The sequence below is a fragment of the Eubalaena glacialis genome, chromosome 5 (genome assembly GCF_028564815.1).
Source record: "Eubalaena glacialis isolate mEubGla1 chromosome 5, mEubGla1.1.hap2.+ XY, whole genome shotgun sequence".
Classification (NCBI taxonomy): Eukaryota; Metazoa; Chordata; class Mammalia; order Artiodactyla; family Balaenidae; genus Eubalaena; species Eubalaena glacialis.
Window position 1 is genome coordinate 119,254,443 of NC_083720.1, and position 144,179 is coordinate 119,398,621.

The window sequence follows — 144,179 nt, forward strand, 5'->3', positions numbered from 1 at the left end:
CTCTTTTCCGGGGATTTACATGTTGTGCTGACCTCAGAGGCCCCTGGCCCAGGATCCGCTGAGCTGGGCAATTCCCTGGTCTGGTTGTCAGCTTCTTTCCCTTGCTGCCCCATGTGTGCACCCACCTCGCCAGCTTTGTCCTGAACCCAAGGCCCCTCCTGTTCTGCCGTCCCTCTCTCAGCCACTCCTGTGTGCTTTGGGGGCTGGGGGTGCTCAGGAAAGTGCTGGATGCTCACTATCCTGGAGGGTGGGGAGCAATGTCTCAGTCGCCTAGTGAGGCCTGCTGGAAGCGAGGTGAGGGTCCTCTCGGCCCTCGAGTCCTTCCTGTCTTCCCGCAGGGAATTTCTTGTCCTCTCAGCTGACTGAGGAGAGTGGACAAGAGGGTACGATCCTTTCTTAAGCATCTAAATTCTGTCATATGCCCTTAGATTTTCTTCCTCTTGTTTCCTTTCCGTAGACAACTTCATACCTCCTAACTCTTTGGTTTGTGATGTAAACGTCCTGAGTCCTCCAAGCGCTTATTCATTTAGAACTCAAAAAACGTTTCCACTTTCAAGAAACCAGCGCTATAATAAAAAGCCTACTGTTTCAGCTTTTTTTTTTTAATTAATTAATTAATTTATATTTATTTATTTTTGGCTGTGTTGGGTCCTCGTTGCTGCGCGCAGGCTTTCTCTAGTTGCAGCGAGGGGGGGGGCTACTCTTCATTGCAGTGCTCGGGCTTCATTGCAGTGGCTTCTCTTGTTGCAGAGCATGGGCTCGAGGTGCGTGGGCTTCAGTAGTTGTGGCTCACGGGCTCTAGAGCGCAGGCTCAGTAGTTGTGGCGCACGGGCTTAGTTGCTCCGTGGCATGTGGGATCTTCCCGGACCAGGGCTGGAACGCGTGTCCCCTGCATTGGCAGGCGGATTCTTAACCACTACGCCACCAGGGAAGTCCACTGTTTCAGCTTTGATTTTAAAATTCCATTCAGAAACTTAGTTGTCCTCTTCATTCTTGGCTATGTTCACCCCCATCCTAGAGCGATGACTGCTATTGATTCAGTGGGTGAAAGGGAAAATGGTAATCAGGGGTGATACGAGCCCCCTAGTGGGCATTTGGAAACGTGCAGGACATTTTTAGTGGTCACAGTGACTTAGGGATTTACTGGCATTTGGTGGGCGAGGGTAAGGATGGTAAATATCATGCAATTGCAGGACAATGCCATACAAAATGCCAATAGCTCCCTGCTGAAAAATACCAAAGATGTTCTTCTCTTTGGGGGCTTTTCCAATCTTTGGCCCCATCCGTGTTACTAAACGGTACAGCTGCAGGGCCCTTCTTGCTTACTTCTGAGAGGCTGACTCTTTTCCTCTCCACAGTTCCATGGGACTAGCTTGTCTCCCCATGCAGTCTTTGCATCTCTCCAGCCTGAGCTGTTTGGGGGAGGAGCAAGGTGCTGGACCAAGAGGTACATTTAGGTGTTCCATCTTTTAACGTCACTTTTCTCTTCCATCCATGGAGTGGTTTGAGTTTTTGCCTCTGCGCTTGCTTGGCCAGTCGCCTGCATGAAGAATACACCAAAGTTCATCTCTTGCTTCTCATTCCCATTCCCATCATTGCCATGTGCAAGAGAAAATGTGAAAGAGGCTATATTTTAGCCCTGTCACTAACTATGACTTAGGGTCCATCATATAACCCCACAGGCAACTTGGTTTTCTCATTTGTAAAAATGAAGGCATTGGGCTAGATGATCTAACGATATTTCAGTTCTGTGCTTCAACGAAAAAAAATGCATTTGTTCTGTGGTTTGGGCACACTTTACATTTCTTCCTTCACAAAGGTCCTTTAGTCTTTTTTGCTCATAATTTAGAAGTCAGTAGAGTCTTCAGCAGAGGAAATGGCAATAATGAAACTAGATTTTCATACCATTTTGTGGCAAGTGTTGGTTGATTATTGAGCTATATGTATTAAAAAGTATATACATTTTAAGTTATTCTGTTCTCCACAGAGGATTAATCTCCCATCTGTCCTTGCTTCATTAATACATTTAGGAAATATTTACTAATCATCTACTGTGTGTCAGGCACTGTTCTAGATACAGCAGTGTTGAAAATATAACAGTGGGACTTCCCTGGTGGCACAGTGGTTAAGAATCCGCTTGCCAATTCAGAGGACATGGGTTCGAGCCCTGGTCCGGGAAGATCCCACATGTCACAGAGCAGCTAAGCCCGTGCGCCACAACTACTGAGCCTGCACTCTAGAGCCCATGAGCCACAACTGCTGAAGCCCGTGCACCTAGAGCCTGTGCTCTGCAACAAGAGAAACCACCACAATGAGAAGCCCGTGCACACGAGGAAGAGCAGCCCCTGCTCACCTCAACTAGGGAAAGCCTGCGCACAGCAACAAAGGCCCAACGCAGCCAAAAATAAATAAATAAATTTTAAAAAAAGGAAAGAAAATAGAACAGTGAACAAAATAAACTCAATGCTTTCATAGAGCTCACATTCTAGATCATCAGTTCTCAAAGTGTGGTCCCTGAAAAATATCTCAGAGGGTCCAAGAGGTCAAAAACATTGTATTCATAATACTAAGGTATTATTTGATTTTTTCAGTGTGCTCATATGTGCACTGATGGTACAAAAACAATGGTGGGTTAAACTGCAAGTGCCTTAGCATGAATCAAGGGAGTGGTACCAACCGTATAGTAGTTACTGCATTCTCCACCACCACACACCTGCAGGAAAAAAAAAAAGCCAGTTTCATTTAAGCAGTCTTTAACGGAGCAATAAAACTGATCAAATTTTATGTTAAATTTCACCCTTTGAGTACACTTTTTTTTAATATTCTGTGTGACAAAAAGGGAAATACACGTTAAGTACCTCTGCTGCATCCAGAAATACAATGGTTGTCTTGAGGAAAAGCACACGTGATGATTTGAATTGCATGCTGAACTAGCCGCTTTTTAAAAATGAAACCTCATCGTTCCTTGAAAAAACAACTGGAAAATAAACTATGATTTTCTAGACTTGAAAATTTGGCAGACTTTTTTTTTTCTTTTTTTGAAAACGAGCCAAGTAATCCTGCAACTTCCAGGAAAACAACTGGCAGTAAAATTCAACCTTTCAGGTAAAAATCAGAATTTTGGAAAATCTGTATCCACCACTGTTAGTTTGACAGCTTCCCAAAACACAAAGAATTCTGGTGAGATTGGTGGCAATATTAGCAAATGTGATTTTTTGATATTGTGTAATGAAGTGTGCCAACATTTGGAAGATCCACAGAGCTCAGCAAACTATTTTCCAAATGACCAATGCATAAGGTTACAAAATCATCCATGCGTTAAAGGTCCGTGAAAGGTGTGAGAGAGACATTAAACTTTAATGTAACAGTATGAAACACTCAACGAGAAGGGGAACTGCGCAGTTGAGGTGACCGGGGACTGAGCTTTTCAGATCCTTCTGGGGTTTCCACCCAGCTTTAACCAAGGCCTCCCATGCTGTGAAGAATTTCATTACAAAGAATCAATGGCTCTTAACACCCAGGAGGGAATACACCACCAAGAAAAGAATTGAGAACCGTTATAGAAATACTGGCCAAGAACTCAAGGATGCCTCACCGGAACCATCAATGGAAGAAATACTTAAAATTGATCAGATAGGGTGACTTCCCTGGTGGTCCATTGGGTAAGACTCCACTCTCCCAATGCAGGGGGCCTGGGTTTGATCCCTGGTTGGGGAACTAGATCCTGCATGCATGCCGCAACTAAGAGTGCACATGCCGCAACTAAGAATTCACATGCCACAACTAAGAAGTCCGCATGCCACAACTAAAGATCCCTCATGCTGCAACAAAGATCCCGTGTGCTGCAACTAAGACCCGGTGCAGCCAAAATATAAATAAATAAATAGAAAACACAGACATAGGTGATTCATTCTCCCACTGTTCCTTCTCAGTGCTTTTTTCTTTTTTCTTTTTGCATGCCAAAAAAGCATTATTCACACAAACAGGCAGAGGCAGGCCAGAGTCTGCGGATCTCTGCCCTGGAGACCTTGGGGCTCATCCAGGGAGAATGAGAAATGAGGTCATGTCCCTCCAGTTCTCCAAACAGGAAACAAAGAGTAGCTGGGATGTGGGCCCCAAGGAGCCAGGGAAGGCAGTGAGCATGCCCTTGCCATGCGGGCGACCTTGGTGATTATTAATGGCACAGGGACAAGGCTCGCGGCAGAAACCTGGCCTGGGGACAGCGCCGGGGGCAGCCAAGCACAGCGCTCAAGATGGAGAGGATGATGGAGTAAGTGAGAAGAATGAAAATTTATCCCCTTTTTTTCAGGCCTGTCTGGGTGTAAAAAGCCCTCAGGTGCTGCGCCTCTGATTAAGAGCTTGGCGATTCTTTTGTGGAGTCCCCTAAATACTGTGTAGCCAGTTTTGACTTGGAAATGCAGCATTTTGAAATACCTTCACTTGAACAAGAGGCCTCAAGTGACACTAGAGTAATGATGGTGGCATATTTTGCATTTCGTTGAGAAGCACATTGGAATAATACCGCTCACATCGGTCTAGCCCACAACAGTGATTTAGGAGCAGGGCTCTGATTTGGGATAGATGGCGGCGGGGCCTCTGTCTCCCTCCCCATAAAAGGCCCAAGAGAAACAGTGTTTCATTTTTACCATGGCTCTTCTGTCTGGAGGGAGCCTTATTTCCACTTTATACACTTGCAGATACTCTGCTGTTGGCTAAACTTTTGAACTGGAGAGAAGGCCCCTGTGAGTGCAGGCACTTTTTTTTTTTTTTAACATCTTTATTGGAGTATAATTGTTTTACAATGTTGTGTTAGAGTCTGCTGTATAACAGAGTGAATCAGCTATATGCATACATATATCCCCATATCCCCTCTCTATTGACTCACCCTCCCATCCTCCCTATCCCACCCTTCTAGGTGGTCACAAAGCACCGAGCTGATCTCCCTGTGCTATGCGGCTGCTTCCCACTAGCTATCTATTTTACATTTGGTAGTGTATATATGTCAGTGTTACTCTCTCACTTCATCCCAGCTTACCCTTCCCTCTTCCCATGTCCTCAAGTCCATTGTCTACGTCTGTGTCTTTATTCCTGTCATCAGAACCATTTTTTTTTTAGATTCCATATATATGTGTTAGCATATGGTATTTGATTTTCTCTTTCTGACTTACTTCACTCTGTATAACAGACTCTAGGTCCATCTACCTCACTACAAATAACTCAATTTCGTTTCTTTTTATGGCTGAGTAATATTCCATTGAATATATGTGCCACATCTTCTTTATCCATTCATCTGGACACTTAGGTTGCTTCCATGTCCTAGCTATTGTAAATGGTGCTGCAATGAACATTGTGGTACATGACTCTTTTTGAATTATGGTTTTCTCAGGGTATATGCCCAGTAGTGGGATTGCTGGGTCATATGGTAGTCCTATTTTTATTTTTTATTTTTAATTTTTATCTATTTATTTATGGCTGTGTTGGGTCTTCGTTTCTGTGCGAGGGCTTTCTCCAGTTGCGGCAAGCAGGGGCCACTCTTCATCGCGGTGCGCGGGCCTCTCACTATCGCGGCCTCTCTTGTTGCGGAGCACAGGCTCCAGACGCGCAGGCTAAGTAGTTGTGGCTCACGGGCCCAGTTGCTCCGCGGCATGTGGGATCTTCCCAGACCAGGGCTCGAACCCGTGTCCCCTGCATTGGCAGGCGGACTCTCAACCACTGCGCCACCAGGGAAGCCCCTATTTTTAGTTTTTTAAGGAACCTCCATACTGTTCTCCATAGTGGCTGTACCAATTTACATTCCCACCAACAGTGCAAGAGGGTCCCCTTTTCTCCACACCCTCTCCAGCATTTATTGTTTGTAGATTTTTTGATGAATGCCATTCTGACAGGTGTGAGATGACATCTCATTGTAGTTTTGATTTGCATTTCTCTAATGATTAGTGATGTTGAGCATCCTTTCATGTGTTTGTTGGCAATCTGTATATCTTCTTCGGAGAAATACCTATTTAGGTCTTCTGCCCATTTTTGGATTGGGTTGTTTGTTTTTTTGATATTGAGATTCATGAGCTTGTTTTTTTTTTGATATTGAGCTTCATGAGCTATTTGTATATTTTGGAGATTAATCCTTTGTCAGTTGCTTCGTTTGCAAATATTTTCTCCCATTCTGAGAGTTGTCTTTTCGTCTTATGGTTTCCTTTGCTGTGCAAAAGCTTTTAAGTTTCATTAGGTCCCATTTGTTTATTTTTGTTTGTATTTCCATTTCTCTAGGAGGTGGGTCAAAAAGGATCTTGCTGTGATTTATGTCACAGAGTGTTCTGCCTATGTTTTCCTCTAAGAGTTTTATAGTGTCTGGCCTTACATGTAGGTCTTTAATCCATTTTTGAGTTTATTTTAGTACATGGTGTTAGGAAGTGTTCTAATTTCATTCTTTTACATGTGGCTGTCCAATTTTCCCAGCACCACTTATTGAATAGGCCGTCTTTTCTCCACTGTATACTCTTGTCTCCTTTATCAAAGATAAGATGACCATATGTGTGTGGGTTTATCTCTGGGCTTTCTATCCTGTTCCATTGATCTATATTTCTGTTTTTCTGCCAGTACATACTGTCTTGATTACTGTAGCTTTGTAGTATAGTCTGAACTCCGGGAGCCTGATTCCTCCAGCTCCGTTTTTCTTTCTCAAGATTGCTTTGGCTATTCAAGGTCTTTTTTGTTTCGATACAAATTGTGAAATTTTTTGTTCTAGTTCTGTGAAAAATGCCAGTGGTAGTTTGATAGGGATTGCACTGAATCTGTAGATTGCTTTGGGTAATATAGTCATTTTCACAATGTTGATTCTTCCAATCCAAGAACATGGTATATCTCCCCATCTGTTTATATCATCTTTAATTTCTTTCATTAGTGTCTTATAGTTTTCTGCATACAGGTCTTTTGTCTCCTTAGGTAGGTTTATTCCTAGGTATTTTATTCTTTTTGTTGCAGTGGTAAACAGGAGTGTTTCCTTAATTTCCCTTTCAGATTTTTCATCATTAGTGTATAGGAATGCAAGAGATTTCTGTGCATTAATTTTGTATCCTGCTACCTTACCAAATTCATTGATTAGCTCTAGTAGTTTTCTGGTAGCATCTTTAGGGTTTTCTATGTATAGTATCATGTCATCTGCAAACAGTGACAGCTTTACTTCTTTTACAATTTGGATTCCTTTTATTTCTTTTTCTTCTCTGACTGCTGTGGCTAAAACTTCCACAACTATGTTGAATAACAGTGGTGAGAGTGGCAACCTTGTCTTGTTCCTGATCTTAGAGGAAATGGTTTCAGTTTCTCACCATTGAGAATGATGTTGGCTGTGGGTTTGTCATATATGGCCTTTATTATGTTGGGGTAAGTTCCCTATATGCCACTTTCTGGAGAGTTTTTATCATAAATGGGTGTTGAATTTTGTAGAAAGCTTTTTCTGCATCTATTGAGATGATCAGATGGTTTTTAGCCTTCAGTTTTTAATATGGTGTATCACATTGACTGATTTGCGTATACTGAAGAATCCTTGCATTCCTAGGATAAACCCCACTTGATCATCGTGTATGATCCTTTTAATGTGCTGCTGGATTCTGTTCGCTAGTATTTTGTTGAGGATTTTTGCGTCTATGTTCATCTGTGATATTGGCCTGTAGTTTTCTTTTTTTGTGACATCTTTGTCCGGTGTTGGTATCAGGGTGATGGTGGCCTCATAGAATGAGTTTGGGAGTGTACCTCCCTCTGCTATATTTTGGAAGAGTTTGAGAAGGATAGGTGTTAGTTTTTCTCTAAATGTTTGATAGAATTCACCTGTGAAGCCATCGGGTCCTAGGCTTTTGTTTGTTGGAAGATTTTTAATCACAAGTTTCAATTTCAGTGCTTGTGATTGGTCTGTTCATATTTTCTATTTCTTCCTGGTTCAGTCTCAGAAGGTTGTGCTTTTCTGAGAATTTGTCCTTTTCTTCCAGGTTGTCCATTTTATTGGCATAGAGTTGCTTGTAGTAATCTCTCATGATCCTTCGTATTTCTGCAGTGTCAGTTGTTACTTCTCCTTTTTCATTTCTAATTCTATTGATTTGAGTCTTCTCCCTTTTTTTCTTGATGAGTCTGCCTAATGGTTTATCAATTTTGTTTATCTTCTCAAAGAACCAGCTTTTAGTTTTATTGATCTTTGCTATTGTTTCCTTCATTTCTTTTTCATTTATTTCTGATCTGATCTTTATGATTTCTTTCCTTCTGCTAACTCTGGGTTTTTTTTGTTCTTCTTACTCTAATTGCTTTAGGTGTAAGGTTAGGTTGTTTATTTGCGAGGTTTCTTGTTTCTCGAGGTAGGATTGTATTGCTACGAACGTCCCTCTTAGAACTGCTTTTGCTGCATCCCATAGGTTTTGGGTCGTTGTGTTTTCATTGTCATTTGTTTCTAGGTATTTTTTGATTTCCTCTTTGATTTCTTCAGTGATCTCTTGGTTATTTAGTAGCGTATTGTTTAGCCTCCATGTGTTTGTATTTTTTAGTTTTTTTCCTGTAATTGATATCTAGTCTCATAGCGTTGTGGTTGGAAAAGATACTTGATACGATTTCAATTTTCTTAAATTTACCAAGGCTTGATTTGTGACCCAAGATATGATCTATCCTGGAGAATGTTCCATGAGCACTTGAGAAGAAAGTGTATTCTGTTGTTTTTGGATGGAATGTCCTATAAATATCAATTATGTCCACCTTGTTTGATGTGTCATTTAAAGCTTGTGTTTCCTTATTTATTTTCATTTTGGATGATCTGTCCATTGGTGAAAGTGGGGCGTTAACGTCCCCTACTATGACTGTGTTACTTTCGATTTCCCCTTCTATGGCTCTTAGCATTTGCCTTATGTATTGAGGTGCTCCTATGTTGGGTGCATAAATATTTACCATTGTTATATCTTCTTCTTGAATTGATCCCTTGATCATTATGTAGTGTCCTTCTTTGTCTCTTGTAATAGTCTTTATTTTAAAGTCTGTTTTGTCACTTTCTGGGTCGTGGGGATGGAGGTGGGTCTGGAGGGGTCTGCAAGGCCTCAGGGCCACAGTCCAGGTCCCCGCCCACCCCAGCGCCCGCCGCCAGCCGAGTCCCGCATCCCGCACCTCCATCCTGGGTCCCGGTGACCGGAGGTGCACCCGGGTCTTCAGGACAGGCGGGTGCAGAAGTTGCTTGTGTTGCGGGGGAGTGCAGCGAGGTTCCGGTGCCTCCACGGAGCATCGTGGGTCTGGGGCTGGAGGCATCGCAGCTTGCTATGCTCTCCACACTTTCCTGGCTCTGAAGCCTCGAGAACATGGCTAGGCAGCAGTAGCTTAATGGGGAGTTTGCCTGCTGGGAACTAGAGCCTGCTGGGGTCTCAGTTCTTGGCTTGTCCCAGAACACGTGGTTGCCAGGCGTGTGACAGCAGCAGGTAGGAGTCAGCCACTGGTGCAGTGATGAGCAGGAAAGGAAGGATGGTGGCTGTTGGCCTGTGAACCTAGGCAAGAATGACCAGCCAAAAGAATCCAGACCAAGGTCCGTGGGCCCAGTTTGGTCCTGTGTGCCTGGTCAGTGGAATAGACCTGCAGGTGTGGCTCTTGTCACTTTAGGACTGGCTTCAGGACAGATCCTGCTGATGTGCCCAGGGCACCGTCCTCAGTGCTCCAGGAGAGTGCACAGTAGTGGAGCGAGGGTGGTGTGCCCAACTCACAGCACAGTGGCCACGCACGTCCAGTCTGCTTACAAGGGCAGTGGAGAGCCGGGGGAAGTCATGGCCTTGGGAATGTCCTCTGATGAAAAAGAACCTGCAGGCTTATAAAATAATTTTTGTGTGGAATGTTGGTGTGTTGAAAAGCAGTTCTGTGTGCTTTTCCCCCTTGGTGTGGATCAGCAGTGCTGAGGCAGCAGGCATGATACAGAAGTGTGAGCAGAGACCATCTGGAATCCCCAAACTCCAGGGAAACTAAAGGTGACAGCCAGCCTAGTGAAGAGGACAGGAGCTGGGGGCCAGTGGCGGTGGCAGCAGGAAGGTGCCCGAAGGCAGCGGCGTCCCATCTGCGGTGGCAGCAGCCCAGCAGGCGCCCCTCGTCTCAGGGTCCTAATCCGGACTCCAGCTAGGTGGTCAGGGGAGCTGCAAGGTCTTCTGGGAGAGCAGAGCCCACAGTCCTGAGCTGTTCTTTGCTGTGTTTGGGTCATCTCCCCCCATCCAAGGGGAGAAATCTAGATGAGGTTTAAGAATTAGTGCTTTAAGAATGTGGATCTCATAGTTGAAACCTTGGAACATGTGTTTTCAGCACAAGGTGTTAAAGTGAATGGAAGGATTTAATGCCTTTTCAAGGAGGGTATCTCCATGTGGGCAGAGCTAGAGAATAAATGGGTCTTGAATAAAAAAATAAAAAAATAAAAAATAAAGTCTATTTTGTCTGATATGAGAATTGCTACTCCAGCTTTCTTGTGATTTCCGTTTGCATGGAATATCTTTTTCCATTCCCTCACTTTCAGTCTGTACGTGTCCCTAGGTCTGAAGTGGGTCTCTTGTAGACAGCATATATACAGCTCTTGTTTTTGGATCCATTCAGCCAGTCTATGTCTTTTGGTTGGAGCATTTAATCCATTTACATTTAAGGTAATTATCAATATGTATGTTCCTATTACTATTTTCTTAATTGTTTTGGGGTTGTTTTTGTAGGTCTTTTCCTTCTCTTGTGTTTCCTGCCTAGAGAAGTTCCTTTAGCATTTGTTGTAAAGCTGGTTTGGTGGTACTGAATTCTCTTAACTTTTGCTTGTCTGTAAAGGTGTTAATTTCTCTGTCAAATCTGAATGAGACCCTTGCTGGGGAGAGTAATCTTGATTGTAGGTTTTTACTTTTCATCACTTTAAATATGTCCTGCCACGCCCTTCTGGCTTGCAGAGTTTCTGCTGAACCTTATGGGGATTCCCTTGTATGTTATTTGTTGCTTTTCCCTTGTTGCTTTTAATATTTTTTCTTTGTATTTAATTTTTGATAGTTTGATTAATATGTGTCTTGGCATGTTTCTCCTTGGATTTATCCTGCATGGGACCCTCTGCACTTCCTGGACTTGATTGACTATTTCCTTTCCCATGTTAGGGAAGTTTTCGACTATAATCTCTTCAAATATTTTCTCAGACCCTTTCTTTTTCTCTTCTTCTTCTGGGAGCCCTATAATTTGAATGTTGGTGCATTTAATGTTGTCCCAGAGGTCTTTGATACTGTCCTCAATTCTTTTCATTCTTTTTTCATTTTTCTGCTCCCTGGCAGCTATTTCCACCATTTTATCTTCCAGCTCACTTATCCGTTCTTCTACCTCAGTTATTCTGCTATTGATTCCTTCTAGAGTATTTTTAATTTCATTTATTGTGTTGTTCATCACTGTTTGTTTGCTCTTTAGTTCTTTTAGATCCTTGTTAAATGTTTCTTGTATTTTCTCCATTCTGTGTCTGAGATTTTGTATCATCTTTACTATCATTACTCTGAGTTCTTTTTCAGGTAGGTTGCCTATTTCATCTTCATTTATTTGTTCTTGTAGGTTTTTACCTTGCTCCTTCATCTGTAACATATTTTTTTGTCATTTTATGTATTTATTTTTTTTGATGGGTGGGGCTGTATTCCTGTCTTACTGGTTGTTTGGCCTGAGGCGTCCAGCACTGGAGTTAGCAGGCAGTTGGATAGAGCTGAGTCTTGGTGCTGAAATGAGGACCTCTGGGAGGCCTCACTCCAATTAATATTCCCTGGGGTCTGAGGTTCACTGTTAGTCCAGCAGTTTGGACTTGGAGTTCCCACCACAGGAGCTCAGCCCTGACCTCTGGCCTGGGAAGCAAGGTCCTGGAAGCTGCGTGGTGTGGCAAAAAAAAAAAAAAAAAAAAGAGCAGTGCAATATCAAAGAATAAAAAAAATAAAATTAGAAAGATAAAAAATATATTAGGAAAAATAAAAATATAATTGAAACAACTACAACAAGTAAAATAAAACCACAACAGAAAAAAGAAAAAAAAAGTAGGGGGAACAAGCCAAAAGGAGAGAACAATAACAAAGTGTAAAGAATAAAATAAAATTAGAAAAATAAAAGATTTATTAGGAAAAATAAAAATATAAATGAATCAACAATAATGAATCAACAAGGTAAAACAGAACCCCAATCTGGAAGAGGAAAAAAGAAAAAAAAAAAAAAAGCCTTAGCTATGGGGGTGGAGTTTAGGCGGGGGTGAAACTTGGGCAGGGGCGGGGTTTAGGGTGGGGTGGGACCTAGGCGGGTGGTGGGGTGACGTTTGAGCCTGGGGTGGGGCCTTGGCTCAGGACACAGGCAGCCAGAAAAGGCCCTGGGGGCAGGGCCTAGGCAGGGCGACGTTCAAGCATGGGGCGGGGCCTCTGTTTAGGACCTGTGTGGAAGGGGAGAGGCAGCATGTCCAAAGGAGGGCCTCTGGAGTGTGAAGTTCTGGAGTTTGGAGATAAGGCCTTCGGTGAGGGTGTGTGGGTGGGGTTTAGGTCCAATGCATTGGAGGGGGTGTCAGAGGGGGTCTCCGAGTGTAGAGGTAGGGCCCTGAGAGTTGGTGTAGGGGTGGGGCTTGGGCTCTGCACGGGAGGGAGGCTCCAATGGCGGAGGATTAGGCCTGGGAGCCCAACAGGCTCCCCCATGCCTAAGTGGACAGGGAAAGTGCTGGCTGCGTTCCCTTCCATTCCTCTGTACCCCACTGTCTCCCCCATCCCTGCTGGACCCCTAACTGTGGGTGGGTCCTGCTGGGTGTAGGAACGCCTTCCCTCCCCCAGTCACCCCTCAGGGGTGCTGGTCCTGTAGGTCCGGCCTTTACTTTTGCTCCCCCTTCCCTCCCTCCCACTCTCTCAGGACCCATGTGGCTGGAGGGGCCTCGATGGGCAGAGGATCAGGCCTGGGATCTCAGCAGGCTTCCGGGGCCCCAAGGGGGCAGGGGAATTCTGGACATGCTCCCTTTTGATCCTCTGCCTTCCCAGTGGTCCCCCAATTTCCCTCTTCGGGTGTGGGATCCCTTCCCCTCCCCCAGCCACCTCTCAGGGGCACCAGTCCCGTCCCGCCTCCACTTCTCGTCCCCCTTCACTTCCCCCACGCCCCACGTCCTACCCGGTTGCTGCGGGTTCCTCCCGTCCCCTTAGGTGTCCGTGGTCCCCCACCGGTGCCTGGTAGGTGCCCTAGTTGTGCGGAGACGTGAATTCTGCTTCCTCCTAGTCCGCCATCATGACTCTGCCCTCCGTGCTCTTTTTACAACACAGATGTGATCATGTTTGCTTTCTCATTGCTTGACATTGTTTGGACAGTCCAGAATGTTAATCATATGGAGAATTCCTGATGTACATAATATATCCATAATCCCTGACACATAATACATATTATATGTGTGTGTGTGTGTGTGTGTGTATGTGTGTGTAAATTTCATTTTCGAATCTTCTAGAACAAAATAGTCAAAACTTTTCTCAGGATAAAATATTCAAAGCATGAAAATTGTACTTTCAAGTGTACAAATGATACATTTATAGTTGCTGAATTTTTTTGAAATACCTTATAGAATATATACTTGTATTTCTCATCTCTTTAACTTTGAAGCTTTTATCAAAAGAGCCTATTTGTGGCTTACACTTGAGATTTTGAAAGCAGTTTTTCTCCTAAGACTTGGTTTCTTGTGTTCCTTCTCAGACTAAGCACCGAAAAGGAAGGCAAAACTAGGCTTTCTTCATGAACTATACCAATCAAAAATGTAATGGGGAAAATGTTTCTTTAGAGCTTTCCCTAGCAGACTTTTCCTTCTCTATTGCGTAGACCATTAGCTAACTCTTGTGACATTTGTAAGTTTTTTGATACAGAAGAATTATTTTTGTAAGTACTTTATGAATAAAATAAATGTGTATGATTACTGAGATGACTGTTGTTTCTGACAAATATTTATTACAGTAATCTGACAAATATTATATTACAGATATAACTATTCTAGCCACCTCAAATTACATAGGATGCTTATTTCTGAAATAATAATGGTTCCAGCCAGGTGATTTTTTTTTTTAAGAAGTCCACTGATATATTTTCAGATTTCATATTGTAACTAGCCTTTAAGAAACTATTCGTTGTTGGGTATTGTATCAAAGAAAAATATCCTCGATTATGCAAAAATGTTATTAAAATATTCCTCACTTTTACAGCTACATATCTATATCAGGCTGGGGTTTCTTTATAAAATTCTACCAAAATAACATATTGCATTCATAGAATAAGAAGATATGAGGATCTTTGTTTAAGTTAGATATTAATAAGATTTGAAAATGTAAAACAATGCCACTGTCCTCACTACTATTTTTTGTTTTGGAAAATGTAATTATTCTTCATAAAAATATGTTATGCATGGTAATATTTAATGAATTTATCACTGTTATTTTAAGTGCATTAATAAATAACAGGATTTAATCCTGACATATATATATGTATATGTAACCTGATTTCCTTTGTTTCAACCATATTATTAAAAATTTTATTATGGGATATACTATTCTTTATACTTTATGGTATTTATTATTTTCAGGAGAGAAATGGACATGATGTGTTATCAAACAAAGCTTTACCCTTTCTTTTAATTACCTTTATCAGAGAGACAATTGTATAGCTCTGCTTATATACTTATATTGTTTTCTTTCTTTTTTATTATTTATTGATTGATTTATTTATTTACTTATATTTATTTATTTTGGCTGTGCCGGATCTTAGTTGTGGCACGCAGGATCTTCGTTGTGGCATGCAGGCCCTTAGTTGCGGCATGAGGACTTAGACGACCAGGGAAGTCCCACTTATACTGAGTTAAAATTTTTTCTAAATTACTATTTGAATACCACATTTACACTTGAAGGTAATTTGGCTATTTACAAATTTGAATATCCAATAAAAATTTCGGGTTCGTATATATTTATTATACGCCATAGAGAAAGATAAAAATTTGCTATCAAATGATTCTCCTTATATTTCCATTTGCTGCAAAGAACATTCTGGAATTTCTCCTCCTGCCTTCTGCCAATGTCATCAAACATATGGCTTGATACTGAACATCTTGGACTAAGGAGGAAACTTTTGAAATTGAAATTAAACATAATTGATTTCTCTGTCTTTTCCATCTCTTTCTCCTTTATCAAAGAACTAGATAAGGTATCCCATGAAGCTGTATCCCATCCGCTATTCTTTATCTCTATTCCTTGGGACGGTACTAAGTGGTCTTACTCTTTTTTACTGGGATTAAAAACCACTCTATGACAATCTCTCCCTAAGTTCCTAAAGTTTGCAACTAAAACAACTCAAAGGGGAAAATAACACTAAAATAATATCAAATAATAATCATTTTCTATGTGCCAGGTGCTTTATATATAGTATTGTTAATCTCACAAGAACGTACAAGGTGCGATTTATTATATTATCCATTTTTCAGATGAGGAAACTAAGTTTCAAAATTCTGCTTGAGTTCAGATTGCTAATAAGTGGTAGACCTGGAATTCAAACCCAGGACTCTATACCTCAGTCAGAGATAATAAATGTGAACAGGACTTGAAATCAAGTCCCCTGATACAGTGCTCTTTCCATTACACCATGTACCTTATGGATAACTTATGTTACTGCAAGTAATAGTAATAATCACAATATCAACAGAGTAAAAAAGGCAACCCACACAATGGAAGAAATATTTGTAAATCATTTATCAGATAAGGGATTAATATCCAGAATGTATAGAGAACTCCTAAAACTCATCAGCAAAAAAACCAAACAGCTTGATTCAAAAATCAGCAAAGGACTTGAATAGACATTTCTCCAAAGAAGATATATAAATGGCCAATAAGCACATGAAAAAAAAGATCAACAACATTAATCATTAGGGAAATGCAAATTAAAAGTAAAATGAGATACCACCTCCCATCCAGTAGAATAGTTAATATCAAAAAACCAGAAAATAAAAAGTGTTGGCAAGGATTTGGAGAAAGTGGAACCCTTGTGTACTGTTGGTGGGAAAGTAAAATGGTACAGTGGAAAACAGTATGGTAGTTCCTCAAAAAATTAAAAATAGAATTACCATAAGATCCAGCAATTCCACTTCTGGGTATGTACCCAAAAGAATTGCAAGCTGCATCTCAAAGAGATGTTTTGTACAACCATGTTCATAGCAGCATTATACACAGCAGCTAAAACATGGAAGAAACCCAAGTGTCCAATAATGGATGCATACATTGTATGTAACATATACACACAATAGAATATTATTCAGCCTTAAAAAGGAAGAAAATTCTGACATATGCTACAACATGAATGAACCTGGAGGATACTATGCTAAATGAAATAAGACAGTCACAAAAAAACAAATTCTGTATAATTCTACTTCCATGAGGTACTTAGAGTAGTCAAACTCAGAGAAGCAGAGAGTAGAATGGTGGTTGCCAGCAGCTGGGGGGAGGGTGGAAATGGGTGTTATTGTTCAATGGGTATAGAGTTTCAGGAAGAAATAGAACTGTCTTTGTTCACAGATGACATGGTTGTTTATACAAAAGGTGTGAAATAATTGCCAAAAACACCTTTCTGGGACTAATAAGCAATTATAGCAAAGTTGCAGTATACAAGGTTAATATACAAAAGTATATGGCTTTCCTGTGTACCAACAATGAACAAGTAGAATTTGAGATTTTAAAAAATAGCACATACATTAGCACCCCTCCCCACAAAATGAAATACTTAGGTATAAATCTAACAAAATATGTGCAAGATCTAGTTGAAGAAAACTACAAATCTCTGATGAAAGAAATCAAAGACCTAAATAAATAGATATTCCATATTCATGGATAAGAAGACTCAATATTGTCAAGATGTCAGTTCTTCCCAACTTGATATATAGATTCAATGCAATCCTAATAATCTTAATAAATTATTTTTTGGATATCAACAACTGATTCTAAATGTACATGGAGAGATAAAAACCCAGAATAGCCAACACAATATTGAAGGAAAAGAACAAAGTCAGAAGGCTGACACAAGCTGACCTTAAGACTTAACTATAAACTACAGTAATCAAGACAGTGTGGTACTGGCAAAAGAAGAGACATGTAGATCAATGGAATAGACTAGAGAGCCCAGAATTATACCCATATAAATATAATCAACTGATCTCTGACAAAGAAGCAAAGGCAACACAATGGAGCAAAGGTAGACTTTTCCACAAATGGTGTTGGAACAACTGCACATTCATATGCAAAAATGTGAATCTAGACACAGACCTTATACCTTTTACAAAAATTAACTAAAAATATATCACAGACCTAAGAGTAAAATGCAAAACTATAAAACTCCTAGAAGATAACATTGGAAAAAATCTATATGACCTTGGGCATGGTGATGACTTTTCAGATATAACACCAAAGGCAAAATCCATGAAAGAATTGATAACCTGGGCTTCATTAAAATTAAAAACTTCTCCTCTGCAAAAAGACACTGTCAAGAGAAGGAGAAGACAAGCCACAGAGTGGGAGAAAATATTTGTAAAAGACAGATCTGATAAAGGTCTGTTATCCAAAACATACAAAGAACTCTTACAACCCAACAATAACACACAACCTGACTAAAAGATGGGCTAAAGATATGAATAGACACCTTATTAAAGAAGATACACAGTTATCAAATAATCATATGAAAAGATGCTCAACATCACATTTCATCAGGGACTTGCTAATTAAAACAAGGTATCACCATACATCTATTAGAATAGCTAAAATTCAAACCATTGATTACACCAAATGTTGTTGAGGATATGCAGCAACAGGAACTCTCATACATTGCTTGCACGGATGCAAAATAGTACAGCCACCCTGGAAGGCATTTGGTGGCTTCTGAAAAACTAAACATAATTTTACCACCCAATCTAGCAATCACGATTTTGGTATTTAGCCAAAGGAGTTAAAAACTCATGTTAACACAAAACCTGCACATGGATGTTTATATCAGCTTTATTCATAATTACCAAAACATGGGAGGAACCAATATGCCCTTTAGTAGGTGAATGGATAAATAAACTGTAGTACATCCAGAAAAAGGAATATTATCACTGAAAAGAAGTAAGTTATCAAGCCATGATAAGACATAGAGGAACATTTATCACATATTACAAAGTGAAAAAAGCTAATCTGGAAAGGGTATATCTTATATGATTGCAACTATATGGCATTCTGGAAAAGGCAAAACTATGCAGACAGTAAAAAGATGAATGGTTGCCTGGGGTTAGAGGGAGAAAAGGATGGATAGGCAGAGCACAGAGGAGTTTTAGGGCTACTATGTACAATACTGTAATTGCAGATACATGTCATTATACATTTGTCAAAACTCATAGAATGTACAACACCAGGAATGAATCTTAATGTAAATTATGGACTTCGGGTGATAATAATTGTATCAACTCTCCATTTCCGAGGATTTGTTGTTGTTGCTGCTCATTGTAGTTGTTATTGTTTAATGACTTTTCTAAACAGACGAATTCTGTAGTCTATTCTTTGTTTTATGTGGCTCCTGAAGTCTCTGTTATATTATCTTAGTGGTCAGCAAATGATTGGGCAGAGTCCTTAAACAGGAATACCTCAGAGAGATTGCCTCAGAGGTTTGGTTCCAGATCACTGCAATAAAGCAGATATCTCAATAGAGTGAGTCACATAAATTTTTTGGCTTCTCAGTACATACAAAAGTCATGTTTACACTGTACTGTAGTCTATTACATATGCAATAGCATTACGTCTAAAAAACAATGTACATACCTTAATTTAAAAACTTTATTGCTAAGAAAATGCTTACCATCATCTGAGCCTTCAGCAAGTTGTAATCTTTTTGCTGGTAGAGGGTCTTGCCTTAATGTTGATGGCTGCTGACAGATCAGAGTGGTCAGCAGGGTGGTCAGCTGAAGGTTGGGGTGGCTGTGGCAATTTATTTATTTATTTTAATATTTGTTTGGTTTTTCCTGCATCAGGTTTTAGTTGTGGCACGCGGGATCTTTCGTTGTGGCGCGGGCTTCTCTCTAGTTGTGGCCTGCGGGTTTTCTCTCTCTAGTTGTGGCGCGCGGGCTCCAGAGTGAGTGGGCTCTGTAGTTATGGCACGCGGGCTTAATTGCCCCGCGGCATGTGGGATCTTAGTTCCCTGACCAGGAGTCGAACCCGCGTCCCCTGCATTGGAAGGCGGATTCTTTACCACTGGACCACCAGGGAAGTCCCGCGATTTCTTAAAATAAGACAACAATGAAGTTTGCCGCACTGACTCTTCCTTTCACGAACAATTTCTCTGCAGCATGCAATGCTCTTTGATAGCATTTTACCCACAGTAGAACTTACAAAATTGCAGTCAATCTTCTCAAACCCTGCTATTGCTTTGTCAACGAAGTTTATGTAATATTCTAAATCCTATGTTTTCGTTCAACAAACTTCAGAGCATCTTCACTTGGAGTAGATTTCATCTCAAGAAAACACTTTCTTTGCACATCCTTAAGGAGCAACTCCTCATTCATTAAAGTTTTATCATGAGGTTGCAGCAATTCAGTCACATCTTCATACTCCACTTCTAATTCTGGTTCTCCTGCTATTTCCACCACATCTGCAATTACTTCCTCCACTGAAGTCTTGAACCCCTCAAAGTCATCCGTGAGGGTTGGAATAAAGTTATTCCGTACTCCTGTTAATGTTGATATTTTGACCTCTTCCTATGAATCACAAAGGTTCTTAATGGCATCTAGAACTGTGAATTCTTCCAGAAGGTTTCCAATTTACTTTGCCCAGATCCATCAGAGGAATCACTATGGCAGCTACAGCCCTACAAAATGTATTTCTTAAATAATAAGACTTGAAAGTCGAAATTACTCCTTGATTCACGGACAGCAGAATAAATGTGTTAGCAGGCACAACATTAATCTCACTGTACATCTCCATCAGAGCTCTTGGATGACCAGGTTCATTGTTGATGAACAGTAATATTTTGAGAGGAAACTTTTTTTCTGAGCAGTAGGTCTCAACATTGGGCTTAAACTATTCAGTAACCTATGTCATGAACAGATAGGCTGTCATCCAGGCTTTGTTGTTCCATTTATAGTGCACAAGCAGAGTAGATTTAGCATAATTCTTAAGGGTCCTAGGATTTTTGGAATAGTAAATGAGCATTGGCTTCAACTTAAAGTCACCAGCTGTGTTGGCACCAGCAAGAGTCAGCCTGTCCTTTGAAGCTTTGAAGCCAGGCATTGACTTCTGCTCTCTAGCTATGAAAGTCCTAGATGGCATCTTCTTCCAATATAAGGTTGTTTCATCTACACTGAAAATCTGTTGTCTAGTGTAACCACCTTCATTAATTATCTTAGCTAGATCTGGATAACTTGCTGTAGCTTCTACAACAGTACTTGCTGCTTCATCTTGCACTTTTATGTTATGGAGATGGCTTCCTTTTTTAAACCTCATGAACCAACCTCTGCTCACTTCAAACTTTTCTTCTGCAGCTTCCTCACCTCTCTCAACCTTCACAGAGTTGAAGAGAGTTACGGCTTTGCTCTGGATTAGGCTTTGGCTTAAGGGAATGCTGTGGCCGGTTTGATCCACTAAAACTTTCTCCATATTAGCAATAAGGCTGTTTTGCTTTCTTATCATTCGTGTGCTCACTGGAATAGCACTTTTAATTTCCTTCAAGAACTTTTCCTTTGCATTCACAACTTGGCTAACTGTTGGTGCAAGAGGTCTAGATTTCAGCCCGGCATGATTTCCTCATTAAGCTTAATTATTTCTAGTTTTTGATTTAAAGTGAGAGACATGTGACTCTTCCTTTCACTTGAACACTGAGATGCTAATGTAGGGTTATTAACTGGCCTAATTTCAATATTGTTTTTTCTTAGGGAAGAGGGAGGCCCGAGAAAGAGAAAGACGGGGAACAGCTGGTTGATGGAGCAGTCAGAACTCACATAGCATTTATCGACTATGTTCTCTGTCTTATATGGTCATGGTTCGTGGTGCCCCAAAACAATTACAATAGTAACATCAAAGATCACCAGTCACAGATCACCATAAGTATAATAATAATGAAAACGTTTAAAATATGGTAAGAATACTAAAATGTGACACAGAGACATGAAGTAAGCAAATGCTGTTGGAAAAATGGTGCTGATAGACTTGCTTGATGTGGGGTTGCCACAAACCTTCAATTTGTAAAGAATGCAGTATCTGCAAAGCACAATAAAGTGAAATTAATAACATGAGGTATGCCTGTACCTGGAACCAAAAAATCTTCAAGTCTTTGCAGAGGGCCCATATGTCTTTTTTTTTTAAATTTTTAAATTTATTTATTTATTTATTTATTTATTATTTATTTATTTATGGCTGTGTTGGGTCTTCGTTTCTGTGCGAGGGCTTTTTCTAGTTGCGGCAAGCGGGGGCCACTCTTCATCGCGGTGCGCGGGCCTCTCTTGTTGCGGAGCACAGGCTCCAGACGCGCAGGCTCAGTAATTGTGGCTCACGGGCCCAGTTGCTCCCCGGCATGTGGGATCTTCCCAGACCAGGGCTCGAACCCGTGTCCCCTGCACTGGCAGGCAGATTCTCAACCACTGCGCCACCAGGGAAGCCCCCCATATGTGTTTGTTGTGGCCCACTTTCAACACTTGCCAAGAACCTTACAATTCTACCTTAGCCTTTATTTCCTGCTTTCTTAGAGTCTTAAGGTCAGCGGGAGGTGAAAATTTCAGAGTTTTTTTTGTTTTTTCCTGAGCATGCACACAGCCCTGTGCATGCATTTGGCCTTCTACATTCTCAGGACTTTGTCAGACCTTTGTAAGCCCTTACTGGACACTCATTCCCCAGCCTTTCCTCACAAGCTTTTTGTTTAGTCTGCTGTTTGCCCCTGCTGTCAGTGATCACCACAGGCAGTAGTAACCTAAGATATTAGACTGTAAATATTTTCAACAAGTACTCCTGGGAAGGAGATTTAGCACTAGGCTAGTTTGTAGTTAGGCAAAATAAAGACACGCCTTTAAGCCACTATTCTAGGAATCCACCAGGCAGATTAGAACAAATAATTAATCACAATTCTTTGCTCACTCTGGTACCAGGAATGCAGGCTGTTATTCTCACAGCTACCACTGATCTAAGGAGTGGGGGATGGGACTGGAATCCCATTAGTACTTACTAAGAATCAGCTATTTTCCTTAAATAAGTATTTTTGCCAGGTTGCCGCAGGCCTTTGGCTAATTTCCAGAGTTCAAAAAAAGTTGATTCTGACAGTTTTTTGCCCATTTTTCATTGGGAATTTTGCCTAATAATTTTAAAAAATGTTTGTTGAGATACAACTCATTAGAAAGTTCAGTTTTGTGGCCAGGATTCAATTGTTGGTGGAACCTCTTATCTTTGACATCTTGAGGAATCTTAGTTTATGGCAGCTGTGCAGCTAAGAAGATGTCCAAAAGAGGTCGTACAAGTCTAGGCAAGGTCAAATCCTGAGAAGGTTTAGCTCTAATATGACCCTCAACTTTTCAGATCCTTAAACTCTAAAAAGTTACCTCTAATTCTCAGAAATGATTCATGCCAACCAAACTAATAAGAAACTAATTTATAAATCATAATGTCAATAAATTATTTCATAATGCAAAGTATTTCTGGCAAGATAACCAATATCAGACCATTTTTTGGTCTCTGTTTCCCAGTGTGTTAGTACCCGTGGAAGAGACCAGGTCAAAAAATTGCTTGGTGAGCACAGGGTAGAATAATGCAGTTGGGTGTTATTGTAAAATATTTCTTCTAGGCAGGGTACCAGGGAGAACTTCCATCTCTAATTCTGAGCCTCATTTATAAAATGTCAATTACAGTAACTACTTAAAAGTATTGGTGTTAGGATTAAATGAAATTACACATGTGCATGAATCGTGATTTCACTATGACAGAAACCAATTCAACTTTAGCTTAGACAAAAGGAAAACTTCATGATTCACAGAATCCAAGGAATGACTGACCAACCAAACCATAGGAAGAGCAGGAATAGTACCTTCCTCTCTGTCCCTGTTTGACTTTACTCTGTTGGCTCTGTTCCCTGCAACTGCAGCTTAGTTTCCTCCATTTGGTGAGGAACATGGTCACTGATAACTCCCACGTTTTACATCTTACAATTTGGCTACCAAGATTCTACTTTTTTTTTTCTTTCGTTCTCAATTCCTGTTAGAAGATGTTTGGGTTATGTCCTTAACCCTGAAGAAATCAATTGTGGCCAAAGGACTGGGAACATGAAAGAACATGCAATTTTCCCACAGGTGCTACAGGGTTTAAGCTGACAGAGGAACAGTGTGGTAAATTGTATTATTGCCCCCAATTATTTGCTCCTCACTTTCCATGTATATGTGACTTGAAGCTTCCCTTCCTTGTGGAAAGAGTATATATCCCCTCTCCATTGAGGTTGAGCTTAGCCATATGATGCGACACTTGTGCAGAAGCTTTAAGAGGCACCATGATTTTCTGGCGGCTCCCTGGCTGCCCCACTCTGCCAAGAGATTGGGCAAGTCTCATGTAGGAGTTGTTTCTTCGCCCTGGAATCCAGGATGAGACAGCACATGGTGCACAGCCATAGTCTTCCCAAAGCCTGAAGCAGCACTGTAAACAACTTGTAGTTTCCATGTAACATAAGCAAAAATTAGTCTTTTGTTTTCTAAGTCACCGAATTTTCAGAGTTGTTTGTTATATAGCATAACCTGGTGAAAGCTAATACAAGCAGTTCCCAGAAAAAGAGAGGGGAGATGCTGGCTGGTGAAACATTAAATTATTTAAAACAGTGCCTACAATACAGAATGCTTTCAATATAGACTCCCCTGAGAAACATCAATAAATCCTAACTTTCCAACTCCCACTTTTAGTGAGTCATAAAAAATTCTCATCATAAAGGTGAATTATAATATATTGAGAAAACATAATTTATTCATATTTCTTATATTTATTTATTCTATATGCTGTTGCCCTGATTGCATTTAGGAGAGACTCTGGTCCTACTGGCAACTCATGTTTTAACCATTCCTTAGAATGATGATCCACCTTACGCAGTATCTTACTTTCTTCCACTCTCAACATTCAGAAGATTCTCCCAATCAGAGGCTTTGCTGCTTTCTCTCTAGTCTACATTTTTTTTCCCCAGTCTACATTTTGGTTTGCATATTTCCTCCCTCTATATACTTTCCCTGGAGAATTATAATCATTCATACAACTTCAACCTGCCAACATAATTAAAACCTCCAAATATATTTCTAGGCCAGATCTTGTTCCTGAGCTCTAGACACACCTACTCATCTGCCCACTGGATATCTTCACTTCATGTTCCACTGACACCTCAGACACAGCCACTTCACTCATCATCTTTCTTTTCAAATCTGTTTTCTCCTCCTTCTTCTTTTGGCCTGTACTGCCTATCCTGGTTAATGGCACCACCATGTACCTAGTTGCTCATGCTAAACATTTTGGCATCACCTTCATTTTCTCCCCTCTCCTCATGTCCTTGCTATTCCAATGATATAATTGTTTCAACTCCTGTAGAGTCTGTTCTCTACACATGTACCAAATCGTCCTTTTCCTCTGGTCCTCCTGCCATGGCCTTCAGCTCAGTTCCATCAGACATTTAATGACTTCTTTAATTCTAATTGCTATTCTGAATGCTGCAAATAAAGAATGAATAAGGCATACTCCCTGAGGCCCAGGAACTCACTTTCTAGTCCAGAGGGTAAACAGACCATTTCATTTATACAACAGGGTAAATGCTAAAACAGAGTTATGGATAGGGGACTACGGGAAATCAGAGAAAGAATGCTTTACCTAAACTAGCAATTTGGAGAAGTGGAGAATTTTGAACTGAGTAAGGATGATATGGAGTGAGCAAACTAAAATGGAACACATTATATACAGGGAGGGAGAACTGCCTTAGCAAAAGTGTGAATGAGGATAGTGAGTAGGAAATATTGAAGACTGAGGCTAGAGGGAGGGGTTAAGTGGGAGCCAAATCATGTAACGTGGACTTACTTAAGGAGCTTAGACTTAACCTTATAGGGCAGTAGTTTCAAACTGGGCTAAACAAAGCTCCTCAGGGTTCACTGAGTGGGCGAGGCCATGGAAGGCCAGCTGGGCTTCACAGCTTTGGTTCTGACACCTACTTCAAGGGGAACCGCTCAGCTAACCTTTATCCCATCATTTGCATAATAGTTCCCTGACCTAAAGGTGTTGCGTGTTTATCAAAATCACACACATAACGGGGTTGGAGAGGCTATCATTAGCTTGGAAAGCATGAGTGCTGAACAGTTTAAGCCAACTGCTCTGAAGACGAATCACAAGATGAGACATTCAGTTATTATTTCCACACAGCTTTTTATGATCTTTCACATCCAATCAGTACCTTGCACAAAAATTAGGTGACAGGAATCTTCTGTGATCACTTGCTTTCCACCAAGTTCAAAAAACCTTCTGTGGGGGCTTCCCTGGTGGCGCAGTGGTTGAGAATCTGCCTGCTAATGCAGGGGACACGGGTTCGAGCCCTGGTCTGGGAAGATCCCACATGCCGCGGAGCAACTAGGCCCGTGAGCCACAACTACTGAGCCTGCGCGTCTGGAGCCTGTGCTCCGCAACAAGAGAGGCCGCGATAGTGAGAGGCCTGCGCACCGCGATGAAGAGTGGCCCCCGCTTGCCACAACTAGAGAAAGCCCTCGCACAGAAACGAAGACCCAACACAGCCAAAAATAAATAAATAAATAAATTAAAAAAAAAAAAAACCTTCTGTGGGCTTGTTACCACAATTTAAGATCTATTGTACCAAGAAAAACACTGTATTTGCTCCCTTTCCTTAACTCAACTGTGGGAGAAAAGAATTAAGCACTTATTGTTCAGCTCTCAAGGCAGATATCAGTTTATTTGGGAGGCAGTAGGCAGAGGAGGAAAGACTTCTTGTCTTCTTTCCCCCCAGTTAGAGGTCTCAAAGTCCAAGCACTGTGTAAGACTTATATAACTGGCAGGAGATATGGCTCCTCTTGGGTGGAAGCCTGGCTCCTCTGAGAATCATCAGAGTTCTGCTCCAGGCGGAGCTGGAGTAAGAACAGCAACTCATCGAGGGCTTAATATGTTCTGGGTACCATAACTGCATTAACTTATTTAATCATTACAACGAAGCTAAGAGATAGGTACTGTGTGATCCTCATTTTAAGTATAAGGAAATTCAGGTATAGACGCTAAGTAACTTGTTCCAGATACCTAGGTGGTAAATGGCAGGGCCAGGATTCAAACTCAGACAGTCCGGCTCCCGTATTTGATCTCACAATCACTGAGCTAAAGCGTCTCCTTAGAACTGGGTCTTACAGAGAGTCCTTCAATGCAAAGGGTGTAAAAGGCCAACCCCAGCAAGCCTAGCCCGGGACCAGGGCTTAGTCTTTTTGAAGTCAATTTATCTCATCTCTACCATTTGAAAAGAAAGCCTGTACAGTAAGTCCCCTACATACGAACTTTCAAGTTGCAAACTTTCAAAGATGCAAACGTGCATTTGCACGTCCAATCACGTAAGTTAGTTCACGTGCCTGGCATACATTGTCACGCACGTGCATCCTCTGCAAGTGGTTGTGTTTTTGTGTACTTTACTGTACAGTACTGTATACAGTAGTGCAGTATCTTTACTTCAAGCCCAGGATGTCCGGAAGCAAGTGTAAAAGCAGTGGTGATGTAGCTGGTACTGCTAAGAAGCGCCAGGAATTGGAGGCCCAGAGAAAGGACGAAGAGAGACAAGAGGAAGAAGTAACTGAAGAACCAAAGAGATTCACGATGCAGGAAATGGCAAGGGGATTTTCTTTATTTGAGGGGGCACTGTTAGTTTTTGAGGCACAGGACTCAAACGTAGAACGGTACACGAAGTTTGCAGCAGCCGTTCAAAATGCAACCCAGTGCTACCGTGTCATCTATGATGAGAAAAAAAGAGCTACTACCCAGACATTACTAGATCTTTTTTTCAAGAGGGTAAATAGAATTGAATCCAGCAAGGAACCAGAAACTGTGCCATCAATGTCAGGAGTGAGTGAAATTGCAGCTTGCCCTCCATCTCCTATTGCTGACGATCCTTCAGCTCTACCATCTCCCACCTCCTCTCCCTCCTCCAGTCAGTAACTCTTCTTGCCTGTTCACTTGATGCCAGCCCCTATATTCCAGCTGTTGTACTGTACTACTGTACCTTTCAAGGTACTGTACTGTAAGATTAAAAAATGTTTTACTTTTTGTTTGTTTTTTATGTATTATTTGTGTGAAAAGCATTATAAACCTATTACAGTACTATAGAGCCGATTGTGTTAGTTGGGTACCTAGGCTAACTCTGTTGGACTTACGAACAAATTGGACTTACGAACGCGCTCTTGGAATGGAACTCGTTCGTGTGTAGGGAACTTACTGTACTTTGATGGTCCAGTTCCCCCAAGGTTGCTAATAAAAAAGTTGAGGCTGTGTCCTTATCAACTCGTTTACTAACACGGGTCAATTCTAATTGGGTCAACTATTTTATTTTGCTCAGGGAGGACACTATAAGTAGAAATTCTTGGGGCTTTTAACCACTAAGGAACCCCAGATCTTTAATGCATTTTTTCAAATGTGCATTCTAAACCAAACAACCTCAGTGTGTAAACCTACACATTCAACATGACTTTTGCTTCCCCTTTTCTAAGGGAAATCTTTAATTAGGATTTAGAATTATTCTCCACACAAATAATTTTTTAAAAGTTTATAATACACAGCTATAGGTGTTGGGGAGCCACTGAATGGGAAATTTGCTTTTTAGATTATTCTAGCTTCAGCATGGAAGATAAATTTAAGGGGTGCATGACTGAAGGCTGGATGATGAAAAGGTCATTATAACAGACAAGGTGAAAGATTAAAAGAAGATGAACGCAGGCGGTGGTAATAAGCATGGAGAGGAGAGGGCAGATTTTTAAAAATTTAGGAAGTAAAGAGGTAAAAGTTGGTAATTATCCTGGTTATTCTCCATTTGCCCTACAGCACCATTTTCTACCTTTCTTTGCCCAGCTCTGTGCCCTGGAGGGTGGCTGACTCTCTGGACTGTATCATCCAAAATCCCTTACTGGCTGGCTTTGGATTGGGTTCTGCTAGTAGGAGGCATTAGTAAGAGACTGGCAGGCAGGGGGAGAAAAAGGTCAGGGAATTCTCTCCTCTGCTTACGGCTATAGTTCCATCTAGGTGGTCCCTCTTCCATAACTACGACTCTTTCTGGTTCTGGTAATACAGTCCTCTCCTTCTGCTTCTTCAGGTCTGTGGGTACCTCACAAACCTTGCTGACTCCCTTAACTTCCCTGAGCTCTGTAAAGAGCCCTTTGGTTAAACTCTCTTTAATTAATAAGCCCTCTGAGTCGTTTTCCTTCTGGGCCCTGGACGAGCAGTGATTGATGGGGAATGGGGAGAGGAGTGCAAAGAGCTGAGGTGACTCCCAGGTTTAGATTCTTTCCTCTCAAATGGACTTTTAGCATTTGCCTGAGTGTTTTGTTAGGACATGCTCTATTCAGATGACTTGGAGTCCATCCCTGGCACCACCACTTTGGTTGGCATTTCCAGCAGGAGATTCAGGCAGGTTCTCCAGAACCAAGCATGGTGCCTGGTGTAGAGCAGCACTCAATACATGGATTTTCTCTCTCAGTGTCTCTGAACTTTATTGTCACATTATTACAGGCCCCCGTACACTCAGATTTTGAACTCAGCGTTGGTCTGGCCATTGCTAGTTTTATATCTAACTTTGAGTTCTAGATTTTGAAATGTACATGGGACAGTTAGAAAGGGCTATGTAAAACAACAACAACAAAATTCCCAATTATAGTAAAAGCTTTGAAAACATTGAAGAAACTGGGATTATTTAGTAGTGAAAATGCATTAATGCAAATTTTAATACCCAAGCAGTTGGCCTATGGCTGTAGTGTTTTGTTGATCAAATTATAAAATTTTCTCTCCAACAAGTAATTCAGTATGATGAACATTCTATTCTTCATCATATAACAATCATTTCAACTCACAAGAATTTAGTTGAGAGACTATTCATAATTCTTGTTAAGTCATAAATTATATTTCTACTCCCTACATTGCCTTTATGCCTATACTGCATACCCTAAATACTTCAAATACCCTAACAACCCCTATAGAAGACTGCCCCATACCCTGCACCCCTCGCATGCACATTAGACTCACCAGGGAGCTCTTTAAAAATACTCATTCCCAGACTCCACCCCATGCCAATTAAATCAGCAATTTGGAAATGAGGCCCAGGTGTGGATATTGTTTAAAAGTTCCCCAAATGATCCTAAAATGAACAAAGTTGAGAACAAGACTCCAAACCATAAAACAACCAAGATCACACAAAAAGATATGACTCTCCACAGCATGTATAAATCCAAGATACCTTGTGTCTGTTTATCCCTTGTTAATGAACTTCCTGTAAGCCTTTTCCCCCCATTAACCTTCAGCTTTTGCACACTGGAAAGCTGATTGAGAGCCCTTCAGTTGGTTTTGCTTCCTTGTTTGACGTGTGTGGTTTGTTGACAAGCTGCCCAGAACATGGTGAAAGACGACCACAATTAAACCTGCCTCTGAGTCAGCAGTGGTTTTCTCCATCAGTGAGGTTTTTCTTAGAACCCTAAAAGAGGGTGAAAAAAGAGCATATAAATGAAGGAATCAAATAGACTCTCAAGAGTCGTTAAAGATAACAGTTTTGGTTGGGGAGGGGGAAGGCTATTGTGAACAAAAGAACGATGCTTTCAATATTTTCAAAGAAAGCTTTGTTTTGCATCATGCTTCAGGGTTCTTCGTGATCAAATATAGGGTTCTTTCAAAAGAAGTAAAAGGTAATTGCAATAAATACAGTTACTTTCAATAAATATACATAATCTTGAGTAATTCTAAGTCTCAGGAATGAGGTAATAAAAGAAAATAGTTTTTAAAATGTTTTCTATCTCAGTTTCTTACGGTGAGCAAATGTTCCATGTTATTTGTGTCAGTTCCATTTTTTTCAAGTGACTTTCCCTATGTAGAGAGCGTCCTGAGTTATAGATAAACTACACAGGAATGCAGATAACCTGTGATTTCTCTATCTAGGATAATTGCAATGTAACTTAGTGAGGCCTAGTAGCTCACAAAGTTATCTGAAGTATTTCAGAAGGGACAGGGAGCATCCCTTGCACTTTTTTAGCAGTAATCACTGCCCACAGGTTGATACTGTAGGAGATGATGAAACAACCCAAGTTGGCTTCTTTTATTTCTTCTCTGCCCTTTCTCCACTTCCTGTCAAGTTTTCCCTCCATCTCAGCCTATGTTGACTTGGTAATAATATGTCCACTTTCAGTTTCATGCAGTCTAAATGTTTTAGGTAGTTTGGTTATCTCACAAACCAAACAGACCAAAAAACAAAACAAGGCAAAACAAGACAAAAGAAACCTTGCCCTGTGGAATGGGAAAGCAGACCCTGGAGTACAAGATAATCTGTAAAATGAAGTATTGCATAACTCAGAGCAGGGACTCAAAGAGGTGACTAGAATGATGAAGTCTAAAGTGATTTCTCCAAACCAAAATCTCTGGAGAGAATGATTGGGAGGTCTCCCTCTGCTTTCTGGAAAGACATTCCAGCCAATTACATCTGACTCTTAAAGGATATGAGTTGCATAGGCTTCTGATCAAATGCTTAAAGGTGTTAGTGACTTAATTTTTATTTTAATAATCCAGCTAAGTTTTAAATGACTCTAGATAATAGTAACAACGCATAGCATTAAATATGTATATATTATATATAAAATGCTTTTGTATATAGTATCTCATTTGATGGTCATATCAATCTTGTGTCCAAAGTAGGAAAGGTAGCTTTGTTAGGCCTTCTTACAAATAATGACTCTTAAGGAAAGGTTCTTAAATGGGCCAGAAAGCACCAAGCTTGGACTACAATGCATGTATTTTTTTTGTAAGTCTTTTCACGTTCTACCACAGTGCACTGGGACTCTCTAAGTCCTTAGCATTTCAGTTGTGTGAGGTGATGAAGGAAGAAATTTTCATATACTGAGGTACGGCGAAGACATTCTTGCTTACACATGATTTAACTTAAACTTTATGCTAACCAGAACAGCCTATTTTTTTGTCTTTTGTTTTGTGGCCTATTAAACATACATTGTACATTTGCTTTAACCATTAAAGAAAAGGGTGCCTCGTCCAGAAGTAGTATGTCCATTTTTAAGATAGAGATAAATGTCTCCCTCTTCCTGGCACGTCAATGGTCAAGGCTAGTACTCCTTAGATGACAAGGCTCCCTTCCCAGGCACAAGGCCATACTGACTGTGTATGTGATGCTGTCTTTTTTGAAACCTTGAAAGAATGTACCCCTCTCGCGTTTGATATTCTTTGTTCCGACAAGATATAAAACTGTGCTGAAACCACGTTTCCTTGGAACAGTTCCTCAGAGCTACCCAAGAGGCTGTTTGTCAGGCTATACCATTCAGTTTGGCTCAAAACTCTCTTCTATTCTTATTATAGATCAGTTATTGATGACTTCCCTCTACATAATGAAATAAATACAATTCAATCTTGAATTTAGTAAAGCAGCAATTGAGGTTGAGAAAGAAATAAGGACCTTAAATGGTTGGGAAAGTCTAAGTGCAAAACCTAGGAGTCGGGGGATGTAGTTTCCACTAAAATTAAAAAATATGAGTACTTACTTTGAGCCAGACTCTGCTAGGTGCAAAGTTAAAAAATGGTTAAGAACAGATCCTGTCTTTGAGGAACTTTCTGACTAGGGCAGTACGTCACAATCTAGTGATCTGGGCTTTGAAGAATTGATTAGGATTTACAGGTGTGCTCAGAGGAAGGGTGGTTCAGATAATCAGGTCAAAAGAGAAGGCAAAGAGGCATATAAATGATGAACTTTTGAGAGTGAAGGAGCCCCCAAAGTTTGTCGGTTTGATACAGAAAACTGCTCTATTTTTTTGTTTCTTAAGTAAAATACTCACCATCAGCATGTATGAAACCAGGGGCAAAAGAGACTTTTTTCAGCCGTAATTCCTATGCACCACCCCCTCCATTTAAAAGTTCTCAATCTACCCCTTAGGGTCCACACTTGAATGTAAAAAAACTTTTAAAATGTAACCACTATACAGTGGTGATACACCGAACAGTGAGATAAACCCTAAGCTCGTTTGAAAGAAAACTGAACAGGGAGCCAGTGACTCGGGTTTGAGCCGTGCCTATGCTACGAACTGTCCTGTGATCTTGGGCAAGTAACTTCTCAGGATGTCCCTCTCGGTCTGTAAGATGAGTATGACCCAAAGGTCCACCTCACCGAGTTTTGTAAGGATGATTTTTAAAATGCCAGTGAAAGCATTTCCTCTACTCCATTTAGGGTGCTTTTGCTATCTCCGGGCTCCTTCCACTCTCGCCACTATGAGATTTGGTGCATCACGACCCAAAGGCCTTAAGCATCACCACAATTGCCTGACCGTCTCTCCTCATACACACCCACGTCCCTCGCGCTGACTGAGTCGGCCGAGGGAGGTCTCGTAGCTGAAGTCACACACTCCTGAAGGCCAGGAGAAACGGACAGAAAGCTCCGGTTCCAGCCGAAGATATGGCAGAGACGCGAGCTTGGAAGAAACAGTTATGAAAGATCCTCTACGCGCAAGCGCAATGGCCGCCCCACACCTCCTCTCCCACGGGAGGGGGCGGGCCGCGACGTGCCCACGTCGGGCGCGCTGCCGTTCGCGAAGCGTGCGCCGGCGGCGGTGGGACCCGCCCCTTGGGGAGGAGGCGGGGTTTCTGCCTGGCAGAGGTGGGAGCGCTTGCAGTCTTAGGGGAATAGGTTTCCTGTTCCGGTTTTCGGGCTCTGGTTAGTCACGCGGAAGTGAGATCACGTAGATAGTTTTCGCCTTCCGTTAACCAAAGCATCTTCCCTTTGGTGATACAAGCGCAGATTTCGGCCGGTGACTCTGCCATGCCGAACTTGCGGCCCAGGCCCCGCCGGGGCGCCGGACGGGGCGCCAGGGCAGCCGGGCGGGGCGCCGGGGCAGCCGGGCGGGACGAGCTGGTGTCGCGGTCCTTGCAGAGCGCAGAGCACTGCCTGGGCGCCCAGGACTTCGGCACCGCCTATGCCCACTACCTCCTCGTGCTCAGCCTGGCGCCGGAGCTGAAAGACGATGTGAAGGTGAGGAGGGCCCTTCTTTCTCTCGCTTGCAGGCAGATCCTGTGTTCTTCTCGTATAAATAAATGAATACATAAATAAATTGGAGGGGGGTACTGTGAGTGCTTGGTGGTGGTTATTAATGTTTACTGTTCACCCTTGACTCTTTTGTTCGTAACCACAACCAGCGTATCAAAATATTGTCTGCTGCACCATCGAAATATATATCCAGAATCGTATCCCTTCTTACCACCTTCTTTTTTACTACCCTGATTCAAGCTTCAGTCATCTGACTTTTGCAATAGGCTCAGGCTCGAAACTAGGCTTTCTCCTGCAGCCTACCGCAACACAGCCAGTACGAGCTTTTCATAATAAAAGCCAGATGATGTCATTTCTCTATTTCAGAACTTCCATTTCTTTCAAAATTCCGAAGGTTATATTGCATGAGGCCTCAGGTGATCTTCTGCCACCTCCTATATCTAATTCTAGCAAGTCCCTGCCCCAGGACCTTTGCACTTGTCTCTACTGTTACATGGAACGAATGTTGAATTGTTTGGAATTAGCCTAAAGTAATCATTTGATGATGCATTCTTTAAGTTTCAGTTATTGGATTATTTGTGACAGTTATTCTGTTGAAATGATGTACATTTTTTTTTCAAGTTATTTTAGAATCTGAATTTCAAAAAGTGATTTAACTTAATTTTGCATTCAACGTTCAGCCTGAAGCTACTTTGCTTTATTTCACCCAGGGTTTCTCAACCTCAGTACTATTCATATTTTGGATGGTATCTTCGTTGTGGAAAGCTGTCTTGTGCATTGTAGAATGTTTAGCAGCATCCCTGACTTCTACCCAGTAGATGTCAGTAGCATATAGACATTTAAATTTCAGGATCAGCTGGCCTCAGGGAGGAGAACGTGTTATGCTGAGATACAGTTTGCTCGTTTAGGTAGGCAGAAGTAGAATAATGGATCAATCCAAGTGCTTTTTCCTCAGTTCTTTGTTTGTTAGTTTCCTCTTTCGTAAAACAGGGAAAATATTTTTTTTATATTTAGTGTGTATTAAAAGTATTATCTAAACTTTGTATTTCTTTGCCTGGTAGGGTTCAGTAGGGTTAACTAACTAGCTCTGTTTCCTGCAGAACAGAGTCCCATATTTCTTTGCAGGGTCCTCTGCGAAAGACCTATCTCTTTAGTCTTATTTCCTTCTACTCCCCATCCTCACACCTCAGCCACACCAAGTTGCTTACCTGTAAATTCCCTGATCCATTTAATATAATCTGTGTTTTTTCCCCTCACATCCTAGAGTCTTCTTCCTTTCCTTGTCTCTCTAGTAAAATCCATCAAAATTCAGTTTCAGGTATAAACTCTTCTGTATAAAATATGTGAAGATGATATAAAATGTGTTCCTGACTAACGCCTTCTCTCTTTGCCCTGGGTTGCAGTGTGGAGAATGTTTGGTGGAGGTGTAATTGGAGCTAGGGTGACAGTGGGAAGACTCTTCCTGTAGTCCAGCAAGTGGTTACAAGGACCACGTTGTAACAGTGCGGGGGAGACGAGGTGACAGATTTAACTATAATGAGAGAGAATTGGCTGGGTTTCAAATTAATTGTACTGGAGTTAAGGTAGCATTCTAACGTGACTTCTTATTCTGAGGTTGGGTGGTACCTTAACCTTATATCCTGTGTGAGAGGAATACGATGGGTTCAATTTAGAACATTTTGAATTTTTTCAAAATTGTATGTTATATTTCTCTCTATGAGGCCTCTCTGAGGATAGGAACAGGATTTATGTTAATGTTGTTCATTGGTATTCTTTGCACACCGATCAGGAAATATTTGGGTTGAGCTGAATTTGAGATGGCTGAGGGAGTCCTTGGTTGAGATGACCAATAGGGAGTGGTAACTACGGGTCTGAGGTTCAGGAGAGAGGGTCTCAATTGGAGATGTAGATGTAGCATCCATCAACACCTAGGTGATAGTTAATGCACTGGGGATGCATGAGAAAAGAGAAGACAGTCAAGGAAGTACCGCTAAAACATAGGAGCCCACAAAAAAGAGGTTGGTGGAGAATATGATATGGCAGCCAAGTATGGAGAGATTTTGCAGAGTGGTCAAACTGGCTTAATTCTGCATGTTACTGCCATGTAGGTGGTAACATTTATGCATTTACGCATTTGTTTATTTAGCAACAGGGCCTATTAAAGCTAAATTAAACTTAAGGTGATTTTCAGTTATAACTAAGTTTTATTTTCTGTGGAATCTTCAACCAGTGTTGAATATTCTTTCATCTTTTTTTTTTTTTTTTTTTAATGGCCGCACCATGCGGCTTGCGGGATCTTAGTTCTCCGACCAGGGATTGAACCGTGCCCTCAGCAGTGAAAGCTCGGAGTCCTAATCACTGGACTGCCAGGGAATTCCCTCTTTCATTATTTATGTTACTGACTAATTTATTGTTTTTTCTTTCGTAAAGGAAACTTTTCAGTATACGCTCTTCAGATGGGCTGAAGAACTTGATGCACTCAGTCGAACACAAGACCTACTTGGTTGCTATGAGCAAGCCTTGGAACTGTTTCCTGATGATGAAGTAATTTGCAATAGTATGGGGGAGCATCTCTTCAGGTATGTAGTGGTTTCAGTATTACTAGTTAAGGATTATTCTGCATCAGTCCAGTTTGGATAAATTGTCGTACACTAATTCGAACACGGGAAGTATAATATAAACAATTATTAATTATAACAGGGGATCAGAATAATGAAGGGTTGGCTAGTAAGAAGAGAACTGAAAAGAATATAGGAATAGCAGATATAATATGTAATAATGTTACATCTTATACTACATAATAGCCACTGCCCCTGGGGCTGAGATAGAGCATCCAAGGAAGAGTTCCTCTCACTGGGCTGAGATCCAGACCTTGTTGGAGAGGACATAGCCCTCATTCACAGGATGGTAGAGAAGTCCCTGTGGTCCCTTGCCAGGGAATTTGTTGTAAATCTGTTCTCTGGAACTTCCTGGAAATTTGCTATTTCCTTTTGTAAGAGTGCCGTTCCCTGTTTGGGTTCCAGAATGTCTTTTTTCCTTAAACCATACCCAGAATGAATAGTCTGATTCAATCTTTAAAATTGGCAGACTGCTTAGAGGTGCTTGTGAAGAAGTATGAGTGTAAAAGGGTTCTACTAGCTTAGTTCTCTTCAGTGTGTGGACCACACACTGGTGTGAGCCACAGATTACCAGTCAATGACAGAGAAGTATAAAAATTGTGAGTAAACATTTAGAAATGTATGTAGCAGTTTGACATTGCTGTAAATCCAAGCATGTGGTCAGGGAACTCCCTTGTTGAGGAGAGCATGGACCACTCTGCTGCTGAAGTCTGGTGTGGGAGTTGCACACTAACTAATCACGCGCAGTGCAAGTGTGTTGGTCTACAGGTACTTAGATATTTTAAAAGGAAAGGGAGTTTTTTATCATAGATAGTTTAAGAAACACTTTTCCGGATGGTTTGATAGTTTTCTCCCCCTGTCTTTCATTATTGATTTGCTCACATCTAATTTAGTAGTAGTTTTTTGGGTGACTCACCTTTAACTTTTTTCCTTAGACACAATGCCTCTCTTTTTGCAGTCATATTTATTTGGTTTCTTTTGTATTTAATTAAAATATATAATAATAACAAGTGCGACTGGTGTAAACTGGTCTGGCAGCAAATACAACTGACTTTTTTTTTAAAATTTAGACTTATTTATTTATTTACTTATTTTTTACTGAAATATAGATGACTTACAATATTATATTACTTTCGGGTATACAACAGAGTGATTCTGCATTTTTATAGATTATGCTCAATATAAAGTGAATATAAAATATTAATTAACTATATTCCCTGTGCTGTGCATTACATTGTTGTGTCTTATTTATTTTATTTTTTAATTTTTTTAATAGATCTTTATTGGAGTATAATTGCTTCACAGTACTGTGTTAGTTTCTGTTGTACATCAAAGTGAATCAGCCATATGCATACAGATGTCCCCATATCCCCTCCCTCTTGCGTCTCCCTCCCATCCTCCCTATCCCACCCCTCTAGGTCATCACAAAGCACCGAGCTGATCTCCCCATGCTATGCTGCTGCTTCCCACTAGCTAACTGTTTTACATTTGGTAGTGTATACATGTCGATGCTACTCTCACTTCCCCTCAGCTTCCCCCTCCCAAGTGGGGGAAGCTTGTGTCTCAAGTCCATTCTCTTATGTCTACATCTTTATTCCTGCCCTACAACTGACTCTTGATGACCATTCAACTCAATTGCTGAGGGAAAAGGTATGCAGGCACAGCAAAGAGGCACCTCTTAGTCATAGGCGTTAATATTCTTTACAGAGGGAGTGGTTTTTAGAAACCACTGGTGTTCTAGAAAGTTGTTTAAATGGAGGATGACTAGGAGAGCCTCTACTATATCATAGTAAAGTAGTAATTCATAGTCAGTTAGTTGTTAGTGTCCTGGAATGCATAAATATAAAAGGGATTCTGAAAGGAAAGAAGTGAACGAGAATTGCAGTCCTCACAGAAGGCTTCCCAAGGAGATGGTGCTTGGGTTGGGTAGGATTTGGGGTGCTGGTGAGGGGGTTCTCAGGCTAGATGAGTGTCACGAACAAAGGCACTGTAATTGATAGTATATAGTTGAGTATTTTGTCTGTTACTTTTTACTCTAGAATGGGCTTTAGAGATGAAGCAGCCGGGTATTTTCGTAAAGCAATGAAGCTAAACCCGGATTTCAGTGACGCAAAGGAGAATTTTTATCGTGTTGCAAACTGGCTGGTGGAACGCTGGCACTTTATCATGCTTAATGACACCAGAAGGAATACGATTTATAACGCAGCAATCCAAAAGGCGGTTTGTTTGGGCTCCAAAAGTGTTTTGGACATTGGAGCAGGAACTGGAATACTAAGGTTTGTTGGAATTGTGTTTTAACTATGTATACATATAAACTAATATAAATTAAGGATTTTACCAAATATGGAAACTTTGACAGCAGAATTTAAAAATAGAGTTTAATTTATTTCTCATAATCTTGTTATGATTATTCATGGAACTATTATTATTGTATTTTTCACTATAACTTTTACTTAATTAAGAACTCGACATAACCACCAAGAAAAATTTGGGGTTATCATTGAAATTTTAAATACTGAATTTTAAGAGTACTTTTTACATTAACATTCTGGTTGAATCTAGTTGTTTAAAGTCTATTAGCATTCTGCATGCCAGTTGTATTTTAATAAGGTGGATGGCATGATTTATTGTATGATTTATTGCTTGACAAGAATATTAGTTCATTTTTTAAAATGCAGAATGAATAATGGTTGTGTTAAAAAATAAAAGGAAAACCTCATGTTTAAGCATTATAATTCCACTAAAATTTGAAAAATTACAGTAGATTATTTTTTCTTGATGGAACACTTTTTCCTCTTGTAGCATGTTTGCTAAAAAAGCTGGAGCGCACTTGGTGTATGCCTGTGAGTTATCCAAGACCATGTATGAACTTGCCTGTGATGTAGTGGCAGCAAACGAGATGGAAGCAGGGATCAAACTCTTACATATGAAGTCGCTTGACATAGAAATTCCAAAACACATTCCTGAAAGGTATTATGATATGAACTAATTTTACTGTTTATAATCCACTGTTTTGTTTAAAAAACTTAAGATATTCACATTTCTAGCTTCTAGTCTAAACAAAAATGCTAAAACCCTTATATTGTAAAGGTGCAGATACAGGATAGTTCAGCATAAGATGGATTTTCATAGTAAGGTCATATTCTTGATAAAAAAGATTTAAAAATCTTGAGAAAAATTTGTGGCGAGGGATTTAATACATAAACTTCAGCTTTAGCAAGATACTTTACCTTTGTTAATTTCAGTGTTCTAGTGGTCCTTCTGTGTGGTCAATAACTATTTAAAAATTGTACTTAAAAATAATGCGTGAGTAGATGAAGCTTGATGGACTTAATCACATTTGGTGTTAATATCCCTGGCTAAAATGAAGGACAGGCTTTGGCTTTGGAAGCGTCAGCTGTCAATGTATTTTGACTTGGGCCCTTCAAATGCTTTGAATATTATCTTATAAGTCTTAGCTTTTTAGTATGTTATTTCTCCTTGATCCATATCACAAGGGGATGGAATTTTAGAGCTAGAGGGGATTTAAAAATCATCTGGTCCAGTACACTATCATTTTAGATACAGAGTTTTCTCTGAGTAGCACTTGCTTTACTACCTCTCCTGGGTAGTCTATCTTTTCATCTTACTTAAATTCAGTTTACACTGAAACAGGGCTTTTTTATACGCTGTCGTCATTGGGACTATGATTTTAAAAGTCTTTTTCCATATATGTATGATAATATTTATATTTACATAATAGTTATGCTTTTCAATGGTCTCTACATATGTTCTCATGAAAGAAGTCCTGATAGATTGTTGAGGCAGATGTTATACCATTTTATAGAAATAAACGGTGTCCTTAATTGTCTTAGTCTGCTCAGACTGCTATTAACAAAATACCAGACCAGGTAGCTTAAACTACAGACATTTATTTTCTCACAGCTCTGGAGGCTAGAAGTCCATAATCATGGGTGCTGGCAAATTTGGTTTCTGATGGGAGCTCTCTTCCTAGCTTTGCAGAATGGCCTTCCTGTGCGTCCGTACATGGCCTGTCCTCTGTGCATGTGAGGAGAGAGGGACCACTGCTGTCTCCTCCACTTTTATAAGGACGCACGCCCTATCAGATTAGGACTTCACCCTTATGACCTCACTGAACCTTAATTACCTCGTAAGGATCCTATCTCCAAGTATAATCACGCTAGGAGTTAGGGCTTCAGCGTGAATTTTGGTGGTACACAATTCAGTCCATAGCATGAATCAAAGTTATGTTAATTTAATCTACATTTTTGTCACAGATGGTGTTGTAGAAGGATCTATTGGCTTTGAATTAAGAGATATGGTTCAGTAATAATAATTAATAATAATTTATTTTGACCTTGAGCAAATCTAGAGACTTGAAGATGTTGGAATAGATGATTTGAGATACCTTCCATGTTCTAAATATTTGCAATCATAAATATTGAAAATTTTGTGAATATATATAATACTGGGCTTAGGCACTGTAGGAGATACCAAAGTTGTTTCTGTCCTTAAGGCACCTACAGTCTAGATAGGAAGATAAGGAATATTCATGAAAATATCTTTATCTTCTAATTACACAAATGAATGATACTGGCACTAAGTAGTAAAGAGGTTCAGAGAAGGGAGAAATTTTTTTGGTGTGTCTTTGAGTGAAATTTTCTAGAAAGAAGGAATGGACAGAAGATCAGAGCTCTGTGGATTAGGCTTTCGTGAAAACTCACAGGTGTGGGTAAAGCAAGAGAAGTAACAGGAGAGGGACACTCAGTGTGTAGAGGTAAACACAGCAGAGGTAGAGGAAGGATTTTGAGGGGCAGACCTCCTCGCCCGCACTAAATGTTATTTACAGATCAAGGAAAATTAGAACCGAGAAAGAGTATTCATTTCGGTAAGTCAGGGAGTCACTGATGATAGAGAGTATTTTTATAGAGTGTTGGGGATAGAAGTCCAGTTACTCAGGGTTAAGGAGGGGGACTGGTAAAGGTAATGGGTATGAACCACTCTTTAGGATTTAGGCAATGAAAGAATAATCCAAGAGGCAGGGGGTCAAGTGAAGGTTGTGTACTCCCACTACTGTCCCCGCCAGGAAGCTGCCGGTGGAGAACAGAGGAGCCTGAATCTTCCTCAAGATTCAAGGGTAGATATTAAACACAAAATGTATTAGAAAATTTTACATATGAACTGTTTCTATAATATACTCTTCCTTTCTGCTCTAAGCTTTGACATCTTTTATATAAATAGCATGATATTTTACTTACATATATTTTTAAAAAATCATTCTATAGAGTGTCCCTAGTTGTAACAGAAACTGTCGATGCAGGTTTATTTGGAGAAGGAATTGTGGAGAGTTTGATTCATGCATGGGAGCATTTACTTTTGCAGCCAAAGGTAAGCAGCATGAAAACACTTACATTTGATTAAGAATTCATTATTCAGTAGATAATTTATTGAGCCCCTAGCATAATTGCACATCAGTATGAGATACATCCCACTTTTGAGGTGCATACTGTACTGTTGGAACGAAATCAGTGCGAAAAAACATTTAATAACATAGTGCAGTGTATACTTGTGTGCCCAAATGGTGTATATAGGCAAAAAACACTCCAGGACAGAATTCTTGGGAATTGAGATTACGTTATGAAGGGATTGACTCTGGAATTCTTGAGTAGGGTTGAGAATGGGAAGTACTTTCAGTCTCACAGCCTTCACTGCTTGTATTTTTTGGCAGATTATCAAAAGGGAATATAGTGATAACTGGCGTGGTATGGTTTTAAGGTACCAGTTGGACCCAGGCTACTGCTTGGACAGGACTGATTCTTACAATTGCCAAGTTATATTTTGCATTGAAATCCTCTACTGTGGCCCAGTAAATTGTAGATTTGGTTTGTATATATGTATTATGAATGAAAGGATTTTAACATTTAATAAGAATTTAATACTTACAGAAAATGATTTGGATTTAAAATAGCTAATGAAAGGTTGAAAGAAGAGCAGTTTGTTTTTCCAGTAGGTAATGGTGATTTTGGCCTGTCAGTTAAAGTCATACTGAATAGTCTTTTGTTGTATGCAGACTTAGAGATTTCTAGCTCCCCACCTCCCTCCCTCCCTCCCTTCCTTCCTATTTGTACTGAAAAAAAAAAAAAAAGTATATACACACACATATATATCTGTGTATGTATATATGATATATATACATATACATATATATAACAATGAAAATAAAAGAAACTTTTTAAAGGAAAAAAACCCCTTAACCTGCTTATCTTTTTTTTTTTAATGAACTTCTGTCTTTCCCATGATGCGTACTTTATTTTTTTTAATTTATTTATTTTAATTTATTTTGGCTGCATTGGGTCTTCATTGCTGCGCGCGGGCTTTCTCTAGTGGCAGCAAGTGTGGGCTACTCTTTGTTGCGGTGCGCGGGCTTCTCATCGCGGTGGCTTCTCTTGTTGCGGAGCACGGGCTCTAGGCGCACAGGCTTCAGTAGCTGTGGCACGTGGGCTCAGTAGTTGTGGCTCTCGGGCTCTAGAGCGCAGGCTCAGTAGTTGTGGCGCACGGGCTTAGTTGCTCCGTGGCATGTGGGATCTTCCAGGACCAGGGATTGAACCCGTGTCCTCTGCATTGGCAGGCAGATTCTCAACCACTGCGCCACCAGGGAAGCCCCTTAATTATTTTTTTTTTAAGTTTTTTTCTGATAAATTTTCATAGCTTGCCATCATACACACATTTTTAAAAAAAAATTAATTAATTAATTTATTTTTGGCTGTTTTGGGTCTTCGTTTCTGTGCGAGGGCTTTCTCTAGTTGCGGCGAGTGGGAGCCACTCTTCATCGCGGTGCGCGGGCCTCTCACTGTCGCGGCCTCTCCTGTTGCGGAGCACAGGCTCCAGACCTGCAGGCTCAGTAGTTGTGGCTCACGGGCCTAGTTGCTCCGTGGCATGTGGGATCTTCCCAGACCAGGGCTCGAACCCGTGTCCCTTGCATTGGCAGGCAGACTCTCAACCACTGCGCCACCAGGGAAGCCCCCGACACACATATTTTGACATAAATATAACAGAATATAATTTTTATTGTTATATTTTTAGACCAAAGGTGAAAATGGTAATTGTGAAAAATATGGGAAAGTTATACCGGCTAGTGCTGTTATATTTGGGATGGCAGTAGAATGTGCAGAGATAAGAAGACATCATAGGTAAGTGATTTTTTAAATAGTAAATATTAAAAGATAGTAATTTTAAGGCATAGACTGTACTTCAGAGGTTATTTAGTGGACATTTATTTAGATGAGAATGTGTAGTTTTCTGACCTTTAAATTCATGATGTTTATTCCAGTCTTAATTTTCTTTTTGCTTTTTTAAAACTTTCTTTGAAAATAGAACTCTAGGATTAAAATCAGCTTTCAGTTTCCTAGTGGAAAATTAATTTTGATACAACTTAGTATCCTTTTGATGTGTGATAGATTCATGAGAAAAATACTAAGTTAAGACTGATTTTAGAGAAAGTGAAGTAAAAATTTCCAATGTGAAAATAATTTTATTTCTCCCATTTTTTTCTTCTTAATAACTATTGATATTATAATGTTTTCTGTTTGGGTGGGATGAAATTTTAGGATCTTTCTACCCTTGAGATTCTGAGATTTATCAAGTGTGATACAGGTGAAAAATTATTTTAGTTATAGAAGTTTCTTGGTTACATTTTCTTCTTGAACATTAATGAATTTTTTTATTTTGCTGAAATATGGATCCATATTTTTTTGGAACTTTTTAAGGAGGCCCTCCATCTGATAACTTGATAGTGTTAAATGTAACATATTTGCATTTTAAGAAATACTAATGAGTAAAAGAAGAAAATAAAAATCATCCCAAAACCTCACTAGTAGGTAACTACTGTTCATACTTGTTGTATGAATACACCACAGTGCATTCCTCCATTTTGCTGGTGATGGACATTTAGGTTATATCCAGTTTTGGGAGTATTGGAAATAGCACAGCTATAAACATTCTTGAACATTCTTTTGGTGGTGGTATGTATGAATTTCTGTTGGCTATGTTCCTAAAAGTGCAAATGTCAGACACTCTGAGGTTCCCATATTAAGAGTGAATCTAGAATAGTCATGTTCAGCTTGAGCAGGAACTACAGAAGTCTTCCAGAGTGGTCTTGTTAATTTTCTGTTCCTACCAATAGTGTATGAAACTATTCTTACAACACTTATTTTCCCCATTCTGGTGGTTGTGTAGTATGGCTTTAACTTCATTTCCCTGGTGACTAACTTTTCATATGCTTATTGGTCATTTGGATATGTTCTTTTGTACAGTGTCTAAGACTTTTGCCTATTTTTGTGTTTCTTTTATTGTGGGAATTTAAAAATATATTTTGGATATTTGCCCTTTGTTGAGTAATGTAGTATAAATCTCTTTTCCTACTCAGTGGCTTGCCTTTTTACTTTCTTCCTGGGTATCTTTTGATGAGCAGAGTGCTTAATTTTTTTTTTTTTTTTTTTAAATTTTATTTATTTATTTATTTATTTTTGGCTGTGTTGGGTCTTCGTTTCTGTGCGAGGGCTTTCTCCAGTTGCGGCGAGCGGGGGCCACTCTTCATCGCAGTGCACGGGCCTCTCACTATCGCGGCCTCTCTTGTTGCGGAGCACAGGCTCCAGACGCGCAGGCTCAGCAATTGTGGCTCACGGGCCTAGTCGCTCCGCGGCATGTGGGATCCTCCCAGACCAGGGTTTGAACCCGTGTCTCCTGCATTGGCAGGCAGATTCTCAACCACTGCGCCACCAGGGAAGCCCAGAGTGCTTAATTTTAATGTACACTTATTTATCATTTGTTTTCCTTTATAGTTAGTGATTGTGTTTATAATTGTGTTTAAGAAACCTTTGTCTATGAAGCTTTATTGCATTTTTATATTTATTTTTTCTGGATTCAATATTAGATGGTGTTACTTGATTCTTAAAAAAAAAAAACAAACAAAAAACCAAACCTGTCTTTCTTCTTTTCCTCTCTTATTCCTCCTCTTACCAGGGTGGGTATTAAGGACATTGCTGGGATCTGTTTGCCAGCCAGTGTGAAATTTCAGAGTCCAGCTTATTCTTCTGTAGATGCTGAAGAAACAATTGAACCTTATACAACCGAAAAGATGAGTCGAGTTCCTGGAGGATATTTGGCTTTGACAGAGTGCTTTGAAATTATGACAGTAAATTTCAACAATCTTCAGGTAAAAATAAAAGTTCAATTACTGTTTTTTAAAAATATATATGAATTTATCTATTTATTTATTTATTTATATTTTTGGCTGCGTTGGGTTTTCGTTGCTGTGTGCGGGCTTTCTCTAGTTGTGGCGAGCGGGGGCTACTCTTCCTTGCGGTGTGAGGGCTTCTCGTTGCGGTGGCTTCTCTTGTTGTGGAGCACGGGCTCCAGGTGCATGGGCTTCAGTAGTTGTGGCTCGCGGGCTCTAGAGCGCAGGCTTAGTAGTTGTGGCGCACGGGCTTAGTTGCTCCGCAACATGTGGGATCTTCCCGGACCAGGGCTTGAACCTGTGTCCCCTGCATTGGCAAGAGGATTCTTAACCACTGTGCCACCAGGGAAGCCCCAGTTACTATTTTTAAGCATTAAATTTCATGCATTATTTTAAATAGTTAATACATAGGACAGTCTTATTTTATGAGTTTGCATGGGATTCCGCTGACTATATGTAAAGAAAATGATTAAACAGTAACCAGAATTCCCTCCTGAAATTATTTACTTACTGTAAATACAGAGAAAAAAATCCCTAAGGTTTTTGGGAATGTACAGTGTGCCTGGTGCTTTCTTGGGTATTTAGGTGGCTCCTAAAACAGTGTTGCAATACAGTTATAATTATCCTCTGCTATACAGAGGAAGGAACTATAGCTTACATTAATTCCCCCCAAATATGAATGTAGGGGCAGGAGTTATAACCTAGGTCTTCTGACTCTTCTCTGTGTCATCCTGCCATTTCAAATTAACAGTATTCCTTGAAATGAAACATAATTCAACTCTCTAGGTTGTATGTGACCAGCCATCTTGGCTTGCCAGGACTGAGGGGTTCCCCAGAGACAGTCTTGGGCAAACCAGGACAAGTTGCTGTCACCCTGGTGTGTCTGTGTGGGTGGTGGAGGGGTGCACTGCACAAAGAAGGAGCCCAAGGAAATTGAGAAAGGTTACATCGAGTCCTTCTCTGGAGATCTTCACGTAAGGTTAAATGTTTAAGTACATTAAGCTTTTGAGATGAAACTTGCCTGCGTACAGAAGACTTTGTGAGGGTCATTTTAGCCTAAGATCTTTGTAATTTAATGAAAGCTTTCCCCTATTAACTGTTACTAGGTTTTTTGTTTGTTTTTTGTTTTTTGAGGTGGTATGGAGCTAAATTAACACTTTGGCATTGATTACTGTGGCTGAGCTTCACGAGCATTTCTTTTCTGATGTAACAACCTTCCAATGGGGAACAGTACGATCATAGCTGCTGAGTACTCCAAAGCTATCCTTTTCTTATTTTAATTTTTCTTTGCCACACACACACGAAAACACCTTATTAAGACTTTAATTTTGAAAATAATATCTGCCTGTTTAACATTTTCAAGTAATACAGTAGAAAGGAAGAAGAAAAAGTATATTTCTTCCTTTTTAAAATCTAGGCCCTTCTTTCTCCAGGTCACCAGTTGAAATACATCTTTTCAGACTTGCTTTTCTAATCTTCTAGACACACACACACACACACACACACTTTTTTAAAACAAAATAATCCCTATTGCTTTGCCACTCGCTACCTTCATTCAACACTGTGTCATGGACTTCTTTCTACATCAGTAATATGTGTCTGCCTCATTGTCTGTAATAGCTGTATGGTACTCACTACCATGTACCATATATCAGAGCTTCCCATCCAGCATGCCTTAAATGGTTGTAGGTGTGCCAAGATACCGATCCCCTAAGGGCGCTGGGCAGGACTGAGAACTTACAGAAATGGGAATTGGTATGATATTGGGGCAAGTATATAATGAATGTCTAAAATTCTCTTATTCCTTTAACATTTTCGTCAGGAATTAAAAAGTCTTGCAACTAAAAAACCTGATAAAATTGGTATCCCTGTTATTAAAGAAGGCATACTCGATGCTATTGTGGTTTGGTTTGTACTCCAGCTTGATGATGAACACAGTTTATCCACAAGTCCTAGTGAGGAAACATGCTGGGAACAGGCTGTCTACCCCGTACATGACCTTGCAGGTATATCTTGTCTAATTTTTGTTGTTGTTGTTTTTTAAAACTTTTTGTTTTAATCCTCTAAGCATTTGAGTCAGTGTCAGAAAATTCACTATGAATATGAAGTTAACAGTCAAGGGAGATTGGTTAAATCTTTCAGAATTTTCTTTTTCTTTTTTAAAAGTAGTTTTAAATAATTAATATATGTGGTTAAGAAGAGAGACTAAAATTGACATGTACACACTGCTATATTTAAAATAGATAATCAACAGGACCTACTGTATAGCACAGGGAACTCTGCTCAATACTCTGTAATAACCTAAATGGGAAGAGAATTTGAAAAAGAACTAGATACATGTATATGTATAAATGAATCTCTCTGCTGTACACCTGAAACTAACAATCAACTATATTCCAATATTAAAAAAAAAAAAAAGACTAAAACACAACTCTGCTGCATACCACTCAAAAATATCTATCATTAAATCATTTCTCCAGCTCTGATTACTCTAGTTATCAGTAAATAAGAGAAATGCTAGTCCATTTCTTACGGAACACAGCGGAAAAGTACTGCTTTTAGTGCAGGAGTTCTTACCACTTACAGAATCTGATAGCATCTGTGGAGCCCCAGGTCCTAGAAGTATGCACACTCTTAGAAGTACAGAATTTTGCAGTTTAGAGTTCATGAATCCATGGACTTACTTAGGGATGTCCTATATTAAAGATATTTTTTGTATAGAAATTTTTTACTAGCAATTTTATGGGTTTCAATATAGTTTACAGCAGTTGGATTACATAGAAAAATTCTACCTTTTTAAAACTGGAAGGTAATAAATATTTACTTCTATGTAGTCTCTTAATCAAGGATCTAATTTGGCAAGGTCGTTAAGTCATGGAATCAATATAGTATTGTGGCCAGTGTGGGTTTTGGAGTCAGTCAGGTAGATTTGAAATTGGGTCTTGGCTACTTACTGACTTCCTGGCAGGCCTTGCTGGTTATTTCTTAGAGCTTTTGTTATGTGATGTATAAAAATGGGATGATGCTGGGAATTCCTTGGTGGTCCAGTGGTTAGGACTCTGCGCTTTCACTGCCTAGCGCCCGGGTTCAGTCCCTGGTTGGGGAACTAAGATCCTGCAAGCTGTGCGGTGTGGCCAAAAAAAAAAAAAAAAAAAAAAGCGAGTATGCTGCCTATGTTGCAGGATTGTTGTAGGAATTATTAGACATACTAGGTATAAAATGCCTACCATAGTGACTGGCACTCAATAAATAGCACCTTAAAATTTTGTTTATTTATTCTGACTCCCTTTCAGTAACTTAGATGGTATTTTTTTTAAAAAGTCCTTCTTTGGGAAAGGATATTTTAAATGTGTAAACACAAGAATAGCAACTTGTATTTCCAGCTGGCTCTACGGCTAATAAGAAGGAATTGCAATTATACATTTACACTTTAAAGTTTTACCACGTGTGAAAGCTCATGGATAAGAGCATGACACAGTCTTTATTGTAGGACTTAGTCCTTCCTTATATTTTCAAATTCCTAAACATGCAAGAATATCTGAGTACTTACAGTGAAGAGATATTACTGACAAGGTGCTACTGAATGCTGCCTTGTTCTTTTGGAAATTTCTCTTAGAGAAAAGAATGTCCCTTTAAGCTAAAGTGAGGTTTGGTGCTGATCCCTGAATTTCATCTATCTTTGTTATTGTTGGCTTCGTTACCAAAGATTGAGAGTCCCCTGTAGTCCTTCCCCAACCCTCCAATTTGGGGACATTGATGGTGCCTAGTGATTACAGTAAAAGCACTCTAATACTGATAGTTAAGGTCCAATAATGAGCTCTTGAATCTCTCTATTATGCCGTAAGTCAATTGGATCTTCTAACCTCAGTTTTTCCCTATGTAAAGCTGGAGGGATTTTCCTAGTTTTGTTTTTTTGGTTTTTTTTGAAGTGAGTAGATTAATTGACTTAATTCTTTTAAATCAATAGATGCAATCCTTCCTGTCGTGGTTTAAAAAATGGCAGGAGGACAGAGGTGTTTGTGTGATCCTCAGACTTATAAACACTCATATTCATCAATTACAATTTTTTTTCTTTCTTCCTGTTTTATGAAGACTACTGGATAAAGCCTGGGGACCAGGTGATGATGGAAGTGTCTTGTCAAGATTGTTACTTAAGAATCCAGAGTATCAGTGTCTTCAATTCGGAACATGAAATGGATGTTGGGAAAAGTTTTACCAAGAATAAAGACTTGCTGTCTTTAGGAAATGAGGCTGAACTCTGTAGTGCCCTGGCCAATCTTCAGACCAGTAAACCAGATGCTGTGGAGCAGACTTGTGTATTGGAATCCACAGAAATTGCTTTGCTTAATAACATCCCGTACCACGAAGGCTTTAAAATGGCAATGAAGAAAGTGTTGTCTTCACTGACTCTGGAGAAACTGGGTCAGGCCATGGATACTCAGTGTCAGAATAATGAGATGAGCTGTGAAAGTGGACAGAATAATTCTGAACAGAGCGTCCCTGAACCTTTGTATGTGTTAGATGTGTCTGAGGGCTTCTCTGTTCTGCCTGTAATTGCTGGCACACTCGGGCAGGTTAAACCTTACAGTTCTGTGGAGAAAGACCAGCATCGTATGACTCTGGACCTCATATCTGAAGCCAATCACTTTCCTAAAGAAACACTTGAGTTTTGGTTGAGACATGTGGAAGATGAATCTGCTGTGTTGCAAAGGCCAAAATCAGACAAGCTGTGGAGTATAATTATACTGGATGTCATTGAGCCATCTGGGCTCATTCAGCAGGAAATAATGGAAAAAGCGGCAATATCCAGGTAAAACACAAAATACAACCTTTGGTTTATTTGAGCTCAGACTTCATGTAAATTCTTTTAGTTCTTTAACGGTGTAACTGCACAAATGAGTCGTGATCATTGTGTGTTCCTCAAGCATTGCTTTTCAGGACCTGTGACTTCTTGTCTTTCTCTTTCTGTGCATGTCATTACTGAATTTTTTTTTTTTTTCTGTAAAGGAACCTCTGCCCTGTAGGTGTGAAGAGAGCCTGCTCTGGGATTGGACTGCCTATATATAATATAGGGAATTAATTAGAGCTCTATAAGAACAGATAAGACATTCAAGGGTAAATAAGGAAAAATCAAATTTCATCTTTATAAGAAACACTGATGAGAAACATATAGTGTGCATCTGATGGTGTATTGGGAGAGCAGAGGGCCTCTTGGGAACAAGTCCCAGTCCTTTTAGGTCCTAAAAATCTCTATTTTATAGTACAGTTCTCTCCCTAATGAATTCGTCCTTCAGTTTAGGTTACTGGCGATAAACTTGACCCTAGTATTTAAAATTGAAAGCAAATCTGGCTAAGCTTCCAAATTCTTCAGTTGTGCTGCTCAGATCTGAAAAAGATGGCAGTATTTAACACTTGGGGCCCCAAGTTTAAGTAAAATGAATTTATAGGTTTTCAATTTTGTGGTATATGAACAGGGGTTGTTCTGTAGTATAGGAGCAGTGGTGGAAATGCAGACCAAACTGCAATAGCAAAAGGCAAATTGTTCAGGAAAAAAACCATTTGCTTATATAGTTAATTATATTTTAGGTTTTATATGCATTTTCTTTTGTTAACCACACTTATCTTTTCTTATGAGGTAACTAGTAAAAATCACTGCCATTTTCTAGTCTTTAAAACAATCTTGTGCATATCACAAGAGGTCTGACCTATATAAATAGTAACACACACACTCTCTTAACATTTTAAACAGATGTACTTTAGATAGAGTATAGAACAAGGAGCTGGAAGGGTGGGTTTGAATCTAGTCTCAGATTTGTCTGTGAATTCCTGAAGTAGTAAAATTTTTTTTAAGTCATTTAACATCTCTCGTCCTCAATTTCCCTCATCTATAAAATGAGGGATACTGGATTAGATGCCTTTGAAGGCATTTCAGCCCTACGAATTTCTGACACAGATGAGGTTTGACTTATTTGGTAGAATCACCTTGGAAAGGTGTACAATTTACCTAATGGTTTATTTATTTTTAGTTTTGATTTAATTCTTTTTCTAATTTTTTTTTTAATTGTGGTAAAATGCACATAAAATTTTTCGTCTTAACCGTCTTGAAGTGGATAGTTCAGTGGTATTAAATACTTTCATAGTGTGGTGCAGCCGTTTCCCCAACCATCCTCGGAACTCTTTTCATCTTGTAAAACTGAAACTTTATACCCATTAAACAATAACTCTTCATCCCACCCTCCCCCGCAGGCCCTGGCAACCACCATTCTACTCTTTGCTTCTATGAGTTTGACTCCTGTACCTCATATGACTGGAATCATGCAGTATTTGTTGGTTTTGTGTGTGCGTGTATGTGTGTGAGACTTATTTCACTTAGCATAATGTCCTTCAGGTTCATCCATGTTGTAGTTTATGTCAGAACTTCCTTCCTTTTTCAGGTGGAATAATCTTCCATTTTATGTATATGTCACATTTTGCTTATCCATCCACTGATGGACTGATTAGTTATGTTAGTGGGAAACAACTTATGTAAAGCTGCCTACAGCTCCCCTTCAGTGTTTCTCAGCAGAGGGAGGGGTCCTGTTGGCAGTTTGGGTGGGACAGTTTTTTAGGGGGTGGGGTGGGGTCAGTTCTTAGGTAGGACTGTCCTATGCGTGTTGCAGGATGGTTGGCACCTCTGGGAACTAAATGCTAGTAGCATCCCTGATCACTGTTTTAGCCAGTATTCTCCCTGTGCTGTAGAACACTTCCTGAGTAACAGTGGAGAGCCAGTGCCCCTGCCCTTCAGCCGAAGCTCCTGCACAGGCCCCTTACCAGGTGCTCCTGGAGGTGTCAGCTTCCCTTGCTTCTGGGGCCAGAGGTGTGCAGCGACTCCCACCCAAGCCTTTTATTATTATCTTTAGCCGCTGACAGTGGGGAGGCCTCATGACTGGTCAAAGAGGATGCAGTTAGGGGTTGGGAGGATAGATTGTATTTAGGATAAGGATAAAGGGCATCTGTCTCACTGGATATCAACCCTCCCAAAAAGCAAAGAAAAAATAAGCCACTACACAAACTTAAGTATTCAGTTACCTTTGCTAACGTTGTTTTAAAATGTTCATTACTAACTTTTATTCAGTCATACTAGATTAAAATACAGGAGAAAGTTTAAAAGCCTGGTGAGCTTTTTTTTTTTTTCTAATTGAAACCCACGTTAAAACACTTCGTGTTGGATCACAAGGAAACAGCGAAGAGTTTCTGAAGAATTTTTGCCATTTATGGTTAGAGTTTTGAGTTGGAACATATTTTTTTTTTCTGAAGGCACAGATGGTTCAGAGATATTACTTGGCTTTGCAGAGGATTCCATTGAGGAGTCTGGCAGCTGCAGTGGTGTAAGTGACAACAAACCACTCAGTGTCAGTAAAGCTAAGTGGAGTTGCAAGGCGATTACTGTTTTATCTCCACATGACTAAGAAGCATTCTTGTTAGTAACGGTAACATTGAGTTAAGAAGGATTTGAGTTAAGATTTTAGATTAAAATAGTGTGAACAGGGCCTTTTAAAATAATTTGCATACTTGCTTTTGTGTAGTATTTATCTCTGGCATGGTTGTTAGTACTTGATTCAGCCTTTTCTGACTTTTCAGGGTTCAGCAGATGTATTTTTGACACCTTGTTTAGCCTGATTTCTGGTTACCCCCTAAATGACCTAATGGTATTGCCCTCCCTCCCTCCCTTTATGGCTAGAAGTTTGGCTTTTATTAACCTATGTGCTTTTTGTTTGCTGGTTTAAGAGAACGCTACCCTCTTGTGGCTATTTGGGGGTGGAGGGAATTAGTCAAGCAACATAAAGCTGTGTGGCTAGTCTCTCATTTGAGACTTTGTGATCTTAAGAAAAATTAGATGTTTTCATTTAAATGGATCACAATTAGCAGATAACTTCAGTTCAGAAAATTTAATAACATGGGTTGTCAGGATTAAACTTCATCCGTTTGAGGAAAATGGGTAAGTTTCTCCACTTAGGAAGATGTTAAAATTTTATCTGGTTTGGTAAAGGCATAGATTGGAAGTTTGATAACAGCTGTGTGGTTTTTGTTGAGGTATGTAATTTTACTAATTGTGGAGATTCAGTTTCTACCAGACTTTACCTAAAATGCTAAAAAGTTGGTAGGAAGGGAATAACAGAAATGAATAAAGCATTGGAGTCAGAGTGGAGTCCACTTTTGGGCTAACCTATATATATATATAAGGACTTATTACAACTTAAATGATCACGTACTTATATTTAGTGAGGAGAGATTATCCTGGTTTCGGATCATGACTTGTCTAAGTCAGACTGATGCCATTACACTCAGGAATCATCTCTAACTTTCTTTGCTGATTCTGTGCTCATGAAATGACCTGGTTATGATTTGGCTCCCTATTAGCTAGTCTTTAGGAAGAGAAGCCTGTGTACTTATTGTAAACTTTTCTGTCAACTTTTTATTTTGAAAAATTGCAAACTTAAAGAAAAAATGCAAGAAAAGTAACAGTGAACACGAGGCTACTGTTTTATTTGTTGAACCATTTGACAGCTGTTGGCTTCATAACCTCCCCCCTTACTTTAACATTTAGCGTGTATCTCCTGAGAACAAAGGCTTTCCTCTGCATATCACAATAACATCACACTCAGGAAACTTAACATTGATAAAATACTATTATTTAGTAGATAGTCTGTATTAAAATTTTCTCTGCTATCCCAGTAATATTCTCTATTGCTTTTTTTTTCTCCCCAGTCTAGGTTCTAATCAAGGGACCTGTATTACATTTAGTTACCATGTCTTGTTGTTATGATTCAGTGGTTGTTCTGGTTTTAGACATTTTTAAATGGTTGAGATAATCAGTTTAGTAAAAGCAGAATGAAGAATTTGAAACTAACTTAAGAGCAGAAGTGCCAAAGTGGTTTTGAGGAATGGGGTGTTTTTATAGTTTGTCAAGATTTCAATGATCTATTCAGGGAAACTGCGTGGCATACAATTTTAGAAACTTGCAGGAACTATTTTTTTAGATATGCATTGGTCAAACATTTAGTCCTGTATTTTTATAAATAGATCCTTACTGACTAGAAATATTTAAGAGTGAAAGCTTACTATGAAAGATACATACGATAGATAATACAGAGTCCAGCTGTCTGTAGTAGCCTGTCCTAGAAGTTCAAGTGGAAACCGACTTGGAATGTTCAGTAAAAATGAGGGATTTAACATTTGATTGTAAATGTGGCGAACGATGAAAGTGCCTTAGAGTATCCTCCACGTCCGTTTCCTTTGATGGCAGTAGGTGACCCACCCTCCGCTCTCATGCCTCCCACACAGCTCAGGTGTGTGGAAACAGCCCTGTGCATGTGGGCGTGGGAGCTGCCTTGGCTTAAGAGCCTTACATCTCATATAGGAACTTCTCCCAGGGGCATAGCTTTCAAGTCCCAGCAATAGGAACAAGTGGTTACAAGTCATCCCACACTCAGGGAAGCCCAGAGGTGGTGTGGCTTCCCATCAGACATTTATAGTTTACAGTTCTCTCAATCCAGATGCATCTACCTATTAAGAGGCATTTAAAATTTTTTAAAATCATAAGCAGGGTTGCTGATAACACAGCTGACATTCCACCTTTTGGGGAGTTCTAGGGAAACAGAAGGTGAATCCAGGATCAACTGTAGGAGGAGAAAGGGTTTTGTTAACCCTTTATTCACACTCTTAATAGAGTGTTTGGATTTTTAATCACTTTTTTTTTCCCTTTCAGAGTGTTTAACTTTTTATTTTGAAAAAATTTCAAGCTTACAGAGAAGTTAGAGAATAGTACAAAGAACCAAACATGTACCTTACACCCAGATTCACAAATTGTTACTGTTTTGCCACATGTGCTTTATTATTCTCTCTGAACACTTTAGAGTAAGTTCCAGATATCGTATTCTTTTACCCCTAAACACCTTGGTGTGTATTTTATAAGAAAAAGGACACTCATTTATATATTCATCACACACTTAACAAAATTAGGAAATCTACATGGACACAGTACTGATATCTAAGGGAAAAATCTTACTCAGATTTCACCATTTGTTGGAGTAATATCCTTTATAGCTTTTTTGTTCCTGGTCCAGAATTCAATCCAGGATTGCACATTGCATTTAGTTTCTTTAGTCTTCTTTATTCTGGAACAGTTCCTCAGTCTTTTTTTTTTAATTTTATTTTTATATACAGCAGGTTCTTATTAGTTATCTATTTTATACATATTAGCGTATATATGTCAATCCCAATCTCCCAATTCATCCCCCCCACCCGCTTTCCCTTCTTGGTGTCCATGTTTGTTCTCTACATCTGTGTCTCTGTTTCTCCCTTGCAAACCTGTTCATCTGTACCATTTTTCTAGATTCCACATGTATGCGTTAATATACAGTATTTGTTTTTCTCATTCTGACTTGCTTCACTCTGTATGACAGCCTCTAGGTCCATCCATGTCTCTACAAATGACCCAATTTCGTTCCTTTTTATGGCTGAGTAATATTCCATTGTACATATGTGCCACATCTTCTTTATCCATTCGTTTCGTTTGTCAGTGGGCATTTAGGTTGTTTCCATGACCTGGCTATTGTAAATAGTGCTGCAGTGAACATTGGGGTGCATGTGTCTTTTTGAATTAATGGTTTTCTCTGGGTATATGCCCAGAGTTCCTCAGTCTTTCATGATATTCGCAGTTTTGAAAAGTGCAGGCCTTTTATTTTGTGGAATGTTTCTCATATTTCTTACTAGAGTCAGATTACCCATTTTACAGAGGAATACCACAGAAATTTTGTCACGAAGGCACATGGTGTTGCTTTATCCCATATTGTTGATGTGAATTTAGATCAGTTAGTTTAAGTTGTATCCATCAGGTTTTTCCACCCTAAGTTGCTATTTTCCCTTTGTAATAAGTAAGTCATTTATGGGGGTGATACTTTGAGACTATGTAAATATCCTTTTCCTAATCAAACTTTCACCCACTAGTTTTTTTTTTTTTTGGCTGCACTGCACGGCATGCAGGATCTTAATTCCCCAATCAGGGATCGAACCTGTGCCCTCTGCAGTGGAAGTGCAGAGTCCTAACCACTGGACCACCGGGGAAGTCCCTCACCCACTAGTGTTTTTTTTTTTTTAATTTATTCATTTATTTATTTATCTGGTTGCACTGGGTCTTGGTTGCAGCAGGTGGGCTCCTTAGTTGCAGCTTGCCAGCTCCTTAGTTGTAGCACATGGGCTCCTTAGTTGTGGCAGGCAGTTTCCTTAGTTGCAGCATGCAGCCTCCTTAGTTGTGGCATGCGAACTCTTAGTTGGGGCATGCATGTGGGATCTAGTTCCCTGATCAGGGATCGAACCCTGGCCCCCTGCATTGGGAGCACGGAGTCCCATCCACTGTGCCATTAGGGAAGTCCCCCTTACCCACTAGTTTTAATAGCCATTGATGATTCTTCCTTAATGTAAAAACTTGTATCCATCCAGCTGACCGGTTACTTTTCAAGCTGTCTGCCATTCTGAGCTACCAGCCAGGTACCAGTCTAAAGTGTGTTAGATTATATACAATCTGTAGCTCCCCAATTAGTCATGATTTAGTTATTGGTACTTATAGAATGTGGAGAATCAGGATGCTTTTTTTTTTTTTTTTTTTTAATTTTTTTTGTCCGTGCCGCGTGGCATGTGGGATCCTAGTTCCCCGACCAGGTTTCAAACCCGCGCCACCTGCATTAGCAGGCAGATTCCCAACCAGTGGGCCACCAGGGAAGTCCCTCAGGATGCTTTTTAAAGCACTTTTCCTTCCTCCAGGTGTTTGCTGCAGTCTGGAGGTAAGATCTTTCCCCAGTACGTGCTGATGTTTGGGTTGCTCGTGGAATCGCAGACCCTGGTGGAGGAGAGCGCTGTGCAGGGAACAGAACGAACTCTTGGATTTAATGTAGCACCTTTTATTAACCAGTTTCAGGTAAGTGTTTTGAAGAGAAGTTCAACCACTTGGCTGTCGCCCACAGTCTGCCTTACCTCTCTCTGTAGTTTTACAGTCACTGTTTAGCTGGATTGGGATGGTAATCAGTTTTCTATAGCAAAGGAACTTACTACTGGTAAAAACCAACCTAGGGGTTAGGATAGCCAAGGAATTCTGTTGTTCCTACTGACAAAAGTCTGTAGATTTTGCTCGGAACCACTGTTGTAAATGGAAAATAGGGTACTGGGTTTAGTCTTATGAAAAAGTGTGCTCCTTGTCTAAAAAAGCAGCCGCTGGAAGGAGACATCTGTTCTAAACATGACCCCTTAATTACGTTGAGACTTCAGGCTGGCAAGTGATAGGTGTGAGCAGTTAATGTCTGGGCAGTCAGACTGCAAGGGGCAGGAAGGTAGGAGCCTAGGAAAAGGGGTTAGTGGCTGTTTGGGAAACAAGGATTTAGTGCTGGCAGAGCTACTAGCAGCAAAATAAAATTTGTGAGTTATAACTGTGGGAGTGGATGGAATGTCTAGGGAAGAGGTTTGGGGCAGGAAATAGGTGTAAGCCAAAGCAGCATTTTGGGAAGTGGGATGTTGAGTACCGAATTAAAGGAGTGATATCTAAACCTTTTATCAAAAGGCTATAGATGGTAAGCTCTTGAATATGCATTGTTAGATCTTCCATGAACAATACTTGCTAAACAAATATAAATTTGTTGAGTAAATGATTTTTTCAGAGCAGACTAAGGTTTTAGAGTTTATTTACTCTTAGTTTTTCTGGAGAGTTTAATAAACAAAATACACTTACCAGAAGACAGAGAAGTTTAAATTATTTCTTTGTGTGGTCCCCAAATACTACCATCTCCTATCTTTCTAGCTTATTCTCTCCTGATCCTGACATCAGCAATTCTTCGATTCCATCAGAATCTATGATATTTTAATCCTGCCATCTTTTCACCCTGCCTCCCATCTCATATCCTCCTTTCCTTAACAGCTTATGTTTCATGGTTGATATATTTTTCACATGTCCCTTCTTTTCCATTTTTCTGCTGGCCTGGGAAGATCTCACCATGGTTAAATCCAGCTCTCTGCCTTCTCTACACCAGTACCCCTGCAGCTGAATATGCTGACTGTGGTCTCACTTCTACTTATGACCACTCATCTCAAGAGGCTCCATAAAGTTGCTTGACAGTTTTACGTTTCCTAGTCTCCTCACCCATTTTCTGAGATGATATTGTCTCCTCTCCTCTAATGTGATGATTATCTGACTATTACACTGACAACTGAGTGAACCAGTGAAACAAAATGAGAGGTTGTAAAAAAAAAAATGCTATACAGAAAACAGCAGAAATGTATTTATTCATTCAGCAAATGTCTATGTGTTCTTTTAGGTTTTGGGAATATAGTCATGAAATTGAAGAGATAAGTTCCTGCCGTCATGGAGCTAACATTCAAATTGACACTAAGGAAACAAGAGATGGACAATAAACAAAGGAGTAGAAAGATTAGTATGATAGATGGTGAGACGTGAGAAGGTTAGAGGAGAATGGGAGTTGGAGGGATGGGATATTCTATTTTACTTAGGTAATGCCTAAGGAAAGGACTCAAAGGATAAGTGATATTTAAGCAGAGACCAGAGAGAAACAAGGAAGCAAACCATATACAAGTCAAAGGGTCAACAAGTGCAAAGACCTGAGGCAAGAGCATGATTGGAGTATTCAGAAACAGCAGGAAACCATGAGGGAGAGTCGGATGAAGGATGCAGTGAGAAAAGTATTAGGAGCCAGATCCTGTAGAGCCTCCTGTAGAGGTTGTGGTGAAGGTTTTGGCTTTTACTCTGAAAGGGGTGGAAAACAACTGGAGGGTATTGACCAGAGGAGTGATAAGGTGTGACTTGTTTTGAAAGGCTTGCTATGGGTGCTGTATTGGGAGTAGACCACCATGGAGAGCCGGCAGAGGCATAAGGTTATTGCAGTAATCCAGGAGAGAGGTGGTAGTGACTCAGGCTAGAGTGGTAGCAATGGTTGTGGTGCAAAGTGGTCAGATTGTTGATGTATTTTGAAGGTAGGTTTTGTGATAGATGGGACATGGGGTATGAGAAAGCGCCGGGAAGGATAGTTACCATTTACTGATATGGGGAAAATAGCAGGAGGATCAGGTTGTGCTTACGTTTTTATGGGGTCATTAAGCAGTTGGATAAGAATTCAGAGAAATAGCTAGCCTGGAGATGTAAATTTGGCAGTCAGATTTGGTAGATGATATTTAAAGCCAGAATAACGGGATGCAATCACCTTGGGGATGTGTAGAAAGAGAAGAGGGCTGAGAACTAAACTCTAGAGAACTCACAAAGTTATGAGCTCTACATTGGAAATCTAAGAAGGAATTAGCAAAGATGACAGGAGTGGCCAGTAGGCTAGGTTGAGAAACAAGTGAGGACAGATTATGAGGGATGGGTACAGCTGTGTGGGGATTAGAGTGCAGGTGATGAGAGGTGACACAGGAATCTCGGGCTGTTCTTCTGGTGACTGATACAAATAGGGATATAGGGCAAGAGTCCTGGAAATGGCATAGAATTGCTGTTTTTATGGGGAGGAAAGGTTGGATGCCTTCAAGGATGCCCAGGGAGAGGTTGATATATCTGTGTCCTTTCTCACCATGAACAGTTGCTCTCTAATACTTTATTCAAAGGAAAGAGAACACTTCTTCAACAGTTTCCTTTCTATTTCAAATGAGAAGGCTAAAAGTTATTAGTAGGAAGTTTCCATTGCTACTAAAATTGATGGAACAGTTTATAGCAGTGGTTCTCCACCTTGACTGTACTCTCAGGATTACTGGGATCTGGATCCCGACTCCAGATGGATCTGCGGTGTGGCCTGAGCAGTTGGGCTTTTTAAAAGCTCCTTAGGTGATTTTAATTTGCAGTCAAAGTTGAGAACCACTGCCTTCTAGATAAATAAACTGTTTTCAAAATGAAATCTACTATTAGTTGTTTGGTTGAATTTGGCGTATTTGCTCAAACAGTTCAATAATTAATGTTGTACAGTAAGTCCCCTACATATGAACCTTCAAGTTGCGAACTTTCAAAGATGCGAATATGAGTTCGCATGTCCAATCACGTAAGTTAGTTCCTGTGTCTGGCATACGTTGTCACGTGAGTGCATCCTCTACAAGTGGTTGTGCTTTTGTGTACTGTACTGTATAGAGTACAGTGGTACAGTATCTTTATTTCAAGCCCAGATGTCTGGAAGCAAGCGTAAAAGCAGCGGTGATGTAGCTGGTACTGTTAAGGCACCAAGCGATAACGATGGAAACAAAAGAGAAAACAATTCAAAGTGGAGTGAGGCGAAAAGATGGTTGAATCATTCAATCATCAGCATGATTCTAAAGAACAAGGACAAGATCATGGAACATGTGAAGTCTGCTGTGCCGATGATGTCAACAATATCGAAGAAGTGTGGAAAAGTGATGGAGGAGATGGAGAAGCTTCTCAGTGTGTGGAGGCAGGATCAGCATCAGTGTCGAGTCCCGCTAAGCTTAATGCTGATGCAAGAGAAAGCTAAAAGCCTTTATGAAGACCTGAAGAAGAAACATGGCGAAGAATCAGAGGGCGCATCTTTTAATGCCAGCCATGGCTGGTTTCATCGGTTCAAGGCTAGAGCCTACCTTCGCAGTGTAAAAGTGGCGAGGCAATGAGTGCAGATACGGTAGCTGTCCGGGAATTTCCTGAATTCTCTTCGACCCAGAGAAAGGACAAAGAGAGACAAGAGGAAGAAGAGACTGAAGAACCGAAGAGATTCACAGTGCAGGAAATGGCAAGGGGATTTTCTTTATTTGAGGGGGCACTGTTAGTTTTTGAGGCAGAGGACTCGAATGTAGAACAGTACCACGAAGGTTGCAGCAGCCATTCAGAATGCAATCCAGTGCTACTGTTTCATCTATGATGAGAAAAAAAGAGCTACTACCCAGACATTAGTGGATCATTTTTTCAAGGTACTGTACTATAAGATTAAAAATGTTTTATTTTTTGTGCTTGTTTTTTATGCATTATTTGTGTGAGAAGGATTATAAACCTATTACAGTACAGTACTATGTAGCTGATTGTGTTAGTGGGGTACCTAGGCTAACTTGGTTGGACTTAGAAATGTGCTCTTGGAACGGAACTCGATCATACGTAGGGGGCTTACTGTAGTATCTGCTTATTAGTTCATCTTTCACACATAAGCACATCCTTGGCTTAAACTTTTTGGAGCTGCCTGGTTAAGTAAAAATTTGCTTTCATCCTAGTGAAGAATCTATAGATAATTGAAATCACAGAAAATTATTTAAACCAGCCTAAAACCTTGGTTTGTTCATTCTTCCTGTAAAACGGAATCATGGAAGTCCTTATGCCTTAAGGTTGATGTGGGAATTAAACGAGGTAATAGATGTCAAAAGCACTGTATCATACTGAGCGAAGTACAAAGCAGGAAACTTAACGAGACTTGGTCAAAAAAAGAATTGAGTAAAAGTGAAAATTTTATACTTTCTTTAGGTACCTATACGTGTATTTTTGGACCTATCCTCACTGCCCTGTATACCTTTAAGCAAACCAGTGGAACTCTTAAGACTAGACTTAATGACGCCATATTTGAACACCTCTAACAGAGAAGTAAAGGTAATATAAAATGATTACTCTTGTCATATTCAGAATTATCTTAAACTATATACTACTTTACATACATAAAATAGTTTTAGCCACTTCCTTTGAAGACTTAAATTTTCTGAACAATATCCAAACATGGGCTTGGGTAAATATTAGTGTATAAAACAGGTTGGTATTAATTTGAATTGGGTGATTAAATATATTCCTTTATAAAATTTGGTTCTAAAGCTAAAAAGACAAAGACTTATCCAAGTCTGCTCTGATTCCTCTGATGAAATTTTCATGATTTCTTAATTTTCGTAGGTATGCATTTGTAAATCTGGACAAGTGACTGCCATTCCCTTTTGGTATCATATGTACCTTGACGATGAGATTAGGTTGGATACTTCGAGTGAAGCCTCCCACTGGAAACAGGCTGCAGTTGTTTTAGATAATCCCATCCAGGTGGAAATGGGAGACGAACTTGTACTCAACGTCCAGCACCACAAAAGCAACGTCAGCATCACAGTAAAGCAATGAAGAGCAGTTTTCTACTGAAAAAAGGTGGAAGTAGAGCAGCAAGTACACAGTTCTAGTCTCAATTAGTAGTGGGATTGTAATCATAAAATGGAGGTACAAAGATTTAAGTCCTTGCAATGGTCAAATATTTTTTAAAAATTGACATTAATAAAGTGTATTTAAAAGATCCTAAGTTAAAGAATAGCATTATTACAAAAATATTGCTGCAGACTTCCTTACTGGAAAAGGCTGTCATTAATTTTTCATATTAGGAAACTTTTTATTGCTTGGTTTTACTTACTATAGATTAAATTTTGCCAAACCTGTTAGTTTGTACTCTAAAGCTATAAATATAAGGAATTTTGAGTCTCATGTTCATTTTTTAGGCATCTTGGCTATTTTTCTCAAATCCAAACTTACAGTGGGGATACCTCAAAAAGTTGGCTTCCACTTTAGACTGAGGGTTTATGGTTTAACCCTGTTAAACCCTGTAAATTCCAAGCTTGCTTCTTGTAAACAGTGAAATACTTCTGAACCTCCTTCTCAGTTTTTGTGTTTTGGGTATGCAAACCTGAGTAAGAATTTAAGCTTTAGACTAAATGTAATTAAAAGAGTAAAAGAGGGACAAAATAAAATCTTAGGAGGCAGCATTTTTCATGGTCTACCTTTGGCGAAGAAAAAATTTAAAGCTGATAAATTAAGTTCAAGAAAGAGTTAAACCTAAACCAGTATTTTCCAAAGTTTTGATTTGGATACACAGAAAGAAAAAAATAATTAGTCCAGATTTTAAAGACTTGAAATGGGGAGATTAATAAGGAAGAAGATTATCATGCCTTGTATATACTGTGTGCTCTCTGTAGGTAAGCCACACAGAAAATAAGATGTACCTTCTCTTCACACTGCCTATTCTCCTTGCCTCTCATATTATACTGCGCAACTTTATTTTCAATAGAAATGTTTAGTTTATAATAATGGACAGAATAAAAACTTTGTATCTAATTACTGTGAACCAGTATGTATGTTTGTGTATGTGTGTGTGTGTGTGTATGTATATGCGCTTAAATATATAAAGCATAGGTTTTGAGAAATGATACTTACCCTTGCTATTTGCAACATGCCGCTCTGGCCCTTTCTGTATTTATTTTCAGTGTAAAATGTTAGACCCAATGGGTTGTGATTAACAATTAGAGGAACTCCATCCTAAGTAATAAATTTCTCCCAAATAGCATCTATAAGTCTTCTGACTGTGGTTTGATAAATAATTAAGACTACTCAGCTGAGATTTACATTTGCTGACACCTTTAGTAGCACTGAGGAAAAGCAGACTCTGTTTCTATCACAAGTTTCTTATTTATTCTTCCACTCTTCCATCCACTTTATTCTTTTCATCTCAAAGTCCTGGATAACCTTCCACTCTTCCATCCACTTTATTCTTTTCATCTCAAAGTCCTGTTCACATTGGTGCAAATATGATTTTTAGACAGTAGTTGTTTTAAGATTAATAGATTAGGTCAGATATGTCTCCTAGTAGGAATGTAAGATATAGGCCTCTTTCATTGTAGGTATATGATTTTCAACCCTTTAATTTTTTGGACTTAATTTTTTTCTGCTGTGCCTCTAATCACGAACTTTTTGTTATAACATTAAGGGTCTACGTTGAAAGAATGAGGGACATAAAAAGTTGCAGAAAATAAATGATAAATTCTTATTTATTGAAAGACATCCAGTTGAGAAATAGAGAAATAATTGTTAGGTAAGCATATATGGCACATGGTTATGATTAAGTTCCACTAATTCATATTTCCGAATTACACTTTCTGCTAAGTCCAGAGCATTATATTCATGCAGCAGTGGTAGAAAGCACTGATTTTTTTTTTTTAACGTCCTCCTCTTGATAGAGCACTGTAACGTCAAGAACGTTTAGTAGTCACTTTCTACCATTTGAGTATGTGATACTCTATAGTGTTAAGAAGTCAAGTCTAAGTCTAGGATATTTAGACTGATTATTTGTGATATACAAAACCTAGTTGTATGAATCCAGTAGTTGTACCTGGTTTTCACCATTTTGTTGAAATTTTCCATCATTAACGGCTTGTCCCAAGCACAAAATCCTGAGCAATGGGATACCAGGTAATGAAATAACATGGTAGTAGCACAGCTTCTGCACACTGTTCAGGAGGCCACGGACTTATCTGAAGGTTCTTTTTTCTCTCCTGTAGTATCATTACATATGTCATCAGATACATTAGCTGTGGTAGGTGTAGTCTGGGGAGTCACAGTGTGTCCAAACCCTTGATAGTGACCCATGGGTGAAGGTGGCACAGAAGAGGCAACGGAAATTGCATCTTGTGATGACGATGATAACAAGCTTGTATGTTCATTTTGATCTTGATCCTCAGGAAAAAACTTTTTCCTAGGATGTCCCATGACTGTCCTTCCTTTAAAGCAACATAAAGGTTTCTGAGTTAGCCAAAAGTTTGGTTATTTTTACCACTATAAACTTGCCATGCTAAAAATAAGCTCCCCGCTTCCCTCCTCCCAGTTTGGAGAGCCTTACTGTGGTACTGCTTTACACAAAGTCTTTTCACCTCTTAAAGAGACCTGATAGGAGAACTACAATAGCCTATTCGAATGAATTAAATGGCTGGTACTTACCAACATGCCTTACTTGTTCAGAAATATCATCCCTAATATCTGAAACATCCCACATGGCAAGAAAGGAATCAAAGCATGAGCCCTCTTCTGCTTCTTGGACATACGGTTTATACGAGAAAGTGTAGTGATGAGCAATGGCAGCAAGGAACATCTCAATACAGATAATAAAGTCCTACAACAACAAGATCAACAGGATCAGCCATGTCGGAGTTTAAATCTAGTTTTGCACGTAAAAAGGAAAAGCACTATCTTTCTCTCTTTTCAAAAGTACTCAAGTACCAACAGCTGTTTTTTCCCCACTAGACTGTATTCACTTTTTCATTTTCCAAAGTAATGATTTTTGACGTCTTCAAAAAAAAAAAACCGCAAAATGCCAAAAGTTGAACTCTATTTTGCACTACCTCAATCAAGTACTTCTTTGCCAAGTGCAATGCATTCTCGTCCACTGTCCAAGGACTTAGAGGAGAAATGCAGAAAGTGAAACAGAGCAGGAATAACAAAATCTAGGTTCTGTTCCTGGTTCTACTACAAATTAGTGACTGTGACCAATTTTTCTAGGGTTCCCCCATTTCCTCACATGTGAAGTGAGGACAGCAGTAGCTCCATAGCCTGCATGTGGTCAGGTTGAGGAGATAACATGTAACAATGCTTAACAAATAGTAAAGTTCTATTGAATTCAGAGAGAGCATTACTTACCTGGAGTCCTGTGGCCACAGCTTCTACTGTTTGCCATTCCCACGTATGCTTTTCAGAAATAACGCCAACTTTTACCAACAAAGCAATAACTACTGCTTGCCTATATGTTAGGAAAAGGTAAACGCCAAATCTATATCAAGCATAAAATGAGCAGTTGCTTTAAAAATATGCCATTTAAAAAGTTAAACCCCAGCACAACCTGTGGACCACCGCCACCCTGCCTTTACAGCGTATTCCTGAAGACACTGTGTATCTGTATTAAATATACTTGTTTTACAAATTTACTTTTAGTACAGTTTCATCACATGAATTTTGATTATGTATTCTTAGAACTTCAGTACGTGGTTTATAGTCTTTTTTTGTTTTGAATGTGTGCACAGTAATTAGCTTTCAAGTTCTTCCTACACATAGACAATGCCTAACACCTTGTACAACTGGAATTTAAAATGAAATAAAGAACAGATACTTAAATGTTATTTATGCATGTATCAATTGATTACTCAGATTATTTTAAAGAACATTTTGAAGCCAGTCTTGTTTGAAGTCCTGGAACTAGAGACAAACTCAGAAGGGGTCTGACTCCAAGATGGGGAGTCGTACTGAGTATTTCAAGCAAATCTAGGGATCTGCCCCTAGGTTAAATTTAAACAGCTAAAATGAGATAGTTAGATAAGTTTTCATAGATCTATATACAAGAATATTCACTTCAATATTGCTTGTAATGGTAAAAAAAAAAATTAGGAACAACCTAAATGTCAATAGGAGATTGGTTAAAAAGTTCTATCCACATATCAGAATACTATATGAGGTGAAAACAGAAAACCCAAACAACAAAATTACATCCTCACTGTACTTACAAAGAACTATGACTGCAATATACTAAACATATCATTGAGTTCTACAAGTTTTTATAGTATTGTATTTCTGTGGAGTTTTATAAAATGACGGGGACCACAATATCAATCATTCATGCTGGGTGGTGGGATTTCAGGGATTTTTCTTTCCCCCCTTTTTGTATTATTTGTATATTGTTAAATTTGGTGTATTTGTTTCTAGGCCCCTATCACCCACGCCTTTACTAAACTGGGACCATGTATAGTTTTGCCCTCTGTTTTAAACAATATTTTTACTAATGAACATTTCCTCACATTAAATATTCTATATGATGTTTATCTTCCAAACTGTATTCTCATATAAAGAGACCATGATTTTTTTTAATGATTCCCTTAGTGTTGAGACATTTAGTGTCTCAAACTGTTTTCTTTTTATAAATGTTACAGTGACCATCTAATTATTTCTTTATGAAAAACCAAGAAGGGCTAAAAGAATGAACTTTTTGAAAGCTAAGTAGACATTTTAATTCATCTTCTGTATTAAGACTTTTAAAAATCCTTCCGAATCAACAGTTTTATTGCCCTTTAGAAAATGAGAACATTTAAGAGAAAGCAACACTTACCAAAAAGAAACAAAAACCACCAGCTTTACACAAAGAAATTTGCCAACAGGTTGGATTGGACTCAGTTCTTCCTTCAGTACTTTATAAAACAGGAGGAGACAATACATGGCAAACTAGAAACAAACAAAGTTCTTAAATAAGAATAACTAAATATGGTATTAGAAATATTGATATTAAAGTTATAGACCAGAGACCTGGTACAGAGTAATGTTTCAGGCAAAATTTTCTAGGCTTTATTTTTAGATTGACAACAAGCTTTTATAGTTTACTGTGGATGAATATATACAGTATGAAATTTCTCAGAAGAGATGTATAACATCTTCCCTGAAAATGGTTTTAAGTGTTCACTTACTGGAGCCCACAAAGAACACAATGAACAAGTGACTGCCATGAATGGAAGAAAAGGCTCTCATTCAACCAAAATAAAAACATCTATCTGCTTGTTAATGGCTTTTATACACAAATTACCGTTCATTTTATAAGGGCTAAACTTATTAACTACTAATTGTATGCATATTATTTATAAGTGAACACATTAAATAAGTACTACTTCAATAAAACTGTGACCATGAAATTGGAAAGTAAGTAATCAGGGAAACCATTTTTCTTGAGGGCAGTATGTTAATCCAGCTGAATTTACTTTTCAAAGATAAATGCTCAAGACATTATTTTTAGAAATCAGTTGTAATTAGCATAGTGTTGCATAACAATGAACATTTCCGTAAAAGTCTACTTTTCCCTATTATAAAATGCTCATTTAAATTATTTTAGAATATGAAAGCAGTAAAGAAAAGTATAAAGTTGTTGATAGTCCCATCATCCAACCATTTCTTTCTATACATAAGGTAGGTTTTAGCAGGTATAATCAACTAAATATAAAATTCTATTGCCTGATTTTTTTTCCACTTAAAGTGCCCTTTTCTATATATTTCATTAAATAACTGCCTAATGTTTTGGCCAATGGAAGGAACATGGTATATTTAACTAGTCGGACCGTTTCCAGGCTTTTACAATTAACAAACAATAGGCTTTATATACAAACACACTGAAAGCAAAAGTACTTCTGGCCATTTCTTGAGGCATTCCCAGAAGTGGAATAACTGGTTCCAGAGAATATGAACATATGGAAAAGCTTTGAATACACAAGCGTTTGATTTTTATTATAAATTTCTAATACCGCACATGCATGCCATTGCACCTAAACTATTATTCTGCTGAAAAGATTAATGAAAGATTTTCAATAAAATGCACATTCTTAAGTTGAAAGGATCCAATAGTTATATCTTTGGAGCATTTCAGTTTCTATAACATCATCTTTAAAAATTGGCATTCTCAATTTTGAATTCCAAATATATGAGAGAATTTTATTCTCCCATTTTTATTCAAACCCTGTACTGTCATATACCAATAAGGCATTTTTCTTACTGATTATGCCTAGGATATGTGTTTTTTTTTTTTAAAGGAGAGCATTGTGCTTTTATTTATGACATATCCATATAACTATGCAATGAATACCAGAACCAAATGAAAAAACATAATCGAGTCAGTGTATAAGTCACCAGATAATCAACAAAGATATTATATCTTTATATATGTATAAAGATATGTTAAAGTTTCAAGTTCTTCCTACAGATGAAGTTCAATATTAAAGTTACAATTAAGCTTTATTCCAGAAGAAACTTTCCCTAAAAAAATTTAGAGTTATAGATCTAAATTTAGTACAGTTAAGATGAATATTTACTTACCAACTGTGACATATTATTTATTATAACCAAGTAAGTCCAAGCATTTGAAAAGCTAAAGTTCCCTTCATCATATATACCAAGCAGCTCACAGATTCTAAAAAATGGTAAAAATGAGACTTTATGAATAACTAAATCAAAAATACATTTTAAAATACAGCAATGACAGCAATACTTAAATTTAGAAGTCAGTTTATTTCAAAGATCCTGTAGATAGTCACTTGACTTTGGCCATAGAGGTGGTTCAAAAATTAAAAACATTTTTCTAGAAATGTTACCATATTACTATTCCTCCAATTTGAAGGAAATCCAAAAGACACATACATTGAACTAGAAAGGGTAATTATTAGATTCAAAAAAGTGATGCTGCCTAATTTTAAAAAGATTGTTAAAAATATATAATGCAGGTCTATAACTACAACTATAATTTTTTCTCCCAAATTGTCTTGAGGCAACTTTTTTGATGACTCAGATCTAAGTATTAACTTGTCTTGATTACCCAATTTCTAAACAGCAGAGAAATAAAGCATGCCTTCATAAATAAGTGAATCAGTTTTAATTCCAAGGCAAATGTCATTAAAGAATTGCTAGCACAGAAGCAGAATAAAGAATTGAATGCTTCTTTCCATTCTTCCTCTGTTAACAGACAGAATGCTAGTATAGCTAGCAGATAAAATACACAATCTACCTGCTTTAAACTATTTGATGTTCTCAAATTTTTAGGGAATAGTTTTACCAGGTAGCTTAATGATACCCCATTTTACCTGAAGTGCTAAGACTTGACAGAATTTTTTAAAAAGAAAAATATGTTTTCTTCTTTAGAATACAGTACTCATTTAGAAAATAAAAGCATGTAATGAATCTATAGTGGTATACTTTAACTTTACGTACTAGATGTTTCTGTAAAGCTGTGTGAACATTAATACTTGAAAAAGAATATTTGATAATGCTTTCCAGAAATCTCCAGAGAGAATATTATTTAGAATAATTCTATGGTGATTCCTTGTCTATACATGGTCACCTTATTTATTATAATATAGTAGGATTTCTATATACTGTGTTTTTATACCAGACTAGATGTGTTACAAACAAGTAATGCTCTTTACATGCTTTTCTACTCAGTTGTCCCACCTAAGTAAAAGCATGAGAATTTTTAAAAATAAATAATAATATAAGTTCTGTGCACTTACAAAGCAACGATGGTGGTGAATGGTCTGACAACTGTATATTGTAATACACCCAGTTTGCATCTGAACAGCAAGACTCTGCCAAAGAAAAAGAACTTAGCATTTCACCTACTCATTTCACTAGTATCAAATTTTCTCCAAAGCCCCCAAATTAAAATCACTTTCACAAATGATGCCATATTTATATTTAATTCTTTTAATTTAGTCAATCTAAATGGCTACTGGGGACGAATGTGGATGGTAGCATACAAATTATCTAAATACTATTTTTTAAATTGTGTAACAACTACATCTTCTGAAAGATCTCCCTTCCTATGTCCAGTCTCAAATTCCTGAAGAGTGCAGCACAGAACAGGAACAAAAACAATGGAAGTGGGTCCCTGTGTATTTCTGGAAGAAAAACCAAGTAACAAATAAATTACATGTAGGGTTGCATATATGAAACCATATTTAGAAAATATTATTTACATTTAGGATTCAGTTTCAAGTTTGGTATTTATATATATATAATATAATATATATAATTCCAGAGAGTATCACTGACTAGATACTCTGAAAGAACAAAACAGAGAGCCTACATAAAACAGTTTTTATTTTATCACTGAGCTCACTTAATGTAGGGGAAAATTCACAAGGAGTAACAAACAGAAACAAAGCAAAAAAGTCCCAAAACAACAACTATCAAAAAAAGGCTCTCTATTTGACAACCTTGTGTAAGCCTCCTTAGGAGACAATGATGCTCTGAGGGCAAATGTTTATTTAGCACTCCTCTGTCAATTTTATGTATTATAAATCCCCTAATTTAAGAATTACATCTAGCCTGAGAAGAATGAGCCTGACATACAGACCTTGAGGCACTGGGTTACTAGGATTGAATAAAAAACTGATCAGGTTCTATGTGCTGAGAGCCTTCTCTGTGCTGAGGTGGTTCACTCCCACTGACAACTAAGTGTGACCCTGTGGAGGTGGGCGTGGGAGCTGCACTTGGGCTTGTTGCAAGACCTCTTAATGAACATGCCTGGGCTACACTGTGCTTCCGGTCCCATACTCTTTACAAAGCTAAATTAAGTAGAAGTTGGGTTAAACCTGTAGTGTCCCATGAGCTGATTGTCAAATCAAACCTGAGACCAATAGGGTGACTATGCAAATGTATTAAATAGTCAATTAGATACCTTTGAAAGCTGTGGAGAATTAATGAACTGGAAGATGTATCTGAAGAAATTGGCCATAATGTAACAAAGGCTGAGACAAAGAGACAAACATGAAAGAGAGTTACAAAGAGTAGAATAGAATCAGAAGCTCTAACATACTTAAAAGTTACAGAAGAGTAGAGGAAGGGCAAAATCAGAAGATTATGGCTGAGAACTTTTCAGAACTGATCAAAGACACAAATCAACAGATTGAGGCACCCTGTAAATGAAGCTGGACTAAAAACAAAAAACAACTTGGTAGGGAAACTACAATACATCAAAGACAGGGAGGGTCTTAAAAAATGCAGTTGGACTCCCTCTTGCGAGAGCACTGGAATCACAACTAACTTCTGAACAATCATCGACAGGAAGACACTGGAACCCACCAAAAAAGTTACCCCATTTCAAAGACAAAGGAGAAGCCACAATGAGACGGTAGGAGGGGTGCAATCACAATAAAATAAAATCCCATAACCTCTGGGTGGGTGACTCACAAACCTGAGAACACTTATATCACAGAAGTCCACCCACTGGAGTGAAGGTTCTGAGCTTCACGTCAGGCTTCCCAACCTGGGGGTCTGGCAATGGGAGGAGGAATTCCTAGAGAATCAATCTTTGAAGGCTAGTGGGATTTGACTGCAGGACTTTGACAGGGCTGGGGGAAACGGAGACTCCACTCTTGGATGGCACACACAAAGTAGTGTGTGCATCAGGACCCAGGGGGAAGGAGCAGTGACCCCATAGGAGACTGAACCAGACCTATCTGCTAGTGTTGGAGGGTCTCCTGAAGAGGCGGGGGGCGGCTGGCTCACCGTGACGACAAGGACACTGGTGGCAGAAGTTCTGGGATGTACGCCTTGGCGTGAGCCCTCCCAGAGCCCTCCATTAGCCCCACCAAAGAGCCAGGTAGGCTCCAGTGTTGGGTCGCCTCAGGGAGGGGACCCAGCCCAACCCATCAGCAGCCAAGCGGATTAAAGTTTTACTGAGCTCTGCCCACCAGAGCAACAGCTAGCTCTACCCACCACCAGTCCCTCCCAACAGGAAGTTTGCACAAGCCTCTTAGATAGCCTCATCCACCAGAGGGCAGATGCAGAAGCAAGAAGAACTACAATCCTGCAGCCTGTGGAACAAAAACCACATTCACAGAAAGACACTCAAGATGAAAAGGCAGAGGGCTTTGTACCAGATGAGGAACAAGATAAAACCCCAGAAAAACAACTAAATGAAGTGGAGATAGGCAACCTTCCAGAAAAAGAATTCAGAATAATGATAGTGAAGATGATACAGGACCTCGGAAAAAGAATGGAGGCAAAGATCAAGAAGATGCAAGAAATGTTTCACAAAGGCCTAGAAGAATTAAAGAACAAACACCTAGAAGAATTAAAGAATAAACAGAGATGAACAATACAATAACTGAAATGAAAAATACACTAGAAGGAATCAAGAGTAGAATAACTGAGGCAGAAGAATGGGTAAGTGACCTGGAAGACAGAATGGTGGAATTCACTGCCTAAGAACAGAATAAAGAAAAAAGAATGAAAAAAATGAAGACAGCCTAAGAGACCTCTGGGACAATATTCAATGTAACAACATTTGTATTATAGGGGTCCCAGAAGGAGAAGAGAGAGAAAGGACCCGAGAAAATATTTGCAGAGATTACAGTCGAAAACTTCCCTAACACGGGAAAGGAAATAGCCACCCAAGTCCAGGAAGCGCAGAGAGTCCCAGGCAGGATAAACCCAAGGAGAAACACGCCAAGACACATAGTAATCAAATTGACAAAAATTAAAGGCAAAGAAAAATTATTGAAAGCAACAAGGGAAAAACGACAAATAACATACAAGGGAACTCCCATAAGGTTAACAGCTGATTTCTCAGCAGAAACTCTACAAGCCAGAAGGGAGTGGCATGATACATTTAAAGTGATGAAAGGGAAGAAGCTACAACCAAGATCACTCTACCCGGCAAGGATCTCATTCAGATTTGACAGAAAAATCAAAAGCTTTACAGACAAGCAAAAGCTAAGAGAATTCAGCACCACCAAACCAGCTCTACAACAAATGCTAAAGGAACTTCTCTAAGTGGGAAACACAAGAGAAGAAAAGGACCTACAAAAACAAACCCATAACAATTAAGAACATGGTAAAAGGAACATACATATCGATAATTACCTTAAGTGTGAATGGATTAAATGTGCCAACCAAAAGACACAGGCTTGCTGAATGGATACAAAAACAAGACCCATATATATGCTGTCTACAAGAGACCTACTTCAGACCTAGGGACACATACAGACTGAAAGTGAGGGAATGGAAAAAGATATTCCATGCAAATGGAAATCAAAAGAAAGCTGGAGTAGCAATACTCATATCAGATAAAATAGACTTTAAAATAAAGAATGTTACAAGAGACAAGGAAGGACACTACACAATGATCAAAGGATCAATCCAAGAAGAAGATATAACAATTATAAATATACATGCACCCAACAAAGGAACACCTTGATACATAGGGCAACTGCTAACAGCTATAAAAGAGGAAATCGACAGTAACACGATAATAGTGGGGGACTTTAACACCTCATTTACACCAGTGGCCAGATCATCGAAACAGAAAATTAATAAGGAAACACAAGCTTTAAATGACACAATAGACCAGATAGATTTGATATTTGACATTCCATCCAAAAACAGCAGATTACACTTTCTTCTCAAGTCCTCATGGAACATTTTAAAGGTTACATCATATCCTGGGTCACAAATCAAGCACTGGTAAATTTAAGAAAATTGAAATTGTATCAAATATGTTTTCCGACCACAACACTATGAGACTAGATATCAATTACAAGAAAAAAAACTGTAAAAAATACGAACACATGAAGGCTAAATAACACACTACTAAATGACCAAGAGTTCACTGAAGAAATCAAAGAGGAAATCAAAAAATACCTAGAGACAAATGACAACGAAAACACTACAATCCAAAACCTATGGGATGCAGCAAAAGCAGTTCTAAGAGGGAAGTTTATAGCAATACAAGCCTACCTCAAGAATCAAGAAAAATTTCAAATAAACAATCTAACCTTACACCTAAAGAAACTAGAGAAAGAAGAACAAACAAAACCCAAAGTTAGTAGAAGGAAAGAAATCATAAAGATCAGAGCAGAAATAAATGAAATAGAAATGAAGAAAACAATAGCAAAGATCAATAAAACTAAAAGCTGGTTCTTTGAGAAGATAAACAAAATTGATAAACCATTAGCCAGACTCACCAAGAAAAAGAGGGAGAGGACTCAAATCAATAAAATTAGAAATGAAAAAGGAGAAGTTACAACAGACACCGCAGAAATACAAAGCATCCTAAGAGACTACTACAAGCAACTCTATGCCAATAAAATGGACAACCTGGAAGAAATGGAGAAATTCTTAGAAAGGTATAACCTTCCAAGACTGAACCAGGAAGAAATAGAAAATATGAACAGACCAATCACAAGTAATGAAATTGAAACTGTGATTAAAAATCTTCCAACAAACAAAAGTCCAGGACCAGATGGCTTCACAGGCGAATTCTATCAAACATTTAAGAGGAGAGCTAACACCCATCCTTCTCAAACTCTTCCAAAAAATTGCAGAGGAAGGAACACTCCCAAACTCATTCTATGAGGCCACCATCACCCTGATACCAAAACCAGACAAAGATACTACAAAAAAAGAAAATTACAGACCAATATCTCTGATGAATTTAGACGCAAAAATCCTCAACAAAATACTAGCAAACAGAATCCAACAATATATTAAAAGGATCATATACCATGAACAAGTGGAATTTATCCCAGGGATGCAAGGTTTCTTTAATATATGCAAACAAATCAATGTGATACACCATATCAACAAATTGAAGAATAGAAACCATATTATCATCTCAATAGATGCAGAAAAAGCTTTTGACAAAATTCAACACCCATTTATGATAAAAACTCTCCAGAGAGTGGGCATAGAGGGAACCTACCTCAACATAATAAAGGCCATATACGACAAACCCACAGCAAACATCATTCTCAATGGTGATAAACTGAAAGCATTTCCTCTAAGATCAGGAACAAGACAAGGATGTCCACTCTCGCCACTATTATTCAACATAGTTTTGTAAGTCCTAGCCACAGCAATCAGAGAAGAAAAAGAAATAAAAGGAATACAAATTGGAAAAGAAGAAGTAAAACTGTCACTGTTTGCAGATGACATGATACTATACATAGACAATCCTAAAGATGCCACCAGAAAACTACTAGACCTAATCAATGAATTTGGTAAAGGTGCAGGACACAAAATAAATGCACAGAAATCTCTTGCATTCCTATTCACTAATGATGAAAAATCTGAAAGAGAAATTAAGGAAACACTCCCATTCACCATTGCAACAAAAAGAATAAAATACCTAGGAATAAACCTACTTTGGGAGACAAAAGACCTGTATGCAGATATGACACTGATGAAAGAAATTAAAGATGATACAAACAGATGGAGAGATATACCATATTCTTGGATTGGAAGAATCAATATTGTGAAAATGACTGTACTACCCAAAGCAATCTACAGATTCAATGCAATTCCTATCAAACTACCAATGGCAGTTTTACAGAACTAGAAAAAAACAAATCTTAAAATTTGTATGGAGACACAAAAGACCCTGAACAGCCAAAGCAGTCTTGCGGGAAAAAAACGGAGCTAGAAGAATCAGGTTCCCAGACTTCAGACTATACTACAAAGCTACAGTAATCAAGACAGTATGGTACTGGCACAAAAACAGAAACATAGATCAATGGAACAGGATAGAAAGCCCAGAGATAAACCCATGCACCTATGGTCAACTAATCTATGACAAAGGAGGCAAGGATATACAATGGAGAAAAGACAGTCTCTTCAATAAGTGGTGCTGGGAAAACTGGACAGCTACATGTAAAAGAATGAAATTAGAACACTCCCTAACACCATACACAAAAATAAACTCAAAATGGATTAAAGACCTAAATCTAAGACTGGACACTATAAAACTCTTAGAGGAAAACATAGGAAGAACACTCTTTGACATAAATCACAGCAAGATCTTCTTTGATCCCACCTCCTAGAGTAATGGAAATAAAAACAAAAATAAACAAATGGGACCTAATGAAACTTAGAAGCTTTTGCACAGCAAAGGAAATCATAAACAAGACGAAAAGACAACCCTCAGAATGGGAGAAAATATTCGCAAATGAATCAATGGACAAAGGATTAATCTCCAAAATATATAAACAGCTCATGCAGCTTAATATTAAAAAAACAAACAACCCAATCAAAAAATGGGTGGAAGACCTAAGTAGACATACAGATGGCGAAGAGGCATATGAAAAGCTGCTCAACATCACTAATTATTAGAGAAATGCAAATCAAAACTACAATGAGGTATCACCTCACACCGGTTTGAATGGGCATCATCAGAAAATCTACAAACAACAAATGCTGGAGAGGGTGTGGAGAAAAGGGAACCCTCTTGCACTGTTGGTGGGAATGTAAATTGATACAGCCACTATGGAGAACAGTATGGAGGTTCCTTAAAAAACTAAAAATAGAATTACCATATGACCCAGCAATCCCACTACCGGGCATATACCCAGAGAAAACCATAATTCAAAAAGACACATGCACCCCAATGTTCACTGCAGCACTGTTTACAATAGCCAGGACATGGAAGTAACCTAAATGCCCATCGACAGATGAATGGATAAAGAAGATGTGATACATATATACAATGGAATATTACTCAGCCATAAAAAGGAACGAAATTGGGTCATTTGTAGAGACGTGGATGGATGTAGAGACTGTCATACAGAGTGAAGTAAGTCAGAAAGAGAAAAACAAATATCGTATATTAACGCATACATGTGGAACCTAGAAAAATGGTACAGATGAACCAGTTTGCAGGGCAGAAATAGAGACACAGATGCAGAGAACAAACGTATGGACACCAAGAGGGGAAAGTGGCCGGCGGGGGGGGGGGGGTGGTATGATGAATTGGGAGATAGGGATTGACATATATACACTAATATGTATAAAATGGATAACTAATAAGAACCTGCTGTATAAAAAAATAAATAAAATTTAAAACTTCAAAAAAAAAATGCAGTTGGAGATAGGTCACCTATAATGGAATGACAACTGGATTGACAGTAGAGGTTTAACAGTAACAATTGAAGCCAGAATTAGGTGGAACAAAATCTTCAAAATGTTTGGAGAAAATTCCTGTCAACAAAGGATTATATCCAGCAAAACTATCTTTCAAGAATGAGGGCAAAATAAAGATATTTTTGGTTAAGTACATCTGAGAAAATTTGCCACTGATACACTGATACTAAATGAACTTTCAAGGGCCATACTTTAGAAAGAAGGAAGTGATCCCAGTCAGAAGATCTGAGATGCAAGAAGGAGTAAGGAACAAATAAACTGATGCACTATAGTTAAATCTATAAAAGAATTACCAAAAAAAAAAATCTATCCAAAAATTGATATCTAATTTTTAAGATTAAAATAGGGCTTTATATAGTCACAATAAGACTAGAAATAGAAAGTATAACTTCCAAACTAGTAGTGAGGGAAGAAAAATGGAATAAGAAAAACATCAACAAAATAACATAGTCAACTATCAGTGAGATTTGGAGTAGCACCTGTATCCCAACATTGATACAGCTGCAGTGTACTCCATAAACAGTAAGATAGTCACATTAAAACTACAAATAGTCAAAGATTATAAATAAAGTTTTATCACTAGATAAGCTATGAAAAAACTTTTGGTTTTCAAGGCTTTATATACATATATATGCATTTTTTAACAATTGCAAATATGGAATCACAGACCTGTAATGTATTAACTTTTGTTCAATGTGGGTGGTATAAAATATATTTGTCTATTACATTTATTAAATTTGTTTGTATCCCAGAAATGATTAAAAAACTTTAAAATTATTTATTAAAATCTTTATTAAATAATTAGAAGGACCTTCTCAAACTTCTTATACCTTTTTCAAAGTATTAAATGAAATTTTATATTTTTAAAAAGAGGCTAAATGCAATCTGGATTCCTGGATTGGATCCTGGAACAGAGAAAGGACATTAGTGGAAAAACTGAGGAAATCTGAATAGTCTGCAGTTAACAGTGTTGTACCAATGTTATTTCTTACTTTTTTTTTTTTTTTAATTTTTATATTTATTTTTGGCTGTGTTGAGTCTTCGTTTCTGTGTGATGGCTTTCTCTAGTTGCGGCAAGTGGGGGCCACTCTTCATCGCGGTGCGAGGGCCTCTTCACTATCGCGGCCTCTCTTGTTGCGGAGCACAGGCTCCAGACGCACAGGCTCAGTAGTTGTGGCTCATGGGCCCAGTTGCTCTGCGGCATGTGGGATCTTCCCAGACCAGGGCTCGAACCCGTGTCCCCTGCATTAGCAGGCAGATTCTCAACCACTGCACCACCAGGGAAGCCCTATTTCTTACTTTTGACAAATGTACCAGGATTACAAAAGGTGTTAATATTAGGGGAAGCTGGATGAAGGGTAATAGGGAATCTCTGTCTTGTCTTTGCAACTTTCCTGTAAATTTAAAATTATTCCAAAATAAAAGTTTATTTTAAAAATGTAATCAATGAAAAAAGGAAACTAGAAAAAGTGAGACAGACACAGAACAAAAAGTGGCAAAAATTATAAATGAATATATCAATAATCACAAAAATATAAATAGCATACCTTGTATAAGTGATGGATTGTCAGATTAGAATTAAAAAAAAAAACACTAAACTTAAAAAAAAAAAGTTATACACCTAAAACATAAGGACACAGAAAAGATGAAAGTAAAAGATAGTGAAAGGTAAGCCAGGCAAATACTAAACAAAGGAAAGATAGGATACCTGTTAACATCAGACAAAGTAACTTTAAGACAAAAAAGATTTTTTGGAATAGAAACAGTATCTAAACATAAAGCAAAAACTGACACATACACAAAGAAATTGACAAATTATCAGTGGCAGAATTTCAACGTCTCTTTCAGTAACTGATAGAACAAGTAGCCAAAATCAACAGAAATGTAGACAAACTGAATAACATAATAAAATAAGATTGACCTCATGGACATAAACACTACACAGCCACTCACTAATACAGCATACACATTCTCTTCAAGCACACAGAGAACCATTATAAAAACTGATCATGTACCAGAGAGCATGAAACAAATCTTAACCAAGTTCAGAGACTGTCTCGTACATTCTCTGACTACAATGCAAATAAATAAAATGAAAAATGAAAAAAAAATCCTCATATTTGGAAATTTTAAAATACTTCAAAATAACTTGGGTAAAGAAAAAATCCAAACAGAAACTTAAAAACCTTAAACTGGATGATGATGAAAATGTTAAATATGAAAACGGATTCATGGGGTGATAGATGTTAAATAGACTTATTGTGGTTGTCATTTCATTTACTGTATATACAAATATTGAATAGTTATGTTGGACAACTAAAACTAATACAATGTTGCATGTCAATTATACCCCAACAAAAACAGGGATTCAGTGAATGCAGAACATGAACGGGATTGTAGAGTTTTAAATGCAGTATTAAAAAAGAAGAAAGGCTAGAAATTAATGAGCTAAGACTCATGTTAGAATAAGAACAGAGTAAACCAAAGGAAATGGGAGAAATGAAGTAAAAATAGAGTATAAACGAATGAAATAGAAAACAAATATACAGAGAATCAACAAAACCAAGAGTCAGTTCTTAAAAAGACTAGTTAAAAATAGGCAAACTTCTGGCAAGATTGTTCAAGGAAAAAATAGAGATACTAGTAACATTAGAAAGGGAAAAGGAGTCATAATGACAGATTCAGAAGAGATTAAGATATAAACTAATATATGCTTATACATTTTATTTTATTTTATTTTTATTTTTATTTTTTTGGCCGCGCCATGTGGCACGTGGGATCTTAGTTCCCTGACCAGGGATCGAACCTGCGTCCCGCAGTGGAAGCGTGGAGTCATAACCAATGGACCACCAGGGAAGTCCCTACCTATACATTTTTTTGGCTGTGTTGGGTCTTTGTTGCTGTGCACGGGCTTTCTCTAGTTGCAGTGAGCAGGGGCTACTCTTCATTGTAGTAGGCAGGCTTCTCATTGTGGTGGCTTCTCTTGTTGCGGAGCACGGGCTCTAGGCACACAGGCTTCAGTAGTTGCAGCACACAATCTCAGTAGTTATGGCATGCGGGCCTTAGAGTGCATGGGTTTCAGTAGTTGTGGTGCGTGGGCTCAGTAGTTGTGGCGCGTGGGCTCTAGAGCGCAGGCTCAGTAGTTGTGGCGCATGAGCTTAGTTGCTCTGCGGCATGTGGGATCTTCCCGGACTAGGGATCGAACCCGTGTCCCCTGCATTGGCAGGTGGATTCTTAACCACTGTGCCACCAGGGAAGTCCCCTACCTATACATTTTTAAACTTCGTCTATTCTGCTTAATTCCTAAATGCTATAGTTAAAAAAAAATTTATTCCAGAAACAACGGGAAGCCTAAATAGTTCTATAATTGTCCTCCCACAAAGAACAGTCCAGAACTAATCTTTCAAGGTATAGTATATAATCTCTTTCTGTAATACATAAATAAAAGGCAATAACTCCTATTCAGGCAGCAAAACTTGGATGTGAAAACCAGACAGGGCCAGTATAAGAAAGGAAAATCATAACCCAATCTTTCTCATGAACAAAGGTGTAAAAATTCTATAAAGCTTATGATGTAGAAAAGCTGATGATACATCATAACCACTTAAAATTTATCTTCTAAAAGCAAGGGGATTTTAACATTAGAAAAGCCATTAATCTAATTCACTATATTAACAGGTTAAAAGCAAAAAATTATGATTGTCTCAATAGGTATAGAAAAAGCATTTGGTGAAATTCAATACTTACTCATGATTAAGAACTCGTAACAAACTAGGGGTAAAAAGGAGCTTTTTAACCTAATAAAGGATGCCTACAAAACACCTTTAGAAACATTAAATCAAAATGTGAAATTTTATAAGAATTCCCTTTAAAACCAGTAATGATGAAAGAAAGTCTAGATGTACTCATCAGCACAGTGAGAAGAAAGAGAAATGTGTGGTATAAAGACTAGAAAGCAAACAAATCCTTCTTTTGAAGATGACTGGCTACAGAGAACTTATTAAGATCTACAGAATAAGAAGATTTAACAAGATTTTTGGATATAGGCTCAATATACAAAAATCAACTGCCTTTCTACACACTGGCAGCAATTAAACTAATTTTTTAAAAAGATGCCATTTATAATAGCAATAAAATATAAGATGTTTATAAGGTCAACAAAAGATTTACAAGACTTTTATGAGAAAACTATACTTAATTAAAAGATAAATGCAGAGCTAAATAAGTAGAGAGTAGACAATATTCATAGATAAGAAGAATCAAAACCATAAAAATGTCAATAAACTGAAGATTGAATTCACTTCCAATCAAAAAATTCCAATAGGGCTTTTCAAACAACCTGATGAGCTGATTCTAAAATTTATATGTAAGAGCATCGACCCAAGAATAGCCAAGATAATAGGGTTGGGGCACCTGCCCTTCTATTTTAAGGCTTATTAATAAACTATAGTAGTTAATGTATGGAATTGGTCCGGGGATAGAGAAGTTAACCAATAAAACAGAAAAAACGAAGATCACAAATAGACCCACATATATGGAACCTTTATATACGGCAGAGATGGCAACATAGACCAGTGAGGTAGGAGAGAGAATGGTGCTAAGTCAGGAAGCCAATGGAATAAAATGAAACTGCATTCCTACCTCACACAACATATGAAAAAAAAAAATCAATAAGTGTTTATAAGTCTTTTTTTTTTTTTTGGATGTATTGCATGGCACGCGGGATCTTAGTTCCCCAACCAGGGATCGAACCCACACCCCCTGCAGTGGAAGTGTGGAGTCTTAGCCACTGGACCATCAGGGAAGTCCCTGTTACAAGCTTTAATGGAAAAAATATGAAATGTTTAGAAGAAAAGCATAGGAGAATGTTTTTATAATCCTGGGGTCAGGAAGAGTTTTTTGAACAAGACGCAAAGTACTTACTATAAAATAAGATTGATAAATTCAACAATATAAAAATTCACAACTTTCATTTATCAAAATATATAGTAAAAGTACCAAAGCAGGCCAAAAACTAGAAAAAGATATTTTTAACATGCTTTAAATAATTAGTATCTAAACATATCAAGATCCCATACAGACAACCCATTAAAAAATGAGAAACAGAAACAATCATTCCTCAGAAAGGAAACATAAATGGCTAATAAACATATGAAAAGTTGCTCAAGCTCACTACTAATCAGGGAAATCCTTTACACCCTCTTGACAGGCAAACATAAAGAAGTCCTGGTAATTCTAAATATAGGTGAGGGTGTGGTTCAATTAGAAATCTTTTCTACTGTTAATGGGAGAGTAATTTGGTACTGCCACTTCAGCAATCAATTTATCACAAAGTTGCACAAAACCTAAAGACCTAGCATATCCACTCCAAGGTACATACCCCAGGGCAAAGTTTTTCAAATTGTGTCAAATGTAATTTAGTAGGCTGTGACCCAAATTTTAGAAACAAGAGGGAGGAAGGGAATACATAGTAAGAGTTAGTACTGTTTCATGAAAACATTTGTTTCATAACAGTATTAAATCACTAGGTAAAATGTTCCCCTCCTCTCACAAACTAACATACATAAAATCTAACATTCATTAAAAGAAAACTCATTGTGCTCACTGCTTATGTCACAGAAATCAGAGTACAAAAAGCAGACTTAATTTTAACGTCTAAGGACTAGCAACTTGCCGTGGCATTTGCATCTTAAAACCAAAGCATTATACTGAATTATCCTCAATAGCAATATTCTGAGTAATGATCATATATATAACACCAGTTACCTAATAGAAGGAGACTGGTAACCTAAAATGTATTTATATACAAGAGAATGAGAAGTTTTATATTACTAAAACCATACCCCCAAATGGCATGGATCTGGTAAATGCTTAACGTCTTCAAAGGAAAGAAAACCTGGGTTACAGTTATGGATGCACTGCTGATATTATTCAGGTAGCAGCTGTCGGAACCTAAGAGTCTCAGGGAAAGAAATGAAACCAACACAGAGTCTTAACGAGAATAAATGTAATTGCTTGTGTAGTTAGGAATAAATCAATTGCACAAGCACAGAAAAGGGCAATTTTGACCTATAGCATCATTTGAAAAAGCTTTTGGGTTGACCACCTGCTAACTGTGATGAGCCAGCCTGAAGAGGCAGCTAGAGCCTCATCTCAGGTTCTGTATTAATAGAAGAGTCCTGCTCAAAGCCAAGCTGCCGCTGTCACCACCACCACCACCATCATCATATTTACTGGACCACTGCAATCTCTTGCATCTATGCCCACATCCAGTTCAGTCTACAAAGAGTACAAGTAATCTTGGATACCAGACCTCTGCTTAACATCCTATAATGGCTTCTCACTTGACAAAGACAATCTCTCTCCTTGATCAAACTTTAGACGGGGCTCCTTTGAGCCTTCTTTTCAACTAGGCATCATCCTTAGGCCCTGTCCTTGGCCTGTGAAGTCAGTCTGAGCAACAAATCCTGCTAAGACACCCATCACCAGCACCCCACCCCACCCCGACCCCACCCCCAGTATCTGATTACCCTGGATATGTGATCAAGCTCCTCATCCCTCACTTGGCCTGCCTTTAGTAAGATTCTTGTCAGGCCAGTTTAGAGAGAATCCCCCTACCCTTGATGTCTCCTTAGTAATTTTCCATCCAGTGACCACCTCAATCTCTTTGGCTATAAATCCCTATTTGTTCTTGTTTTATTTGGAGTTGAGCACAATATCTCTCCCCTGATCCCCAACCTACGTTACTTTTTCCTTACTACCCTCTTTCATAGACTCCTGTTCTTTTTCCTTCATAGCATTTCCTGAAATAAGTAACTATATATTTGTGTCTTCATTTAATTCCTAACCAAGCTGTAAGTTCCATTAAGTTCTACATCTGTTATATGTATTATGATATATCTATATACTAGCACATACTAGGTGCTCCATTTAGCGCTGATGTTGTAGAAATGGTTCTGTACCGCATGGAAGGCAATGTAGCTAACCCTAGGCCATATATCTACACTGATTCCTCCAAGTCATTCCAGTTACACTGGCTTGCAACTTCCACTTACATCCCCTTCTATCAGTGATCAAGTCCTGTTGATTCTCCAGTTGCATTCTCTTATTGTCTCCCCTTTCTATTCCAATTTTACACTCCTCTTCAGCTTATCTCACAAATGAACTACTATAATAACCTCCTAATTTATTTCCTCTTCTGGACTCTTCTCCCCCTAATGCATCCTGTATAGTATTGTAAAATTAATCTTTCTAAAACGCTGGCTTCAAATGTTTCCTGCCAAAAAATAAATTCATAGAGTAAATGCAATCTTAGTTTCAACTTAACCTTTTAGGCTTTATTTTCCTTTACTGTCCTACATGAATGTATAATAAGGCCAACTTACATATTACTAGAATAAACGTTGCTATTTGTTGCTCTAATTTCATATCAAATGCTGTTTCCCCCCTAGACTACCTTCTCCTTGAGTTTTAGACCTGATTTTGCCATTAATTCGCTGTGTGACTTGAGTAAGTTAATCTCTGCAGACCCTGGTTCCCAACTGTAAGAGGACGTTGATTAAATGATTTCTAAGGTTTCTTCCCCACAACATTTTAAGTTTTCTATTTAGCGTGAATAATGTAAAAGAAACTACCTTATACGTGTGGGTTATAAAAATGTGTTTTCTTAGTCTTCACCCTTGACTATGAACTACATGAGGGTAGGGACTCTGTCTCATACTCTTTGTCCTTCATATAGTACTTAACACAATACTTTGCAGAGAAATGATAGTTAAACCCGCTTAAATAAAACTAAACATAAAAGAATTAAAACCTAACATACTTACTCTCCCATAGTCCATGGTGGACAGCAACACAAAGGAGGGAAATGTTTCTGCTGATCTTTGGCTTCAAGGATTAATACCAGATTTGGATACCGGTTAGTTAGGTAATTGGTAAGGAATCCCATAAAGTTGTAAATGACATAAGCTTCATAACATTCTCTGCAGGTATCCACATATATTGCAATGCTGGGATATTTCAATGCTATCCACTATGAAGAAGCACAGATGTTAAAAACAGTTGCAACTACGATAAAATGAATTACCACTCCAATTCACGGTACTCACATATTTAGATCAAACTTTCTAAATTTTATCATTACGAGGGCTACCAGACAATCTGTGAAATGAATTTTTAAAAGCAATAAACATCTTGGATATTGGTAAACAAAAACATTTGTGTTGGGGGTAAATAATGAATATGAAGAGAGAAGTTAAATTATGTACTTGAGTTCTTAAATATAATCTGAAACTTCTTGACACAATCATAGAAAATGATGTTAAAGACATTTTCTTTATATTTAATCAAATTAAAGCAGTTATCTGTAACAACTGCATGTATTAGAATCCACTGGGGAAGATTTCTGTTTTGGTCCAAATAAATATTATAATAAATAAAAAGGATGATAATGTAATTTAAGTATTACATTCTTTAAAGGACTAAGAGCTACTAATCTGAAATTTTAAAACATCTGCCTTTTCTATGGTTATACTTTATCTTCTCTATTAATATTAAAAACAAGTGAAGCTTTTCACTTATTAACCTAACTCCTTACTGCCAAATAATATTACTTTTATTACCTTAATTACAGTTAGCATCATCAAACAAGTTCTTAGTTAATGAGATAAAATGAAGCATACTTACACTATCTAAACTGTATATGGGTACCATCCAAAGAATCCTATTTGGAAAGCAAAACATAAATTTAAAACAGTTTACATCATATTTATGATAAGCCAACACAACACTAGTAGAATCAAAACATATAAAGATTTACCTTATTATTGGTTTCTGTAGTTCAGGTTGTGTATAATGCACTAAATGCTGCAATATCACCCAAAGCGAGATAGGTATAGTCAACAGCAAAAAGATTCCAGCAATAAACCAAGCCTTGGTGTGTATTCCAACCTTAATCAGCAAAGAACATGTTAGTATAAATTCTCTGATATTAAAACTAAAGAGCTAAATATTTGTATTTAAAACTTTTTATTTATTTCATTATTATCGAGGCTCAATATTTTCCAAATGACTAGTGGCTATTTTTATTACTTCTTCAATAAACAGCCCATTTATGCTTTTGTGGAAGGAGGGGGTGGATTTTTCCTCACGTGGCCTTTTGTAACAGCACTGTATGCATCAAGAATATTAACATCGGGGCTTCCCTGGTGGCGCAGTGGTTGAGAATCTGCCTGCCAATGCAGGGGACACGGGTTCGAGCCCTGGTCTGGGAAGATCCCACATGCTGCGGAGCAACTAGGCCCGTGAGCCACAACTACTGAGCCTGCGCGTCTGGAGCTTGTGCTCCGCAACAAGAGAGGCCGCGATAGTGAGAGGCCCGCGCACCGCGATGAAGAGTGGCCCCCGCTTGCCACAACTAGAGAAAGCCCTTGCACAGAAATGAAGACCCAACACAGCCAAAAATAAATAAATAAATAAAAATAAAGGAATTCCTTTAAAAAAAAAAAAAAGAATATTAACATCATGTCATTTCCCCCTAACTTGTTATTTGCCTTTTATATTTGATTATTGTGATTGAGGATGTACAAAAGTTTTAAAATTTTCTGCAAGTCAAATCTAAAAATCTTCTTCTGGTTTATTCCTCTGCTTTTATGTCTGGATAAAAATCTGCAAATCAATGTTTTCTGCAAATTTTACTGTTACCCAACATGTTAGTAAAACACTTACTGATTGCTATTTGCCTGATAACTTTGCTGAGTTCTTTACATGCATCATGTCTTTTGACCCTCCCATTTGCTAAGCACTGCCACAACTCCTGTCCAAGGGACCCGTGCTAATATAGGCTGCCCCTCTTATATACAGTATTATCAACTCAGGACATTACATTTTCAAAAGATCTAGTTTCTTTTTTTTTTTGGCTGAGTTGGGTCTTCGTTGTTGCGTGCAGGCTTTCTCTAGTTGCGGAGAGCGAGGGCTACTCTTCGTTGCGGTGCGTGGGCTTCTCATTGCAGTGGCTTCTTTTGTTGTGGAGCATGGGCTCCAGGCACGTGGGCTTCAGATGTGGTGCGCAGGCTCGGTAGTTGTGGCTCATGGGCTCTAGAGCGCAGGTTCAGTAGTTGTGGCACACGAGCCTAGTTGCTCTACAGCATGTGGGATCTTCCCGGACAAGGGCTCGAACCCGTGTCCCCTGCATTGGCAGGCGGATTCTTAACCACTGCGTCACCAGGGAAGTCCCTGATTTCTTTTTTAGGTCAATATCTGATCAACATTTTATCCTCTAAAATCTCAATTTCTAAAAATATACTTTGAATTACCTCATCCTAACATAGGGTTGAAGTAATCCACTCGCTTTCTGGTAAATACAAATTTAGTTGAAACTCTGTTCTATCTGAGGGGCCCTCGGGAATGAATTTTACGCTAACTTGTACTCCTGCCTTGAAGAATGTGAATCCTTTTAATTAAAAAAAAAAAAAATGCAAATGCTAATTTTTTTAAATGCTAATTTTTTAAAGCAAAAAGGTGGGCATTTATTTGTAGTACTTGAGGAGTTTGAACAGTTAATGGAAAAGGAACTTAAGTCCACAACTTGTAGTTTTTGCTGTTTTGAACAAGATTTTTTTTCATAAAGGGTCAAAGATTAAAGAAGTAGAAAACAAAAGTATAGAGAACAAACATATATTTACAACAATGAATTTCTATATTCAACTGTATGGAAAACTTGAAAAGCAAATAAAAGTCTTGCTGAATGCTGGAGATTAATCAAAGCAGCAAGTCAAAAGCAAATATGCAGAGGTGAAGATTCTGAACAGAATGTCTGAACAATAATTTTCCAGAGATTTTTCCTTGGCTCAGTTTCATTTAAAATTCAGTACTCATTTTAATGATGACTTAATAATAATATATTCTAGATCTTCATTATAAGGTGATCATTAAGAACAGTAGTGCCAAGTACTTTTAATGCCCACGTTTGTTTTTATGATTGCCTTAGTGCCAAAAGGTCGAACTTGGTGGTAGAGTTGAGAGAAAAATTATGTGCTGGTGACTAATCATGGTCAAGTGTCCTCCGTGTGCTATAAGGAAGAAAGTTCTTTTTCAAATGATCATAAAACAAGTGACTGGATAAAGAAGATGTGGCACATATATACAATGGAATATTACTCAGCCATAAAAAGAAACGAAATTGAGTTATTTGTCGTGAGGTGGTTGGACCTAGAGTCTGTCATACAGAATGAAGTAAGTCAGAAAGAGAAAAACAAATACCATATGCTAACACATATATCTGGAATCTAAGAAAAAAAAAAATGGTCATGAAGAACCTAGGGGCAGGATGGGAATAAAGATGCAGACCTACTAGAGAATGGACTTGAGGACACGGGGAGGGGGAAGGGTAAGCTGGGACAAAGTGAGAGAGTGGCATGGACATATATACACAACCAAATGTAAAACTGATAGCTAGTGGGAAGCAGCCGCATAGCACAGGGAGATCAGCTCGGTGCTTTGTGACCACCTAGAGGGGTGGGATAGGGAGGGTGGGATAGGGAAGGAGACGCAAGAGGGAAGAGATATGGGGATATATGTATATGTATAACTGATTCACTTTGTTATAAAGCAGAAACTAACACACCATTGTAAAGCAATTATACTCCAATAAAGATGTTAAAAAAACAAAACAAAACAAACAAACAAAAAAAGTGACTGGAGAATTGAGTCATTTCACTATAGTGATTCCAAATTTTAAAAATCTTGCATCAGTTAGTACCAGTTTTACATTGCAAGTGGTGAATCAGTTTCAGAAAAACATCACCTGTCCACATTAACGCCACTAATTTGGATACTGGTCTTATAATTGTTTTGATTTTTAAGCTATTTAAAAAGTTGTGTGCATAAGAAACTGAACCTATTTTATGCGTGTACATATTTAGGTGACATTATAATAAGTCAACTCTAGGTATCTGTACAAATTATTTATATGATTATTACATTTATTTTAATTTACATTTATCTCTAAATAAATTATTCACATTTGAGACACACTGATAGAAGGATACGATTAATGTTAAACTTATCAGCCATGAGTAGGGTGTTTTGGGCTCACAAAACAGGGAATAGATAAGTAGTGTAGATATTTTTTCCTGAGGGAACTTGAAGAAAGCAGAGAGGAAAGAAAAAAACCATTAAAGACCAGCCTCCAGGAGTGAGTTAACTCACTCAGCCAAAGGCTTTCAAAGCAGAGAGTTAAAGAGAAACAGGAGAGTGCTTTCTGGGCCCACTTGTCCTGAGGGCAAGAAGGGAGCACTTCCACAGAGTAGCTACTTGGAACATAGGGCCAGCAGGGCAGGGTGAAACGAATGCAGAGCAGCGTGACATCATGTGTGCATTTATTTTTTATTTTATTTTATTTTTTTAAAGATTTTTTGATGTGGACCATTTTTAAAGTCTTAATATTGAGTTTGTTACAATATTGCTTCTGTTTTATGTTTTGTTTTTTTGGCCCCGAGGCATGTGGGATCTTAGCTCCCGACTAGGGATCGAACCTGCACCCCCTGCATTGGAAGGTGAAGTCTTAACCACTGGACCACCAGGGAAGTCCCTTATGTGTGCATTTAACTTACATGACCTCACTTATACATGCTCAACCAAGTAAGAGAATGAGAGAGAAGGTTTAAGTAGTGCAGATGGTCACCTGGCCATTCCAGTCATGAGTATATGCCCCATGGGCGTGGGATGGGCTAGCCGAACCTCCAGTTTTCTACAACCTTAGTTCCCACTGACTTCTCACAGGGTGAGCACTGTGATTCTAATGTTTAAAAGACAAGTATTTTTCATACGAAACTGTCCCTAAACATGTCAATTACTTTTTCTAGTGCTCCATCAGATGCATTATAACTTTGCTTTAGGTGTTCAGCTGCGAACCTAATCCCAATGAAAATGCTATCCGAAAATGCTATCCCACGAGAACAGAACTGTTGCCCCATTGCAACAATAGTGATGATATTTTAAAAACAATAGTGATAATTCAGGCTTACTGAGCACCTATTATGTGCCGGGCACAGTGTTACGCATTTTAGATACAAAAACTCATCCAGTGAATAATGAGAATGATTGTATATTAAGTACTTAGCACAGTGTCACTTTAGCCACTTATCCGTCTCAGTTTTCACATCTGTAAAATGGGGATAATTCCTATGCTTCAGGACTTTTAAGAAGATTAAAGAAAATTATACCTTATCTTAGGGACATGCTGTGGTTAGTGTCTCTAACACCTTAACAACAAAACACAATGGTTGGGTGGGGAGGGGGGTGGGGGACCCTCCCTTAACCCACACTCCTATCTACTGTGCCACTCATTCTCCTGAGTCAAAAAATACTCAAAACAAACAAAATGAACAAAAACTTGTCTTCATATTTTAAAAAATAATTAATTAATTAATTTTTGGCTGCATTGGGTCTCCGTTGCTGCGCGCAGGCTTTCTCTAGTTGCAGAGAGCGGGGGCTACTCTTTGTTGCGGTGCGTGGGCTTCTCATTGCGGTGGCTTCTCTTGTTGTGGAGCACGGGCTCTACGTGTGTGGGCTTCAGTAGTTGTGGCACGTGGGTTCAGTAGCTGTGGTGCACGGGCTTAGTTGCTCTGCGGCATGTGGGATCTTCCCGGACCAGGGCTCGAACCCATGTCCCCTGCATTGGCAGGTGGATTCTTAACCACTGCGCCACCAGGGAAGTCCCTGTCTTCATATTCTGATACCACTTCTTCACTCCACATTTATTCTTCAAACAACTGCCTCTAGTTTCGGCCTGATACCTCCATAGAAACCATGATGAGGATCACAAATGACCCTCCAATGGATGGCTCAGCAGCAGACTGTTCACTACTTTGTCCTTCTGTTCTGGCTTCCACGACACCCCTCCCCTGGGCTCCTACTTCCCCACTGGCTGCTGCTGCTTTTAAAAGTTCCTATTCTTCCCTGTGACCTATAGATGTTGGTGCCACATCCTCTGCTTTTTCTTCTTCTTCTTCCCCTTTATAATCTCATCCATTTTAATGGCTTTCAACACCATCTCTGTTCTGACAACTCATATGTATATCTGCAGCTCAAACACTTCTGAGCTCTATCTAGACTTGCATTTCCAACAGCATATTTGACGTGCCCATGTGAATGGAATGTCTCTCATATACCCTGAACTAAGTGTCCCAAACAGAACTCAAATGCTTTCAAACCTGTCCGTATCTATCGAGTTTCCATCTTGGTAACTGGCATCACCATTTACCCTGTTGTTCAAGACAGAAAACTCAGAGTGGTTCTTGATTTCCCCCTTTCTCTCACTGCCTCTCTTCCCCAATCCAATCCAGTGTCAAGCCCTGTTTCTTCAATTCCAATAATACTTAAAATTCACTTTTCCATCTCGGTTTCTGCTATTCTGACTTGGGCCATAAGTCATCGTAGCCCAGGCACCCACTACCTCTGAACTACCTTAAAGAACTTTCTAACTTCTTCCACTTCCACTTAATTTTCCATAGGCTGGTAGAGTTGTCTTTTGAAGATGTGTAATAATGTTGCCCTGCTTGTTCACTTTTTAGATCTTTTTTAGTTTCCTCATAGCATTTTACATAATTTTATTTTATTGATTTGTTTTTGCTGGTTGTGTTTGTTTCCACCACCAAGTTCCATGAAAGTAAGTGCCATGTTTCTCTCTCTAACCATATAGAATACCAGCCTGATTTATCACTGGGACTCAAATAATCATTTATTAAGTATCCGATATTTGGGCAGAAGGAGAAAACAAGATAAAAAATGTATCCTGTTAGATGGTGGTGAGTCCTAAAAAATATAAAGAAGGGAAGAGGATATGAAGAGTTGCGGAAGTGAAGCTTGCAATTTTTAAACTGGGTAGCTGGGTGACATTGAAGTAAAAACCTGAAGGACACAAAGCAATGAGAATACCGTCTGGAGAAAGGCATATTATGACATGCAAAGGCCCTAAGGAGGGAGCCCGCCCTGCATTTGAGCAAAGCAAGTGTGGAGGAGGCCCAGAAACTGAGGATAGACAGACAGAGGGTGATGAGGTGGGGGTGGTGTCAGATCATGTTGGGCTCCAATGCCATACTCAGGAATACTGGCTTTTAATCCAGGACTAGGAGTGACTGGAAAACTTTCAGAGGACACACATAATGTGACTTATATTTTAACTGGATACTCTGGCTGGTATGTTCAGAATAGTCCAGGGAATACACGATGAGAATTTGGCTCAGGGTGTTAGCAGTCGAGATTGCAGATTAAAATTGTCCTTAAATGCCCATACTGAAAAAGTACAGTTGACATCAGTGATGAAATAAAAATTTACATTTTAAGGCAAGACAAGAAATATTTACACATAGAACTTTTTCTCTGCCCTTTGACCTCCTCCCTCCCCTCTAGTTGCATCACGCATCTGCATTATGCATTAACCAGACCTCCTCAATGGCAGAAACACCTGCTCAACCATAGCGATCACTTTTTCTCCTTCTGGTACCAGCCACATAATTCCTTAGAAGATAACATTCCTTTTTCAATTCTGAAAGGTGTCACGGTGACCCACCACTAGCCTTGTCAGTGCAGACATCTCTGGTGAGCTTTATGTGCAATGCCAATATATCATTCCCCTTAAAGACAGCGATTGGTGCAGAACAGACTAGTCAGACGACCTGGGGAGATACTGGGCCACACCTAACGAAGTTCGTAGCTTAATACTTACTTATGACGTTATTAATGTTACTAGCTATATTACTTGAATTCTGCCTGTTTTACAAGATTATTGTTTCTTGCATTACCAAATGTGTGACTGAGACTCAGATAAAATTAATGATGATTAGGCCACTTGAAACAACTGACCAAATATATAGTTCTATAAGATCCATAACCGTAATCGTGTAACTTCTTCTATATGGGAAGAGGGAACAACAAGAAGAGGGAACCGTTTCCTGGACAGTAACAGACTGGTAAGACAGGTGGCCCAGAAGCTTTTGGTTATTGTTAACAGAGCCTCGTCCAGTAATAGCACATTGAGTGGCCTATCAACAAAATCCTCACCTAACCTGGGAATGGGCATTCCTAGCCACATGGGACAAACTGGTCGAAATGCCTCCCAAACTTTGGCTGAAATTAAGACCGAAAGGGAAGGGATTGTAAAATAAAGACTGCTGCCCACCATCCAGTTCTACAAGAATCAAATCACTAGCCACTGAGGCTATACACCCTGAAAGGAATAATACACCCTGAAAGGAATTTGGGGTGTGTGTTGAGGCAAGATCAGGATGAGGCACTCTGTGCTCTGGGAAAACTGGCCTTCAGATAGATATTTTCAGGAGAAATTTTTTATGAACCTGGATCCTTGCATCTTCCCATGCTTAGAAAAGCACTAAAACCATTAACTTAGATGTCTGCTCCTCGTGACCTGTGACCTTCTACCGAGATGTGCGCTTGATTGCACGTACCCCCTTTGCCAAAATCACGTATATACTGGTTTCCCCCTTTACCTCTTCAGAGCAGTCCTCAGAGCTCTCTGAGAGACTGTCTCCCGGGCTATAATCCTCAGTTTGGCTTGAATAAAATTTTCCATTTCTTTCTTAATTTTTTGTCATTGACACCAAAAACTAAGAGAAGTCTTAAATTAGGTTGATATTATACATAGTATTAATCTTTAAAATAGTTCCTATATTTCAAAGTAAGAAATACTCCAAAGTAAGAAATCCCTATTTGTATTAAGATGTCTATATTTGAATTCTGGTAAACAAATTATGGAAGTAACCTAAATATCTAACAAACTAGAAATATTTAATGTAGTGTAATATTATAGTAATATTAAAAATAACTATATGGACTATGCTAGCTTGGAAAAGTCAACAAAAAAAAATTGAGCGAACATTCAGAAAACAAACATATATTAAATGCATTTCATTTAATTACATAAAGATCGTTTCCACACAAAAGGCCTAAAATAGCCATGGTCTTGTCATAACTCTTGTGAAACAGTTGTTTCTAAGTAAAAATACTTCCCTGGATTTTATGAACTTCAAACTTAAAAGTTCATTACAATTTTTATAAAGTACTTAGTTAAATATTTACCTTGGGGTCTTTAAGCTTATAGTACTTTACTGATGTCATAATAAGAATATGACATCAAAAAATATACAAGGAACTTTTTTCAAAACCTTTGTTAAGAGTTAATTTCTAAAGTAAAAACAAAGTTAAACCAACTCGAATCCTTTAATTCAGGAAGCTAGTTAAATGCTAATAAAATTCAACACCTGGTCTTTAAAGTAGATCTAGTTAAGTCTTAATATTTAAACAGATCAGATTTCAGAAGTAAAGTTACCTTACTTTCAGGATATTGATGAATGCTTGCAAAACAGTGCTCTCCGAAGCAGCTATCTTAATATATTTTATTTTCTCGGTCCTACCTTCACGAGTAGCATGGTTTGAAAAACCGTGAACAACCAGAAACCAGACAGGTTATGTCACGGGTTCATTACAGGACATGGTTTTCAGGATATCAAGTCTGGAGCATCCGGGATAAAAACAGGCTACCTTAGCTGGGCAGGACGGTAGAAGAAAGGGTAGAGGCGGATGGTGCGGGACCCTCTTACCTCCAGTTTCTGTAATTCCCACACGCATAGGGGAACCGCAACCACTATGGACACCAGATAAATGACCACCGCTAAAGGTCGAATCCACTGTCTCCAGTTCCTCCAGGTACAAGTGCAAGGCATGTTTCCGCATAAATCAGCTCCGAGTAGCAAGGGAAAAGAGCTCGAAGGAGATGGTAATGGGGAGCCCTGTTCTTTGGCTGTTCTGTCGACTCGCATACTACGGAAAAACAGCCGTGGGGCGACTTCACCAGCAGCTGGAACCGCCTCCTCGGCCCACGCTGTGCTTTCTGTTGCTGCTACTGCTGCTGCTGCTGCCACAAACGCGGCGGCTCAGGGTGCTACCGGGGAGCAGTGCGGGCAGCATTCTTTCTTCCCCACCTTGCATCTACCCAGTTCTTCCGCGGTGGAATCCCCGGCAGAGCCGCTGCCCTCACCTAGGAATCGCCCGGAGCTCCGCCTGCAGCATGGCCTCGAGGGGAGCGGCGCCGAGCCGGACCGGCCTGTAGAGACCCTGCACTGTTCGGTTTTGCCCCACGGCTGCCAGCCCGCTCGCTCTTTTCTTGGGCGGTGTAGTTCCCTGCCTCCAGCGCTCGCAGGCGTCTGCTCGGCCGATTCCGCTGATAGATAAGAGATGAAAACTTAAACCCCCAGCGCCAGGATTTCTCCACTGGTTCCCACAGGCCAGTCCCCCAAGGCGGAACCAAGGCCAAACCAGGGCTTCCGCTTCCGCCCCCTCTGTCTGAGGTTAGTGATTCGTGGACAGGGCCAAGATAGGCCCACCCCATCCGGCTCACTTCCCACTCTCTGATTGGTCACTTTTCGGGGGCGGGGCTGTTGGGATGGGTACCAAGGGTAGAAGGTTGGATGAAGCCGAGGTGTGTGGAAGTTGTGCAGTCGCTGCCGGGTGGCCCAGTGGCCAAGGAGGATTCTGCAAGCTGTATAGGTCGTTTGAGAACACTTGAGGAACTCCTGCTACACTGTTCTGCTGACTATATTCCAGCTTTAAGAAAGCCTGGGTAAGAGGCCATTACCTTAGAGCTGAACATTTATCTGCACAAACATCTCCGATTCTCCCTGGGAGTGGATAGGGGAGTCAGCTGGACTAAGAAGACAGAAAAAAAAAAAAAAAAAAAAAGGGAAACGTCCACCTAGTTTTGTGTCAGTTGCCGGAATCTAGGGGTAGAGCCACTTAGTTATTTCGGGATTCTGCGGAAGGATCATTCTAGGGATAGCTTAATTTTAGACGCAGTACTGCATTTGGAACTTGTTAAAAACTCGCATACATTTATGTTTCAGAGAGTTGACATTACAACTGACAAAGAAATTTTATGTGCTTAAAGCTTTTAGCTGAAGCTGCGGAGTAAACAAATGGCAAATGGGATCTTAAGGCCTTCCTAAACCAATAGAGCAAACAAATATGTACCTCTCAATTAGATACACAAATATGTCCATATCTGTCATTTTCTACGTGCTTTTCTTACAGTATATTAGTTGATGTACACAAAAATCCCCAAAGGTAGGCAGTTTTCCATGTTACAGGTGAGAAAACGGATTCAAGTGGTTAAGTAGTTTGCAAAGCTCATTGAGCTAGTTAGTGGTAGAGCTGGGATTCTAACCTTGGTGTCTGACTCCAGCATTGGACCTGTCAGTACCTGCCACCTGAGAATTTCTGACTAATGACCATATATGGACAAGAAGGCTTGCAGTATTGAATGCACCCAGCCTAAGATTCTCACAGCAGCACTGAGGGAATGTTGTCTTCCCAGGGTCCTAGCCAAAGTCTGGAGCTTGATAACATCTCCTTTTTAAAACTTGGCCTCTTTTAGTACAAACTGCTTTCTTAAAGGGAAATAGGCCTTTTGTTTGTTCTTTCTAAACTAACCTACAAAATTGAAGTCGTTATTTTAAAAAATTTCCTGATCATTAAATTAACACATACTCCATTGTTGAATTTCAAAAAATAGAAGAATAAAGAGGAGAAAAGTAACCCTTACTCTACAACCAAGTATATCCACTACTTACTTTGTTGGTACACAATATAGTCTTCCTTGGATATACTGCATACATAGTCTCTGTGCTTTCAGCCACAGTCATTGCCATCTATAATCATCTTCCCCATTCTTTCTCATGGGAAAATCTTTTTCACGTAATTTGTGAAAACTTCCTTGATCCCCAGCCCCCCCCCCCCCCCGCCCCGACCCGTAACCTTATGGCACTCACATGTTATAATCATTTACTTATTTGTCTGTCTTTATTTATTTTTTAATTATTTATTTATTTTGGGCTGCGTTGGGTCTTTGTTGCTGCATGTGAGCTTTCTCTAGTTGCGGTGAGCGGGGGCTTCTCTTCATTGTGGTGCTCGGGCTCTCACTGTGGCGGCTTCTCTTTTTGAGGAGCACCGGCTTTAGGCGCGCGGACTTCAGTAGTTGTGGTGCGCGGGCTCAGTAGTTGTGGCACACGGGCTTAGTTGCTTCACGGCATGTGGGTTCTTCCCGGACCAGGGCTCGAACCCATGTCCCCTGCATTGGCAGGCTGATTCTTAACCACTGGGCTTCCAGGGAAGTCCCTGTCTGTCTTTTAGATTGGGTTTCTAGGAGCAAGCTAAAGTTCTAGAACTATTAGAATAAAGCAAGGGAGGGAAGGGACCAGAATGTCAGATGCACAGGTGGTTTCCCACACCAGTGTGTGAACTGGGGTTCATTCATGATGAAGGTTCTACAGGTCAGCAGAGAAATGAGAAAAAAAAATACATAGTGAGTTTTTATTTGGTCAAACTTATTCATTCTAAAGGATTATGCTTTATTTTGAAATTTTCCATTCTATTTTTTTTAATGTGATGATAGTTACAGAGTCGTTTTTTTCTAGATGTTCTTATTTTGGAAAATAAAAAGTTGGTAACTTCATTAGCTCTCATTTGTTTTATTTCTGAAATTGTTCTTGGTCCGTGAAATCCTAAAGTCTAGTAATCACTGAGACAAGGATTGGCCGCTGATTTCAGTAGCCATGATGTTGGCATGATCCTGATCTACTTGCTTTACTTGCTCTAGGTGTTCTCTGTATTCTTTCTTAGGATATGACTTAGCCTAAGTCTGAGGGTGGATCTGGGCTTGATCGTGTTTGAAAAATAAGAAATGGTTATAACTAGCAGATGGTACTGGGGTCAAAAGCAAGCTGTTAGTCATTCTTGATGCAATTTACATAGATAGAATGAAGTTTCTGTTTATTACTGTATCACATGAAAATAGGCAGGTGAAATTTTGCCATCCATGGAGGATATGTTTGGATTAGTCTGACTTAAAATAATAGGTTAACAAAATTCGCTTTGACGGATTCTGGGAGGCACTGTTAACCCCTTGACATGTATTACCCTATCTCTCTATGGAAATATGTCTGTGATGGTTTTAAAATGTGGCTGCAACTTCTTTACTCTTACCATAAAAATATATACTCTGTACCCCTTCCCCTTAAATCTGGGAGTGGTGTGACTGATTTGACCAATAGAGTACAGTGAAAGTGATCATCGTCACCATATGATCTTAGCAGCTAGATCATAAAAGGCCATGCAACTCCACCTTATCTGTTGGAACAATTGCTTTTGGAACTCTCAGCCACTGTGTAAGAAGTCTAACTGTCTGAGGCTGGTGTGCTGTGAAAAGCCCAAGACACATCAGGAGGGCCCTTGAAGGTATGCTGAGTGACAGTCACAGCTGAGCCCAGCCCTCCAGTTAGCCCAGCCCAGGTGCCTGTCATGTGAGTGGAGAAGCTGATTCTAGCTTCCAGCCATTTGAGTCACCCATCAGCATTTTGAGTCTTCCAAGATGAGGTGCTAGACTTATGGACCAGAGGAAGCCATTCCAGCTCTGCCTTATCCTAATTCCTGACCTGAAGAATCCATGAGCTCAAGAGAACTAGAAGAAAGACACAAACTGGGAAAAAAATTTGGAAAAGACACATCTGTTAAAGGACTGTTATCCAAAATATACAAAGAACTCTTAAAACTCAACAACAAGGAAAGCAAAAACTTGATTAAAAAATGGGCCAAAGACCTTAACAAAACTCACCTGAGAAGATATCCAGATGTCAAATAAGCGTATGAAAAGATCCTCCACATCATATGTCATCAGGGAAATGCAAATTAAAATAACAATGACATACTGCTACACACCTATTAGAATGGCCAAAATGTAAAACTGACAACACCAAATGCTGCTGAGGATTTCACCATTGATTGAACTCTCATACACTGCTGGTGGGAATGTGAAATGGTATAGCTACTTTGGAAGACAGTTTGATGGTTTCTTACAAAATGAAACACACTCTTACCATATGATCCAACAATCACACTTCTTATTGTTTACCCAAAGATAGTTGAAACCTTATGTCCACAAAAAAAAGCTTCTGCACATGGATGTTTATAGCACCTTTGTTCATAATTTCCCAAACTTGGAAGCAACCAAGATTAGATAATAAACAGTTTAATAAACAGTGGTACATTCAAACAATGGAGTATTATTCAGCGCTAAAAAAAATTGAGCTATCAAGCAATGAAAAGACATGGAGGAATCTTAAATTCATATTACTAATTGAAAGAAGCCAATCTGGAAAGACTACATACTGTATGATTCCAACTATATGACGTTCTGGAAAAGGCAAAACTATGGAGACAATAGAAAGATCAGTGGTTGCCAGATGGGGGGAGGGGTAAGCTGAATAGGCAGAGCACAGAGGATTTTTAGGGCAGTGAAAATATTCTATATGATATTATAATGATGAATGTATGTCATTATAATTTTGTCCAAACCTAAGAATGTACAACAACCAAGAGTGAACCCTAAGGTAAACTGTGGACTTTGGGTGATTAACTATGATCTTTGGGTGGTTATGCTGTGTCAGTGTAGATTCATCCTTGATGAAAAATGTACCATTAAGGTGAATAATGCTGATAATGGGGGAGGCCGTGTGTGGGGGGCTCTCGGGGGGGCGGGATATGGGAATTCTTTGTACATTTCTGTCGATTTTGTTGTGAGCCTAAAACTGCTCTAAAAAAATAAAGTTAAAAATATCCATGAGCATAATGAAAATGGTTTTTTTACCTCACTGAGTTTAGGGTTGTTTGTTATGCATTTGTTCCAGTGAATGGATAACTGAAACAATGTCTTGTGTCTATGTGTGTATATACTCTCTACCTAATCTGAAAGAAGCTTCTTGCTTAGAGTGATTTTTTTTTTTTTTTTTTTTTTGCTTAGAGCTGACTTTAAGTCTGGATAAATTGCCTCAAGCTTTTCTCCTTTAGGAATATGTTGCCTTCAGAGTCTGAGGTTGTATCAACCAAAGAGTTAAGTGAGTTTTAGATTTAAAGGTTGCAAGAATGCAGGGGAGAGCTCCTAGCAGATCTTAAACAGTATGCTTAACTTTGTAAAGTGTAATTTTTTCTCCTGCCACCAAATGGAAGGAAAATTGTTTACTATGCACCAGATGAGTGGGGAAGAAGATAAAAGTGGTACAAGCTATAATATCAAACTTTCAAATTTGAATTTTGAGTATTTTCACCCATTAAGTTTCAGCTTTACCTACCACATCTTCAGGCTGCATTTTAAGCTTTGTTGAAGACACCATGGTTTATCGATCTCTCCCTCTCCTATACTTCTCTACATCTGTAACAGATAAAGCTGTAGATACCTGGGTGTATCACCATATCTCTATGTGTCTAGATGTCTTTATGTACAATCTACCTTGTCCTGAAGAGACAAGTATGTTTTGGTAGATAAATACTGTAGTTGCATTTATAAGTTTTGGTAAATGTAATAAGTATATTAAATGTGAAACTCTAACATGTTCATGTTAAAAATGAATTGTAATTTAAAAAATTATGTCATTTTGTTCATTTTGTTTATTGGGTCTGATGATTCAGAGCAAACTATGGCCTGCAACCCAGTTGTGGTCCACAGTCTGTTTCTGTATGGCCCATGAGCTAAGAACAGTCTTTACATTTCTTTTTTTATTGTGGTAAAATACACATAACAGAAAATTTACCATTTTGACTATTTTAAGTGGTTAAAATTCAGTGGCATTAAGTACATTAACATCGTTAATGCAACTATCACCACTTTCCATCTCTGGAACTTTTTCATCGTCCAACTGAAACTCTGTACTCATTAAACACTAACTCTCCATTCCCCTTTCCCCCCAGTCCCTGGTAACCACTATTCTGCTTTCTGCCTCTATGAATTTGCCTGTTCTAGGTACTCTATATAAGTGGAGGCATAGAATATTTGTCCTTTTTTGTCTGGCTTATTTCACTTAGCATAATATTTTCAGGTTCATCCGTGTTGTAGCATGTATCAGGATTTCCTTCTTGTTTAAGGCTGAATTGCATTCCACTGAATGTGTAAACCACATTTTGTTTATCCATTCATCTGTCGATGGACAGTTGGGTTGTTTCCATCTTTTTCCTATTTCTTTCTTTTGTTTAAAAAATTAATTAATTAATTAATTAATTAATTAATTTATTTTTGGCTGTGTTGGGTCTTCGTTTCTGTGCGAGGGCTTTCTCCAGTTGCGGCGAGCGGGGGCCACTCTTCATCACGGTGCGCGGGCCTCTCACTATCGTGGCCTCTCTTGTTGCGGAGCACAGGCTCCAGACGCGCAGGCTCAGGAGTTGTGGCTCACGGGCCCAGCCACTCCGCGGCATGTGGGACCCTCCCAGACCAGGGCTCGAACCCGTGTCCCCCGCACTGGCAGGCAGACCCCCAACCACTGCGCCACCAGGGAAGCCCTTTCCTATTTCAAATAATGCTGCTGTGAACATTGGTTTCCACCTTTTGCTTATTGTGAATAATGCTTCTATGAACATAGGTGTATGTACCTGGAGGAGGAGGTATGGATGTGATCCTCCTCCATTGCTTTTGACCTTGACCAGAGCACTCTCCTTCCTGTCCCCTAATGGTGTCCAATGCTGCTATGTACACTGGTGTACAGGGGAAATGGGGAATTGTTAATTCAGTGGGGATAGAGTTTCAGCTTTGCAAGACGTGGAGAGATCTGGAGATTGGTTGGCGACAATGTAAATGTACTCACTTCTTTTTGGCTTTTACATTTTTATTAATTAATTTATTTTTATTTTTGGCTGTGTTGGGTCTTCGTTTCTGTGCGAGGGCTTTCTCTAGTTGTGGCAAGCGGGGGCCACTCTTCATCGCAGTGCGCGGGCCTCTCACTATCGCGGCCTCTCTTGTTGCGGAGCACAAGCTCCAGACGCGCAGGCTCAGTAGTTGTGGCTCACGGGCCTAGATGCTCCGCGGCATGTGGGATCCTCCCAGACCAGGGCTCGAACCCGTGTCCCCTGCATTGGCAGGCAGACTCTCAACCACTGCGCCACCAGGGAAGCCCCAACATTTTTAGAGTTGTAAAAAAAATTAAAAGAGTATTTAAAAATATTTACTATCGGTGCTTTTATAGAAAAAGTCTGCCAACCCCTAATTTAGAGTAAAGTTTAAAATTTTCTAATGGGCTATTATAAAGTTACTAAATGAATCTCAATATACAGTTCCCTCATTTCTTTCTTTCTTTCTTTTTTTTTTTGAAGTTTTGGCCACACCAAGTGGCTTGTGGGATCTTAGTTCCCTGACTAGGGATGGAACCCGTGCCCTCGGCAGTGAAAGCGTGGAGTCCTAACCACTGGACCACCAGGGAATTCCCAAGTTCCCTCATTTCTTCACTAGGAATGTATTTCAATTTCAGCAGACTTTCCCACACTAAGTATTTGGGGAACTCTAGTTGTTCCATCCCAAAATCAACATTGAAAATCTCGGTTTTGTTTTTGTTATTAAGATTTACTGATGTAAAAGCAAGATTCACTGATTTTTTACTACAGGGATCCTGTAGTAAATTCAGAATAACAGGGCACAAGAGTTATTTTCTTTAGAGCCAGGATCACATGAAAGAGAAGGCCCCACCATGTATATTAACTATGTAGAAACTGGAGATGCTGTCATTTCTACTTTTAATGTGCTTTTCTGATTCTCCTCTGAGCAGGCTCTCAATGTCCTTTGAACCTTAGCTTGTCCCTAAGGCAGAGATTCCCCAACTTCGTTTCACGGCACCCTTAGAATCTCAGTAATTTTTTCTTGGTGTCCTTAGGCCAAAGAAATTTCTAATAGTTCCATTTAGTAAGTAATTAAGTCCAAACAACCTAATTGTAGACATTCATATAATGTCTGACAGATGTTTCTGTGTTTCTCTGAAAACTTTAAACTATCCAATCCATGGGGCCTCTGAATCCACTCCAGTGCTCTGTGGCCCCTCAGCACACAATTTGGAAATTGCAGTCCTAGGGTCTCATGCCTACGTTTCTGACTTGGACTAGCCTTTGTCCTTGGCTTTGCTTCTTGTTTTCAGATCCTACTCCCCACAGTTCCAGGGCTTGCCTAACAATTTTTTATTTATTTATTTTGCCTAACAACTTCTGATGGCTTTCTTTGCTTAACAGATTTAATTTTCACATTCTTGATTCAGGTCTATTCCCTCAGTACATTAACTTTTTTTTAAATTTAATTTAATTTTATTTAGTTTTTGGCTGCATTGCGTCTTCGTTGCTGTGCGCAGGCCCTCTCCAGTTGCAGCAAGTGGGGGCCACTCCTCGCTGTGGTGCGTGGGCTTCTCATTGCGGCGGCTTCTCTTGTTGCGGAGCACGGGCTCTAGGTGCGCGGGCTTCAGTAGTTGCGGCTTGCGGGCCCTAGAGCACGCAGGCTTCAGTAGTTATGGCTCGCAGGCTCTAGAGTGCAGGCTCAGTAGTTGTGACGCACGGGCTTAGCCGCTCCGCGGAATGTGGGATCCTCCTGGACTTGGGACCGAACCCGTGTCCCCTGCATTGGCAGGCAGATTCCCAACCACTGCACCACCAGGGAAGTCCCAGTACATTAACTTTTATATTGGATTTTCTCTATAAAGGCTCTTTATTTAAATTACTGAAATAGTTAAATAAATAGAACATTTGCCCTCCTCTTCAAAAGTGTGTTATTGGAATTACTGGATTAATGACTATCAGGATCTCCAATTACCCCACAAGAAAGGTGATAAAGTATCTTAAGCCACCTGTAATTCTTAGTAGTGTATGTTATCCTTTGTCACTCGAGTGAAGAGGATCCTGTGAAAGGCGCAAGCGACTCGCATAGTAAATAATAAATTACCTTTTCTATAAATTATTACTCAGTAGATGAACTTTCCAGTAGTTCTATCTGATGAGGAAGATTTTTTTTTTTAATTGATGTTTTATTTTCAGACATTTAAGATACTTCTGGCATATCAAGTTCCAGGCTAAAAGGAATGTGAAAAACCTTAGTAATTGTAACAGATTCAAAACTAGATCATTCAGGAGATTTGGGAGAGAAGGTATTTCTGGTTAGGAAGAAGATTCTGTGCATTATCTGTTAGGATGATCTGTGCACTGAGAAAGGAAACTATTTTTATACTGAGACAAATTCTTTTAGGATTTAAACAAAAATCACTGTGTCATTTAGTGTACTTTAGATGCTAGACTGTGGTGATCCCCACAGAAAGAAGGCTTGACTTACATGAAGTAAGGAGAATTCATGGGAGGATTTCGCCCCAGTGTGGAGGAAGTTTTCTCTTTCACATGTGAGCAGAGCTCTCTATGGAGCTTGAGTTTTACCTCTTACTTTTCTCATGTATTTTAGGCTGTCAGTTGCCCTGTGTAAGCTCATGAGCACATGTCCTACTTGGTTTTATGTGGGTCAGATCTGTGGGTGGAGTGAGAATTGATTCCTCTCTCGCCCTGTAGAGCGATATTCTGTGCATGCAAAGCTCTGATTGGAGTCCACCAGGCTTTACTTTGTAGATGTAGAACTAGACTTTTTTTTTTTTTTAACTCCTTGAGTGTGAATCCTATGATTTGTGCTTTTCCAATTTTCTCATTTGGGAAAGGAGAGGAAAACAGGAGAGCAGTGTCTTGTTTTTCCCCTTCCTCCTTGACACTCTCCCTAGGAGGGTCTCTAAGTCAGGATATAAGAATCACGCAAGTGCCCCAGAACTAAGTTTTTTAATTCTCCTTATTCTCAGGAACCCTGGGTTTGTGATCAGTGACCCCAGGAAGGAAGACTTAAGTAGAAAAATACCTTGCCTGATGTATTTTCTTTTTTCTTTTTCTTTTTTGGCTGTGCCTTGTGACTTGTGGGATCTTAGTTCCCCAACCAGGGATTGAACCCGAGCCGTTGGCAGTGAGCATGGAGTCCTAACCACTGGACCGCCAGGGAATTCCAGCCTGATGTATTTTCTGTTGCTACCATAACAAATGACCAGAAAATTAGTGGCTGACATAGAAACACATGGCTTCAGGATGGTGGGTCACTGAGCTGGGAGTCCTTGGACTGTTAATATCTGTGAAGGGTCTGAGATTTGTACCCTATTTGCAAGCTAACAGGTTAGCCTGCCACAGTTTCATAGATGCTGACAAGACATGAGACATCTGGGTCAGAGGCAAAAGACTTTTCTACTAACAGCACAGCAGGCAGTAAGAGCTTCGTGTTTGCATTGGTTCGTCTTGCCTCCCAAGTCCTATGGGGTGAGGTGGAGGGACCCAGGTGTATGCTGTGTAGGAAGGAGTTTGCACCGCAGCCGAGCAACTCTGACCTTAGAAAACCCTGTCTTTTATAATGACCTGAGAGTAAACCTGTCAACCTTTGCCCTGGAGAGAGACATTGTCTTTATCATCCTAGTCGGGAAACAAATGTGCTCTTTGCCCTAGAAGGAGAGGCTATCTCTACCTCTCAAGGCTGCTTGCTATATGAATATCCTTGAAAAGATATTCCAGAACAAAAGATAGAAAGAAAGTATACAGAAGTGCCATGGGGATTGGCTCCCAATAAAAATTAAACTGGATAACCAGGTGATTTGTATCACCAAAAATTACACATTTGGTGAATGGAAGCCTGACTTGAGTCAACCTGACAGAGTTACTTGCTTTCCCTCCCTAAAACTGCTCTTAGACCCAGAGACATTTTAATAAAAGCAAGGCCACATACCCTTGAGGAAGGTCTGAGATAATATTGAAGGTACATTCCACGAATCTTGTCTCAGGTGTATCAAGGGAACTATGCACAAGGTAAAGGGAAACAGCCACACCTTTTGTTATTATCACACAATTGTTTTGAATTAACACTAACTGTCAAATAATTCTAAATAATGATCACCGTCATATGATTCAGTCAAGGTTACTCATGGTTGGTCAAGTTGGGCGATTTGAAGAGTGTTCAGTAGGGGACTTCCCTGGTGGTCCAGTGGTTAAGACTCCTTGCCTCCACTGCAGGGGGCGTGGATTCTATCCTTGGTCGGGGAACTAAGATCCTGAATGCTGCAGCGCGGCCAAGGGAAAAAAAAAAAAGTGTTCAACAGAGGGACTGTTTACAAAGGTTTGGTCAAGGAGCATGGAAACCACTTGGGATGGTGCAGTAACAGCAAAGAGGAACACGAAGATGGAGAGGCTGTGTGGAAGGAATGGGTCATCTAAAAAGAGCTATGAGATATATATGGTACATATATGTATCGTATATATATATATACATGATATATATATCTAACTGAATCACTTTGCTGGACACCTAAAACTAACACAACATTGTAAATCAACTATACTTCAATTAAAAAAAAAAGGTTGACAAAGATATGACAATGACGATGTGAATCAACTGTAACTCTCATAATACATCATTTGATGGAGTGTAGAAGAATTCAACTACTTTGAAAAACTAGTTGTTCCTTCTAAAATTACTTACAGTGTTTTAGTTCCTTATAAAACTATGACCCAACAAGTATTAGGATTTTATCCAAGAACAAAGAAGACACATATTCACAAAGAAACTCAAACATATGTTGGCAGATACATAAACAAATTGTGATATATCCATATAATGGAATACTAGGTAGAAATAAAAAATGAACAAAGTACTAAACAACTTAAATGAATTTCAAAAATGCTGTGTTAGAAAGAGGTTTACTTCTGAACGGTAGAGTAATGGCCACCCCAAACCTGCTCCTCCATAAAAGCAATGAAAACGCTGGCAAAACTTGTCAAAATGACCTTTTCAGAATTCTGGATATTAACTAAAGGCTTGCAACAACCCTAGGAGTGTTTATTCAAGTAAAAATATTGGAATCTTGCTAAAAATTAAAAAAAACAAAAAAGAGCTATGACTGTCTGTGGAGGGATGACCCCACCAAGGGGAGCAGAAACCATTAGTGCTGGACCTTGCTCTCTTCCCTTCCCTGATCTTGCGTTCATGTCCCCTATTGGCCAAACCCAACTGGAAGCCAGAGGACAAAGGAGCCTTTTGCTGTAGTCCAAGCACATCAGCCTCCCGGGTCACAGAATACAGCAAAGAAGGGCAGAGGATGGATTCGGAGTGAAAAAGAAAGCCAACCCAGCATAACATAGCAGAAAGTATTCAAAATAATAGCCTAAAATATTCTGACTCCCCAATGCTTCCATTACTAACTTTTTTATTATGAGAGGAAATGAGCTGGAAATTTGATGTTTGGGACATAAATCTGCCTACATTTCTATGAAAAACAGTATTGTTTATTTTTACTCCACACCTATATAAATGCATCATTTACATCATTGTACTTGCTAGTGTCCCTCTGAAATTAGCTGATACTTCACTAGCATCACTCCTTTTTTACCTGCAGAGAATGATCCATTATGATTTTTGAATATGCCCTCATTTTTATGTGACCAGTGAATTGGCCTGCTGCAGATTTGACCCAATTATTTCAGCCATCTTCATATTTGATTCTCATCACTATGGGTTGAATGAACTGTGTGGCCATCTATACTGATAACGAAGGGGCTTGCAAATGATAGGATCAGCGGTGTCATAGCCTGGTCATGCTGCACAGAAACATTCTTCTCAAGAATCAGTTTTTAAAAATCAGCAGAAGGAAAGATGCTGACCCTTTCCAATCCTTTTCCATTTGAATTTTCAGCTACACTGTCACCAGCATTTTTTTAAAGCTGATACAATAGGACAGGTGTCCTGAAATAAGTGCCCTGTCTTTGGAAAGAGCAAATGGGTGACAATATCCACATCTGAAGTCTACAGCAACACTGAACTGACCATACTAGCTATCCTCAGGGAGCCCAAAACTGCACGACATATATTTTCTGAAAAGAGGTGAAGCCAAGCAGTGAGAGCAAAATTTGCAACTGAAGACTAGTTAAAATTTTATGCAAAAATATATAATACCAAAATGAGACTTGGTGGTCTAGTTTTCTTTCCAATTATAGTTAATCCTTAAAATCTCTAATAAAGAGCTATCATCATATATTGCATCAGCTATATCATTGCCATCTTTACTCACAGTCTTAAAGAATTTCAGCTTTAAGGGGGAACTATAGTTTCTTAATCAGATTATTTTAATCTTGGGAGATGTGTGTGTGTGTGTACAGTTACAAATTCTTAGATCTAGCAGGATTTTGTTTTTGTTTATCCCCAAAGACGGTTTATAAAGCTAGACACTTTCTTATTATGGAAGCCTATTGATATGGACACATATTTCTAACATTCATATTATTTATATGTTATGTATTACATATATGTAATATATAATAATATCTATTGTGGAGGCCACATAATCCAGTTTACTGCTGATTTAAAGAAAAAGATTTCTTAGTCTTAACTGGCAACACTTTCTTCAAGAAAGGGTTAGGAATCTTACGATTTATCTCTTAGCAGCTTTTTTCATCACTTTTCTTTTTCCTTTTTTTTTTTTTAAACTTTTGCTCAATAGGAGCCTGTAAGCAGATAAGGCAGGGGGTCCCCAAGGGAAGAGAACCAGACAGAACTTTCTTAACATAAGTTTGTGATCTAAGTCTGGTCACAATGCTTGCCCTTGCAGTAGAATAGGTCTCTGGAGTTAAAGATTTTAAGGAACAAAAGAAGGTAAAAACAAACAGCTATTACTAGGCCAGGGAGATAACCCTATCAGGAGACAATGTATCAGTTGTAAAGACTCCCACTTCTGTTTCAAAAGTAAAGATTAGCCTGAAGCTCATTCTTGGGCTGTTTTGCAGAATTCAAACCCCCTGGAGCACTCAACCATCAGATTAACTGGAACCTAAGGAATGATGCTGCTGACCTTTCTGACCCTTATGACTCCAGTCAACCCAAGCCTGGACTCTGTCAACCTTTGCCCCAGTTCTATACTGAATTCTCCTCTGATCAAGCTCCTTCATAATATGCATACACCACCCACGCCCTCTCATGAATATGCATGTACCCTCAGCTTAAAACTTCCTTCTTAATCTTGTAAGGGGCCACGATGACCCGTGACCCACTAGTTGCTAGACTGTATAAACTGTCAAAAATATGTCATTTAATATACAGCCCTCTGTCTCAAAAACTTATATAACTGTGGTTTGACCTCTGATGGACGGAACAGTTCTCAGAGCTTTCTGAGAGGCTATTCCCAGGTTATAATCCTCAAATTGGTTTGAAAAATTTTACATTTCTTTCTTTGATCAACTGATTAATTTTTTTGTTGACAAGTGGAATAGTATCTTTTATGATTCTCTGATACCTCTTATCCAGCCTGTACACTGTTGCCCATTTACTCTTTCTTTCTCTTTTAAAAAATTTTTATTGAAATAGTTGATTTACAATGTTGTGTTAGTTTCAGGTGTACAGCACAGTGATTCAGATGTATATGTATATAGATATCTATATCTATATCTATGTAAAAAACGTTTTCTGACTGTTGCAGTCCTCAGTTATTATTCCCTATTCTGTATCATCCATGTAATGGTTAGAATAGGCTATCAAGAAGAGTTGGTTATATATGCTATGATTGTATTCTATACACTCAACCATATTTTAAAAGGGTAAGACTGAGATTTCCCTGGTGGTCCAGTGGTTAAGACTCTGCACTTCCACTGCAGGAGGCGTGGGTTCGATTCCTGGTTGGGGAACTAGGATCCCACATGCTGCGAGGTGAAGCCAAAAAAAAAAAAAAAAAAAAAAAAAAGGGTAGGACTATGTTTTATACACTCACTTTTTTCTATTATGCCTGGTACAGTGCCTTATAATAGCATGCTCAATATATATTAGTTTTGTTGATAATGAAATTCTGAAAGGAAAAGAAACAATGATCTTCCAAGCTATTGTTCCATTTTGCTTTGACCTTTCTTTCTGGTTGAAGGTTCTTAAGTCTGAAATAGTGTCAATAGCAATTTACATGATTCTATCAAGTGTGGGTTTTTGTTTTGATTCTGTTAAACTAAATGTAGTCGAGAGTGAACACAGATTTTTCTCTTGCCACAAGTAAGAAATTAGAAGGAGCTTTGATCATATTTACTGCAGTGGATGATCAAGCATGCAGGGCCAGTGTTGCATAGGGAGAAGAGCTCTGTACCAGGAGTCAGAGTGGGCTTTTCTCCAGATGTATAGACTGCATCGTCATTTTGTGTGTTTTCTAAGGTCCTAGTCATTTAGGGCATGCCAAGACATCCCTCCTAAGGTGAAGGGCAAATTGTTGCATCTAATCTGTATCAGTTTTCTATTGCCAGGTAACAAATTACCAGAAACTTAGTGGCTTACAACAATCCGAATTGATTATCTCATAATTGATGCTGAAACTCAGCCTCTTTGCACGGGTGCTGAATCGAATCTTGGTGACAGAGTTTTGGGTGAATTAGAAAAGAAAAGCTTTATTGCTTTGCCAGGCAAAGGTGGGGGACACAGTGGGCTAATGCCCTTAAAAATGTGTGGCCCAGCACCGGGGGGATTTGGTGAGGAGTTTTATAGCACTGGTTCAAGGGTAGGGTTGCTGATAAGGATCAGGGTATGTGCAGGGCCTGCATTCCTTTGATCTGGCCTCACATGGTCTCCTGATGAGTTTCTGTGATTCTCGAGGTTATCAAACTGTGACCTTCTCTCTGGAAAGAAAAATGCTTCATCCAGGAGTTAACATCTTCCATTTGTTGGGGGTTTTAGTTCTGCAGAAGAGCTGAAAAATATTATGTATCCCTTGAGGTGGAACCAGGACCCTGCCCCAAGGCTGCACTATTTTTCCTTTTTTTTTTTTTGCCATACTGACCCTCCTGCAGGATTTTAGTTCCTCCACCAGGGATCAAACCCGTGCCCCCTGCAGTGGAAGCGTGGAGCCCTAACCAATGGACTGCCAGGGAGTTCCCTGCACTACTGTTCCTTGACTGCTCCTCCCTTGTCTCCATGTCCCCTCCCTTCCCTGATTAGCAACTGTTTGAATCTGCCCTTTGGAACTCAGGGAAAAGGTCATGGGGGCTGAAGCCTATTCCCTACAAACAAGAAACGGGGGACACAGAAAGGCTTCCATGCCCAGGAGCCCCACAGAGTCCTGCTCGGTTTCATGATTTCAGTAGGTCAGATGGTGGATTCTCTGCTTGGATGTCCCTGGGCTGAAATCAAGGTGTTGGCTAGGACTGCAGTTGTCCTCTGGACCTGGTCATTTGCTGCTCTCCTCTTTTTGGAGATCCTCCTTTGTTAGTGACCACATAAGGGAGGGTGTGCTGCTAGAGCCAACTTTTAAATGTTTTTAAAGTACATCAGATACGCTGGGTGTGGGAGGCAGAGAGAGGGGAGGAATGGGTGGCCAAGGAAGGAGGAACTTTAGTAAAATGATTTTTAAGATTGTGGGGGCTGTTGGCACAGGCAGGACAGATTTTAATAAAAAAGCTAATAAAATTATCTGTACAAAAACTTTTTTTGGGGGTAGCAAGTGATTGGAAATCTAATTCTATTTTTTTAAAGAAAACAACATGAAGAGAATTTGTTGATGATGTAGTTGGAAAGTTCAGAAGTTCAGGGAACTTCAGATATGGCTGGATCCAGGGGTTCAAATGATTTTGCTAGGACTCTGGTTCTCTCCTCTTAGCCCGGCTCTTTCCTAGCCCTCATGCCACCCTTTGATTTTTTTTTTTTAAATAAATTTATTTATTTATTTATATTTTTTATTTTTGGCTGCGTTGGGTCTTTGTTGCTGTGCGCGGCTTTCTCTAGTTGCAGCGAGTGGGGGCTACTCTTCGTTGCGGTGCGTGGGCTTCTCATTGCGGTGGCTTCTCTTGTTGCAGAGCACAGGCTTTAGGCACATGGGCTTCAGTAGTGGTGGCGCGCGGGCTTCAGTAGTTGTGGGGCGCAGGCTTAGTAGCTGTGGTGCACGGGCTTAGTTGCTCCGCGACATGTGGGATCTTCCCGGACCAGGGCTTGAACCCGTGTCCCCTGCATTGGCAGGCGGATTCTTAACCACTGCGCCACCAGGGAAGTCCCATCCTTTGATTTTTAACCCTTAATTGATTATGCAACACCTAACTCCTCCTATGGACTCATTGTAGCAGAAAGAAGGGTTTCCTGTTATTTCTCAAGAAGGATTTCATGGATAAGGATTGTCTTGGCTTCAGCCACATGCCTCTTCCTGAATCACTGCAAGGGGGCTGGGGTGGCCTCATCGGCAGGTGGGGTTGTATGCCCATTTTTGTAGCTGGGCGAGGGGTGGGGGGGTTGCTGGGGTGGAGTGGTACAGGGCCAGCCCCACCTGTCCTGCATGGAATGAGATCACTACAGGAGAGAATGCTGTTACCAGGTGAAGGGGGTGGCTGGTGTCGGGCAGGCAGAAACAACCCATGTCCTCTATAGCATCCCTCTGGGCTTAGGTACAGGCAAGGTCATAGGGTGGAATCAGGAGGGTGGAGAAGAGATACTGCCTCATCCACAGGTTTGAGTTACTTGCTTCTGGCAAGTGGGAACAGATCCAGGGTTCCAGATTGTTCAGAATATCTTAGAGTATAATTTTTAGAGGAACAGTAATAACACCCTGGGAGAGTTATTCTCTTCATCTTCCTATATCCAGCTTTTCAGTATATTGTTCATGGTGCCATTTCCCTCATTACTCTGGGGCAGTGAATGAGCTTTCTTCATTCTTCCTTCTCTCTGACTCTTCAGTGACTCGGGTTTGAAAACCCCTTCTTTGTACCGTCGTCTACACCTTCCTGTTTGCTACTCTTGGTTGGGTCTTTATTGTCATGGGCAGGGACTGTCAGGTGTCTACTCACCAATCTCTGCTTCGAGCCACTGTCAGATGAACCTGATTAAATCTTATTTTGATCATGTCAATTTTCTTCTTTTAACAACCTTCATTTGCTGCAGATAAGTATTTAGATGCACTCCGTATTTCTTACTTGGCATTTCTAGTCCTCTGTGATATGGCTTTGTCTCCTATATCCTGTCCTCAGGCCACCTGTCTGTGTGTAGTCAGTACACATGCCCAGCCCTGCTTCTGCACTGTGCTCACCCCCCCTTCTCACCCAGAACTGTCCCCTGCCCTCCTTCCCACAGCTGAATCCACCACATCCACTAAGACTCACCCCAAGTCCAGCCTCTCGCGTGAAGACTTCCTAATTTTTCCAGTTCGCTTTTATTTCTTCAGATTCTTTCAGAGAAGAATCATCGGACTTCTTTTCTGAGCTACCTAGTATACACTTCAACCTACTCTCTTGAGTTGTTAGTTATCTTTTCATGATAAATATTATGTTTCTCAACTCACCTCAAGGCAAAGGCATTTGCCATAGCTGTGTGACTTCAGAAAACCTCTCTGAGCATCCATTTCCCTCCCTTTGCAATGTGAGCAATAGCTACCATGCAGAGTGGTTGAAAGGATTAGCCAGGATACCTGTAAAGGGGCTCTCCCCGTGCCTGGTACATGAATCGAGTGTCACGATTGTTAGCTGGAGGCATTGCTGAGCAAGGGAAAGAAGTCCCATCCCTATGCACCTCCACACCCTTCAGCATCTGTTATGTCCCCTGAACCTCGTATCTGAAAACGAGGATTTAATTCAATAAGCATTTTGTTTTAGGTTGAGTTCCCTCAGAAGCAGATCCTGAGACAAGGATGTACATGTGAAGGTTTATTTGGGAGGCAACCCCAGAAGAGCAGAAAGGGAGTGAGAAGGGGAGATACTGAAGGAGAGGAAGCCAAGGCGGGACACGTTCACAGACAGGTTACCACTGAGGGCAGCTGGGCTCCAACCTACTGGGAACCTCTGGGATGCTTTGTAGAACATGTTTAGGGTTGTCTGCCAGAGAGAGAGGAAGCTGGTACCTTTGTCCACCAGAGTACATCCATCATTGACTGCTGGCTGCTAACAGGGGCCCTAACTTCCCCACACTTCCGGCCGATTCCTGCCCGTGGCTGAGTTGCTGCAGTGGAGAGAGTTCTCAGGCAGGGAAATCCAGGGTGGGGTTGCCAGATTTAGTGAATAAAACTACAGGATGCCCAGTTAAATTTGAATTTTCGATAAAAGACAAATAGTGTTTTAGTGTGTGTTATGGGCTGAATTCTGTCCCCTCCCAAATTCATATGTTCAAGTCCTCAGTCTCTCAGCATGCGACAGTATTTGGAGATAGGATATTTACAAAGGCAATTAAGATAAAATGAGGTCACTAGTGTGGGCCCTAATCCAATATTTGGTGCCCTTATAGGAAGAGATTAGGACACTGTTGCACACAGTGGGAAGACCACGTGAGGACACAGTGAGAAGATAGACATCTATCTACAAGCCAAGGAGAGAGGCCTCAGAAGAAACCAACTCTACCAACTTCTAGCCGTCAGAATGGTGAAACAATACATTTCTGTTGTTTCTATACCCCCTAGTCTGGGTTACTTTGTTATTGTAGTCCTAGCAAACAAATACAGTGTGTGTTACAATGTTGCGAGGGATGGAGTTATACTAAAAATACTACTTTTTGTTTATCTGAAATTCAAATTTAATTGAGCTTTCTATATTTTATCTGACAACCCCAATTCAGGGGCTTGTTGAAGGGATAAGAACAGAGCAGTGTCTTCATTTATTGAGTATCTACCATATGTCTGGAGTGGGATTTATTGTGGGAATATGGAATTAATGAATGTCTCCAGACCCTGCTTTGCTTACCTCTCAGTGTTGTAATTAGGCTTGAATGAATGAAGATGTGTTTAGAACTGCTTTGAAAATTATAAAGTACTACACAAACAAATGAAATAAAATTATTCATTTTTCACCTATTTCCTAAAACTCCCAGAGTAGTGTCTGGTACATAGTAACTGCTCAACAAATATTTGGTAAGTCAAAAGGAATTATTATTATAGGTCATCAATAAATAATTATTTATTTGTTGATGAATGTCCTAAGACTCAGGTAAGGCTATTTTTTAATATCTTCCTAGGTCTTAGACATGCTTATTTTTAGAGCCTTGCCTCACATCACATCATTCATATTGAAGTGAATATCTCATGTGTGAATCAAGGGAATCATATATTTATATATGTGTGAATCATATATTTATATATATATGATATATATATTTGCTGTAGGCATCTTTGAATTAATTTTATAATTTTTTATAAATTATGATTTATAATTTATAATTTAGTTTTTGAAAAGATTTGTCTATGAGTAATTCACTTCAGATTGATTTTTCAATTTAAGAGGGTGAGGGGCCCATGAACTTCGATGAAAAGAAATTCTTATTTTCATTAACTTCAAACTGAAATTTGGCATTTTCTTTAATTATGAATATAAGCTACATATTAACATTAACAGTATCTCTCTCACCAAAAGAAGTCACAGATATATTAACATCACATTACAGGGGTTACAGATATCTCAAAATATCATTTATATTTATTGTTACTTTAAAAATATAGTAGTTATTAAATCTACTGCTACATCTCATCATTTAATGCATTCATAAATGAGCACATAAGTTACAAATTAGTTTTTTTTTGTTTTTTAAAAAAATTTATTTATTTTTGGCTGCGTTGGGTCTTTGTTGCTGTGTGCGGGCTTTCTCTGGTTGCGGTGAGCCAGGGCTACTCTTTGTTGTGGTGCGTGGGCTTCTCATGGTGGTGGCTTCTCTTGTTGCAGAGCACGGGCTCTAGGCACGCGGGCTCAGTAGTTGTGGCTCGTGGGCTCTAGAGTGCAGGCTCATTAGTTGTGGTACATGGGCTTAGTTGCTCCTCGGCATGTGGGATCTTCCCAGACCAGGGCCCGAACCTGTGTCCCCTGCATTGGCAGGCGGATTCTTAACCACTGCGCCACCAGGGAAGCCCCTACAAATTAGTTTTTAAAAATATTTTGAAAATTTTATTTGAAAATAGTTGATTTTCCTTGTAATATGTTTAAAAGGATTTTTTTTTGCAATGGGTTCCAGAAACTTCACCAGACTTGCAAAGGGATATATGGCACAAAAGTTGTAAAGATCCCCTGCTAGTGCTTCATGGGTGAAACAGCCTAGGTGTGAAGCTTAGGTGACTCCTGCCTAGCTTTGCTTCTCTGTTCTTTTCTGGAACAAAGGAGTCACTTAGCGGACTCAGAAGAATTGCATGCAGAAGCAAGAGAAAGTCAAAGTATGTCTAAACTTTACTGGAGAAATTACTGGGTGTGGAGTAAAAGGACTTCGGATCCAGTCCAGGCTTAACTTTACCATCCTTGCAACAGGTGCATTTGTTCACTGTCAACAGTGATTTACTGAAGGCTGACCATCCACCAGACCCTGAGCATGGGCTTTGGAGAAGGGTTCAGTCCCTCTGTCACTCACCAGCTGAGTGACTTTGAATAAGTTATTTCATATCCCTAAGCCTCAGTTTTCTAATCTGTAAAATGGAGACACTTATCCTTAATTTATAGGGTTGTTGACAGGATTAGATAAGAGAATGGGTGTAAAGTACCATAAACACATAAAAGATTACAAGTTACTATGAATCACCATTTTGTCCAAGTCCTGCATCAGTGGTGCTAGATGTGAAAGAAAAACAGATAAAACTGTCTTCTCTTTTAGGGGAAAAAAAAAATACATGTCCTTTCAAAGAATGGAAATGAACTTAACTGAGTTCTTGTTAGCTAAAATTTCAAGGTTAAGGGGAAAAGTCTTATGACAAATGCATCTTTTTTTCTTTTGATGGTGCTTATTTTACCCGAGACACAAAGGGAAAAAAATCCTCAAAAGACTGATAAACTATTTAGTTTACTTTCTTTTATCACTTATTGAAGATATTTAGCTTCTTAAATGCTTTTGAAACATTGTTCATATAATTTCATAAGTCATGATAGGGATTACTGTAAACATATATGAAGGCTAAAATTTGTATCCCTCATCAGCAACCTTACTAAACTTTTCTTAAAAGGTATATTACATTAAAAAACTATAAAAAGCTCTACTCGCAATTATGATTTAAGAGAGCCACTCCACTGTTCTTTTTCTTGATAGTTTATTTTCTAAAAGCCTAAATACAAGGCGTTCTTTTATTTCCGTTTGTATTGTAATTTCCGCCCTTCACAGGTGTAAACCGTGTTAATTACATTAATCACCACCAGGTTGCGCTGTAGTTCCACAATGGAAACAGACTAGGGTCTGTGAAGAATTCTCAGAGGTCTTAGTTAACCATATTGTTTCTGTTTTTTGAAGCGAAGAGGGGTGGAGACAGATACTTAAAAGGAAAAAGAAAAGACTTTCCTGAAAATAAAGAATTCCAAATTCACTATGATTAAAAAATGTGATATTCAGCAGAAAAGATTTTCTCTGAGAACACTGTTATAGTTCTTTTTAGAAAAAATTGCTTAGTACTGTTAGTTAAAACTATTTTCCTGATGGCAAACAAAACAAAACAAGACAAAGCAAAACAAAACTAAGTTTTGTTTCCTATTTTCTCTAGTTGATGGATAAGACTATCTTTTAACATACCAAGATAAGGTGTATTTTATTTAAAAATCATAATGGTATCTTTGATATAAATCAGGCTTTGGAAAATATATGTACGTTCCAACTTGAAACAATTAAAAAAAAAAGTAAAGCTCCTCCCCCCCCCCCGCCCCGCCTCTTTTTCTTTTCTGCTCTTGTTTTTCCCAAATGTCAATATTTATGAGTCAGGGGTTGTGGGAAATGTTACCTAGAGCCACAAGGGGCCAGAGTTTGCCCTCTTCTATCCCTGGGGAGTTGAGTATGAGTGCCAGAGGGCAACGTTTGGCTGGAAGGACCCAACCCCTTCTTTCTTTGCACCCTGTAGTATGCCCTTTGAAGTGAAGGAAAATTCTGTACTCAGCTCTGCTTTGTAAGATGTCAACTCAAGATGAGCAATGCATACAGGTTTCTGTATATCCCTTTGGCATAAAAACAGATGCAGACTTACAGAAAGCAAAAAAGCCAGAATTACGCAAGTAATTTTGAGATTTTGAGAACTCCTCAGATAACATATTCACAAGTCTAAATTTCTGGATATTACCTGTCAAATTTATTCAGTTAAAAAAAAAGTTCTGGATAAGACCTTTTTTTTTTTTTTGCCATATCACTGTCAAAACATCAGTCACTTTAGGTTTAACCCTTTTTAGGATTTGGGTGGTATTAGTTTTAGCAATGGTAAAGACAGAAGGCAATGACAATGAAACACTCACAGAAGTAGGATAAGAATCTCAGAAAATATTAGGAAATTGTGGAGCTTATATTTGTCTTATAGTTGAGTTGCTATCCATCAAGATGATGAAAACAATTCATTATTTAGTCCAATGCCTCTTTTAGTTTGTTTCCTTTCAAATTGTCAGTCATTAGGGGCTGAACAAGAAAATAAAAGCTGAAAATGAACAAGCTTTACTAGGCAGAACATACTGGGAGATAAACTGGAAAATTGGGGCCATTAACAAATGAAAAAAAAAAATCAAAAACAGTTTTAAAAACAAAAAAGTCACCAGTAAAATATGTTTCTAAGGTCAATTGAAATGCCCTGACATTGATTCTCAGCTTCCTCTTTGTTTTATTTGAAGGCTCTTCTCTTTATTTTTTTCCTAATTTAAATCTTTAACTTATTACCTCCATAGGTGGTTAAGTCTCCAAGTATCTTTTAACTAAGGTTCATTTTTTTTTCTTTATTCTATTTATTTCAACAATTCTTTATTTAGCTTGCTTTATTTTTATATGTCCCACCCAAACACTTAACTGGTTCAAGCACTTAACTGGTTTCCAAAGGCTCCTTGTATAAATAACAAGATAAAAATTCATAGAACATTTTATTTTCCCAGATTGGGAGATAATTACACTTTCATTTTGGGGAAAAGTGTGGCAAAATAATTATTGAGATTAATGAAAAAAGTGATTAGGGGGTATGTTAACATCAGTTTTTTTGGGGAAAAAAATGGCTCTCTGTGGGAAGATACTTGTATTTCATTTTCCAAAAGCCGTTGGCTTTTTTCTCAGTGGTCAGCTAGTTCTGAATGCATTTCTCCCACTTGCCAGTGGTGCGCCAGTGTTCTGCTGTTTAAATTCCCCACACCTCAGTTTCTTTATCTATAAATGGGGATAAACTATTTAGCTCAGAGACGTTGAGAGAATTAAATTAGTACCGTGTTCAGTTTTTCATGAACAGTAGGTACCCAGTGTTTGATGATTTCCTTCTGCCTTTCATCATCAACAGGAACACAAAAAACAAAACGCAAGTATATCCACATATCAAACACCTCTATGGGGGCCAAATAGAAAACTTGTTTAAACTAATTTGTATGGCACCTAACATTCCAGGACATGCCATTCTTGCAACCCCGTCATAGACATGCCTAATGAAATTAGCTTTGGAAACAAGACTTTGAAACCAACATTATAAATTCCTGTAGGTAGACTTAGTATTTTAATATTTTGTTAATATTCATGTGTATGTTTAACATATGTTTATCTGTTGTGCATAGCATATATGTTACCAAACTTAGGTTTGGCTGCTTGTGGCTCGAAAGCCCATACTTGAAGCCCATAGCTTTATTCAGGAGGCTGGCAAACTGGGGAGAAGGTGGACTCGTGTCCAAAAGCCAGCTCTGAAGATTCTGTTCGACCATGAAAGTTTTTAAGGGGAGAATCATTTGGGGAGGGAGGTCAAAGTCTTCATTATCTTCCATTCTGTGCATACTTTCTTCTGATTGGCTCGTGGTGAGGTAACAGGATGGTGTCCCAGGCATACTGTGCTCAGCCTGAAGTTACCATCCTCTACCTGGGTAGGGACTTTAGTGTCTGCAGAAGAACTCAAAGGTATTTTGTGTATATTCCTTGAGGAGGAACCAGGACCCTGCCCCAGGGCTGCACTATTGTTTCTTGACTGCTCCTCCTTTGTTTGTGCATCCCCTCCCTTCCCTGATTAGCAGCTGTTTGAATCTGCCCTTTGGAACTCAGGGAAGATCAAGGAGGCTGAATGAAGCCTATTTCCTAAACAAGAAATGGGAGACAGAGAAAGGATTTATACATGGGAGGGTCCCCGCAGGGTCCTGCTCTGTTTCATATACACTGACTTCCAGATTGTATATCCATGTGAATGTTTTAAGTTTGTTTTGGGAGAGATCAGTAAAGTATAGTTCTAGGAAGTAATTTCAGATTGCTTCAAAAACGGGATTGTTAAATAAAAATGTATCCTGTAGCAAGCTAAACAGCCAGCTCCCTTTATCTAGTCACCAATAGCATGGAATGCTTGTGGAAGATCAAAGTGAGGATAGCCTATTTTTCTTAAAAAAAAAAAAAAAATATATATATATATAAAATATATATTCTAAACATATTTATTTAGATATAAATGTAAATAAATAAATTTATTTATTTATATATATAAAATATATATATAGAAAAAATATATAAAATATATATATTCTAAACCTTTTAGTAACTTCTTTTGGAATTACCTTTGGGACTAATTAAGGAATCATATTAAAGAAAAAGCTATAGTCTTATTACATTGTAGTCACTTCTTACTTAGGCTAAAGCAGTTCTATTCAGTCAATTACCATCTGCCTTACTGAATGACTTGATTGTTTCTGAAAATGAAACTATACAGATGAGAAAAAGATTTTCTTTTAATCATTCAGGAAATTCAAAGTAATTCCCTCAGTGTGAGGAGGAAGGCAGTTACTAACTGGAGTCCCAAAGCTGTTTCAAACAATAGCAAAGTCCTTGGAATATTGCTACCTGTTTGAAGGGGAGAGCATTCATCTGCGTGGATAAATTCAGGAATGTTTGTTAAAAGCCATTGGCCTTGCCTTGTAGTCAGGTCTTTTGAATGTAAATATCTATGGGATCAAACAGGGATCCTTTTGAGTTAATGGACTTCCTTTAAAGACAAATGCCTTTATTTAAAAAGGAATCATTGTGAATTTTTAACCAGAGTCCTGTGTTCAGTTGTACACTTTAGAAACTTCTGAAAAGGAGAAAAATATAAAGGCCTTTGTGCCCAGACCAGTCTGCCATGTTCCTTTTACCCACACATGGATTTGCTTAGCGAGTTGCTGAAGCTCTGTGTATATGATTAAATCTAAACTGGTCACCAGGGAATAAAAAAAAATAAAGGCTATGTGGTCCATATTTTGAAACAGAAGCAGGAAAACAACATGAACGCATTTGAGGATGAATCCAGACTTTAATCTTAGCAAAAATATTAATAGTAACAGGATAGAAACAAAGACTAAAAATATTTACAACCTTTTTGTGTTTGGTTATTAATAAAAATGCGAGATTGGTTAAAAAAAAAAAAAAGGAAGGGCTGAAAAGGAAAAGTAAAGCCTCAGCATAGGTATGTATGTCAGATCACATAAAGCTGAGGAGTTGGCAGCATATAAATTCTGTGCCCCGGGCTGAAGCCCTGAGTGGGCCTCCAGGGTCTGGGTGTTTTGAAGCGGCCCCTGTGCCCTTCTGGCTGCCATTCTCAGACCCTTTAGACTGAGGGCTGGCAAGCTGCTCCTTTCCCACAAAACTTCAGCAGGCTTGCAGTCTGGGCTGGCCATCTGTGCAGGACAGTCCCTATAAAGCTATGCCTTCTTTCAGATTTCCCTCACTGTAGAAACCAGCATCTAGCAAACCTGGGGTCCTTCCATAGCTCTGGAGCTGTGTCGTGCGAAATAGGAAGGGAGTATCCTTGACTCACATTTGATTCAAAATCTTCTTCTTCTGGAAATGATTTTTGGAATTGAAATGGCATCCATTTTTTTTTCCTACAAATATGGTCTCTCTTTTTAAATAAAGCCCATGAATAATTTACTTTTCTGCCAGAGACATGCTTGCTTTTTATTTTCCTCAAGACCTGACGTGTTGGGAGGCAAACATCTTTGTGCCCCTCAGGGCTGCCTGACCTTATGACCCCATGGTCCTGCCAGGTCACATTCAGGGAAGGAAGGCCTCCCTGATGGGTGGGGGAAGAAGGTCCCCTGAAGTGACCTCACATTTGCCACCCTGTTCTGATGCCAGCTTGTGTCTGGCTGCCTCACACCTCCATGGAAAGCAAGAATTAATAACATAAAGCACAATGTCTGGGGCAGAGGAATCGCAGATGAGTTCTCCAAATCTTGGTAAAACAACGAAATAGGTAGTTGGTGTGATTTTAAAGATACCTCAAAATGTTTACTTCACAAAATATATTCTACTTTCCATTTTTCACCTTCCCTTAGCTAAGGAGGCTAACATTCTTCCTTAGTTAAGTGAAGGAAGCCAGATACCAAATGCCACATAGTGTATGATTCCATTTATAGGAAATAAGAGAACAGGCAAATCCATGGAGACGGTTGCCAGGGGCTGGGGGAGGGGGAGTAGGGAGTGACTGCTTAACGGGTATGGGGTTTCCTTTTGAGGTGTTGAAAAAATTCTGGTGCTAGATAGTGGTAATGGTTGTGCAACGTTGTGGAGGTACTTAATCCCACTGAACTGTACATTTTTAAATGGTTAAAATGGTAAATTTTATGCTATATGTATCTTACCAAAATAAAAATTTTTTCTTCCTTAAATAAAGTGCAGGTTAAATGCAGTAGTGAGAATAATTGTTAAGTCATTTGCACTTACCAATATCTTAGTAGTAATTTTTAGAGCAATCAAGCAGTCTCTTAGAAAGATTCTGATTATTGGACAAAATCAGAAAATTGTGGTGAACAGGTGAGGTTAGGGTTAGACATGTGAGGAAAAAACAAGAAAGCAGGTCAAGGCAGATTGACCTGGTGTAATGGTTAATTTTATGTGTCAATGTGACCAGACCATGGGGTGCCCAGATATTTGGTTAAACATAATATGGGGGCATGTCTGTGAGGATGTTTCTGAATGAGTTTAACATTTGCATCAGTAGGCTGAGTAAAGCAGAGTGCCCTCCCCAGTGTGAATGGCCTCATCCAATCCACTGAAAGCCTGAATAGAATAAAAAGGCTGAGTAAGAAAGAATTCTTTCTCTCTGCATGACTGCCTTTGAGCTGGAACATGAGTCTTCTCCTGCCTTTGGACTTGGACTCTATTGGCTTTCCTGGGTCTCCAGTTTGCTGACTGTAGATCTTGAGACTTGTCATCCTCCATAATTGTGTAAGCCAGTGCCTTATAATAAATCTCTTTATATATTTATTCTGCTTCTCTGGAGAACCCAGACTAAGAGAGATTTGGGTACTGAGAAGTGGGGTGTTGCTGTAAGAAATACCTAAAAATGTGGAAGCAGCTTTGGAACTGGGTGATGGGCAAGAGGCTGGTAGAGTTTTGAAGTGCACACTAGAAATATGGACATTAAGGGCCATTCTGGTGAAGTCTCAGACGGAAGTGAAGAACACATTATTAGAAATTGGAGGGAAGATGATCTTTGCTATAAAGTGGCAAAGAACTTGGCTGAACTGTGTTCTAGTGTTTTGTGGAAGGTAGAATTTATGAATGATAAAACTGGATATTTAGCTGAGGAGATTTCTAAGCAAAGTGTTGAAGGAGTGTCTTGATTCCTCCTGACTGAGGAATGAGAGAAGAGAGAGAGGAACTGAAGAGGTGATTGTTAAGCAAAAAGGAAACAGAACTTGAAGATTTGGAAAATTCTCATCCTGTCCATGTTAAAAAAAGTGAGAAAGCATGTTCTGAAGAGAACACTAAGGGTGTGGCTGCACTATCACTCGATCGATAAAAATTTATGGGATTATAGGAGCAGAAACACTGTCAGTTTGAACTGAAGGGGACAGAGTGAAGGAAGGCCCTTGGCCTTCTTGGATTCTACAAGACAGGGGCATAGACCTATCTGGCTGTGAGCTTGTGCTCTTCCTAAAGGAAAGGGAAGAAGGACACCAAATTAGATTCTGAGCTCATGAGGACTGCTGCTCCCACTCCCAGGGACCCCTGCCCTAGTAGGTTCTGAAGGCAGAGCACCAAACCAAAGAGGATTTTTCTCAAGCCTTAATATCTGATGGAGTTTGCCTTGCTAGGTTTTGGACTTGCTTAGGACCTGCCACCCTTTCCTTTTTTCCTATTTCTCCCTCCTAGAATGGGAATTCTGTCCTATGCTTGTCCTACCATTATATATTGGAAACACATAACTTGTCTGTTTTCATAGGTTCACAGGTGAAGAGGAATTTTGCATCAGGACGAATCATCTGTCAAGTTTCACCTGTATCTGATTTAGATGATGTTTAAATGAGCCTTTGGAATTTAGAGTTGATGCTGGAATGAGTTAGGACTTATAGGGCTATTGGGATGGAATGAAGGTATTTTGCAGGTGAGAAGGACATGAATTTGGGGGTGGGGGCCAGGGGCAGAATGTTATGGACTAAATGTTTGTCCCCCACATTCATATGTTAAAGCCTTAACCTCCAATGTGATGGTATTTGGAGATGGGACCACTGGGAGGCAGTTAAAGTTAGATAAAGTCATGAGGGTGGGGCCTTCATTATGGGATTAGTGCCATTATAAGAAGGAGAAGGGGGGAGGGGGGAGAGAGAGAGAGAAAGACAGACAGAGACAGAGAATAGCTCTCTCTCTGGGCAAGCACACAGGAAAGGCCATATGAGGATGCAGCAGAGGCAGCTGTCTGCAACCCAAGGAGAGTGAACTCTCACCAGACACTGACCCTGCTGGCACCTTCATCTTGGCTTTCCAGCCTCCAGAACTGTGAGAAGGTTAAGCCATCCAGTCTATGGTATTTAGTTATGGCAGCCTGAGCTGCTGAAGACAGCTGGTGAGTCTCAGTGGGGAAGAGACAGGACAAGAATGAGGTGGGAGTATACTGAAGGGAGATCTGCTCTCTTGTTTTGTTCCAGGCTGGTTGTACTTTGGAGCAGGAGAGCTTAGATTCAGGCAACCGTGTGAGTTTATCAAAATGGCAGTCCTTCTTACCAATCCTCTCCTCCTCATAAGTTCACCAGGCACAGAGAGGCATGCCCCAGCAGAGAGCCCAGTGCTGATGCTGAAAACTTGGCCTCTGTGCATCGGTGCCAAATTGAATCTCAGAGACAGAGTTTTGGGTAAAGTAGAAAAGAATGGCTTTATTGCTTTGCCAGGCACAGTGGGCTTGTGCCTCTCAAAATTGTGTGTCCCAACCTGGGAGGAGTTGGTGAGGAGTTTTATAGCAATAGTTCAAGGGCAGGGTTGCTGATAAAATCAGGGTGTGTGCAGGGCCTGCACTCCTTTAATCTGGTCTCAGGTAATCGCTTGACAGGTGGTCTCCTCTGGAATGAAGAATGCTGACATCTTCCATTTGTTGGGGGTTTTATTTCTGTAAAGAGCTTAAAGATATTGTTATGTGTATCCCTTGCACTATTGTTTCTTGGCTGCTCTTCCCTTGTCTCTGCTCCCCTCCCTTCCCTGATTAGCAGTTGTTCTAATCTGCCCTTTTGGAACTCAAGGAAGGTCATGAAGGGTGGGGTCTGTTCCCTGGAAACAAGGAATGGGAGACACAGAAAAGCTTCCACGCCCAGGAGCCCCACAGAGTCCTGCTCGGTTTCAGTGCTAGCCAGGAAACAAGGTGACTGAAGCATCACCTGTCCATATGTCCCTCAAGAGACCAAAATCAAAGTGAATATGTATTTGAAATTCTCTGACGAAGAACAATCATGTTCTTTGACCCACATTCCTGAGTTATGAATGTACCATAAAGTATTTGGAGTTATTGCAACTATGCTTGTTTACTTCTATTGATGGTTGCTCAATGACTTCTTAATACTGGAGAGAGGGTGGGGCCTGGGGAGGGAAAGATCATCACCCCCATATGTTTGCATGGAGAAGAGCAACAACTCCCAAATATGCATCCATTTTCTGTAGTTGTACTTTTCAGCAAACATGAGGGTCCAATGACTTCTTGGTGTTGTGTGTGGGGAAACGCTCTTAGTTTGAATGAGTACCTCAAAGGGGAAGTTTCCTAAGTCACATCTCCATGTTTTGTTGGATTATAGAGGCCAATCTGAGGGAGGCCTCCTTTTGTGAGCTCCCTCGAGGTGCGGGGGCAGTTTGGCCCTTGCAGTCTGGCTCTCACTTATCTCTGCAGACCTACCTCCTCATAATCCCCTTCCTTTCTCCGTCCTCCACCCTACACAGCCCCTTGCTGCAGCCACATTGAACTACTTACTCCCCCTGCCAAGAAAACTGGGGTCTTTGAAGAGTCTGTGCTTTGCACATGCATTTCCTTGGCCTGGAAGTTCCTCTCGCCTTCTTTGTTTGGCACAATTTCTCCAACCTTCAAACACCCCGATATTTTATGAGCTGTGAGAAACCTTAGACATCACATCACTGGCCTGCAATTAAATGTTAAGAAACAGCTCTTGGGAGAATCGAATTTGGTTTTCCCCCCCGGGTCTTTTCTTTAGATAGAAAAGATACCATCTGAATTCTTAACTGAACTTGGTAGAAAAATATACAGGAAAGCATTTTGTAAGAGCAGATTCCCTGAGGGTGGTTGACCTTGAGGACTCTTGTTCTGTTCTGTGAAATGCAGGAAAAGAATCAGGAACTCCTGAGTCTTTGCCATTGCAGGCCTGAGCAGTCAGTTGTCTGCTACAAAGAGATCCTTGGAATGTGCATTCTCCTGACCCAGCTGAGCAAGGGAAATGGTAGAGAAGAAAAAAAAAAAAAGCTCATTACTTGTGCTGTTATTCATCTACCTCTGGGTTAAACTGAACAGTGAGATCAAAGTGGTTTGTTTGTTCAACTGGTTTGTTTTTTAGTGAAGTACTTGTTTTTTTTGTTTTGAGGTAGTTTCTTTGGGGGGGATTAAGGGCAAAGCAGAGTGGAAATGACTTGTTTCTACCGTGTAATCCTGTAATAAGTACAGGTTTGTTATAGTCTTTTGGTTCCCATAAAGGGGTCTGCATCCGTGTGTGTGTGTGTGTGTGTGTGTGTATGTGTGTGTGGGTGTGTGTAGGGATGTGGGGAGACACGAAGCTGAATACAGGGGAATTGTGCCTTGAGAAGGTAAGAGAAGGAAAACGGGGAATGCTGTGGTGAAAAGTGAAATAAATACAGCAGAACCTGGGTAAAGGGATGAGAAACTCACAAAGGATAGTGGCGAGAAAACATAAAGGTATGTAACACAGTCAGAAGGAATTAGAACTGAGTTGGCTCTTCAGAAATATTGAATCCATTCTCTTTATTTCAAAGATGAGGGAACTGAAGTCCAGGGAGGCTGTATGAATTAATGAATTGGTTAAGGTCTGAGCTAAAACCAGCACCTGGGTCTCCTGCCCCATGAAGTACATGTCTGTGTGCAGTGGGTGGAGGTCGCGGGTGGGGGAGAGCTCTGAGCTAAAGACAGGACAGTGATGTGATTTTCCTGTTCACTATTGTTAGAGAATAGTATTTTTAAGTGGAAAAATCATGCCTCTGATACAAATATAAGATGAACATGCATTATAGATTTTAACTCATCAGTTGTTGAGGGAACCAGTAGGATGTTACAGGCTGAAAGAATTCAAAGTAACACACATATACATAGGCAGATAAGGAATGCTGAAATGAATTAACAAATAAATGCAACATGGCATAGATTTTATTGAACTCATTAATTATTGAGGGAACTTGATAAGAAGTTACAACTGGTTGAAAGGAGAATTCAAAGTACCACACACTTATACAGCAACATAAGGAATGCTGAAATGAATTTTAACATTAACAAACACATGTAATATGGATCTATCCACAGGCAATAATCAATTGCTTCTATCTGACATGACTAATTTGCATTTCTGTGGACAAGAATCGTTTGTATTGTTTTCAGCTTTCTACAAATTATAGAGTTGTATAGCTCAGAAACAGTAAAGGGCAGATATAATCAGGAAAGGTACAATGAACAGGACACACAATAATCTTACTTCTTTTTTCCAGTCCAAAGTCTTACGTAATTTCTCCCAACAGAAGTGCATAATGGGAGCTGAAAAAGATGCTCCTTCATCTCTTTCGGCTTGCAAAATTGTTAGCAGTGATGAAACCAATCTGGTAAAATGGGAGGAGTCAGCGCTCCAGCCAAGGTCCTGCTGCTGGCGCTTTGGGTCACGGTGCTGCCGCCGCCACTGCCGCTGACAGACACTTGCCACCAGCATTGCTAGATGCCCCATCTTGGACTACCCCTCAGGATTTAAAGTCTAGGGCAGGGGCATGAAGTTGGCCCAGGTCCCACGCTCTCACTCCCGCCGCCACGGGCTAGGGAGAAGGACTATCTGATCATTTGGTTTTACTCTGGCAAGCCGAGGCTCACAAGTGGGGACTTCTCTCCAAATAGGAAGGATATGTGATATGTTGGATAGTAAAAAAAAAAAAAGGCAAATATTTATTGCAATTTCTATACTAGGGATACACAAAACAATTGGAGAGGCTCTAAGCTTTTTCTGGAGAAAGATAATACAATGAAGTGGCAAGAGCAAGGGTGTTAGACCCAGATGTACCTTGGGTCTATGCTGGGCTCCACCATTTACTAGCTAAGTTATTGTAGGAAAGTTATAAACCACTCTGAATTCCAGTTATCTCATTTACACCACTGTTACTATCTGTCTCACAGATACCCAAGACTCTACATGATCTGGTTAATCGCTGTTTCAGTGACCTTATCTACTACTGCTCTTCCCTTGCTAGCTCTGCTCTAGCCCTGCTGGCTTCCTTGATGTTTTTTGAGCATACAAACACCCACCTGCCTCAGGCCCTTTGCGCATGCTGATTCCATATATCTCCCCACATGACTTGCTTCCTCACCTCTTCATTCAGCTCTATTCTCAAATGTCATCTTGGCTACAGGAATGTTTTCTCTGACAACCCTATTGAAAATTTCAAAAATTATAATTCCTACCACCTAGTACTACCTATCCCTTCTTTTTGCTTTCTTTTTCTCCATAACAGTTGTTACTTGTCTGTCTCCCTTCTCTAAACTGTAAGATCCACGAGAGCGGGAAAACAAGACTGTGTTTACATGGCTCTATCCCCAGCACCTTGAACAATGTCTGGCACATAAAAAAAGTGCTCAATAATATCTGCTGGATGAATGAATGATTGCAAAGTGCATGGCATACAATAGGCACCAAATATATGCTAGTTATTGCTATTTTTTCTTTATCAGGCTCTTCTTTCTTTTCCCTTTCCTTGGCCAGCTACCCACAAGCTGACCTGCTTTCCCAGAGGACTTCTGATCTAGTAGTAGAATTTTACCAGTCCAGGACCTTAACCTCCAAATTTCCCAGCTAATCCCAGCCAGAATATTACAGTACTCATTTTAGCAATGATGTTTGGGAGTTCATACTTAATTCTGCCCCTTTGTCTGTTAATGTATCTGAACTATGGTGGTGGTACCAAATGGTTTATATGGAAGCTGTGCAAAAGCTTGTAAAATCACCTTGAAAGTGTATTTTGAGGCACCTGAGAGACACAACATCTGAACATTAGGAAAGCTCACTTATTAGTCAGGATTCTCCAGAGAAACAGAATCTTTCTCTCCTTCCTCCCTCCCTCCCTCCCTTCCTTCCTTCCTTCCTTCCCTCCATTCCTCCCTCCCTTTCTCTCTCTCTCTCTATTTATTATAAAGAATTGGCTCACATGTTTATGGAAGCTGACAGTCCCAAGATCTACAGGGTGCGTTGACAAGGTGGAGGCCCAGGAGAGCTGATGGTGTAGGTTCCAGTCTGAGTCTGAAGGTGTGAGAACCAGGAGAACCAGTGGTGTAGTTCTAGTCTGAAGGCTGGCAGGCTGGAGACCCAGGAAGAGCTGACGTTTCAATTAAAGCCTAAAGGCAGGAAAAAAGCTGTTGTCCCAGTTCAAAGGCTGTCGGGCAGGAATTCTTTTCTTAATTGGGAGATGGTCAGCCTTTTTGTTCTTTTCAAGCCTTCAACTGATTGAATGAGGCCCACCCACACTAGGGACACCCACATGAGGGAGGACAATGTACTTCATTCAGTCTACTGATTTAAATGTTAATCTTGTCCAAAAAACTCCCACAGAAACCCCCAGAATAATGTTTGACCAAATATCTGGGCACCCTATAGTCCAGTCAAGTTGACATATAAAATTAACCATCTAAGTCACTCTTTTATATGCACCATTAATTCTTTAGTGTCATGGTACAGCTGTTATAAAGAAACTGTGATGACGACAATATCCCAAGTAAAAAGAGATATAGGTCAGCTACCTTATGTAGGTAAACCCTATTTAGTGTATGTGTAAAGGCTCTTAACGTTGAAATTAGCACAGAGAGACTACAAGCAAAATAAAATCAAGATTGCAACAACTTCATTCTAGTTACTAACTAGAGATTTGGTCTTTAGCAATTCATTTCACCTTTTGGGAATTTGCTCTCTTCTTTTGAAAACTAGGTGATTTTTACTTTTTTATTTTTTATTTATTTAAAAAAAATCCACATTTTATGAATTTATTTCATTTTTTATTTAAAATTGTTTTGTTTTTAAAAAAATTTTTTATTGAAGTATTAGTTGATTTACAATATTGTGTAAGTTTCAGGAGTGCAGCACAGTCATTCAGTCATACATATATACATGTATATTTATATATATTCTTTTTCCCTTATAGGTTATTACATAACATTGAGTAGAGTTCCCTGTGCTATACAGTAGGTCCTTGTTGGTTATCTATTTTATACATAGTAGTGAGTATATATTAATCCCAGCCTCCTAATTTATCCCTTCCTCCCACCCCCCTAGGTGATTTTTAAAGATCCCCGGCAGCCCCAGGATCTTGGGTTCTTGATGAATGAATAAAAGGGGGAGTCCTGTGTGTTGGCCAGCAGTGTCACACACAGTGACACATCCTTGAAGTTGTGTGCATGGTGTTACCTGTATCTGCAACCGAATGACAAAAATAATTCAGCCTGGCCTTTATTTGTTCCCAGTCAGTGGAAAGTAAACAGTTCATCCTAGGAAATATCATGTCTTCTTTATGAATGTCCTCACCCCGAGTCTCTTCCTGCCCCAGTTACCCTGCCCTCACACGGAATCCGAAACGGCTTCCCACCTCACCTGATTAACTTTGATTAAAATGTATTTATGCCGCAATATTACCTCAGCCAGACTTTGGAAATTCAATCTTGTCATTTCCTTTTTTGAAGTGAAAGACTTAGCCCTGGTCTTTAAGAAAATGTGGAACTCTGCAGTCCCCAGAATTCACATTTTATTTAAATCAATGGATCAGGAAGACTTGAATACCAGTTTTACTTTGCAGAATGAGAAGAAGGAATGTCAGAAGGAATGGGGCATAGCTTTCCCACACTGCTTTCCCCAGCCCCACAGTGAGGATGGGGGTGAGGAGTCAGGTCCAGATTGCTGGTGGGAGCGCAGGAGCGCCACCTGCAGGCCCTGGGAAACCACACCCTGGGGCAGTTGAACCACCTCTTTTAACTGACTCTATCCTCCCCTACCTCTCCGCAGGGTCCTCAGATATGTTCTGTGTTTTCTGATACAACAAAATTCCTTTAGCTTGAGTTTTAGATGGTAACTTAACTGTTTTAAAAAATACATCCATGGATCTCTTATATTATTAATCCATTGCTACATAGTTGGGGCATTGGAACATATTCCCTTTATCAGGAAAGATGTTTTTGCCATATATAGAAAGTCAGTGCTGCTAAATCCACTAAAGAAGCCTGATTGCTAAGAGGAGTCAGAGTTCAAAATAGAGTAGTGAATTTATTGAAAAGTTTAAAAATTGGCCGAAAAGTTTACACAGCGTATTAACAGTGGTTGTCTCTGGTATTTTAATTTTCATCTGCATTTATCTATTTCCCCCCCAGTATGAGCAGGTGTTATTTTTGTAAACAGGAAAAAACAGCATGAAAACATTTACAGAACAAACCATTTTATTTTAAGCAAATGCACTTCAGTGAACACCAGCACAATGAAACCTTTTGGGAAAAAAATCAAGAATAAGTTTGCAGTTGAGAAGACATTGCACGTCCATTTTCAAGATCTGCTGCCCAAGAATTGGGAAAAATTTTGCCCCCTTGAGTAAAGCTTACATCTCACCTCAGTGCTGAATAAGATATTTCCTTATCACATTTGGAATATTATTAATTTTATTACTTTTTTTTTTTTTGCTTTACGTAACTCCTTAGAAACTAAATATTGTATTAAGTGGGACTTAGTTTGCAAATTGTTTTCCTTATTAGGAGAAATGCAATTTCCTTGAAATAATAAAGCAATTATCAGGAAAAAGAAGAATATATTATTTCCCACATTACTGTGACATAGTTATCTTCCTTGCTTTGGCTCATTTATTGTAGAATTGTCTAGGTGCCCAGGATTTCCGATGAGTTCAGTTTTACTGTGTACCAAATTTCTGAAGATGGTAATAACAACAAGGACATGTGATTACAACAGCAGTAACATGTGCTTAGTGTTTTACAGTTTACGGAGCACTTGTATACATATTCTCAGATGATCCACAATATCGTTATGTCCAGATAAGGAAACTGATTCTGAATGGTCAAAAGGTCGGCCCAGTGTCAGCAATGCATGGTGGGCTGAAAAAAAGATCGTGCACTTTAGAATTAGACAGACTTGGATTCAAAACCAAGGCCAGGCATGGACTAACTGGCAAACAAACCATTTCTCCACTTAAAGACCCGTTTTCTTCCTTTTTTCCTAAGGACGTCTTGAGATAATCAACGTTAAGTGCCTACAGTAGACTTCCAGGCACAGAGTGGGTTCTCGATAAATCTTAGTTCTCCTGCCTCTTTCCTTTTACCAACTGCATCCTGGGTTCAGAGCATCATTTGGGAAATGGACCTCTTGGTCATGGAGTGTCTGGCCTCTCTGTTCTTTCTTGTTAATTATGCTGAGGAACTCTTGGGCACCTTCATGCTCTGGTAGAACAGGACCCTAGGAGAACCAGGTGCCTACTCTCGGCACCTTGCACAGTACCTAGCACATAGGTCCTTGATACACGTTTGTTGGGTGAATTATTGAGCTATTGAGCTAATGCATGTTTAGCTCCTGGAAACAGCACTTGGGACACCCTAGGGTGCCTGACCCATTTAGGAGTTTGCTCTGGCTGGTTAGTTGCACACTGGCCTGTGAAGCAACCCCACCCCCTTTCTGCCTGCTTTCTGCCTTTCCAGTAGAGGTCAGATAATTTCTACTCTCCATTCCGTCTCCATTAATTTGAATCTCTGATACTGGTGACAACGGCCCTCTTGCCCATGCTCCAGGGATGGTAGCCCCTGACATGGTGGCAGAGGTGGGATAGATATGAATGTCCTCCATTAGAACAGCCATGAGCAGGAGCTGTAAGAGTAGGGGTTTCTGACGGTATGTTTCTTCATCCAGGCCTGTTGCCCCTTGTGAGCACTGAGGAAAGGAGAACGTTTTTTGTTGTTAGTTCAATACAAATCTTTCTTCATTTGCCAGTAATCTCCTCCCATTTTCCACTTCAGGACCATTTTATCAGTTTTGAGACCTCTAATTGAATTACGTCTGCTTTCAGCACAGGGCAAAAGGAGTTGGCACAAATACTGATGGAGTCTTGACAGGGACAACCCAAGAGAGAGACCACTAAAGAGGACAGGCTTTATACCACTTGTTTCGAGATCCTTCTGTCGATGTCTTAAATCTTGCCTCTCTATTTAAAAAAATTTATTAAGACTTTTGGAACCACTTTTCAGGCTTCTGTATTTAAATATCTATCATAATAACAGATTTCTATAGTACATTATAACTTATAGTGTACTTTCATATACATCATCTTGCTTATTTTTTCACAGCAGCCTTATGTGTTAGGTAAAGCAAGTGTTACAAAATCTTCACATCGTAGGTGAACAATCTGAGCTTCAGAGAAGTTGGATTATTACCCAAGCTCATTCCACTATTTTGTAGTAGAGCTTAAATTTGAGTTGAGGTATTTTGCTCCTAGAACCAGGATTACACATCATGCTGTCTCGTGTAGTATATAGTACTCATGATGCATTATCTGTGTTGTTTTGAGATGGCCACCCTTCCTTGTCTTTCTGCCCAAAGCAAAACTAAAGAAAAGTGATAGAACTTTTGAAATCATAGAGAACCTTGTGGAGGAGTTCTGAATCTGAGGGGGGCTGAGTATGTGAATGGGAAAAAACTGCAATTTTATATTCACTGACTTCAAACTGGACAATAAGCATTTCCTTCAATTATGAACGTAGGCAACACACCTCAGTAGTTAGCCAAACCTATGATTTTGTGATCAATAGAAATCACGGATATTTTCATGTCATATTATAGTTATTGGTAGATCTTTCAATATATCACCTATACTCATCACTACTTTGAAGTGATGATTGTTATTTGTCCTGCCACTAGATCTTATTATTTAATGTGTTAATACAGAAGACATATGTTGCCTTATCACAAATTTGTTTTTAAAAAATATTCTGTATTTTAATGTAAATGGTATTCTTATATTACTTTTTCTTTTTAGGAGGTGCAGAGTTGATCCCTAAACCAGAATTCTACCTCCAAATAATGTTTACTGTCATATATGTGGGTGAGGATATGTGTGTGCATTCACATACACAGGCATGTATGTTGTAGCTTTTCTATTCTCCCTAGAAATACATTCCATGTATTTCAAAACTGCATTTAAGAATATTCTTCACTGGCCTCCCAAAGGGGTGCATGATCCCCAGAAGATTAAGAGCCCCTGCTGCGGTCTGAATGTTTGTGTGACCCTCCAAATTCATATGTTGAAACCCTAACCCCAAAATGATGGTATTTGGAGGTGTAGCCTTTGGGAGGTAACTAGGGTTAGATGAGGCCTAGAGGGTGGAGCCCCTGTGATGGAATTATCGCCTTTACAAGAAGAGGAAGATGGCCCTCTCTCTTTCCACCATGTGAGGAAACAGCAAGAAGGTGGCCGTCAGCAAGCCAGGAAGCAACTCTTACCAGACACTGAGTCTGTGGGCACCTTGATCTTGGACTTCTCAGCTCCAGAACTGTGAGAATTAATTGTGTTTTTTTTTTTTTTTTTAGCCACTGAGCCTATGGTATCTTATTATAGGAGCTCAGAGCAAGACAGCCCCTTGCACCAAAAAGAACTAGTCACACAGGTGGAGTTGGTGGCACAGCGTTCATTGGAGGAAATATCCTGTATTCAGGTCTCACAAGATTCTTGTAATACTACTTAGAAACATTTTGATATCAGAATTGTTCCCAACTAGCTATTAGCCCCATATCAGACTCAGCTAGTTCTAAGATATGAGAATTAATAGGTTAAACTGTTAAACTATTTAACACAACAAATTAAAGTGCTTTCTTGGGAGCAGGACTCTAGAAAAACTTAACCGAGACCCATTGCCTCATAGGCCTTGGCGTCTTGACAGATAATTCCCCCCTTTGGTAAAGACTGTAAAGCCACAGCGAATGGCTTATGTCTCACTTTTTTTTAATGTCCTGTGGGTTTGTGGAGAGGGATGTTTCGTCCTTTAAATGTCATTTTATTTATTTTTTTCTCCACACATAAACATTTCTCTTTGGAGAGATCAAAAGATATAAATTATTATTGATTTATTTACATTGAATGCTTTTATTTGGCCTTGTATTCATGCTGAGTGCTCACAGAAGTTATTAGATTAATGAGTCTGGAGACTAAAGTCTTCTGTTTATCTACGTATTTGGGAAACAGAAGATCTCTAAGACATTTAGTGTAAACTTGCCTGCACTATGTAGCTAATTGCCTCAAACTCGACCCAGGAAACTCTAGAGCTTCATCTATGAGTCTGTCATAGGGCCATAAAAACACTAGCTACCACTCTAAATCGTTGTATAAGGAGGCCCTTCCTTTTCCTGTCATCCTTTTACCCTCTCCCCTGGTGTTACCAGGAGGCCATAAATTGGTATTTTGTGACTTTCCCTCTCCCAAATACTTATGGTGGCCATAACCATCTCCTCTCCAGCCCTTCATAAATTCATTTTATTCTTCCCTTTACCTCTTCTCTTAGTCCTTATGTACCTATTTTGCTCTATGTTCATGGTACTTATCAACTGCTTCCTGAACTAAATAGAAAAGTAGATAAGTGCCAGCTTACCCATAATAATAATAATAAATAGTTAACATATGTTAAAAAAAAAAGTAGATAAGTGGTTTTCCAGTAATCTTCTGTGAAGCTCCTTTCTTCATAATCTGATCCAGGATGAGGAGTCCCTGGTCCTTCTAGCTCCACTTCTACCAGAGACACTTTTATCCATTATATTTGTCTGAACACTCCTAGTAAAACTTCATTTGAACAGAGGGTTCTGTGGGTAAAGGAGTTTAGAAACCATTGAACTAGAGAATGTTCTTAGCAAAGTTTACCACTACACTTTGGCTCTGGCACAGGCTAGGGGAAAACTTTAATTGTCCAGTTATCCAATGATGTACACCATGATAAGTGTGTAGTAATACCTACTATGTTGGCCTCTGAAGCTGCATGTCTATGTGGACAAAAGGACAGAGCTATCTGGTTAGTTATTCGTCTTTGGGGACTGTACTGGGCTGAATAGTGTCCCTCTAAAATCCATGTCCACCAGGAACCTCAGAGTGTTACCTTATTTGGAAATAGGGTTTTACAGGTGTTATCGAGTTAAGATGAGCCCATACTGGATTAGATTGGGCCCTAATCCAACAACTGGCGTCCTGATAAGAAGAGGGAAATTTGGGCACAGACACATAGACATACAGAGGGAGAACACCATGGGAAGTAAAGATTTGGGGAAAGAAGAAGGTGGATGGACCTATGAGTGTGGGCACAAAAATCTTTGGATTTATAACAGTGTCTACTAGGAAGTATTTATAGCAGAGAAGGCACCGGGCAGTAAGGTGGACAAAATGATGCATCTGGTGGATGTCAGCCAGACGCTGTTGGTGCTTGTGCACTGGGCCCATGAGTGCAGTGGCCATGTGTTCCAATGATCCTTTGCAATGTAACAAAACACACCAAAATTTAAGGGCTTAAAACAACAATGATTGTTTTGTTTTTTAATTTCTCCTGATTCTGTGGATTGCATAGCTGGTTCTTCTGCATGATTGATTCTGGTTGAGCTAGGCCTATTGTCTAGGGAGCTTCGGAGCTCTTCCACAAAGCCCCTTGACTTAGCCAGCTTGGGCTTCCTCAAAGCATGATGGTCTCAGAGTATCTTCTGGCTTTTTACATGGTGGCTGGCTTCTAAGAGAAAGCATTCCCAAGAGCATGAAAATAGAAGCTACTGGCTTCTTGCTGCTAGTAAGTCATCCTAAAACTTAGTGGCTCAAACTAAAAGTGATTTATTGTTTTTTATCATCCTGTGGTTCAGGAATTTGGGCCAAGCTGTGATGGATGGTTCTTCCGCTCCCTGTGGTGTCAACCATGCACTCTGCTGCATTCAGTGAGAAGCTGGTCTGGTTTTGTGGTCCAAGAAGTCTTACTACTTGTCTGGCACCCCAGTGCTTTGGTGCTTCTCTGTGGCCTCTATTTTAGTTCAGGCTCATCATTCATTCACCTAGATCAAGTTTTGTTTAGCAGAAGATGGGTTTACATTCCCTGCCATTAGTAGTGTCTTATGACCTACAGTACCTGATTTACTGACATGGATTCTCCATAACATTGCCTTGGACCAAGTGACCTAATTTGGGGGCAAAGGATGTGTGTCCATGGGCTTATGACCATAAGATCCATGAGTACTACAATAGACCACATCACTGGGAAGCAACGGTCTGATAAAATGTTGGAAAAATCTATTAAAGGATCAGATAAGATGAGAGCTTGGAGACAACACCCTGTGGGCTTGGGGCACTGTCCCCCAATTCTGAGATGCATAATACCAGGTTCTTCAGAGGGTCTCCAGCAGGACCAGATCCTAGTTACCTACAGATGTCATGAGCTTAAAATAAACCATTTGCTGACTTTTCTTTTTTAACTTTCCATCTCCTATATTATGTTTCCTAGAGTCACCTTTCAAATAAGCCACCTGCCCAAGTCTGTGTCTCAGGCTCTGTTTTAGAGGGAAGCCATATTCAGACCCTTCTTAAGATGTATTACTTTTTGCTAGCATGAAAAAAATGGAAATTGACATTGTTAGTATACAACTTGCTTTTCAGATAATTTTTTGGGTAGATTCCCAGAATTGCAATTGTTGGATCAAGATGTGTAGATTGCACTTAAGGCTCTTGCTATGCCCATTGAAAATAGTGTTATTTCTAGAACAAATTTGATCTGTTATGTCTCGCTTTCCTTGTCAATTTTCATTTCTGAAGTTGCAAGAAAAAAGCTTGGGAAATCACTGGCTTGTTTCAAAAGTCGTGAAGTAGGAGTGACTTGAAATAATGGTTCTCATGCCATATTTCATTAGTCAAGTCCATTTCTCACTAATTGACAAAGTACAGCTAGAAACAGCTGAATACGTTGTCCTTCACAAAAGAAAATTCTCAGAAAAAAATATGTTCATGTGAAAGGAAATTCTGGGACTCTGAACACTTTCTGATAAACCATTTCAATAAAATTGCTGTGGGTGTTAGGGAAACAAATGAAAGTCTCTTCTCACTTAAAGCCTTTACCAGGTAATGAAGTATCACTTAAACCTTTCGTCTTTTGATGGGGTGGAGTTTATGAAGATAGAAAGCGAAAAATAATAAGCTAAATCAGAAAATTCCTTTCCCCCCTCAGATTTATAGTGTTCATTTATCTCTCTATATATAAACCACATCCTTTGGCTCAAGAAAAATGGACCTTAAAAATAGTTGACTTTCCTGGTAAGTGATGTTTGTTTGTTCAATGGAAAACTCCACTAACTTTGAAGACTGAGAACTTAATTGATATCAAAGTTGTTTTTAATATGAGTTCACGTAAGAAATAATGTGAAAATTTTAAGGGGAAGTTCACAAGTGCCCCAGAAATGTATTATTTTAGTATGTAACTTAAGATCTGGTGGCTATGACTAAGGTTAACAAATTATAGGGGACCAGATTGTTTTAAAACCAGTATACCACTCACATATTTCTGATTACTTAAACATTTGTCATTAAAAGAAACCAGATTTTGGTTCAAATGGACACTAATTCCTCTTCTTCTCAAAGTTCCAAAATAATAGAAAATATACTTTACAAAAGAATAAGACCAAAAAAATCACTGGAAAGTGAGGAAAAGTACCATTAGCAGCAAACTGGAAGATCTGGAGAATTCCTGATTGAAAGCAGAAGGTGTTTTATTGATGGAAAAGGCACAACAGAGGAAAAACAGAAAAATGCAGTGGCAAAGAGTTTAAGGATATTTATTGGTAGAAAAACTTGGTGAAATGCCCAGTGGGGAGTCAGGGCTGTCTCAATGGGCATGTGACCTGTACAATGGCAAAGTGCCTATGCTTGGAAGAGACCTCTACTTGGTTTAATGCTCTGACATTGTCTTGAAATTCTTAATAATTTTTAAACAAGGGACCTTGCATTTTTATTTTGCACCAAGACCTGCAAATTATATACTGGGTCCTGTTAGTACTATTCTTCCACCCCCTAAGTTGGGGCTGTGAGGAGCAGTTGCTTTACTCTTAGGCCCAAGTTAACAACGGCTTTTAGTTAACAGTGGGCTTGCATGAGGCTCCTAGAGAGATTATTCTGAACAAAAAGTAGCACAGAATTTAAGATAACTGTCAACTTGTGAAACAAAACAAGAAGAAGAATGAGGAGGAGGAAGGTGGCGGGGAGGAGGAGGAGGAGGTGGAGGTAGAAGTTTTCTAGGGGTAAAATACACTAAAAAGTCCTTCATCATTTGATACTTGAAAGTGTTCTTGGCTCCTCACCCATATTGGCTGCCTGGAAACACCCCTCTGTCCACTTACCTACTGTCAGATTTCAAGGGAGAGCCCACTGGAGAAAGGGACCCACACAACTAGAGAGAAAAACTGTCTCAGTTCCCTCTGTTAACTAATATCATCCACCATTGATCCATATGAATAGATAACAGCTCACCAGACACAGGAGGAAAGCAAACCATGGGCAGTGGAAGACTAAAGTTGAAACAATAACCAATCCTGGAGAAAACAGATAATTCAGGGAACAGAAGAGAATTTTTAAAATTCTAAAGACTATCCTCAGAGATATTTAAGAAAATATTGTGTCTATCAAAACCAGGCTGCTATATAAAAGGAGAAAGCAGAGTTTAAGAAAGAATACACGGAAATTAGAGAGAGAATGGCCAAAAAAAAAAAAAAAAAAGTATGGACTAGCTGAGTTATAAAATTAATGGGGAAAAAGATCACATTGATAGTTTAAGGATAAAATGAGATAAGCTCTTAGAATTTAGAACCGAAAAGAAAAAGAGATAGAAAATATGAGAAATCTTTTCCTTTAACTCTTAGGCCCTGCTTCCTTGAGTAAAATAAAAATACAAGTAAATTATAATTAATACATTTCCCTGAATCTTAAAAGACTCTAGTTTTCAGATGGCAAGGGCTCACAGAGCTCCAAGCAAAGAACAACAACAACAACCAAAACAGAACAGAAAAGAACATTAATCTGTTTTGTTCTCAGCTATATTGCTTGCACTCCTATATCACTTGTTTGGTAAAAACTTGTCTAATGAATGAATGGACAGATGAAAATATCCCCATAAAGCCTCAAAATTCCAAGGGAAAAGAGAAGAATCTCGACTGTGACCAGAGAGAATAAAAGAACATCTTACTTCAAAAGAATAAGCATTTGATTGTTAGTAAATGTCTCTTCAACATCTATGGATACTGATGACACAAGCGATACCTTCAAAATTTTGAGGGAAAAAGATTTTGTACCTAGAATTCATTACACAGCAGAATTATCATTCCAATATGAAGGAAAAATAAAGACATTTCCAATACTTTCAAAAGAAAGACATTTTCTCCCATCTGAAAAAATTACCTAAGGATATTCACTAGGAAAAAAAAAAACAACTTAAGAGGAAGATAGAGAATCCAGAAGCAGTAGAAGCCAAGAGTTCAATGATAAGTGATTGCAGGATGGCACTTGTATAGAGGCTTAGAAAGCAATAATCCATAACAGAACAGGAAGACAGAGGCTCTGTAAAGAACATCTTTAAGAAGAAAACTATTTCTAACCACAACTGGTGTGATTAAAAACACAGAACATCTTAATATCATGAAAGCATATTTCTCTTCAGCTGTCAAAATAATAAAAGACAATTAGAAGGTAAAATGCTTTATCCCATACATAGTCCAAATATATACCGAAGCAAATTTTACTCTTCTTTTGGTTTGTAGGGCAATTTGTAGATTGTTCTGCCTGGTCCCATCTTGGCTGGAAGCTGAGGCTTTCTCATTATGTTACTGTCATCCCACAAAGTATTAAAGTCTCCAAAGGTTGATGAGCATTATTGCAACTGGATACTCATTGATGATGAATGGTGAATGCTCCTTGGTTCATGGCCTGAGTGAATTCATTTTGCTAATATTTTGTTGAAAAATTTTGCGTCTATGTTCATCAGGAATATTGGCCTGTAGCTTTCTTTTCTTGTAATGTCCTTGTCTGGCTTTGATATCAGGTTTTGCTGGCCTCAGAAAATGAGTTTGGAAGTGTTCCCTTCTCTCCAATTTTTTAGAAGAGTTTGAGAAGAATTGGTGTTGATTCTTTAAATGTTTGATAGAATTTCACCAGTGAAACCAGCTGATCCTGAGTTTTCCTTTGTTAGCAGGGTTTTGATTATTGATTCAGGCTTCTTACTTAGTATTGATCTGTTCAGATTTTCTATTTCTTCATGATTTGTTCTTGGTAGGTTGTATGTTTCTAGGAATTTATTCACTTCTCCTAGGTTGTCCAGTTTGTTGATATATAATTATTCATAGTCATCTGTAATGATCCTTCACATTTATGTTGTATCGGTTGTAATGTCTCCTCTTTCATTTCTTTTTCTTTTTTCTTTTGGCCACACTGCAAGGCATTCAGGATCTTAGTTCCCTGACCGGGGATTGAACCCGTGCCCCCTGCAGTGGAAGCATGGATTCTTAACCACTGGACCGCCAGTGAAGTCTCTCCTCTTTCATTTCTGATGTTGTCTATTTGAATCTGCCAAAGCTCACTCTCACTGCTGTTGTGAGCATGCACAGGGAGCTGGCCATGGGGTGGAAGGTGCGTGTGTGGGTGAGGTGTGTGGTGTGAGGCATGCTGGGGGTGTCTGAGGGCCACTTGGGGACATCTGAGGCAAGGTGTCCCCAGGTGCTTGTGGGCGGGCTTCCTGAAGGAATCTGTGACGTGGGTGGTAGGATCTGCTTCCCTTTCATGCCCTCTGAGAGTGTTATCTGCCTCTCTTTCTGTCACTCCCCACTGCCCCCAGTCGTGCATCTCACGATTCAGTACGCTTTTGGTGTGAGCAGGAAATGGGCCTCTTTGGCAGCATCCTGCACAGCTGGAGAAGCCAGGTGCTCACTCACACATTCCCTCTCCCTGCACCGTCCCCTCCCACCCCGCCCCCTTGTGGGAGGAGGCACAGCCGAGGGCTCTCAGGGCCTTAGGCTGTGCTATTTTCGAGGAGGGGTGGTGCAGATAAAGTCAGGCTGTTCCTCTTAATCCTCTCCAATGTGTCCAAACTCGGATTGTTTTTTTTTTTTTTTGGCTTCAGTGGTGTGCTGGCACTTCTCTGCTGAAAACTTGGACTTCCACGAAGACTCTCCCATCTGTGGGTGGCTGTCGAAGGCAGTGTTCTCCAGGGGCTCCCAGACTGTGGCTGAGAGTAGCTGGAGCTGGTTCATGGGCCACTTCAGGGTCCACAGCTGGGACCAAGATCTACATGCCTATTACCCAATGCAAAGTGGTGGGAGGTGGGGCAAGAGTGTTCCTGGGTCCCTTGGCCTATGATGCTGAATCCCACAGCTCCCACAAAGGCACTTTTGTCTGAGGATGTGTGCTACCTTGTTGTTGGAGTAGGCACTAAGAGTGGGGGATGGGTTGTTTGGCCATCTTGCTGATGTCATTCCTAGTTTGAATACTTTTGGAGAGCTCTGGGGCTTAGGGGCTGTCCCAAGTGGTTTGGTACTTGGCTCTGGGGTGATTAGGGCAAGGAGTTAGTGTCCCTGAGTGTGAGAGCCAGATAAAGGTGGTGGTGGAGTGTGGGCTTGGGATTGGTTGGCTTGCATATGAAAGGTGTGCTTTGCAGGCCAGTTGTTTGCTATTTTAGGAATTAGCTAACTCTAAGAGGGGCAGTAGGAGGAGAATAAAAAACCTCTTATTTTACCCAATTAGGCTCATCCTGTTTAGTAAACTGATGAATTCATATGGTGTTATTTGAGTCGTGGGCCTGGGTTGGGGAGGAAAGATAGACTTTAATTTTTCCTTTTATACTTTCATAATTATTATCATGTTCATGTATTCCTTTTATAAACCAACAAGTATCATTTCAAGAAAAAAGATAATCTTGCAAAAGAAAGAATAAGAAAGCAAAGAAAAAGTTTGTAGAATCCATATTTTTGGGTTTCCCAATGCAAAAGACTTCATAAAAATTGCTACTGTGTGTCTTGGATGAAAACTTTGCATCTGATCTTTCACCGCTATTTAATTTAGCATTTATCAAACTCTCTGCAGGATGGAACCTAGTTCATTTCTTTCTCTCTCTCTCCCTCCCTCCCTCCTTCTCTCCCTCCCTCCCTCCCTTCCTTCCTTTTCTGCTATTTTTCACTTAAGCAGATTTCCAATGACCTGAACCATTGGAAGTAGATCTAGCATACCTAGAGTGATAACTAGGGTTATCATTCTTAACCAGGACACATTTGAATGTGAAAACGAGCACTATTAATTAAGAATTACCCTGGGGCAACAGGCATAAACTGGAATAGTCTTGGTCAAACTGGAACATATGTTCACCCTAAACAAAGCTCTTCTTCATTGGATCCCCCTGAGTGGAGGAAGAAACTTCAAACTCTGCAGAAAGGCACACAGCCCTGTATGATCTGGCCATAGGCTATCTCTCATGTCACTCCGTGCTTCCATTGCCTACTTGGGCATCATATAACTGCTTGTAGAGCCATC

General features: G+C 39.4%; 2 protein-coding genes, 1 long non-coding RNA gene and 1 other non-coding gene across 5 annotated transcripts; 1 reads left to right on the plus strand and 3 right to left on the minus strand.

Moving 5' to 3' along the window:
- Positions 1-18,594: 18,594 nt before the first annotated feature.
- Positions 18,595-32,614, minus strand: LOC133092341 (uncharacterized). Its single transcript, XR_009701043.1, has 3 exons — positions 32,553-32,614; positions 29,461-29,694; positions 18,595-18,671 (listed from the first exon to the last, which is right to left on the minus strand). It is a non-coding gene; the product is annotated as an uncharacterized LOC133092341 (long non-coding RNA).
- A 281-nt stretch (positions 32,615-32,895) lies between these two features.
- On the plus strand, positions 32,896-63,422 carry PRMT9 (protein arginine methyltransferase 9). The gene is made up of 12 exons (XM_061191612.1): positions 32,896-33,234; positions 35,680-35,828; positions 37,907-38,143; positions 38,670-38,837; positions 41,153-41,255; positions 42,951-43,057; positions 44,889-45,081; positions 46,925-47,108; positions 49,195-49,912; positions 56,905-57,058; positions 61,586-61,708; positions 62,000-63,422. The coding sequence occupies exons 1-12, from the start codon at positions 33,025-33,027 to the stop codon at positions 62,213-62,215; spliced, it is 2,562 nt and encodes an 853-aa protein (XP_061047595.1). The 5' UTR covers positions 32,896-33,024; the 3' UTR covers positions 62,216-63,422.
- Positions 56,136-56,208, minus strand: TRNAG-UCC (transfer RNA glycine (anticodon UCC)). Its single transcript has one exon. It is a non-coding gene; the product is annotated as a tRNA-Gly (tRNA).
- A 486-nt stretch (positions 63,423-63,908) lies between the features above and the next one.
- TMEM184C (transmembrane protein 184C) lies at positions 63,909-95,650 on the minus strand. Of its 2 annotated transcripts, XM_061191613.1 has the most exons (10): positions 94,960-95,650; positions 86,160-86,290; positions 86,027-86,063; positions 85,168-85,373; positions 69,934-70,008; positions 68,747-68,840; positions 67,002-67,114; positions 65,546-65,645; positions 64,850-65,021; positions 63,909-64,632 (listed from the first exon to the last, which is right to left on the minus strand). In XM_061191613.1, exons 1-10 carry the CDS (start codon positions 95,176-95,178, stop codon positions 64,367-64,369), a joined length of 1,413 nt encoding a protein of 470 aa, XP_061047596.1. In that variant the 5' UTR covers positions 95,179-95,650; the 3' UTR covers positions 63,909-64,366. The 2 variants fall into 2 exon arrangements, with proteins under 2 accessions (XP_061047596.1, XP_061047598.1); XM_061191615.1 differs by lacking the exon at positions 86,160-86,290 and having other exon boundaries at positions 94,960-95,048.
- Between the last annotated feature and the right edge of the window lie 48,529 nt (positions 95,651-144,179).

What these genes read in the sequence shown, in the direction of transcription:
- TMEM184C (XM_061191613.1), bottom strand. Translation starts at nt 95,178, where the DNA reads ATGCGAGTCGACAGAACAGCCAAAGAACAGGGCTCCCCATTACCATCT. An exon ending in TAAATAATATGTCACAGTTG is followed by an intron (nt 67,115 to 68,746) that starts GTAAGTAAATAT and finishes GTTTGTTTCTAG; the next exon opens with TTTGCCATGTATTGTCTCCT. An exon ending in GTGGTTTTTGTTTCTTTTTG is followed by an intron (nt 65,646 to 67,001) that starts GTAAGTGTTGCT and finishes CCTAACATATAG; the next exon opens with GCAAGCAGTAGTTATTGCTT.
- PRMT9 (XM_061191612.1), top strand. Translation starts at nt 33,025, where the DNA reads ATGCCGAACTTGCGGCCCAGGCCCCGCCGGGGCGCCGGACGGGGCGCC. An exon ending in AGCTGAAAGACGATGTGAAG is followed by an intron (nt 33,235 to 35,679) that starts GTGAGGAGGGCC and finishes TCTTTCGTAAAG; the next exon opens with GAAACTTTTCAGTATACGCT. An exon ending in CCCCGTACATGACCTTGCAG is followed by an intron (nt 47,109 to 49,194) that starts GTATATCTTGTC and finishes TGTTTTATGAAG; the next exon opens with ACTACTGGATAAAGCCTGGG.